Here is a 142,950-nt window from a genome sequence, read left to right on the forward strand (position 1 = left end):
TATTTCTGCTATGGAGGAGGATTGAAACAATTTGACATAGGCTCAGAAGTAATTGCCAAAGTAGGACTTTAAGAGTATTTTGAGCACCAACAGCACTGTTGGAATATTTAGGTACCCTCCCAAGGTGATTACTTTGAAGGGGACAACACTCATTTGGAAAACACATTTCAGTTCTAACATCATGTCCTTGAATACATGTGCCCTGGTGCCTTTCCTAAAATCCCAAGTGCTTGCTCCTCTCTTTCTAAATTTTTTGCCTTGGGTGGTAGGGAAGTCCTGAGGCTAGTCTTCCCAATTTATTAATAGGGCCTCGGGGGTGGGGGGCAGGGGTGTGTGTGTTCCAAAGGACATGCTGTTTGCAGTGAAACAAGAGCCAAGACCTAGAACTCTTGCACTTCAGCTCTTCTGCCAGAGACATATCATTTCTCCCAAACGGGTGGTCATTTCACTTGACTCTTACCACATGCTCAGAGGGAGGGCTGTCAGAATTTCTGGAGAGGAGGCTCTCGGTACTGAAAATACGAATACTTCTTGACGGATGTCTTCCTGAAAGGACAGAGAACAAACCCTGAACATAGTCAGCCAGTCCTCCGAGTGCTTCAGCCTGTACAATTCCTGCATCTTGGGTGAAGTGGGTTTGTGTGATGTCTGAGGTTCGGGGCCTGACGTTCTGTGGGGAGAGGGTCAGAGCTACAGGGATGATGTGCTAAGAGACCCAGAACCCTCCTCAGCTAGCTGAGGACAAAAGGATACTAGCACAGGAATTGAGGAGGCTGGGAAGGAGGCTCCTGGGGCGAACCCTCCCTCCCTTGAGGCTGGAGGCTATTTTCTCCTTCTGTATGTCTTTCCCAATGCTAGACATACCCAGCTGTCGCCTGCTAACTTACGTCAAGAAAAACCAAAGCTGCTGTCTATGTAATCAAACCATCATGCTGTACTCCATAAACTTATACGGTGATGTATGTCAATTTTTTATCAATGAAATTGGAAAAAGAAACAGACAAAACCCCCAACCCAGATGACTTCCCACTCCCTTCTTCGAGCTCTCCAAGCCCCCACTGGAGTCGCATCTTGCAGTCTATCTATCCCATTCTCTCTCATGCTCCCTGAAGGGCAGAAAGGTCTGCAACTTTAGAGAAAGTTGCTTCCAGGTGAGAGGTACATTCCAGGGGTAGAAGTTCTGTAGGTCTGGACTCCATGGATTAGAAAGAAAAACCTACCCAGCTCTTCTTGTCTTCGGGGCAAGAGGTCATAAATATTTTTGGCTCCTTGTCTGGGTCGAGGCAGAGTCAGCAAGGGCATGACGGTAACTTGGAAGTAAGGAACTCGCCCTGCAAGGCAATGAGAGACACGGAGGTCGTGGCTGGGCCCAGCTGCACAGAATGCAGGGCCTCTTGGGGATGAGATGGTCCCAGAAAATATTGCCCACCCTCACCATGTATCATGAAAAATACATTTTCAGACTTGACCAATTCCCTTTGAGCTAGAAGCATAGGGGACTCAGTGGACAGAAGCAGGGCACAGGGATACCAGGGCAATGACTTTCAAAATGGAGCTCCACTCAGCACTGAGCCTTATGGAGCCACAGCTTAGGATCCCAAGGGAGACAATGACCTGTGTGTCAGGTAAGAACAGAGGACTACCCAAGCCAACAGTTTATCTCTGGAGGGTAAACTGGGCTTTAAATACCAGGCTAGTTGATTGATCCTAGTGTGTCTCAACTTGGGACAAACAAGGGACTCACGCTTCTTCCATTTGCTCCAGTTCCACAGGATGCAGAAAACTGTGACAACCAGGAGGATGGCAAGGAGTCCCGCAAACCCAGAAAAGATGCTGCTGCTGTGGTCTTTAGCTCTGCGAGGAAAACCAAATGCCATGACCCAGCCATAGGAGGGTGGGAAGTTGGAGAAGATGCTTCCTTTAGGAGGTAGGGCTCAAGGATTTGGAATGAGAGCCCGGTGAAGGAAAGCTGAGGTGGGGTGGGCTGGGTGGTGGAAGAGAGGGTCACCTTCCCTTGGAGAGAGGGAAATAGGACATGGGAGAAGGGACCTATCCCATTTGAATGCCTACTGGATGCCAGTGTTTTGCATGTGAACCTTATTTAATCTGTACAACAATCCCATTTCTCTTTGTGACCAAGGAATCCAAGAATTAGACTCAGAAAGGTAGAGTAACATGTCAAAGATCACATAGGTAGGAAAGAGCATGATGGAACGTGAGTCTAGGTCTGTTTGGGCCCAAAGATTGTTCTTTCTATGGCTTCACACTGTCTTCCAAACTTGTAATGTCAAGTCCACCTGCTCCCGCTTCCCCCATTCCCTGCTCCTGGGCTTTCTGTTTTGCTCGAAGGAGAAGATTACCCAACTTACAATTAGGGAACAGCTCTGGGACAAGAGTCCAGGTTGCCTGCACTTGAATAACCCCTGTAGCACCAACTTGTGGAGCTGGTCTCCAAGCAACACTCTGTTGTTCTGCAGAATTTAACCAATGCAAATGCACGGAGCAAGTTCTGGGTTACTTGCAGTTCCCAGGCAGGCACGGAGTTACTGCTCTGCTTTGCCTATAAGAAGCAGCCGATTGACGTTACAGAAGGACTCACTAGCAGACCTGCCCCCCCAATTACTAGAAACCAGGTCATCTATCAGGGAAGATTTTTGTCCTCCTGAGTTCTAGGCTTGTTTACCCAACTCTGTATTGGACATTTCCACAAGGTTGCCTAATAGACATTTCAAACCAAAAATGTCTGAAACAGAACTCCCGTTTTCCCCCCACAAACCTGCCCCTCTGGTGTTTCCCATCATCTAATGACTCGGCCAAAAACGTTGGAGCCATCCTTGAATGTTTTCTTTCTTTCACACCCCACTTCTAGTTAACCAGCAGATTCTGTCTGCTCATCCCTGGGCATCTATCCAAACCAGTCACCTCTTGCTCCTCCATTACCACCACCCTGGTCCGAACCACCGTGCATTCCACGTGGACCTTTGCAAGAACCTCTCTAATGGGTCTCCTTGCTTTCACTCTTGGCCCCAACACACTACCTTCACACATGGGCCAGAGTGATCCTCTAAACGGTACATCAGATCACGTCCCTCCTCTGCTTGCAACCCCCCATGACTTCCTATCACACTTGGGATAACATCCATAGTCCCTACCCAGTGAGGACTTCATGGCCTCTTCTGTTCTAGCCTCTGCCTGCCTCTGACCTCCTTTCCTACCACTTTCCCTCTGACCTTGACCGCCAGGACTCCGTGCTGTTCCTGGTAAAGCAGTCTGGTCTCTCAGACCTGCTGCTCCCTCTCCCATAGCTCAGTCCCTCATTTCATTCAGGTCTCTTCTGAAATGTCACCTCCTCAGACAGGTCCTCCCTGGCCACACCCTCCCTCGTACTCTCAATCCCCTTACTCTGTCCTGGTTTTTCCTCAGAGCACTTATGACTGACTGACATTATGTTATCCATGCATTTGTTCATCTGTTTCTATCTGACTCTCCCACTTGACTGTAAGCTCCAGGAGGTCATGAACTTGTCTGTCTGGTTCACCTGGTGCCTGGAACAGTGCCTGGTGTTCAGTAGGGGCCGGATGAATATTTGTTAAATTAATGAATGAGTAAATTATCAAACAAATGAATGAATATAGAAATAGGATATTTTTGCCGGAAGAGTTGCAGGGTTCTGACATTTTACGAATTCATTCCCCATCAATGCCTCTTTCCACCTGCAAATGGCATGTATTTGTTTGTCATGGTAATGATATTTACCTCTCCAAACTACAGTGATTTGAAATTTATTATTTTGAGCTGTGCTGTTATGATAGCACTGAACTTTATACCTCCCACTGTCAAAGTTTCAATGACTGATGGATTTTTTATTTAATATAATATTGAAGCTTTTAGCTGTAAAATTTACATCTATGATTAGTTCTGTGGGGTTTTATGTTCTAAGGATATATCTTTATCATATCTATGATTCCATTTTTATTCATGGCAAGTTTTTAGGGCCCCAAAACACATGAAAAAAGCGGGCTTTCTGTTTCCATCAGAGTGGGAACTAGTTTTTGTTTCTTTGAGGAGTGATTGGTGGGACCTGAGACAGGAATGATTGAGGACAGCAATCAGGGCCTCTGAGCGTGAGAAATCCAACCAGGCCAGGCAGCCAGCTCTAAGGAAATGCTGTGTTATCATATTTCGTCTCCCCCTATCAACTCCTTTTTCTCCTCAATACCCATTTCTTTCCTCCAAGCAGTTCTGAGTAAACTTCTCTGAGCCCGGAGTTTATTGGTCTCAGGGGACCACCCTGGTGAGGGGTGGCAATGCTGCTGGGGTAGAAGCCTCCCAGGGTAGACCAGGGCCCTCTGTCTAAATCAGGGGAGGGGAGAGCTCACCACCCGGGCCACTTACGTGTCTGGGCTGCCGAGGGTTTCCTGCAGAGTGCTGGGCTGTGAGGTCCTCCCTCTGATTTCTGAGCGGGTCGGTATGGTGACGTCCATTATCCCAGGACTGTCTCTGGCTTCAGCTCCTCCTTCTAAGCCTTCTCTTAATCGTCATCTGCTTGCCAGCCTGTCTGCCACTTTCCCTGACTCTTCCTAAATTGCTGACTCCTAGGAGAAAAGGCAGAATTGGTTTGTGTTTTACAGATAATCCTGTGTGGTATAGTCACTTTTTTTTAGTAGATAAAAATGACAGAACTCCTCCTGGTCTCCATGTCTTCCGAACATTCCCTAACATACAACTTTTTACTCTCAAAATTCATCTTCTTAAATCTTTATTTACCAAAGTCCCTCACAAATAAAGTCTATTGGTTTTTATTTATTTCTTTCTAAAGCTTCCCATCTATCTTTCTAGAACTTTCTACCCCCCAATCAACTCTCTACCTTGCCTGTATCCCTTAAATGTCAGGCTGACGACCCAAAATATGAAACAACAAGTTTGGTTCTACCTTGATGTAGCTGCGATGCCGACTGCAGGAGGGGCGAGCTCGTCTGGGTGTGGTGCTCCGCAGCGAGGCTCAGGGGGAAGCCAGCGTCTCTGCCTTGTGGGGGGGATGTGAGGGGCACTGATGGGGAAACTGCCAAGAAGGCAGAGACAGGCTCCGTGAGAAGCTCATCTTCCCCCAACCCCCAAAGCAGAGAGAAGAGAGCAAACACTTTGCCAGAATGGAAACAGAGAGTCAGCGACAGGAAGCAACACCACCAACGTGCTAATGAAGCATGGGGCCCAGGAAAGGCTGCTCAGCTCTTAATAAGGTAGAAGCAATCATGTCTGCACCCTGTTCCCTGGGCTGGCCGGCGCGCTGTGTTCTGGGGGGAGCGTGATTCAAGATGGGGCAAGGTGGTGGGGGATTTGTGATTGTTCGCCCTAGGTTTCTGAGACACTGAGAATTTTATAAGCCTCCAGATTTACAATGTTTGTTTCAGCAGACCTAAAGAGCACTGGGAGGTGCTTTTTAGAAACAAATGCAGATCCCTGGCACCCGCTGCTGATTCGTGGGCGGAGGGTGCAGACGCGGACCGGTGGTTTTCATAAACCATAAACACTTCCCAGGTGATTTTGACAGAACTGGTCTGTGTTTCACATTTCGAGGACCTCTGCTCTGGGTACGAGCCCCAGAATGAAGCTGAAGCAGGATTGACATGGCCCCGGGGGCCTGCCCTCGGGGCCCCCGGCTGCTGGCTGGCTTGCTTACATAGGGCTCTTCAAGAGAAGATCCATCCTAGTCTGGCCTGTTGTGCACCTATCTCAGAAGCTGGAAGATTCACACTCCGTGTCTACCCAAAGTGTCCCAAACGTCAAAGTTTTTTTTTTTTTTTAAATAAATTTATTATTTATTTACTTTTGGCTGCATTGGGTCTTCGTTGCTGCACGCGGGCTTTCTCTAGTTGTGGCGAGAGGGGGCTGCTCTTCGTTGTGGTGCACGGGCTTCTCATTGCGGCGGCTTCTCTTGTTGCTGAGCACGGGCTCTAGGCGCGTGGGCTTCAGTAGTTGTGGCTCACGGGCTTAGTTGCTCCGCGACACGTGGGATCTTCCCCCACCAGGGATCGAACCTGTGTCCCTTGCACTGGCAGGAGGATTCTTTTTTTTAACATCTTTATTGGAGTATAATTGCTTTACAATGGTGTGTTAGTTTCTGCTTTATAACAAAGTGAATCAGCTATACATATACATATAACCACATATCTCCTCCCTCTTGCGTCTCCCTCCCACCCCCCCATCCCACCCCTCTAGGTGGTCACAAAGCACCGAGCTGATCCCCCTGTGCTATGCAGCTGCTTCCCACTAGCTATCTATTTTACATTTGGTAGTGTATATATGTCCATGCTGCTCTCACTTCGTCCCAGCTTACCCTTCCCCCTCCCCATGTCCTCAAGTCCATTCTCTACGTCTGCATCTTTATTCTTATCCTGCCCCTAGGTTCTTCAGAACCATTTCTTTTCTTGTTAAGATTGGCAGGCGGATTCTTAATCACTGTGCCACAAGGGAAGTCCCTTCAAAGATTGTTCGAAGTTTTTTTTCTAGCTTTCTCCCCCTCTTCCTTTTATGCATTTCCTGACACTCTTTCATCTTGGGAGAGTCCAAGGAGAAGGGGCCGCTAAGACTATTAGTGAAGAAGAGCCTCTGATGTCACTTTCCACAAGGAAATGGATTCCCAGCTGGATGGCAGGGAAGCCAGCCAGTGCCTCATCACATGTTTCTCTCTCTCTCTCTTTTTTTTAAAATAAATTTATTTGTTTTATTTATTTATTTTTGGCTGCGTTGGGTCTTCATTGCTGCGCGCAGGCTTTCTCTAGTTGCGGTGAGCGGGGGCTACTCTTCGTTGCAGTGTGCAGGCTTCTCATTGCGGTGGCTTCTCTTGTTGTGGAGCACAGGCTCTAGAGCGCAGACTCAGTAGTTGTGGTGTACGGGCTTAGTTGCTCTGCGGCATGTGGGATCTTCCCGGACCAGGGCTTGAACCCGTGTCCCCTGAATCGGCAGGTGGATTCTTAACCACTGCGCCACCAGGGAAGTCCCACATGCTTCTCTCTTATGTCATCCCAGTGGACACTGAAGCCTCAGCTTCCCTGAGGTGTCGGTGCCTGCCCTGTGTCCAGGCTCCCAGAGGGCCCCCAGGGGAAAGGTCTGCAGGTTGGCCCTGGCCAGCTCTCCCCTGGGCTCTGCCAGTGCAGGTCCTTGCTGTCTTCCCTCCAAGTAACCTTACCTGGGAGGAAGCAGAGATGACTCAGAGGCAGCTGGTTCTAGAGCTGGAAACTGGGTCTCTGTCTGCCTCTCCTTTGGATGGGTCTGAGTAAGAACTAGGACTCCTCACAGGGGAAGAAGATCCATTGCTGCATCACACTTGTGGCTGGGACCGAAGGAAGAGAGAGGGCTCTACAGGCCTGTCTGGAGCCATTGGTGCCAATAGGGGATGGTGTGTGAACTGGGAACTTGGAAGATGGTACATGGGAAGTGCAGATAGAACCAAACCTCAGCACACTGACAGCTACTTAAAAAAAAAATTTTTTTTTCAAGAACTTCCCCTGCCTGTGATCATCTCAAGGTCTTATCATGTTATCTTATCTACCCAGTCTGCTTGAGTCAGACTAATCTCTCCAGTCTTCTGATTTTCTCCTGCCCCCACGCTTGAGTGAAACAGCCTCCTCATAGAAAGTTCCCAGGCTTCAGAGTGAGCTCTGGGTTTCCAGGCCCTGGCTGCATCACTTTCCCCTGCTCTCCTTTCCCTCCCCATGGTGCGTAAACCAATCAAACCCACCACTCGAAACACAAAACAGATACCTGAAGTTATTCATCGTGATAGTGGAAGAAAACTACTCACTCCTGGGTGACAGGGTATGTGTTTTAAACCTGATTGCTCTAGTGTTGGCTTTTAACCACTCTTAATGACTTGAGGGGTTGAATGTGACATATGATTCTAAAGTATTAAGATTGGTTTTAGGGCTTCCCTGGTGGCGCAGTGGTTGAGAGTCCGCCTGCCCATGCAGGGGACACGGGTTTGTGCCCCGGTCCAGGAGGATCCCGCCTGCTGCGGAGCGGCTGGGCCCGTGAGCCGTGGCCGCTGGGCCTGCGCGTCCGGAGCCTGTGCTCCGCAACGGGAGAGGCCACAGTGGTGAGAGGCCCGCGTACCGCAAAAAAACAACAAAAAAACCCAAAATTGGTTTTAAATAGACAACTTAAGCATCCAAGCAAGCAAAGCCCTTTGAGGGGGCGGGGCTACATGCTAAACGTTGTTGCTAATACCAAAAATCTTTCAGAATCCTCTCAGGAAAGAGAGCACTGGGTTAAGAGTATCAGGTCTTAAATTACTACCTGGGTGATGTCGGGCAGGTCCTCTAATCTTTTTGGCTGTTTCCTTGGATGCAAAGTGACGATAATAATAGTGTTTAGGTAATGGTGTTGTGAGAATTAATTGGACGAACAGTGAAAAATGCTTGGCTTAGGACTTGGCTTATGCAACAGCTCATTAAATGGGGCTGCTATTATCATGTCATCTCCTGATGCATGAGACTCATTTCCTTACACTTAATGGACTGCTCTCTCAGGCCTTTCTTCTTTTCTCGATGCTTAATCTGCCTATCTTCTGCGTGGTCGTTTATTCTTTAAGCACATATCTCTGGGACATCTCCCACCGCACAGTACCAGGCACTGGCTTTGCACATAAAACAGAAGCGGTCCCGGCTCTCCTGCCGTGGTCAGTCTCGGATGGCCACCCCCTTGCAGGCACTCTGTACTCCAAGCAGACCCAGCTCATTGTTACTTTCGGACTCTAGGCCTTTGCACTAGTTCCTTCATTTTATCAGCAGATTCTTTTTCTCTTGTAGAATTCCAATAAAATCACATTTTAAGAGTTTATACTGGTTATTTCTGGGTTGTGGGGCTTGAGGTATTTTGTTATTTTCTTTTTTGGACCCATTGTTTGAATTTTTGCAAAGATCAAGTGTCATTTTTATAAAAAATAAAATTGTAATTTAAAAAAATGTGCCCTAAGCATCACCACTTCTGTGAAGCCCTTTGCACCTGGAACTGGATTCTTGCACTTCTGTGTCTCCATGGCACCATGTGTAATAGCACCTCTCAATTGTTAGGATTAGTTGTTTAAATGTGTGTCTCCCCAAGTAGATTTTGAACCCTCTCAGGGCAGAGACTGTGTTTTAATTTATTACATCTCTGGCATTTGGCATGGTGCCTGACTGGAGAAGTTCTCTCAGGTGCTTATTGCTGCTGTGAATTTATGGCTTCAGTGTGTAACAGGGTGAGATATTGAGAAAGAAATGAGTGTCCTCGTCTTTTTCCTGCTGTGCACTAATGGGCCAAAGGACAAAGCCATCTCTGTACTGCTCTCCCTACACCTCACAGGAAGGGCAACCTGAGGTCCTGGGTTGGGTCTCCTTTGTCCTAGGAAGGGGTTAACAGTGGCTTTTGTATTTCTGGGCCCCCCAAAATGCCAAAATTGCCCTGTGTGAAAGACAACTGCAGCCAGGCTTTGTTTTTGAAGGTCTGGGGGCTGGGACAGTGGAGCAGGATGACAGCTGGAGCCTTAATGGCAGCAATCCCACCCCTCTGCGTTCATTTGCTCGTGTCCTGGAGGCCTTCTCCAGTCCAGGCATGTCTGAAACAGAACAAAGGCAGCAAATACCTTCCTTTTAAGTTAACGTTGTGAGAAAGCAGGATTAGGACAAAACGATTTAGAAAGTACAGAAATATTTCTTCCACCTCTCTCTCTCTGCTCCCTGCCCCACTCAACCAAAGGTCCTCGGGAAGAGCGAGGAGAATTTGGAAGCAAGGAGTGTGACCAGACTAGGGGATAGCTTCTGTCCCCTCCGCTAAGCTCCAGTGGAGGAGGCGGGTTGGCGCTGCCGACAGGAAAGCGAACCCTTTCCTTAAGCTGGGTGTCCTGAGAGAAGGCCAACCTCAGCCAGCTTGGTCCTTCTGGAGTTCTTCGTTTGGCAGCCTCCCCCTGAGTCCTGGCAGCTGGAGAGCCACGGGGCATAGATAGCTGTGAGGCTGACAGCCCGGTCTTCCCTCAGCCCCAGAGCTGTGAGAGACCTGGCTTCCATCCCCTGAGCCCATACAGGCAGAGAGGCTCTGGCAGGAGGGTGATGACTCCTTAGCAGAGGGAGCAGGGTGGGTAGTCACATCAAGAATCAGATTAGAGCACAGCGCAGGTCAGAGGAGGTGCTGAGAGCAGAGGGCCTGCCTGGGGACCAGGCAGCAGCATGACAACAGGATTGGGAAGCTGGAATGGGGAAGGCACAGGTCAAGATGGTCTTCTTTGTTTCCTTCTTGTGTGAGTGAATAAAATATTTCAATCATTTCATTAACTAGGGCATCCTGAACAAGCTGGGGTGGCAAGCAATATATCTTAATTTTTCTGAACAAGCATTTTCTTTTCACTATTTTGTGTGTCATAGGACAACAGCATGGCAGTGAGGCTTGAATTTACCTGTATCCCTTAGTATTAGCCTAGGCCCATGTGTGGCATGTGTGCTAGCTAAAGCTGCATTACTGTCCTTCCATTTTCCCTTGATTGCAGCCACACAATAGCCAAAGTGATCCCCTTAAACTGTAAGATAGATCATTGGAATCCTCAGTTAAAACCCTCCAATGAATTCCTGTTTCATGAAAGCCAACCTTATACTGGCTTATAGGTTCTTGCGTCCACTTCCAGCCCTCCATCTCCGAACTTATCTCTTCACTTTCCCACTTGGTCACTCAGTGCCAATCCTGGCTTCCCTGCATGTCTTCAAACAAAGCAAGAGCACCTGCCTCAGGGCCTTTGCACTTGCTATGCCCTTTGTTTTGAATCTCTTTCCTCTCCATATTTACCTAGCTCACCCTTTTACTTCCTTCACTTCTCTTCACAGTCTTCTTTGTCAGAGAGGGCTTCCCTGACCACTCTACAAAAGAGCAACCCTCGGGCTTCCCTGGTGGCGCAGTGGTTGAGAGTCCGCCTGCCGATGCAGGGGACACGGGTTCGTGCCCCGATCCCGGAAGATGCCACATGCCGCGGAGCGGCTGGGCCCGCGAGCCATGGCCGTGGAGCCTGTGTGTCCGGAGCCTGTGCTCCGCAACGGGAGAGGCCACAGCAGTGAGAGGCCCGCGTACAGCGAAAAAAAAAAAAGAGCAACCCTCATGCCCTGTGCTCCCTATTTTCCTTACACCACTTTACTTTTCTCCTTGGTCCTTGTTACCATTCCATATGCTCTGTATTTACTTGTTTGTTTTGTCTCTCTCCACAAGACTAAATTCAAAAAGGTCAGGGTCTTTGTTTTGTTCCCTGTTGTATCCCCAGTGCATACATTGGTGCCTGGCATAATAAATACTTGATGAATGAATGAGTGGACCGATATTCAAGTGGAGGAGATGAGACCATAAAAAATGACTAGCAGAGGCCTCTCACAGATCTTGGCCAGTGCTAGCTAGTTTGGTGCTAGATTTGACTTGATTTAGAAAAGAAGAGAAACAGATTTCTTGTACTTTAAGGGCTATGGAACAATTTGTCTTTGTTGAAGGTGTGAATGGCTGAGTCCCAAGTGAAGCCTGCAGGTACTGTCCCAGTATGCAGTAGTGCTCAATGCACACACAATGCCACATTTCAGGGAAGATAAAGCAATGGAGAAACACCATCTAGACATTCTCTTATGGTTATTAATAGCAATTTTAGACACCAGAGCGAGAAAGAGTGTCAGAGTTGGAGAGACCCTTAGGTCACACAGCCAATTAGCAGCAGGGTTGGGACTATAACACAGGCCTTCTAATTCCCAGGCCAGCTCTTTCCACCAAAGCTCAAATGAGCCACTTTGCTCCTCTAATTTTATGACATTCCATTGGGTTAGATCTCTGGATTTCCGAACTACTGTTCTTCTTCACAGCAAATTCCAAAGCAGAACAGCCAGATAACAATCTCAGCAGAATGGACTATAATCACTAAGTTTTACTCTATATTATTTATGCTTACGTTGATAATTATAATGGGAGACAATGAAGACAAGAACCCAATTACGTTTGCTTGTGTGTTTAATCACACAACTTGTGACACTGTCACCTAAGTTTGGATCATTTCAGCACTGATTATTTGATTTGTTAATTAGAACCTTAGCATTCCAGAGCCGGGGGACCTTAGAGATGGCTAGTTCATAGTGCTTTTAAGTCATTTTTTAAAGCTACAGCTGACCTGGAAGCCAAACACTTAAAAAAAAGAAAAAACGAACATTGTGGGCTCTGAATCATCGCTGAGGAATCCCTTTCAGGTCTTCAAAGTGTAACTGGAAAATGACTGATGTAGTTCCACTTTCTCATCGTAGAGATGGAAAATCAAGCCAGTCAAGAAGCAGGCTTCACATCAGGATTTTACTCTATCTAATTTTTCTGTTTAAGCTCCTCCACCAAAGGGTGAGCAGAAAAACATTCAAACCCCTTTTCTCTCCTACCTGATTAGCAGAGTTTCAATTCAAAGGTTTAATGCAAAAGGTGCAGGAATGCTTGACTCAAATGAAGGGTTTGGATAATCATGGCTGAAGGCCATCACTAGTTTCCAGACCTTCCCTCCTCACCTTCACGTTCTCTTTCAAAAGTTTTCATATATATTTACTTTATTTTTTAAATTTAATTGTTTTGACCACACCAAGCGGCTTGTGAGATCTTAGTTCCCCGACCAGGGACTGAACCCACGCCATCGGCAGTGAAAGCATGGAGTCCTAACCACTGGACTGCCAGGGAATTCCCTATATTTGCTTTAAATAAGGCCAGGATGTGAAGATCTGGAATTAAAACAAGAAACCTAACCTAATCAACTGTGCTGTTTGGAGGATGGTCTGCATGGCCATTAGTACAGGGGACATCAGAGAAACCAAGTGGGGCCTGAGCCTGAACTCAGGGGCCAGGTCTGTCCGACTAGGGAACGATGCAACTGGCTCTGAGTGTGATGGCGCCAGCCACTCAGACAGCTCAAGTACTTCATGAGCATCAGTTAAACTTCTGATTATAATTTGGGTTTCCAAATACGTGGGTCATTTAAATTCTCGTTGTAAGTAAGTGTGAAGTGGCATTTTGGTTTTGACACCAGCATCCCAGGAGGTGACACTGGGAGGACATTCCAAAGAGACCGCTCCCTTCTATGTGTGTATTTTCTGAGGATTGGGAGGTGTTCTTTGAAATAAATTTCAGAGAAGATTAGTTCCAACAAGATATGGGCAAGCCCAGAACCCAGAAGTCACTGCCTAAAAGGCTAAGAGTCAAGGCTAAAAGTATTCTGGTGTATGAATCTAGCTAGTTATTACTTCTCGGGGCTTAGGTTCATGGTGGGGACAACTGGATGTTAACAACATAACACAGAGATAGTAATAGGTGTGTTTTATGTACAACAGGGTTTCAAAGTTTGCTGGTAAAGGACATAGCATTTTTATCCTGCTTGCAGTGACATGGAGGCCATGCCCTAAGAGACCCAGGTCAGGGGTTGGTAACCAGCAAACTGGTTGGTAACCAGCTTACTCACTCAAATCCAGTGAGTAATCCTTGGATTTGCCCAGAGTTTAAGCCAGGGAGTTCCTAGTTGTGTGTATATACTTGGGGGTGGGGGAATCAGTCAGTCTTGATGGAGAGTTTCAAACAAACCCGATGACCACAGGGAGAGGATATGGTAGCTAAGAAAGAGGAGATTCACAAGCCATTATTAAAGACGGAGGGCAAAGAAACTACTTTTTTTAGAAGCGGGGGTAGGGAAAAGATGGAAGGAAAGAGCATGCTTTTTTTCCATATGGTAATTTAGGCCTAAGGAGCTGAGCTGGCTTTACACCCCATGAGACCAATGTCTTAGGAAACTCTGGTCTCTGCCAGAAAGCTACTTTGTAGCTCTTCTTCATGCCTCACCACACACTGGGGTTAGGAGGTATGGATCCTTAAGATCCTGTTTGGTGGACTTCTCTGGTGGTGCAGTGGTTAAGAATCCGCCTGCCAATGCAGGGGACATGGGTTCGATCCCTGGTTCGGGAAGATCCCACATGCCGTGGAGCAACTAAGCCCATGAGCCACAACTACTGAGCCTGTGCTCTAGAGCCTGTGAGCCACAACTACTGAGCCTGCGTGCCACAACTACTGAAGCCCACGTGCCTAGAGCCCGTACTACACAAGAGAAGCCACCGCAATGAGAAGCCCATGCGCCGCAATGAAGAGTAGCCTTCGCTCGCCACAACTAGAGAAAGCCCGCGTGCAGCAATGAAGACCCAATGCAGCCAAAAAATAAATGAAAAAAAAAAAAAAAAAAGATCCTGTTTGGCGTAGCAGAGAGGCACAGTTCTAGGGCCCAACGAAGACAAGGTGAGAGTAAGAGGGGAAATATAGGGCCAAGCTTTAGAAAGAACTCTAGTAGTATGTGTGTGTGTGCGGGTGTGTGTATTTTGTGTATTTTGCACCCCTTTTAAGCAAGGGTATTTGGGATGGAAGCTACAGTGGAAAGATTTGTGAAAGATTTGTTATCAAATAAGTCCCAGCCCGTTTGGTTGGTTGGTTATTAATTATTTTCTCCCCAGCATGTTTCAAAGAAACTAGGGCAGTGTGGCTGTGCCTGTGGAGAACAACCTGGGACAGGCAGGAAAAGTGGGGATAAGACTTCTCACTACAGAAGGCTCTTTCAAGGGCTCGTTCCTCCTTTGGAACCAGGCTGTTCAAACAGCCAGGAGAGTTGGGCTATTCTTCAACATCATACTTTTCCTAAAATACCTTGGGGAGCTGACAAAGTCCTTTCCTTCCTTGCTGTTCTATTTATTTATTTTATTTTTAAAAAAAGTTATTTATTTTTAAATTTATTTTCGGCTGTGTTGGGTCTTCGTTGTGGCGTGTGGGCTTATTGTGGTAGCTTCTCTTTGTTGCGGAGCACGGGCTCTAGAGTACAGGCTCAGTAGTTGTGGCGCATGGGCTTAGTTGCTCTGCGGCATGTGGGATCTTCCCGGACCAGGGATTGAACCCGTGTCCCCTGCACTGGCAGGTGGATTCTTAACCACTGCACCACCAGGGAAATCCTCCTTGCTGTCTTAAAAGAGAGAAGGGAACTTGACTGTGTGCCTGGATGAGAGTTGCTGGAAGGAGTTCTGTGTTCTCAGATATGAGAGCTCAGAACTTAAAGGACCTGCCAGGAAGCTGTTTTGACCTGAAACTAAGGCCTACTATTAGGCATGCTAGAGACCCAGTGAATGGAGCAGCTAAAACAAACAACAAACAAACTCCCAACCTCCCCAAAAACCTTTGGGAAGGTGGGAACTGGAGAAGCCCAGAAGAAAGATAGGGAATAGCTGCTATACAGGAAACTAATTTTCCCGATAGGCGTTTTGTTAAAAACAAAAAAATAAAACAAAGAAAAGAAAGAAAGGACTGCCAAGCCTGACTCTTTTTCATCCTTCCAAACTCATCCTTTCTTAAAAAGCTTCAGCTTCACAGTTCTCTGACTGCAGATTCTAACCAAGGTGGGCAGAGCAAAGCTCGTACTCCAAGGGAATGAAACTGGCAACCAGGGCTGCGAGTCACCAGAGGCAAGCATTGGCAGAGAAGCATGTCAGGGTCCAGTGACAGGCTAAGTTCTGGGCTTGCACAGGTAAGCTCTCCATGTAGCCGTGGCAGACCCCTTCTCAACTCTGACAACCATTGACATTACCCAAAAGTGGATACACATTGAGCACAGCACAGTCTCAAGTGGGCATGGGTTTTTATTCTCAGTGTGCAACAGTTTGGTTTCTGCTCATCAGCAACAGCTTTATTGGTTCCAAAAAAATTATCCTTTTTTTTCCTTCTTTTAAAACTCCCCTTCTATTCTTCCTTTCTCAATGGAACAACATATTTGAATTTCAGATTTGCCAGTTTATAGCTTTTTTTTCTAAGAACCCTATAAATACATGCAAAATATTGTACAGAGAGCTTAAATAATATCAAAATGCAAATACAGATTGGGTGCATGGTTTAGCTGAACTGCAGATTACGGCAACACACACTGGGGTACACATTGCTTTGATATCACCATTTGTTTGTTTATGTCATGCAGATCACAATAGTCAATCTTTTGTTTTGTTTTTTTTCCTTTTATACAAAAATACTAGTGCCTGTTATACTAGTTACTGAAAAAAAAAAAGAAGAAACTCAAAATTCCTATCTGCTGATTTGAAAAGAACAACACAGATAGATTTGTTGGCACATATATATGGCATATTCACATACGGCATATATACATATGGGGAGAAACATGATCGAAAGGCCAATTCAGTCATGGGGAGCTCACTTCCCTCCATCTCTCCTAATCAGGAGGAAAGGGGAAAGCAGGCCCAACAGCAGGGCTGGGAAGGTAAAGGACAGCACTGAGCTAAATGGAAGGGTGTCTGGTCTTTTCTGAGGAAGAGCCTGGAATGGCTTAAGAAGAGCAGACAATTATAAGTGCCCCACCCCCACCACAGTAGTGGGGTGGTCCTCAGATACGGAGAGTGAGGAAGAGTGAGGAAGTACACACTTCGTGATGGCATCATGGGCTGCTTCAATCACTAGGCAGTGAAAGGAGGAAAGAAAGGAAGTGACGTGTTCAGAGGTTTCAGGGCACATGTGAGCTTGCCACACCCCTCTGGTTTTGGGCAGTAAGGTCATCACTCAGATTTAAGTGTGCAGACTCCCCCCTCTGGAGCTCAACGGGAAGAAGGAACACAAACTCTAAAGAACTCACAAGTGCTGGCGGGATTTCTCGGTGGTCTCTCTACAACCTTTAGAGATGGAGAGTCATTTCAGAGGGCAGAGGGCACCTGTGGGAAGGATCTAGTCAAGACTGTCACCCAGGCTAGAACCAGCCTTTATTTTTCCACTTAGAGCTCTACCTCCCAACTAATGTATTACGTGAAACTTTTCTAGGGGAGGGAAGGAAGCCTCAGATCAAATTCTTGCACAAAAAGTCGCTAATGGAAAACTCCAGGGGAAACAGGAGGTGAAAAGAACCATAAACAATGCAAACCCCAAATCAGAGAGAGTATCCTTGCAGCCCAGTGTCTTGGGTACCACTCTGCCAGCTGTTCTTCAAGAAATATAAAACTATCTGAGGTCCCTGATCCTGATCACTAGCTCCTGGTACCCATTTCCATGGGGGTGCACACTCATTTCCTGCTGGCTGCCCCTTCTTCCTGGATGCCTTCCTTCCCATCCGTAATCCACTGCCCACTCTTCTAGGTTTATCAAGAGAGGAATCTAGGATAATATTTCCCCTTTTTCCCCATCAGACCCTTTTCAAATCCAAAGCACCATTTTTGGGGAAAGCTTTATTAACTTACGCCATATTTATTCACTGTCAGTTGGATCACTGAAACCGAACAGGAAAAAAAATTATATAAAAAATATATGCACATAAACACTTAAACTTAATTCCATATCAACAAATTTATATTAAAAACATTCTAGAACCCAACAAATTTTTTTCCCCTAAGTATAAAGATGGCTGTTTGGAGAAAGGAAGTTTGGTGCATTGGTTTCAAAACCGATTGCAAATATACTATAAGTCACCTGCCATGTCTAACAGCTGGTTATGTGCTCCCTTCCACAGGGTTACATGACAGCACTTTATTTTAAATCCTTTAAACAAAATACATATGGCTGACTCAAAAAATAACAGTTTCTCATCTAAAGAAAACTATATTTTTTTGCATAATATTTCTATATTTTCTCTCCTACTATGGAAACTAGAATACACACAAAATCCCCATTGACTTTAAACAAGTAGACACCAGCCCTCATGAGTAACCTGTCAGGCACCATGAGAGTCTTTTGGGAGCAGGAATGATAAAATAGCCTCCAAAGTTTGTTTTAAAAACTGATCTGAGGTAATAAAAAGACTCGACAGAACTAAATCTTCCACTGTACTTAATAAATATATATGTGAACACCCAACGCCTTGGGTGAGCTATTTTTTCCCCCACTAGTATTGAAGACAGAGAAAAGATCACTGAAACATGTAACCTTTACAAAACCAAAATCAGATCTGGTAGCTGATGTAGTAATAGGGATGTGCAGGGGATACTGTTTCTTTATTCTTCCTTCCTAGGGCAGCTCAGGTGAAAGGGTGAGGGAGGAGGGATCCAGAAGAAAAGGCCAGAGAGGATAGGTTCGGGTCACCTGACTCCCAAATGGAAATTTGGCAGTTCCTAACAGCCTCAAGCCCCTTCTCCCTACTCCCGTCACTCTAGAAAGAGGGGGTAGGCTTCATTTACCCAGTGGGAGATGGGAATTGGCAGACAGGAGTGGACCCCTACACGGAAGAGCTTACAGCAGCTTGGTAGGGATAGACATGGAGATCCTGCAAGCGCGGCTCCACCCTGTTGCATTAAGGAACACTTAACAAATCTCCTAGCCAAGTCCCTGGCTCCTGAGAGACAGGTGGGAAGGGGACGCTTTGGGCAGTGTTCAGGGAGAGAAGGCACAGGGCTTAACTGTGCAGCACTGAGCACATTCTGGAGGGGGCTTGAGTGGGGTGTGCAAGAGGGAGGGTGGAAGGAGGGGAGCTTTTCAGGGTGGGTCTTTTGCTCCTTTAAGTCGGCAAAGCGTCAATGAAGCCTCCCACTTTGGATACATGTTTTCAAAATCAGAATATTTGAGGGGGCTTCCCTGGTGGCGCAGTGGTTGGGAGTCCGCCTGCTGATGCAGGGGACACGGGTTCGTGCCCCGGTCCGGGAGGATCCCACATGCCGCGGAGCGGCTGGGCCCGTGAGCCATGGCCGCTGGGCCTGCGCGTCCGGAGCCTGTGCTCTGCAGCGGGAGAGGCCACAGCAGTGAGAGGCCCGCGTACAGCAAAAAAAAAAAAAAAAAAAAAAATCAGAATATTTGAGAAAGGCTGGGGCCTTATCAGAGACTGATGTTGGCGGACATGGCAAAGAGTAGAATTAGAAAACTAAAGGGCATGTCAAAGCTGGTCCCCAGCCACCTAAGCTCAAGGTTTCTGGTTTCTGAGAGGAAGGTTTGCTCAGATGCTGCTGGAATGGCACTTTGGCCTCTCCCAAGGCTGCTCAATACTCACTCTCCCAACAATCAGGTCCTGCCCTGGAAGAGCCTTGGTGGATGGCTTTGAAAGCAGTAGTGGTCACCCCGAGGAGGACTCCACAGAGTTGACTTTGATGGTCTGTTTTCCAAGTCCAGTTAGGAGGCAAGGTCATTCTTAATTCATTCCTTTGCCACCACTTTAGGAACAGGAGAAAGCTCAGGCTTCAGGTAAAAACTACAAACCGCATATATGCAAGCTTCACGTCAATGCTGATCTCCCTGGCACTTAGGAACCACACACACCTGACAAGATGGCAGTTTAGAAGTAGATAACCTGGCAACAACAGGAATATATTCTTACCAGCTCTCAATTGCTTACAAAGGACGCGGTTAACAAAGAAACCTATCTGCCTCTAGAACTAAATCAAGGGCTCCACTGGGGCCAGAAAGGAGAATGGTCAAAGTCGACTTAACTCATCCATGTCCTTTTCTATTTTCTAATCATCACAACTTAAAAAAAAAAAAAAAATCAGTGAAGCTAAGGAAGACAATGGTCACAAAAGACCAAGAGACCATGGGGAGGCTTGACTGGAAGGGCAGAAAGAGGTAAAGGGCTTTAAGGTATAAGTTTTCAAAATGGAAAAATTGTTTGAAAACAATCACTCTATAGGCTGATTCTGTACCTTCCATTCTTACCTCCACACATTTCATTTGAGGATATTTGTCACTCTGAACTTTTAACTGAGCTGGTAAACAGCACAGACTCATAGGGTAAAAATCTAGAAGTGAGGAGATGGATGACACAGGTATGAATACTGGTAAGAATCTGGGTTGGAGTAAATGCCAAAAGGATTCTTGTCATTTCTTTAAAAATGACAACTGATACAGGCAAGGAGTAGATCTACCATTCATTACTTGCCTGGGGTCTAACTGGGTCCTGCTACAAACCCCAACTCAGGTTTCAGCTGAAGTCCTCGTAGGTCTGTGCTCTTGCCTCTTCACGGCCAGGTGGGGGTTCACACATACTTGGGAGCAGCTGACATGACAGTGGAAAGTCCCATCATCCCCTTAGTGACGGGGTAGATGAAAAGGGAAATAGGGAAAGCAGGAATGGGAGTCAGAGAATGAAGTTCAAACTGATGTCTCCAGGCTGTGTAGAGGGCTGTCTGAGTGGCAGGCAACAATTTGCACTTGGCAGCAGTCCACTGCATTGTTGTTTTTGTTGGCTTGTGGAGTGACCTCACCATCCGACGGGAGCATCCTAGTCCCAGGCTTAGAGACCTTTTCAAAATTTTCCTCTTCTTGCTCATCCAGGAGTGGTGTTCGTGGCCCCTCCTCATCTATGGCGAATTCAGGGTGGGTCATGAAGTTGTGGATGGAGTTTTGGTTCTTGGGTTTCTGAATGCTTTCATGGAGGGAACTATGGAATGCTTTGACCACTTTGATCTACACCAGGGGAAGGAAAAGGAGGATGAGAAAATACGGAGGCGAGAATTGGTTAGTAGAACAAGGAACTGGGGGGTTTGAGGACAGAAACAAAACTCAAACTACAAAACACTACTGCTCAACAACCAAAACCAAACGTATGAGAGGAGATCATGAAACACTAGAAACATCACGTGGCTCAAATTTCAAGCACTGAGGTGGGGTGGGGAGAGTGAGTAATGGCAAACAACTGGAATATTTCAAAAGCTGCATAAAAAAAAGCAGAAAACCCAAAGCAAAGTTAGCATTCCCAAACAATCCACTCTTAAAATGAAACAGGAAACAAAAAGATTCATTAGTTCTTTTGGATGGAGGGCAAGGACGTTGGAACTAGGTGCAAATTAATAGCCGAACTTAAAAGATAATTCAGACATGTGGATTTTTGTGTTGAAGCCAAACATTTTGTGAATGTGGAATGGAAAATTACACACTGAAGTTTAGTTATCTGTTTAACACCCTCAAAGAGCCAAACACATATCAATTCACACGCAATACACTTTGGGTGATAAGTGACCATGAATACCATTCAGCAAGGCAGACAAACCAATCTTCATTTGTGTCAGCAGCATGCAAGAAATGAAAACTCTTATACTCTCCAATTTAATAATTGCTCTTTCCGTCAGGAAACATGCATATATTTATATTCCACAGCCTCCACCATGTCCTCTTCCCCCAAAGAAAGTAGAACTCCATTCCTTCAGTCCCTCCCCTGGAAGAGGTGAATGAATACAGGCATCAAAAGATGCCTCCCCCTGACGCTGACAGAAGGCCCGCTCTCTCAGCTCAGATGAGGCCAGACACGCATGGCCATGTCTCTGACACACAGCAGCTGTGCCCAGTCGTGCAGCTTTCTCCAGCTGTTTGTAAATTATGAAGAGGAATGTGATCTTATGTGGAGAAGGGAAAGGATGGGACCAGGACAGAAAACACCCCATCCAGGAGGCAGTGCTACAAACAAGAGGCTTTTCTGATGGGGTGGACCAAGAGGATGGGGGAAAGGAAATGATTTGCGGTTTGACTGGGCAAGGGAAATGCACTGCCCTATAAGTGTCAAAGTCTTCGTTCCACTGCACAACAAAGGAAGTGATTCAGTTTAGAGAAGAGGAAAAATCGACAATAATTGATCCCTGGGCCCAGCCTTCACCTTATCCACAGGGAGCAGCTCCTTTGGCAGCAGCTTTTCTGAACTGGGGGCCTCGCTGAGGTATGCTTTGCAACTTGGGTTGGTAGAATTGGAGGAGGGGAGAAGGTTGGATCCTAAGAATTTGGAGAGAGAGGCCAGGGGAAAAGAAAGTGGTCCTAGGACATTTTTAGCTGTTGGGAGGTGGCTGATCCTAGTCTTGTCCCAAAGTTCTTTCCTCAGAAAAGAAATGAAAGTAATGCAGGAGAAACTGTTGAGGTGGGGAGGGGGATAAGGAGAAATGATGAGGGTTGGGATAGGGCACATCTTTCGTTACTCTGCTCTTTAAGCAAAGAATATGTTCCTGGAAAAGAGGCAAGAATGTGGAGACATCAGAGCACCCAAAGAGGCAGGCAAATAAACTGGCTGGATTGCTTGTCTCAGTGTTTCCTATCACTGTACAGAACCTACAAAAGTAATGCACAAAGAAGGTTCATTAAAGTTGTGCCTCCACCGGCTAAGGCTTTCCTTACCTTGCCTCACTCCGCAACAGACTGGCAGACTCACCCAGGATGGAGGGTGCTCAGAGCTCAGAAGGCAAAGGACTCTGTCACTCAATGGAATCCGCTCAACGCTTCAGCCAAGAAGAATCAAGGAACCTGGGCACACATTCACCATGCTGCACAGAAAGTTAGGACCTACTTTTCTATCTTTAGGTGAGATCAGATGGAATATAGGTTCCATCTGGCTTGCAGGAAATCCCAAGTTTTAATGGATCTATGTCAAACATCTTAGAGCAAGGCAACTTGGATTAAGTGAGCCCAAACCCAATGCCTTCTCCCCTGGCCCTAGTCAAGAAATGGACTCAAAGACACACCACCCCCTGTAGGAGTGATAATATAGCCCATACTTTTCACTCTCTCTTCAGATCTCAACATTTCTAACAAGTGCTACAGGAGAACAGGTACCTTTATACCATGAGTTGATCATCTTCAACATCAGTGATTTTCAAACTTCCTGCTTCTATTTTTTTTGAAGCAATTGAGTACTTTGTTAAAATAATTATATGTGAAGTCCTATCTAGAAAACAGATTTTTAAAAATAGGAGTTGGAATGGGGGTCTGGATCCCTGTTTGCTGGCTTTTCCTCTCACCTGTTGGGGTGATCAATCACTGTTACAGGTAAACAGAGTGAATTGGGGATGGGTAGATGGAAAAGATAGGGACAATTTCTTTTTTGGGGGAGCAAGGAACAGTCATCCAGCTAGATAACAGGACTTCTGGAATCTAAAGGGAAAGCAGCCACCTGTAAGGGAAGCTCAAGACAAGAGGAGTCAGAGAGCTAGGGAGCACCATCTTGTGGCCTGGCAGGTGGAGAGAAGGGTGGGGCTGTGCCAGAATGCTCCTCAACTCCAACACTGGCCTCAGAGACGATATAGTATGTGCCGATGAACAATCACACAGCGACATCATCACCAATCCACCCCAAGTGGTGGCATCTTCCTTTCTTGACGCATAGTGCCTGGTGCATGAGCAGTGTATGGGGAATAAGACACAGATAGTGAGGTGGGTGCTGTGAAAGCTTCAGGTCCTCTCCACTCAGTCAATCGACCCTTCCTTCCCCAGTCATCATCTCTCAAGGTCTCTGGGAAATGTCTCTTCTGTGGCCCCTATCCTACAGGTGAAAGTGGATGACTGAAGGACAACCCTTTCTCATGGCTCAGAAGCCCAAACCAGGCTGGACCTTAGGTTAGGTATGAGGACTAAGGGCCACTCTCTGGAGCTCAATGAATGCACAGATGAAGACTCCATTTCCTCAGCTGGTATTCTGTAGGTTTCTGCTCCTTTGTCAGAAACCAGGGGAAGAGAAGGGATTAGGACCTTCTTACAGAGAGAAATCTTAGAGATTTATCTACTTGAAGGTTAGATAAATAAATGAATTCATTTGGAACTCTGGAATGGGAAATAGGTTTTAAAATGCATGACTATAACTTCTAGGCCCTCCAATAGGAAGGCACAGCTGGAGAAAGAGCAGGTGCGGCCTGACTCTCCTGAGTTTCTAGTCTTTGAGGGTTTGCACCATATCCTCCACCAGCAACTCTACTACATGAGCCCAGTGGGCTCTGTCTTTTCCTTAGTCTCCTTCTACCTTCAAATTACCAGGGCAGCTGACACTACCCCTCCTAACAGAGAGGCATGATTTAAGAAAGAACAGTAACTAGTTAGAAGGACATGACAAAACTAGAAGAAAAAAGGAAATGAGAGGAATATGGAAGGACTAGAATGAGAGACTCTTGCATATTTGTAGGGTAAGACTTACTTAGTTCTTTGACTGCCTTTGAGCCTAAAGAATATGCATCTACATAAACCTCCTCTCCCCCTGCCCCTCATATCTCACATGAGAACACTTAGAGTTGGCTAGAAAGACAACAGATAAGCGAAGTCTGATCAACCTACACACTCACAGTCAAGTGAACCACAGATAGTGCAATTGTTCTTTCTTTATCCCCCATCCCAGGGTTACGGTGGTGGTGACTGGGAGTGGGGGAGGAAGAAACAGACTAAACACTCAGATATTGGAAGCCCACAGTATACTTAACACAGAGAGACTCCTTCCCCACCAAATACCTTAATAGCATTATCAGAAAAGAGCCTTCCATTTCCTCTCTGTGTCCCACTTGGGGAAGGTGAAAAGATCAGGACTAGGAAGGCATAAGCATTAGCCAGAATCCAATAATCTACCAATAATCCACCAGATCTTAGGTTGAGCCTTCACAGGTTTCCGGTTGATAGGCTAGCTGAGAAAGGGGTTTCTAAAACTTTACATGCAAAATAAGATATGAAGTGCTGGCTATAAGTAAAACAAACTAGAGGAAAGGAGAAGGGGAAAAAAAAAAGTTTGCTCTTCAGAAATTCCTAAAAGAAAACAAAAGACTTCCTGAGTCTTCATTCAGCTTAACCTTACACCTAACCTTAGGAGACAGAGTTGAGACTCAAAGGAGCAGAAGGAGAGAAGAGGAACAACAACATATTCAAACAGAGCAACATACAAACAAAGTAAAGTAAAACAAACAAACAAAACTCAAGGAAGGACCAGGCAATGCAGAGGAACAATCAGAAAACAGGATTACTGTCTTTAAAATGGTTACGGTTTAAGAGCTTTTCAACATAAAAAAAATAATAATAAAATTAAATAAAATGGCACACAGCCCGGTTTTGGAGTGGAATTTTTGCCCCGCTTTTCTTCCCTTAAGTCAAAGATCAAAGGGAAAAACCAAAAGGAAAAGATAACCACAGCTGGTTAAAGTGAATGCCACGTGCTCTCTTGTGGTCATTTTAGCAAATCATGCATCATAATAGACTATCACTCACTGCCCAGAGTAGGAGATGAAACAGCAGCAGCAACAGAAGTGGTGGGGGGAGATTTGACTGGTGCAACTGTTACATAGGATGAGCTAGGAACATGTTTTACATCAAGGTGTTGACCCATGGTCTGGCGCTTTAGGACTCCCTTAAAAGAGGCTCCCGTCTGGAATGTGTTAATTACGTCGATCTGCAAAGAATCAGAAAGTGAGACAGCTTTGCTCCACAGTCAGAAAGAAGTGAAGAAGGAGGAAGGGAGGGTCCAAGAGGGTTAGGGAGGGGGATGGAAAGAGCTGGGAAAAGGGGACAGCAAGAGAGAGAGTCCCTTACACACAAAACAATGGTGAAGAGAAGGGGGAAAAACATTAATTGCACATCACACTTCATTTAAGGAACAATTTGCCATGGAGTCTAAATACCCAGCCAGAATCCAGTCTTCTCTTCCCTTTTAGCCTATGATGGACATTTTAGGTGTGCTGGTATCCAAAAGTATCTAAAAATTTAAATGGACTTTCCCACTCATGATTCCTGACAGAGAGTGACAGCTGTCTTATGCTCTGACCTGTATTTTCTTTTCTTTTTTTGACCTGTACTCTTAAAAAAATAAGGCATGCAATTTAAGATAGTAGGTAAAGCGTATATATTACTGAATTTTGAGGCTCAGGAACCTCTAAACCAATTAAATTGACTACCTATTTTTGCAGATTTTCCAGGAAAACAACTCATGTGTTTAAACAGAGGCATGTAGTAATCCATACACAGGTGCCATGGTGGAAAGGCTCCTGGACCATGAGTTGCTGGGCTCACCCTCTTCTGGGTTCTTCTCTAAGACTCTCTGTCCTTGGGCAGAAGTGGACAAGGTCCCTGAAAGTGGAGCTCAGGAACCCGGTGGCCAGGCTCTGTGGAGAGAATGCCACTAGTAGCATTTGCGCGCTGGAGATCCTGAGAGGCTGACAAGTGCAGACGAGAACTCGGCAGTTAGACGGGGTTGGGGGAGGAAGAGTTGGCTGGCGGTGGTGGCAGCGGTCAGCAGCTGCTAGTCTAGCCCCGTACAAGTTGTCTCTGGTTTTCAGTGTCCTACGCCTCAGAGACAGAGGCAATGAATGCCATTTGTTTCCCGACAGCGGTCTTGATCTAGGGCCTCAGTCAAACCTACCATCCTCATCCCTGACCTCTGCCTGACCAAGGGCCAGTTGACCAGGGATGTAGGAAAGGTGCTGATTTCACTCATCTAACTTTACTTCCCCAGGTGAGAAGGTGGGAAAGCAGGTACCGTGTGAGTCAGACAGTTGTTCTTACTTATAAAGCTTCCTGAGAAGCCATGAAATGTTTAGGGCTAGTTTCTGGACTCAGACCAAGTCTGAGCTAAAATACCACTCTTCATCACATGATACGATTTTCAGTTCTAGGGGACCGAGGAGCCTGATGCTGTAAGAGGAAAAGGTCTGCATGTGGGGAGGGTTCAGCCACACGGAAGAAGGGGCTGGAGAGTCACCTTCCTCAGGGCTTATTAGAGTCACAAGGTCCCAACCTCCACAATGAAACTGGGCCCCAGATTTACCTTCCCAAGATTCTAGACCTCAAGTTTCCCAGCCTTCCGCTTTCTAGTGCTTTTAGCTCTCCCAAAGCTAAAGGGACCAGGATGGGACAATAGCCTGGCAACACTTCCCACCCATAAGTGTTGCAAGAATGACAACAAGGAACAACAATCGGATGGCAGGGAATTTCGTTAGAACCCTGCTGAGGTGAAGAGTTGATGCCAGGAGAGAGCTTTAGGATCCAGGATGCAGGTTAGCACAGTCATCTGCTTAAGGAGTCTGGTGGGATGGCATAGATATGCTCATCATGGCATCTTTAACAGGTTGCCTTTGCTGCCTAAGTTTAGACTTTAATGTCATTCTGGTCCAACCGCCTTTTGCTCCAACAGAAAGGTAGTATACCTAAAGCTATGTAGACAGCGAAACCAGAGAGGTATATAGTCGAGGGAATGGAAATTGGTAGTGGAGGGGAAGGAAGATCCATGAATCTCAGCCCCAGGAGAGAAGACTGGGAAGGAGCCAGGAGACACCGGAACGAGGGCATTCTGGCTAGGAAAAAAATTACATAGTAGAAGAGGAGGCAGAAGATCCTGAAGGGAAGAAAAGCAGACAGGTTATTCTGAAAAGAGCAGACCTACAGGGAAGCACTGAGGCCTTAGAGACATGAGCCAAAGATGCCAAGTTCTCTGGGCACATGAGGCCCTTGCTCGTGATGGACTTGGCAGCCTGGAGGGAGGGGTGCGTGTGGAAACTCTGGACATGCTGAGGTAGTGTTTGCAGGTCCCATGTGGATTTCCCTCTCTGGGAGGGGGAACTCAAGAGAGGGGAAAGGAGCCCCAGTGCTCCCCTCCCTAGCCCTGCTTTCCCATTTCCATCTGTTGTCTTGTCTGTAGGAGACAAATTCCCAGCTGCTACAGTAGTCCTCCCTTATCCGTGGGGGATATGTTCCAAGACCCTCAGTGGATGCTTGAAACTGCAGATGGTGATGAACACTGTATATACTATGTTTTTTCCTAGAGTAATGGGTAGGTAGCTTATATAGCGAGGATGTGATAGGCAATGGGATGACTTATGTCCAGCGCAGGACAGAGTGGGGGGGTGGTGAGATTTCATCAGCTACTCAGAATGGCATGCAATTTAGAACTTATGAGTTATTTATTTCTGGAATTTTTCATTTAATATTTTCAGACTGTGGTTGACCACGGGTAACTAAAACCAAGGAAAGTAAAGCCACGGATAAGCGGGGGACTACTGTATTTAGCTTAGACTATTCATTTCACCTTTTCCCTAGGAAGTGGTGGGCTCCACTAGGGAACTTTTGAAACCATCTGCAAGGTTAATTTCAGAGAGTGAAATTTACTGCTGGGATCTCTAGCCAATCAGCAAAGAGGGATGGGCCTGTTCTCTGGTGAACACCTTTGAGAACTTGGGGATTTCAATTCCTTGAGATGGGAAATCTCAGGGCTAACACAATAGAGGTATGTGGGGTAAGAACAGGGAAAGTGATAGGACTATCAATGTCTAGATCAGCGCATTTACCCAGGAGAAGGTAGTTACAGTTGCTGCACAGGAAGTGGGGGAAAAAAGTTACTGTAGGGCTATAGGAGGGGACTTAATAGCAGCAGGAGCAGCTTCTATCCCATTTTAGAAATTGCAGGAAGGGAAAAGGTTTGAAGAAATTATAGCTTCTTCCTTTCTGGGAAGCAAGTCTGAATCCTGTAAAAGATACTTGGGCACTGAGAGACTATTGTCGTTTAAATACACTTAGCCATCAGATTCCCCACCATGGCCTTAAATTTTGAGTGGGGAAGACATAAGAGAGTGAGTTTCTTTTACAAAGATCAATCCAGATAACATCTACATTCCCCTAGTAGCAGCTTGAGGATATACAGTAAATGTCTGCTGGGGATGCTGGCATAGATACTGTCTAAATCCTTCCCTCTGCAGGGTCAGGAAAGACTCTGAACATTTCCCACCCTGAGGTTAGGCCTAGTGCTTACAAGAGACCTTATGCAGGAAGATGGCCCACCCGACAGAGGGAAGTGGGCTTCAGACGAACCCAAAGCTAGAGGATGATGCTAGCAGTTAGTGTCCCGTGTTCTCGGCCCCCCATGATCACTCTCCTCTCAGAGGAGCCCATACCACCGCCTCTGCCTGTCTGTCCTGAAGCAAGGGAGCTCGGGCTGCCCACCAGTGAGAGGGCCTTAGGAAGAGGAGAGACGTTGGCCAGCAAGAACTGCTGCCCTCCCAACACCTCCCAAGAAAGATGGGGGAGATTCCTTCTCCCAGGGCGAGGATAGGCCACTATCACAGTACCTGAGTCTGGATACGGTTCAGGCCCCGGAACCAGAGGATCTGGCCTCGGCGCAGCTCCATCTCTGCATGGTCAATCTCGTCCAGCCCCTCAGCATCCTTGGTGATCTCCTCTTTGGTGGTGCCATGCCCAGCCTCCTTTAGGAACTTCAGGGATTGGGTAGGTATTGTGGAGATGACCTGAGGACAGGTGCAGCAAAAGGGTAGACACTAGAATCAGGGCAAGAAGAGCTGTCACTCAACTTTATGGGTCAGGCCCTTGGGTAGGTCACTCTTTGCCCTATCAACCTTCCCACTGGGAAAGCAGTGGGAAAAGTGCCAACCCATTCAGGCAAGCATTTGCCAAGTGCCTACCAGCTGTCAGGCCCTCAGGAAGATTTTCTGTATTTGTGGACGTACAAAGGAGAACATATATTCTAGTATTTGACCAGCCATCTGCCTTGTTATATACTTCATTCTCTTCCTCCTGTCTCAGTTCTTTCTTTGCATTTTGCCATCTGTCTGTTAAAGGAAGTAGAACCATAATGCGTGATACACAGTAGGAAGAGACAGAGACAAGGACCTGGGAGAAAAAAAGTCTGGAGACAGGATGGTCAAAATGTATGTGTATGGGCAAGGGGAAAAGAAGGGTGTTGGAGGGGAATGACCCTCTTCTTAGTTACCATATGCTAAGTAATTCCTCTTTTATAAAACTATAGTGAGAGGATACTAAAAATTTTCTTGGGCTTGGGGTGAGGAACTGGGTGGGATAGCCCATAGAAGAAGGGACATATGAGTATTATCAGAAGACATGGAGCAGTAGGTTGGGGCTTGCAATTCAAAATAAATCACTCTACAAGCTGTCAGTCAGTTCTCCTTTACAAATAAGACAAGGGCTTAGCTGGGAAAGGGGGGCTGTGTGAGCAGTCCAACATGGAGTCAAGTGTTTGAAATAGAAAGAATGTCCACGTTCTGCTTTTAGATGTTAGGAGCTGTTGTGATACAGAAGGAAGGCTGTTGTTACCTGGCATCAAGGCCACATGGCCACATGTGAGACTAGACCCAGGTGAGAGTTTCAAACAGTACGTGAAATAATCAAGCTCCACCCAAGTGTAGAAGTGCTTTAGGGACCCACTGGTAAATAAACTTCAGCAAACAGAGCATGGTGGAAGGACTTGTGTTAGGAACGGGGATAGGGATTAATCAGGGAGGCATCTAGGAGCTCTGAAAGAAACAACTAGCAGGTCTATGGGGGAAAGCCTGCAGCCCTAGGGAGGGATCTTTGGGGCCAGTTAGAGCAAAGCCTCCATTACCCAGGTGGCTGGGCACCAATCAGTAGAGACCTGGGGTCTGCAAGCAGAGGTAAAGGCCAGGCCAGAGCTGAGGGTGAGAGGGACTCGCAAAGTGGTATTAGGGAGGGAATGAAACTCTTATCAAACCTGATTATATTATTAGAATATTAATAGCTAACATTTATTGAGTGCTTACAGGGTACTAGACATCGTTCTAAGTCATTTCTGTATTGAAACTGATACGCTGGTTAACAATGATTCACAATGATCCTGTTATCCGGAGTTGAGGAAACCGAGGCAGAGTTGCTAATAAACTCGCTCACTATGATGCAGCTCGTAAAAAGAAGAACCGGGATTCAAACCTAGAGAGTTGGTTCCAAAGTCTGTGCTTTGACCCATATGCTATACTGTTTCTCTAGAGACCTTGTGAGTCTGGATTTATCTTAGATGACAGTCAGGCACCCATCCTGGTTAAGGCGATGGTGAGAAACAGAAGAGGCAAGGGAGCCCTACATTATGGCAGCACAGCAGAAGCTCACGGCCAGACTGCGGCTTCACTGAAGACATATGCTTTGCAAACTCTTCTACTTCCAAGACACTTAATTTTTTTTTTAGCAAAATTCCATTGAAAATGTCCACTTCCATCTCAGAGAAGCTAAGGGATTTGTCTGTCTCCAGGCATGATTAGAGAAGAGATCAGAAGCCTCTGAAGGGATGGGCACTGATCATTCTTTGGGATCCTACAAGATGGAAAGAACTTGAAAACCTGGTGGTAGAGAGAAGAGGGAAGAAGAATATGAAGGCGAGGAGCTGGGTGTCTCCACAGTTGCTCGTTCCATCTCGTCTAGGGAAGGGGGCGTCTGCCGGCCATGTGACTGCACGGGGAGGGTGTGCCCGTACTCACCTGGCCCCACAGCAATTCTCCAAAACCGATGAAGAGACACCAGAACCACTGGGACAGGGTGAGGTTCGTACAGCTGAAGGGTTTCCCCCCAAATTCCACAATGATAATCTAGAACAGAGAAAGAGGCAGCCCATCATTGGGAGGTAACAGGTAGCCAGCCCTCCAGTCAAGGCCATCAAAAGCCACGTCAGCCACCCTACTCCAGGATCCCTGTGGTGTAAACCCTGATCTGCTTGTTGGGGAAGGAGAAAGGAGAGATCCAGGTGGGGAGAAGGGAAGACAGACACAGTCTTTATAGAGCGCTCTGATGGGGAGACAGATACAGCTACTATGAACATTATTAATGCAAAGGCTGGGGGATCAAGGGGAGCTGGAGGCTTCTTGTGACTAAAGCCAGTAGGTGACAAAGAGAAGGCACAGTGATGGAGAAGAGGAATTTAGGAGTGGGGCAAATAAGAGTGAGGCAGGAGCTCTTTTGTTACAGGGCAGGCTCATAACCTCTTGTATTGGCAGGTGTCTTAGTGTACCTCTGACTGGGGCAAGAAGGAAGGGGCTCAATCCTTTCACCACCAGGGCAGCCATGCCCTTGACCCCACTTCCCACAGAAGGAGCCCACATCAGGCTTATCTGTCAACTACATATGGCAACATTCCACATCTTCTACTTTTCCCTGAATTGCGTACCATTTTCTACCATGAGCCCTTTCAGAACAAAGGGGCAAGGAGGGACAGGGAGAGATCCCATATAGCACTTGCATGCACGTTTCAAGTATGCTGGCAGGAGGCATGGAAAGGGGTTAGAAGACAGTGATCTTCCTCCTGGTCGCTATGTGAAATTGCTGTGTTTTAGAAAGATAAGGAAAGGATTCCACAAATTTTATTTTATTCACTACCAACATGCTGCCTTGCACTGGAGCACTTGACACAGCAGGATCCAATTCGAGAGCAATGAGCAAACGAAAGCATTTGGGAACCCCAAAGTGTTCAACCCACAGCCTGAGTCCCCATCACTCCCTCACTCCTTTCCCCGGGCGCTCAGGGAATCCTGGCCCCCAGCTTCGGGCCTTTATCCTCCCAGACCTCCTATCTCAACTCCAGCTAGAATCCCACCTGGCTGACGAATGTGCCCAAGACCACAGAGCAGAAGATGAGGTTGCGGAAGATGCCCGAAAAGACATTCCTCTCTCCATGGATCTTGCGGGAGTTGATTTCATTGAAGAGCTGCATCAGCACGAACGTGTTGAAAATAATGGTGTAGTGCTGGCTGGGTGGTGAATGCAGAGGTGCTCTCCTCCCACTATCAATGTCAAAGAATTTCTCACCTAGTTGAGAGAAGGGATGCATTGGAGGATAAGTATGCTCTCAGGGAGGGTTCAGGTTGAGTCAGAACACTTGAGTATGGCCTCACTGGTTGCTTATGACTGGTGTCCATTCTAACTGGTCAGTATCCGAACCACAACAGTCATCAAATATTTTCTGTGTTAGCCCTGGTCTCAACATTTCTTTTTTTTTTTTTTTAATAAATCTTATTTATTTATTTACTTATTTTTGGCTGTGTTGGGTCTTTGTTGTTGTGCCTGCGCCTTCTCTAGTTGCGTTGAGCGGGGGCTATGCTTCATTGTGGTCCGTGGGCTTCTCATTGTGGTGGCTTCTCTTGTTGCAGAGCACAGGCTCTAGGCACGCGGGCTTCAGTAGTTGTGGCTCACGGGCTCAGTAGTTGTGGCTCGTGGGCTAAGAGCACAGGCTCAGTAGTTGTGGCACATGGGCTTAGTTGCTCTGCGGCATATGGGATCTTCCCGGATCAGGGCTCAAACCTGTGTCCCCTGCTTTGGCAGGAGGATTCTTAACCACTGTGCTGCCAGGGAAGCTCCCCCCGTTTTTTAAAAATTTTTTTGGCTGTGCCATGTATCATGTGGGATCCTAGTTCCCCGACCAGGGATCGAACCCGTGTCCCCTGTATTAGAAGGCGGATTCTTACCCACTGGACCACCAGGGAAGTCCCTCAACATTTCTGACCTTCTCCCTCAGTTTGCTCCATCACTATTTGCCTTTTCGTAGTGCTGCATTGTGGTAGAACTATGTGCACGAGTCTGGCAGACATAGGTCTGAATCTTCGTGCCACTATTTACTCAATATGTGACTTAAGCTTCAGTTTTATGATCTAAAAAAAAGGTAACATAAAGCCACCCTTTGGAGATTCTTTTTCTTTTTTTATCATCTTTATTGGAGTATAATTGCTTTACAATGGTGTGTTAGTTTCTGCTTTATAACAAAGTGAATCAGTTATACATATACATATGTTCCCATATCTCTTCCCTCTTGTGTCTCCCTCCCTATCCCACCCCTCTAGGTGGTCACAAACCACCTAGCTGATCTCCCTGTGTTATGCGGCTGCTTCCCACTAGCTATCTGTTTTACATTTGGTAGTGTATGTATGTCCATGCCACTCTCTCAGTTTGTCACAGCTTCCCCTTCCCCTTCCCCATATCCTCAAGTCCATTCTCTAGTAAGTCTGTGTCTTTATTCCTGTCTTACCCCTAGGTACTTCATGACCTTTTTTTTTTTTTTCCTCTTAGATTCCATATATATGTGTTAGCATATGGCATTTGTCTTTCTCTTTCTGACTTACTTCACTCTGTATGACAGACTCTAGGTCCATCCACCTCACTACAAATAACTCAATTTCATTTCTTTTTACGGAGATTCTTAAAAGGAGTAATAAAGTGGCACAATGCACCACGTAGCAGGAACAGAGGACGCACTCAGTAAGTGAAGCTGCTATCATTCCCATCTTGTGCTCAGCTTGCTCCCTGCTACTTTCTTTCCTTGGGCTCCTCTCTGCCCCCATCTCCCTCTAGCACTCCAAACGCCGCCGCCCACCCCCGCCTCGGCTCACCGGCAAAGACAAGGAAAAAGATGACAGTGAGCTGATAGACGGCGTGACCCAAGATGTTCTTCATCATAGTGCGTGAGATCAGAGGCTTATTTCGGCCATAGGGGCGACGCTTCAACAGAGAGTCTGTAGGAGGCTCTGTGGCCAGGGCCAATGAGGCAAAAGTGTCCATGATGAGATTAACCCACAACATCTGCACGGCTTTCAGTGGGGAATCCTGGTGGGAAGAAGAACCACTCCTTTTAGCTCTCCTTGGAGATCACCCCCCACCTCATTCATCAGCCTCATCTTTGCCCTTGAAATGGCCTACCTCCTGCTATCCACCATTTATTAGCTGAGTGACATTGAGAAACTTATTTAACCTCTTTGAGCCTTGGGTTCTTCACCTGTAAAATGGGGATAATACCTACTTTGCAAGGTTGTTTTTGAAGAACAGAGAAACTACATATAAGTGCTCATCACACTGGCTAACATGTGAGTACTACATTAATGGTAGATAAATTATCATCATCCCACATGAGCAGATGGAGACCTAGTAGAGCTATTCCTGCCCCAACACCCCTTCGGAAACTCTGTTCCTTACTCCTCAGTCGACATACTGTACCCCACACCCCTTGTTCCTTAGCCCCAGCCTCATCCCTCCCATCTCAGCTCACCCCACATTCCCTTCACCTGGGTGATACAGGCTCCAGTGAAGGCCACAATCACAGCCACCACGTTGACAGTGAGCTGGAACTGTAGGAACTTGGAGATGCTATCGTAGACGTTTCGTCCCCACATCACTGCCTTCACGATGCTGGTGAAGTTGTCATCTGTTAGGATGATGTCAGAGGCCTCCTTTGCCACATCCGTGCCTGCAATACCCTGAGGTAAGAAGGGGAAGGAAAACAGTGAGGAACTGGACAAAATTCATGTACATTCTGAACTCGTATCTTGACCTCCAAGAAGCTTCAGAACTCAGCATAAACACTAGAGGGCACACTAGCCACACAAATCCTACAGACTAAACCACCATATTTTGAGCCGTCTTCTCTCCCAAAGAAAATGAAGGGAAAATGTGTCACTGTCACTCTGTGCGAAAGGGGACTGGGCCATGATGCCACCACCTTACTCCTGAACTCAGACTGGAAATTACAGTTATCTCTGATATTCCTTTCTCCCGTCCCTCCTACTTCCCCATCTTAGAAAATAATTAGAAGATAGGGAAAAAGTCCTATCTGTTTTACCTCTAAATTTTAAAATTTCTTTTGCCACTGCCAATATCTCATTTAAATCCTTATCTCCCCCGCACCTTGAAGTTACTCTACATTTTTTCCCAGGAGGAGTAGTCTGGCAGTACAGTTCAGATGTCCTGTCCTTATTCAAAATCCTGTCACTGGGGAACCACTAAAGGTTTCTAAATAGACAGATCAGTGGTTGAAAGCAGTGTTTTAGGAACAGTAAACTTTCTAGTCTGGTAGTCAAAGCCCTCAACAAGTGAACTCTGGTTCATTTTCCAACCTGCTATATCTTTCTGCTCAAAACCTACTGCTTTATTCACAATTCCCTGAATCTCTCATTCACTTCTAGAGTCCAGTCTTCTACTTACACCCTTTTCTCCAAGCCTGGAACATCCTCTTTCCCCATCTATTTAAATCCTATCTGTCCTTAAGGTTCCATTCAATTAATTAAGCCCCGCTTGCTTGGCAAAGCTGTCCCTAATATCCCCAGCCTATTCTTCTATTCCATGTCTTACAATCCCTATAACCTACAGAGGGGCTTGTTTGTGAATCTGACCTGCACTAGTAGATTATTTGTACCATTTACCTGGTAGTATTATTTTCCTATCCAGATTGCAACAAATGAATATCTGTTAGATAGACTATACAATTCAATTTCCCCATCAAAAAGTTCTGTAACACATCCACACAATGCTGTACCATGCACTGTAAAGAGAAAGGATGGAAAGAAAGAAAAAAAGAAAGAAAGAAAGAGTATCTTTATATATGTACTACTGCAGAATAATCTCTAAGTTAGGTTGTTAAATGAAAAGAAGCAAAGTGGAAAAAAGAGTATATAGTGTGTATATAGATAAATATAGATAATTATCACTTATCTAAGAGAGTGGGATATAAATATACTACGCATTTGACTGTATTTTAAAGGAGCAAACAGAAAGATAAACCAAAAATCAAAGAAGTAAGTTATCTGTGGGATTAAAAAGGAGGCAACAGGGTGGAGGTGTTAGGGATAGAAGCTAGACTTCTATGAATAGACCTTGTTGGTATATTTTACTTTAGAATTATGTAACTACTTTATACAAGTATAAAACAAAATTAAGCTTAAAATAAGCAATCTCAAAAATGGAAGAAAAAAAAACCCCATGATATAAATGAACTGGTATAACCAGTTGGTAGCACAACCATACCAAGGGAAAAGTTCCAAATGACTTTTTGAAAAACACAGTAACTTGATGTTAGGATATAGTAGGATATACCTACAGGATTAAAAGAACCACAAGAAAAATCTTTAACTGTTTTTAGTAGAGTAATTGTATTATTATTGCTATTTTGAGACTATTACATATATTTTAGGATAAAGCAAATAATAATTATGTTAATGCCATTAGGAATCAAACTTTTCAGCTTAAGTGATAAATATAAAATCAGGGAAGTAAAATAGGAAGTTAGAGTTCTAGAATTCTAAATTTGAATTGGAAGTGCCAATATGAATTCATGAAGTATTTATCTTTAAAACAAAGAAACACAAAAACAAAAAGAGACATAAAAGACATATTTCCTAGCTTTGTCCACTGAAAAGTTCTAGAAACAATAATTGACTCAGAAGTAAGGAACATCCTGACATTCAGATTGTGTTCTCTGAATATCATTTCTCACTGAAATGAAGCAGAACTCCTTTGAGAAGTGGATGATTCTAGATCTAGGACAAGAAATATGCATGATGAATCTGGAACATCTTATCATGCAAGTGACCAAGAAAGCTATTAAAGACAACTGAGGTTGTACCCAAAGGACTTAGCAGTGTTGAAGAGGCTAATGATGGGTCAGTATAAACATCATAATAATAATAAGGGCAATGGATCAAAACATGTCACATATACTTAAAACCATGAGCTCATAATGATATTTTTAAAAAACAGACAATTAACTTTTAGTAGAGTAGTTTAGTGAATTTTTAAAAGTGAACAATTCATTGGTCACCTTTGGAGGATCCTAAAAAGTCAACGCATTATTTTGAAAACTGGTAAATAAAGGGAAAAAAAATCAAGCATTTAACCTGTCTTTCATGTAGGAAGTGAACCTCACAGTAACCAAATAGTCGACGAGGGCAAATTTCTTTTTACAGAAGTATTCAAGTTAATAAATAAAGAAAATCAGAACATTGTCATTTTGCAACCCCTAATGAAAGATGGGATGTAGAGTCTGATTGCTCATAGAACTAAGTACTACTTTATAGGAAATACAAGGGCTAAAAGAACAGGTTAAAGGACACTATAGGGATACAATCAACAAAATCCCTGCCATGGGATATTCTATGTAGAAAAACAACCTTATTCCTTCAAAACTAAGTAGCTAGAAAAAAAGAAGGAAAGGGATTGTGCAGAAAAGAGTTAACATAGCAGTCCTGAGACTGCTTTCTTGAGAAAGTCCTGTTTGCAAGGTTGGCCCTCGACTAGCACCTGAACACTTGGCTCTCAGTCAACAATTAACTGAAAATTAATTAGTGACTCACTGTGCCTAGACTGTGCCCAAACATATGGTTTCCACTGAAAACCTGCTTCCTTCTGGAAGTCTGGAATCTTAGCACGTGCTAGGCAGAAGGTGCCTATACGACCAACCCCAATAAAAACCTAGGACACCAAGTCTCTGGTGGGTTTCTCTGGGCAGAAACATCACATGTACTGCTGCATTTTCATTGCTGGGGGAAGAAGGTGCTCTTTGTGACCCCTCATGGGAGGAAGAGATCATAAGGGACCCTGCGTGTGGATTCCAGACTCTACCTGTGACTTTCTGCCTTACTAGATTCTTACTGTACCAATGGACTGAATCTTAACCATAAGTACAACTGTATGCTGAGTCCCCCTGACACATAGATCCTATAGGGTCAGTGGTTGCCAAACTTTAGGATGTGTCAGAATCACCCAGAGGGACTGTTAAAACATGGACTGCTGGGCCCCAACTCCAAGCTTTCTGATTCAGTAGATCCGGGGTGAGGCCTGAGAATCTGCATTTCTATAGGTTTCCAGGTAGAGTTGGAAGAGCACACTTCAGGAAATACTGTTATAGATTAATAGATTCAAGAGATACATCAACCAACTGCAATGTATGGATCTTGTCTGCATTCTGATTTAGACAATCTACAAAAACAACATTTATGAAGCATTTGGGGAAATGTGAACACTGACTAGATATCTGATGACAGTAAGGAATCAATTTTGTTGTGAGACCATGGTACTATGATTCTTTTAGATATTTTATTGCTACATATATATTTTCCAGAGACATATACTGGATGAAATGATATAATATCTTGGATATGCTTCAGAGTAATTCAGGTGGAGATGGGGAAATGTGTATGTGTGGGCCAAGATTGGCCAAGTGTTGATATTTGATGCTGGGTGACAGATACATGAGGATTCAATAAACTATTCTATTTTTGTATATTCTTGAAATTTCCTAGAGTAAAAACTTTTAAAATTTATCTTTTGGTTAAAGAGAGCACCCTAAAGACAGATTTCTTCTTGAATCTTCTTCCACTGCTTAAAACTCACCAACAGTTCAATGTGTATGGGAAGCTTACAATCATAAGTTACTTGAGTGTGAGAATGTACTTTGCAATCTGGGGACTTCTAAATGTCCCTGAGCATTAGAATCAATAAGTGTACCTGTTCAGAAAATCCAAACACTTCTGGGACCCAGCTCAGATGCTACTGAATCAAGACAGCCGACTGTGGAACCTTGGAATATATGATTTTAAATGAACTTTCCAAGTGACTCTGATGCTCCGGGCCTCACAGGTGAAAAGCAGAGTGACGAACAGTGCTAACTATAGAGTGCACATTTTCCATATAGAATGTGAATTTTCTTTTTTTTTTTTTTTTTTTTTTTGCGGTATGCGGGCCTCTCACTGTTGTGGCCTCCCCCGTTGCGGAGCACAGGCTCCGGACGCGCAGGCTCCGGACGCGCAGGCTCAGCGGCCATGGCTCACGGGCCCAGCCGCTCCGCGGCATATGGGATCCTCCCAGACCGGGGCACGAACCCGTATCCCCTGCATCGGCAGGCGGACTCTCAACCACTTGCGCCACCAGGGAGGCCCTAGAATGTGAATTTTCTATAGTGTGCCTAGGCAGACAATATCATCATGTTTATGAGCAAGTTTCAGTTGGTCTTGCTTTGCTGGGTAATGATACCTCATGATTTCCCTGCCTTCATACTTGATGGGTCCCTCATTATACATATTATTATTGGCCAGGTACGTAGGAGAGATGGAGTCAGAGAAAGAGCACAAAGGGGGATGTGAAGGTACAGGAAGCAGCAGGTTACCAGAAGCCTGTCCTGGCTGCCCACTGGAGGAGGCAGCTTGCAGCAGAGAGAGACACTACGCTGAGCTGCTTACCATGGCAAAACCAACATCTGCTTTCTTCAGAGCCGGCCCATCATTTGTGCCATCCCCAGTGACGGCCACCACCTGCCGCTGTTCCCCAACGGTGCTGTCGATGATGCCTAGGAAAAACAGACACACTACAGTGAGCTCCACATGTGCCATCTGAGGCCAATTCCCCATGAAAGGCAGTTTTTTGGTCTTCCTCTCCTGTCCCTACCGCCACCTCCCTTTCTACACTCTTTCCTCCTTTTTTTCCCTATGCTAGAGGTTCTATAGTGTCACCCGATGGCAGTAAATTGTTTCACGGGTAGCACTCTAAGCTAAGAAAGTCTGACCTTGTCGAATATCCTGTCCGGTGCCCCAAGGCAGCTATTATGTGGTGGAAAAAGCACTGGATGATTTGAAGGCAGAGACCCAGGGATTGAATGGTAACACTTCCACTTACCAGTTGGGCAGTTTGGATAGGTCACTTGTTGTCTCAGTCTCAAACTTCCTTATTTGCAAAATGGGACTAGCTTAACTTGTACTGTCTAATTCACAGTACTATCAACAAACAAGATAGGATAATGTTTAAAAACAACTTTATTATATTATGTATCTTATACTCACCAGGGCCTCAGATGTTTGCTAAACTGTATGTTCTTCCCATGAGCGGGGAAGCTCTCCTAGGACCCCCCTACTCAGGACAGGAGAGTTGCTTTGGTTGATGACTCTTACCTGTGCTCATCCCCACCTGCCTTCCTCTATCCTAGGCACCTACTCAGGAACCAACCTCACCTTTCACCAGTGTGTGCTTGTCAGTGGGGGAGGATCGCGCCAGCACCCGGAGCTTAGGCCAGATCTTGTCCAGCTTTTCTTGCTCTACCTGCCAACACCAGACCACACCTGGGTCAGTCAAGCTCAGAACAGCCATCCGGGAAAATCTTACTTCCTTACCCACGCTGAGCTTCTGGGAGAGCTGGTATTCCATGGCCCCCAGGGCAGTGTTATCCTGGCCTCCAGTGGAGGTGAAGCAGCCAACTCAGGCTCCAGGGCAGATTCATGGATGGTGACCATTCAGGCCCTGCTTGTCTTCTTTTCCCTGCCAATTCCCTACCTGGGAGCCAATTCCGTGTTTCTTAGACCCTTGACAGAGGTGGGCCAGGGTTAGCTGTTGGCTCAGGTGGCTAAAGTAGTGCTTCTGAGGTCTTAGGCTCAACTTCTACATTGACCAGGAAGCTCTGGCCTGCTCCACACCCAGACCATGTCCTCTTACCAACCTGTGCCACTCTGAGTCACAAGGCAGTGACATAGGAGGGGTGAGGTAGAAGGAAATCAGTACAAAATCATCCCACAGTTGAAAAAAATGGAAAGACATGAAAGATTAGTGACACTGTCTCAAAAGATGGCTTGTGAATGAAGATAGCGAGAAGAAAAAAAATCCGATTTTACTGTCTGAACAGTAAAAGGGACATCTCACTCTGAACAGATCTTAGTTTAAAAACCACCCACTTCCTCCCACCTGTCCCAGACGTCTTACACGTGAACCAGCCCTCGCCTAATAAAGGAGGCCCTGATTCCTCCCACCCAAGACTCACCTCGCCCTTCTCGTTTCGGATGAGTCGATTGAATTCTTTGCCCTCCAAGCACAGAAAGTCATCCCCAGGTGTCATAATGCCACATTTGGTGGCGATGGCCCGGGCTGTGTTGATGTTGTCACCTGTCACCATTCTGACAGTAATGCCAGCTCGTTTGCATTTGGCAATAGCTTCCGGTACCTGTGGAGAGTGAGGCAAGAGGAATGGAGGAGGTGGGGGTGGTGAGGCCTGGTAAGCTGCTCCTGTTCAGTTGTCCCTTCATTGTGGACAGCGGAGAGGCACCCTGGAAGCAGAACCATGGGGCATGGGCTAAGTCTGGTCATTTTTATATTGCTTGGCGCCACCTCGCTTCTGTCCTATCCATGATACTCACATTTGAATTTGCCTTATTGTACCATGAGTTGAAGGGGAAATTTGCTTCAGGAGCCAGGTGTAAAAGCTTACTCTCCCACTTACAATCTAGATTTCTTAGCGGGGCACGCCTGGCCTTTTGAGATTTTGCCACTGCCTTCCTTTCTAGCAGAAGTTTTAACCACCTTCCACCCCCCTGGCACATACTCCAACAATATCAATTCTTTTAAGTTTCCCAAATGCATGACACACTGGGTCTTGATGGTTGATAGTCAGTCCATTGGTCTGAACTTCTTAGAAGCAGAGACTTTTTCAATGCCCTAGAATTGAGAGTAGTGCTCAGCTCTTCTAGGGGTGCTCGACAAGAATGTGTTGCTTGAAAGAAGGTGGCTAGAGACAAAGTTGGTGTTCCAGTTAATTCCATCTCCTGACAATTCTTGAGTACCAAACAATAAGCCCAGTAAAACCTATGTTTCTTACCCCTCAGACAGCATGAACTGTAGGAATGCCACTTTCTATTAGTTCAGTACTCTACAGCAGTTCTGTGAAGCAGGAAGCACAGAAACATCTATCCCAGCAAATGAGAAACAGTTAGGTAACTTGCCTAAGTTTCCTAAGTTACAACTAGAAATGGAGCTAGTACCCCAGTTCCTGCGACTCCTGGGTGGCCTCGCATTAGGTCACACTGGGCCGGCGCATGGGCCGGGGCCACTGGAAGACTTCCATTCATGTTTCCTAGCCCTTTTTTCAAGTCAAAGCCTCACCTCTGGGCGCACAGGGTCCTCAATGCCCACCACTGCAATACAGGTCAGTTCAGTGAGGATTTCACTCTCATTGTCCCATGGGGGCTCTCCGTCATTGAAATCCCGGTAAGCTATGCAGATAGTCCGGAGTCCCTCACTGGCCATGGGCTCGATGACGGTGCGGACCATCTCATCTCGGTCCTTATTCTTGAATGGCACTGCTTCCCCTTTCTTGTCCAGGATTCGATTACACCTGGTGGGGCACACAGTCAGAAAGCAGCATCCCCCGCTATGTGCTTGCACAGTCATTTACAGACATTCTGGCCACTCTGCATTACTCCTAAAGATACTGTTCTGCCGCCATAAATCTCCACTCATAACCCAAAGCTGAGCCCCTTTTTCCAAGGTGGGGTGGCCAGTAGGTGGGTAACGTCTAGGTGGGCAGAGCATTTGATTCTCCCATGTTGTCTGCTCCTACTCATATGTGAATACAACATCAAGGGTCATTTGTGGATCGCCTGCTCTTTTGAGCTTCACAAAGGTAGAGACACTTTCTCAATCCTCAGTATCTAGAGTGCTCAGTGCAGAGGGTGTGCTCAACAAGAACGTGTCACTCAAAAGGGGGTGGCTAAAGCCAAGCTGGGGCACTGGTTTTTAGCTACTGGCCCTATATCCACATAGGTGATCCACGTAGGTCACCTTTTAATGACCTATGGATCATCTAGCCACTTTGATTATGCAACCTCCTGTGATCAGAATTGAGAATAAAAAGGAAAAGGGAACGCAGAACTAACATTTCTAGTATCAATACTTGCTATGTGCAAGGCATTTTACATACATTGAATCACTTAATCAGAGTAACCCTGTGAGATGGGTGGGTATTATCATCTCTTTTCAGAATAGGAAATGGAAGTTTGGATTGCCTAGGTCTGAACCGTGGCTGTGCCACTAAGAGTTGTATCACTTCCAGCAAGTTACTGAACTTCCCAGCACCTCTGAATTCTCATCCGTAAAACAGGGATAATGACAGCATCTACCTCGCTGAGCTGTGAAGAGTAAGTACAGTATCCAAAGTACTTAACAGCAAGGCTTGGCCTGAACCAAGCTCAGATGTTAGTCATGATGTCACCGCCTGGAAGGAGGGTTCGCTCATCATCCAGGTGGATTCAGCGTGAGGCCTGGCACCCTGACCTCCCTGAGGGGAGGATCCTGAAGGGAGGAAGAAGCGGGGGAGGGGCGCTCACTTGCGCAAGATGATCTCAGAAGCACCCTTGCTGTACATGCGGTAGCCACCGCGGGGCTTCTCGATGACGGTGCTCATGGACTTGCGCACCGAGTTGAAGGTGTACACCTTGTAGAGCTTCTCCTCGGGCACCTCACTGCGCACGGCGTGGTAATCCTGCTTCAGGTCCGTGACGAAGCCCAGCAGGGCGCACTCAGTCTTGTTGCCCACCTGCCGCGGCAGGCCGCCCTCCTTCTCCGGAGGCTGAGAGGAAAAAAACACGTGGGAGTGTTGGATGAGGTGCCGAAGCTGGGGAGAGAACCTAGGAAGGGAAGGACTCCGCTCGAGGCTTTCACACATGTACCCAGGGCCCGTGGGGGTGCTGACTGTGGTCCCTGAGCCACCTAGGGCTTGGGGATGTTTTAGTTGCCCTGGGGGTGGTACTGGCGTCTCACCCTGTGTGGGTCTTATTCTAACAGTCTCTCTTAGTTTCTAGAAACTGAGTAATTTACTCCTGACCAGCATGAAGTCTCTCTCTTTTTTTTTTTTTTTTGCGGTACTCGAGCCTCTCACTACCGTGGCCTCTCCGTCGCGGAGCACAGGCTCCGGACGCGCAGGCTCAGCGGCCATGGCTCACGGGCCCAGCCGCTCCACGGCACGCGGGATCCTCCCGGACCGGGGCACGAACCCGTATCCCCTGCATCGGCAGGCGGACTCTCAACCACTGCGCCACCAGGAAAGCCTGAGGTCTCTTTTTATTTATTTATTTTTATTGTGTTTATGTTTTAAAGATTTTTTGATGTGGACCATTTTTAAAGTCTTTATTGAATTTGTTACAATATTGCTTCTGTTTTTGGTTTTGGTTTTTGGGCCCCGAGGCATGTGGGAGGGATCTTAGCTCCCTGACCAGGGATCGAACACACACCCCCTTCATTGGAAGGCAAAGTCTTGACCAGTGGACTGCCAGAGAAGTCCCAAGATCTTTTTAGAGATACTGCCTTTACCTGGTGATTGGAGGTCATTTCATAGCCATAGATTCCTACCTGCCTCCCCCTTTCCCTCCCATCTCCCAATCTACTCCCATGGATTATTTCCTAGTTTCACCCCAAACATGTTCACTGGGGAGTGGGAAATGGGATGTGGGATGGCAATTCAGGCAGAATAAATAAGAGAAAATTAATGGTTCCCTCCACCTACCCATTTTAAGTGTCCTGGCAAAGGAAACGCTTACCAGAACCTTGGAGGTGTAGGCACTGTTGATAGAAATACCATTGACAATAAGGTCCAGGACCTTGGGCACGAGGACATCAGGGCTTGGGATTTGATGGTAATGGGTTTCTCCGATATGAGCCTGCACCACAGTCATGCGGTTCATGGTCAATGTGCCTGTCTTATCAGAGCAGATGGCTGTGGCATTGCCCATTGTTTCACAGGCATCCAAGTGCCGTACCAGGTTATTGTCTTTCATCATTTTCTACAAAGGAGAAGAGAAAAGACTTCCCAAATACAGGTCAAAGGCCATTTCCTAGCCAGCATCTCTCCACATTTCATTCTCTGGTCCCACACAAAAATGCAGGATACCATTTTTGTAAATACTCTTAAGATTCTACTGGGTTACTTAAATGTTGATGCAACTGATCCAGATGGTCCTTCCAAAGTGCCAGCGGCTTCTGCTCCTGAAGGCATCACCCAGAGTTTATGAAGACAGAGTGGCCCATCCTTTCACCAGAGGCTACACGGTACCCTCCCCTCCGGTCTCTGTTCTGAAAGAGGACACAGTTTCATTCCAGTCTCACCTTCACAGAGTAAGCCAGTGAAATGGTGACTGCCAGTGGCAGCCCCTCTGGCACAGCCACCACCAGCACAGTGATGCCAATGATGAAGAACTTGACAAAGTACTGGACGTAGATGGGAGTACACTCAGCCAGCCATGGTCTGCGCTGTATCACAAAGTTGTCGATCACAAAGTACAGAATCAGGATGAGAACTGTGATTGCAGACATGATCAGACCTGTCCAGGAAACAAGTCAAATGAACCCAGGCTTCAGGGTATTCCTAGGGCCCTAGCCAGAGATGGATTGGCATAAATTGTAGCCTTTGCTATCCATTTTAAAAATGACTATCTAAGTCATACCCAAAGCCCCTATCCATTCTCTGGTGCTTGTACATTACAGTGTAGGGGACAGAGGTGGCTTTGCATTCTAAAGACATGGGTGCTATTCTCAGCACTGCACCAACTTGACTCGTGGCTTCGGACTGGTCTTGACCCCCTCTGGGCCTATTTCCTCATTCATAAATAAGAGGATTGGTTTAGTTTTCTAAAATAGCATTCTATGATTCTATCTCAGACCTACTCTCTTCCTACAAATCATAATGTAGTGACTATAGGTGCCTATTTCCTAGTGGTTTATCAATTTTAACTTCTTCCCTAGTAGCCTGAGAATGTCAGGCAATTCACAACTTGTTCACAGTGTTGCCCTATGGTATTAGCACATCACCTACATAACTAACCCTTAGAGCGGTGCTTCCCAACCTTTCTCCTGACGTGGCATAGACAGAAGATGACAATAATAACAACTATTAATATAGTGCTTACTAGGAGTCAGGCAAGCACTTCACGGGTATTAACTCATTTAATCCTCACAACAATCCTGTGAGATGTTACTATTATCATCCCCTTTTATGTGTCTCTCTAAGGCACAGAGAGGTTTTGGTATGGTGCACTGGAGGGGGACCAACCATCCTGGTTTGCCTGAGACTGAGCAGTTTCCTGGGCTGTGGGACTTTCAGTGCTAAAACTGAGAAAGTCTCAAGCAAACTGGGATAGTTGGTCATCCTACATATCCTACAATGGAGAATCTGCTCAAGAGCAGAAAACAACTGGTCTAAGGGTTCCAACTGCTTTGGGTGCTGCCTGGCTACTCTGAGGGCTGAGGGGATCAGTATTTGGGCATCTGTATCTACCTGTGGTACAATATCTGGGAAAAGTTCCACTTCAAATCATAGTTTGATTTGTGTCTTTGCTTTTCCTGAGGGCGCAGTGATTCAGAGGAATCAGAACAAGGCTAGAGGTGATTGTATCATTGAAAGCATATTCTTTTGTACTTTGCTTCATCAGGGCCAGGCCTAAGAGGTGAGGCAAGCAAGGCACCTAGGCTGCAAAAGTGAAGGAGGCACATTCACTCTCAGGGTGGTGCGAGGCACCGCACTCGCTTCCCCCGGTCCTTGGTCTAGATGATATGTGAAATGAATAAACAGAGGAGGCCAGTGGGTAGCCCTCAGGTAGCTTGTACTCCCTAAAGAATAACGTAGGGATTAGGAGCACAACAGGAGGATCTGTTTAATGTTTCAAACCCGTGTGCCAGGCTCAGCAATTTGATTCCACACTTGCAATTTATCTCATCTGTGTATTGTTTTGTTTTGTTTTTAAAATCAATTAATTAATTAATTTTTGGCTGCGTTGGGTCTTCGTTGCTGCGCGCAGGCTTTCTCTAGTTGTGGCGAGTGGGGGCTACTCTTCGTGGCGGTGCGCGGGCTTCTCATTGCGGTGGCTTCTCTTGTTGCGGAGCACGGGCTCTAGGCGTGCGGGCTTCAGTAGTTGCGGCACAAGGGCTCTAGAGCACAGGCTCAGTAGTTGTGGCGCACGGGCTTAGTTGCTCCGCGGCATGTGGGATCTTCCCGGACCAGGGCTTGAACCCATTTCCCCTGCATTTGCAGGCGGATTCTTAACCACTGTGCCACCAGGGAAGTCCCTCATCTGTGTATTGTTTATATGCAAGAGACTTCATGGTGGTCAAAATTAGCTAGGTACTAGAACTGGATGAATAGGCCAGACTGACACTCTATAAAACTCTCTGTGGTGCTTAAAATGTTCTCTATTTGCACTGCCCAATATGGCAGCCACTAGCCACATGTGGTTATTGACCAACTGAAATAGGTTAATGTGACTGAGGAGATGAATATTTAACTATATCTAATTCTCTTCATTAATTTTCATTAATTTAAATGGAAACAGCCACACATGGTTAGTGGCTGCAGTAGTGGACAGCATAGATTCTTGTTATTCAATGTGTGCTTAGCAGAGCAGCAGTACTGGCATCACCCGGGGGATGGTTAGAAACGCAGAATCTCAGGCCGCACACAGAAATAGACTCTGGACTAGACTCTGACTGTAGTAAACAGAGAGGTGAGGTCAGCAAATAAACAGTGGAAAAAGACTGTAGTTTAAGGGATATGTGCGCTGAAGGAGCAATCTTCCTTCTTTGTTCCCTCCTCTAAATCTCCCGCCCCACCCCACCACTGAAAGAAGACAGGAGAGAGGAGAGTGAAGAGGCAAGCGATGGAGAAGCTGCTTCCTCTCACGATGCACAGGAGTGCCTTTACTGACCTCTGCTCTGCAAAGCGCCTCTTTAATCACTGTCTTCCTTTACCCTCCAGTCCTTATTCTGAACTGATTGCTCTATGCCTGGCCATTGCTATGCTAGGGAATTACCCTCAGCAAACAACAGCCTTCTCTACCGTTAAGGAACTTACAAGCCAATACACAAGCAGGTGAGTAGCTATTAAAGTCTTCCTTCTTGCTAATGTAAATCTCCCATTTGTTTGCACCTTTAACCCTAACACACAGGAAAACATCTCTCTCTGCAAAAGCTAAACAGTCGCAGAGAGAGACACAGCTACCTGGACTGCATTAGCCACTTGGAATTTTCAGCTTCTTTCTGCCAGACCTGGTTGGTGTAGAAAGAAGGCAATCAAAGTAGCGAGGATCCAGAATAGCACTGATAAACAAACCAAGAAGGCTCCACCCTACTCACCAGCTTTCCCAATCTGTACAGCCAAGCGCGTCAGCTTGCCTTGCAGCACCGACTTCTCCTTTTTGGGCAGCTTGGCTGCCTTTTTCTCCTTTTCCTCATTGTCGATCCCCTCCTGGCTGTTGAGTGGCTGGATTTCCAAGGCCACTCCATCCTGAGTCTTTGCTAGGGTGTACACACAAATAGGACAGGTAAGCAGGCAAGGTAGTAGCACTGAGTAGCAGGCAAGTGGAAACGGACAAATCCTTCTGTCTTATTCCTGGAATATACCTTGGACCCCTGACATCAGATCTGACCACCCTCACCCCATGCCAGACAGGGAACTTGACTTTGAGCCTCTATGAGGGCTTTTGGAATGATATCTTAACAACTGGCGCTGAAATCTGGTGCTTTTACGGTGTGGATTTCCACTTCAGTGGCAGCTTCCTGGCATTACCTCAGAGCCCCAAGCCAGGTTTATTCCAGCAAGAGGATTAGTCATGCCATAAGTGCTGTTACCAACAACCATCTTTCCCGGAATTCAGTGCTTAATATAGTGAATCTTTACTGCAGAAAGGGGCTGAAGGGGAAGGCTGGTAGATATTCCTAGAGCATAAGGGTCCTAGTCAGCTCTTTGAAAGGTTCATCTCTCTCTCACTATATCTATCTATATCTATATCTATATCTATATCTATATCTATATCTATATCTATATCTATATCGACTGTCGAGGAAGAAACACAGACCCCAGACACAGGGTACTTTCCAGTTCCCTCTCGTATTAGTTGAACGATAGGGGAAGGAAATCTCTTTTCTCCCCTGTCTGATGAAGGTAGGGAGGTACAGAGTGGGACCTAGGGGAAAAGGGAAGAAGCTGGTGTGAGGGACTCCCTGGAATAAGAGAAAGCCAGGATAAAGACAGACATATAAATCCACTTTGCTTTAAAAAGAAGAGTTAAAGAAATCTAAAATTAAAGAATTATTTTTGTGGAGCCCTGGCTCTCCGACATGATGCCTTTATTTCTAAAAACTACTATGATGTGGGTTACAAAAGGAAAAAATCCCTAGGAGCTGTCTCAAGAGAGCAGTTCTTGCTGGTTCCTGGCACCCCTCCAATTTCACCCCTGCAGAGCTCAACCCCTTTGGTTAGATGCCCTTCCTGAGATACTGTCTCTGCTGTCAGACTCACAAACAAGACAGAGACAGGATGGAAACACAGCCACCAAAAAAGCAACACACATCAGATTAGGAGGAAGAAAACAGACTGTGGAGAGAACAAAGAAAGAGGTGGGGAACGAGGTTACGGAGAAAGGGCTCTCTCCACCCCCGAGAAGACTAGCTGAGAAGGAATCCAGATCAGAAGAGGACACCGATGAGGAAGCCAACGAGAGGAGGGTGCAGGGACTGCCCATCCCAACTCCTTCCACCATAAGGACCCTGAAGCCTTCCAACCCAGAAACTGATGACCGTTGTCGTTTAAATCTGGCCTAGGGCCGTGAAGCAAAGAGTTCAGCACCCTGGGAAGAGCAGGTCAATCTCACAGGCTCTCCAAGACTGACATGAGGTTCCTTGAGTCAACAGCAGAGGGTGCTGTTGTCCCATCTTAGATTGGGTTTGAGAGCTTGAGACCACCCCCAAATCTCTGCACCTTCCTCAGGATAAGGCATCTGGGCCACAGCAGCAGATAACAAATTTATGGAGAGGAAAAGGGAGGAGGCAGATGGCCTGGGAAGGCCTGGTTTGAGTGTGGGCAGGTAGAGATGGTAAATGAGTGGGTGGAAAGGTTACCTTTGTTGCGATTTTCAGGGACTCCTTGTTTTTTACCTGTTTGAACAAGAAAGAAAAAAATGGGGTGGAGACCCAAAGTGACTATTAAGAGATCAGATATCCAATGTTTCGGGTCCTGCTCAGAGCCCAAAAGGGCAACAGCAAAGGGGCTGAGTTACAGGAAAGGGCATGTAAAGGAAGCTCACACCTGTTTACCTCCATTTTCATTAGGGGCTCTCATGAATCCTTGGGCTATGGACCAGGCCACTCATGCAGGTGAGTGCACACCCACTTCTGAGCTGCTTTCTCCTGGAGCACAGTTGCTGTTGGGAGGGTGCTCCCGGCCTGAGTCACACCACTTGGAGAAATGGGGTGGGGGTTAGGAAGCGAGAGGTTTGAACTGTTTCTGCCTGGTGGCAAAGGCCCTGCAAGGTGCCTCCATGTCAGTTTACCAGCGCCAAGCAAGCGTCCTCCTTATTCACTTGCAGGCAGCTGCAGAAACGGATAGTCTCGTTCCTGAGTGAATGTGTTTTGTCTCCTTCTCATTAACTCTCCTTCCCTAAACAGCCCAAGATGGTCCTCCAGCCAACTGGTAGAAATCCTTCTCTCCTCCAAGGGAAGAAGGAATTCTTAAGGGAAAGGTGTAGATATGGTTTGGTATCTTTTTTTTGCCTTCTGTTTTTCCTTCTTTCAGAAACAAGTGAATGGCAAAGACAGGGCTAACTTCGGGGTAGACATTCCCTCTCTGTTCCTACTCTCCTGGCCGTGTCTCTCTTCCACTGACAGCCCATAGTTTCAGCAGGAATCCAGTTTCTTCTCCTGGACAGTTTGCCCTTAGCCTTGATGATTCATATAATCCCCCATGTCTGAGGGAAAAAGGGGCAAGGGTCGGAGGGCTACACAGAGGGGAGTTGCGCACCTTGCCAGCTCATTTGGGGCAGGCTTTCTACCTCATCCCTTTACAATCCACCAGCAGACACAGGAATCGATGCAACCTGACCGGGCCAGGATCTGGTTTCCATGAGAGCACTGTGGGGAGCCGGGGATGATACCCTTCGCTCAACAAGGGGTTTGGATATCTGCACTCATCATCCTGCTGATTCTTCCAACCAGGTACTGCATCCAGATCTGCTCCCTTTCCTAGTTTGTCCATGGGGGTGGGAGGGAAAAGACTCTCATCCCGAAAGCCCTTTACCTTTCTTCTTCTTCTCTTCCTCTTCCCCCTCACTGGCCCCCAAGAGGGTAAAGATGATTCCAGTCTGAGAGTTGATACCCACAGCAGTCACTACCATTCGGCCAGAACCTTCCATGACATGGGTCCCTAAATGAGAAAGAAGACGAGAGAAGTGTTGTTTTTTTATACGTGGCCATTCTTTGGTGTGAAACATAAACCTGGAAAAAAGCAATCCCTCTTTCTCCCTCTCCCGTGGATAGTGATATACTCAGCAGATAGTAGGAAAAGATCAAGAGCAAGCAAACTGAGGGGTAAGGGAAACAATGTGTCTAACTGCTTTAGGGTAAGGCTCCTTTCCCACCACCCATCCCCAGCCAGCGGAGCCCTTATAGCACCTGCTTCATAGGCAATCTCTTATAGGTTGCTTGATATCCTTGTATTCAACCCACTAATATGCTATTTCCTCTGCTGAACCTTGGGGCAGGGCCAGAAGGGAGAGCAAGGTCTGGATATGGTCTCTGGGGCTGACTGTCTGGGGGGAGGCAGCATGGGAACTGGTGTAGCCAGAGGCCATACCTGAGAGCAGCATGGGGTCTCTTTCCAGGGACTTTTTGACATGGTCCGACTCCCCAGTCAGAGAGCTCTCGTCAATCTTGAGATCATTGCCCTGGATCAGGATTCCATCTGCAGGCAGCAGGTCACCTAGTACACAGAAGTGAAGGGGCAACAGGGAAAGAGGGTAGGTAAGGACCATCCAACCCCATCTCAGGGCTGCTCCCATGGGCCCCGCCTATAGGGCAAAGGCCCAGGGAGAATCTGGAGAGCATTTGAAAGACAACTTCAGCTCTGACAACCTGAGATAAGACTCCATTCCGGGTATTATAAATTCAAACAGTTACTGATCCCCAAACACATTCCCATGGCCTGAATATTATATACTTTTCATCTAAGACACACAGCGTACAGTCTAACAGTCTTTGGGAGTTTCAGTTACTGCTTTCTGTGAATTTCTCTTCCATAACCTCCTTAAACTCTAACCTAGAAGCTAACACAATTTGGGGTCTTATCTTTTTGGGTCCTCAGCAATTCCAAGCAGCCCCCTTATGCCAAAGGACCTAGCCTTCAAATAGGGAGGGTGGCACAGGTACAAGAAACACAGGGCTCTCACCGTATTTGATCTGGGCAATGTCCCCCACCACGATCTCAGCCACAGGGAGCTGAATGATGTGACCATTTCGGATAACGGAGAATTTCTGTTCCTTTTCAATGCGGTTCTGCAGCCCCCGGAATTGCTTCTCTTTGCTCCAATCATTGAAGGCGGTCACTAGCACCACGATGATCACTGAGAATAAGATGGCTGCCCCCTCAATCCAGCCGGCTTCTGCCTCCCCTTCATCTTCTGGGCTAGTTACGGCTAGACCACACTCTAGCCCAGGGAAAGCAGAGAAAAGAAGGGTCACCTAGGGGCTTTTGTTGACATTAAAAATGGGGGTTGTGGGGCTTCCCTGGTGGCGCAGTGGTTGAGAGTCCGCCTGCCGATGCTGGGGACACGGGTTCGTGCCCCGGTCCGGGAGGATCCCACATGCCGCGGAGCGGCTGGGCCCGTGAGCCATGGCCACTGGGCCTGCGCGTCCGGAGCCTGTGCTCCGCAATGGGAGAGGCCACAGCAGTGAGAGGCCCGCGTACCGCAAAAAAAAAAAAAAAAAAAAAGGGGGGGGTTGTGCTTCTGCAACCCCCCAGAATAGAAAGTCAGGGAAAGAGAATAACAGCTATTCTCTTGGGTAGAATAGCTCTCCTCTGAGGATCCTGGAGGACAGCAGGATTGGGCGTCATCTCACCACCAATATAACTATTTATGTTTACCCCAAAGAAGCAAATGACTAAATAGCATGAAACATGTCAATACAAATTACAGGCTAGTCACATATAAAGAACGTATGACCACCAACATGGTAGCTCCCACTACTACTTCCTATGATGCTCACACAACTGGGGGAACTCTGAGATGCAGGGCTTTGTTGGTTGAGTGAGCACAGAGGATTTAAGACATTCTGAATAAGGATTTGATGGGAAAAGGGGGAAAAGACCCTGGAATCAGGATAGGTTGGAAGAATAGCTTACTAGCTACTTGTTAGTTTCCTTTGGAGAACCCACTCTGGATAATGGGGGGGCATTTTTAAGCTATAATCTGTCAACGTGAATACTAAGTGTTTTTCGGTGGTGCTGGAAAGAACCCAGATCAGAGTCACGCTGGTCTGTTCAAGATACTCACGTTCATTTTCTTCCCCAGGGGGGCGATAGAAGGACAGGACCAGGGAGATGATGGCTGCGATCTCCAGGATGATGAGTGTGACATCTTGAAGGGCTTCCCACACTAATTCTAAAAAGGTCTTGGGCTTTTTGGGGGGAATCAAGTTTTGTCCAAATACTTGTTTACGTTTCTCCAGATCTGCAGGGTTTCCAGATAGGCCTGAAAAAGACACAAGAGTGGAGCAAATGAGCGAGAAAAAAGGGGTAGAGATGAATGACAGAAGAAGGCAGTTAAAAGATCCCTTTAAAAAAGATACCTTGCTTCCCGATCTGCCCACATATAAGATCCAGTTAGGGTGACTGGTCTCTGTGGCTGACAGACTTTTTGCTCAGACTCAGGGGATGTGAAATTTTCAGTCTAAAAATGGGGGCAAACCCAGACAAGTTGGTCACAGGGGCCACTCACTCCTCTTGGTCTCCAGGGTAAGCTAACCTAGACCTAAAACTTCATCCCTTCCTCACGGAGTTTGTTCCAGGCTCCAGCTCTAAGAGCACAAACATTAAAATGTTTCCTGAGACTCACACAGAACTTTCCTCTCACATTAACATGTAAATGCTGGTCATGATTTAAAAATAGAGCTGGGACTTCCCTGGTGGCACAGTGGTTAAGAATCCGCCTGCCAATGCAGGGGACATGCATTCGATCCCCGGTCCGGGAAGATCCCACATGTCGTGGAGCAATTAAGCCTGTGCGCCACAACTACTGAGCCTGTGCTCTAGAGCCCATGAGCCACAAATACTGAGCCCACGTGCCACAACTACAGAAGCTCGCGCACCCTACAGCCTGCACACTGCAACTACTGCGCCCACGCACCACAACTACTGAAGCCCGCGTGCCTAGAGCCCATGCTCTGCAACAAGAGAAGCCACCACAATGAGAAGCCCATGCACTACAATGAAGAGTAGCCCCTGCTTGTCGCAACTAGAGAAAGCCCATGTGCAGCAATGAAGACCCAACACAGTCAAAAATTAAAAAATAAAATAAAATGTTAAAAAAAAAAATAAGGGCTTCCCTGGTGGCACAGTGGTTGAGAGTCCGCCTGCCGATGCAGGGGACACGGGTTCATGCCCCCGTCCGGGAAGATCCCACATGCCACGGAGCGGCTGGGCCCGTGAGCCATGGCCGCTGAGCCTCGCGTCTGGAGCCTGTGCTCCGCAACAGGAGAGGCCACAACAGTGAGAGGCCCGCGTACCGCAAAAAATAAAAATAAAATAAAAATAAAATAAAAGTAAAAACAGAGCTGGCTTCCACCCACTGGCTCATACACAAAAGCCAGAAAGAATAAGCTATCTGCCCAAGGTCATGCTAGGAGGCTAGGAGACAGGGCCTAAGCAGTTGTCCTGTCCAAGTTTCAGTGGTTTCAGGAGATCAACAGAGTAGAGGCTTCGAGGCTCCAACTTTGGGCATCCCCTTTTTGCACATAGCCATCCTTTTCTGTCACACACAGAGGCATACATGCATAGGCACACACACATCACTAAGAGGTACTACTGTTCCGCTAAGTACTATGTACTTAGAGATGTACTAGGTGCTAAGAGAAGTACTACTTAGACAAAGTACTAGGAGAAGCACTATTATTCAGGTTGAATAAAAAGAGAACAATGACGGTGAAGCCACTGAGTTAGTACTCAGTCCTTCATCAGCATGTTCCCCACTAACACACGTGTGCTTACATACCTGTGTGAGTGCACACACATAGTCCAGGCATGTTGCCAGAGAGAAGAAGAGTGAGGCAGAACTATTCCCAGTGTCTTCCTTATATTTAGGTCCTTCTCCTGGGCCCCAGGGGTGTTATACTTCAAGGGAAGAGGAGACAGCTTCTAACTTTAATTAATGCCGGGTGACATTTATCAAATTGTTTACACAAATTGATTAGCAAATTAGCCCTGGTTTTGGCACTGGACATTGTTGGCTATACTGTGGGTTCCTCATAGGCAGGGTGAGGCAACCTTTGTCTTGAAAAAAGATCAGCAGCTGAGGAGGGTTAGAATCAAAGGATGGGGACACTTAACACAGCTTCACACAGAGGTGCAAGCAAAGCAGATGACCGGAAGCTGCAAGGAGAAAACGGGGATACTGATGCCAGAGGACTTCTCCACACTTTAGTCAACGTGAAGGGCTACTCCACGGGTGGGGAATGGGGGCTTAGCAGGAGGGCAGACATCTATTCTCCATCTCCACTGAATAGGATGCAAGAGTGTTACTTTAAATGGCAAGGAGAGAGATTTGGGTTAGAACTAAGGAAGACAGAGCAAGATTTTGAAAATGGGAAAATAGGTGCTCAGGGAGTATTGTTTGCAGGGTCCATTTCTCCACCCTAAAAACAAAAACCATCAGGAGAGGTACTTGAAATCTACCTGGGGACCCTGCCTGGAGGTAAAGTGGGGGTGTGAACTGGCACCCACGATTGTGAAGTGGGGACTGCAGACCACTTCCTCTTGTCAGTGCTCAGGAGAGGGAAACAGGGGGACTGGCGCCTGATGCTCTTATCCAGGGCCTCCTGCCTCCTTGGGCCCAAAAGCGCCACCCTGGCTGGAAAGCTGAGAGGCACAGCAGAGCTCTGCAGGGGAGCGGGTTTGACCAAAGCACTAGAAGCAAGCTGGGCTGCTTGCCAGAGAATCCCTGCCTCCACCACTCTGAGAAGTCAGTTCTCAGCAGGAAAGAAAATCCAGGGCCTGGGAAAGGAGTGTTTCTGGGCAGGGCATCTTGATCCCCAGGCAGGCAGAGGCAGAGATGCCAGGGGACAGGGCCTTGCTGGTTCTTTCTCTCAGGGACCTGAGATAGCAAGTCTGTGCCAACTTGGAACTGCTGTGCTGGATGGCCAGGCTTGCTGGAGGGAAATAGGAGTTCTGCTAATTTGTTAATCTACCTAGGATGTTTCTCAAGAAAGCAGGATTCACAATGTAAAGGGAGGAGATGTTATTCGCTCCTTAACAAGGGTGAGTAGATGACTATGAGGGCAAATCAAGACGTCAGATATTAGAGGTTATCATCAAGGGACATCCCAATAAGTCTAATGAAGGCCAAAATAGCATCAACACAACAAGAACAGTCTAGCTAAAAGCACCCCATCTGAGGTAGCCCTGCCTCTCCCTGCTCTCATATTAATGCCCCATAATCACCCTTGACTCCTCTCTCTCTCTCTCATCCACTATATCCGTTTAGTCAGGGAATCTGTCAGCTCTATCTTCAAAATATATCCAAGGTCCCCTCACTTCTCATTTTCCACAGCTCCCATCCTGGTCTAAGCCACGGTCATCTCTCGCCTGGACCACTGCGACTGTCTAACTGGCCTGCTGCTTCCACCCTTGCCTTTCTGTTCTCAGTCTCTTCTCTTTCCAGAATGATCTCTTACAGCCCAACCCATGACACTCATCTACCCAGAATCCTCTGGTGCCTTTTACTTGGAATGAAACTGGGTACAGAAGACCTTACGATGGCCTATAAGCCCCCTTTATGAGCCCCCAGCCCCCCACCCCTTAACTCCTACCATTTTCCCCTTGTTCATTGAGATGCCATCAAGCTAGCCTTCCTGCCATTCTCTGCATGCACTAGACACGTTTCTATTTCAGGGCCCCTGCACACGTTTCCTTTCTCAGATTCCTCTTCACTAGGTAGGGCTCATCCTTTCACCTCCTTCAGGTCTTTGCACAAATGCCACCTTCCTCGCGGGGCTCACCCTGACCACCGTATTTAACACAGACTTTTCTGCCCCTAGCACGTTTGATCCCCTTGTCCTGCTTAACTGTTTCCCTCTACAGGTCTTCTCTCAGAACAGATTATATATTTATCCTATGTTTGTCTATCCCCCTCCACAAGGGCAGGATTTTTGTCTTTGGTCCTTAGGTCTAGAACAGTGCTTGACACATAGTATGCACACGAATTTATTGAATGAACTGCATGAATGAGTAATAAATAAGATCGTGAACATTTAAACGATTACAATTGTGCCAGATGCTTCACCAGGAACATTTGTGTCTTCTCACTGAAACACTGCAAAGCCCTGTGTAGTAGCTGCTATTAACCCCACCTCACATATAAGCAAACTATGGCCTGGAGAGGTTTTGTAACTACTCAAGTAAGTACGCGGCAGTCTATACGGCTCTACAGGAAGCAGCTGGATGCCAACCTACACACAGTGGGGCTGGGGTGTGGAGGCAGCTGCACTCAGCTGAGGCTTCATTCTGGTGTGACTAACTTGTCCTGGTTTGTCCAGGGCTTTCCAGGTTTTAGCACTGGAGCTCCTGCCTCCTGGGCCGGCCCCTCAGCCCCAGGCAAACAGGGATGGTTGGTCACCCACCGTCCTTTATTTACCTCAGGGCAGGCCCACATGCTGCTTTTCTCTACACCTCTAGGCAAATCAGTCCTGTTCCCACTCTTTATTTACAACCGGGGTGAATTAGTCCCATCTTTTCCCGTCCTCAGGGATGGTGACACCAGGTCTGTCAGAGTCTAACCTATGAATTTTGTATTCAATAAAAGGTCCATTATTGGCCTCTTTTGGACCCAAGCAAATGAAACAAGACAGGTTATGGAAAACAAAAAAGGTCAGGCCTTGCTCTTACTTAGATGCCCTCAAAGTCACACATTTACTTCCCTTTTGCCATTTTCTCTCATCTCTCTGCTCCACCTTAAGTCACCCTACGCTCTTAAAATAGCTACCTTAAGAAGTCAAGTGGCTGCCCAAGTTCCCAGCATGCCCTGTGGCAGGGAGGGGCAGTTTGGGGCTGTCAGCATAGTAGCCTTGGGAATCCTCTCTGACATGTGGCATGGCCCAGGAAAGCCATGTGGGACTGGGATCTCGGCCAATCCCCAATTTGGGGCTTTCCATTCGCATTCTTCCTGCCCCCAAGAGGCTCTCAGGCCTTGATCTCAGCAGCTGTGATTTCACATAAATACTCTCCAGCCCAGGAGGGGGTTTTAGTCCCTTGTCTCCACAGTTGTTTCTAAAATATACTGCTTCCTGAAGAGGGGAAGGAAGACTTGGCAGGGAGAAAATGCTGGAAACACTGGAAAAGGGTTTCCCCTAAAAATACATCAAGAAAATGAGAAGAAATCTTGTCCCCAAGAACATAAGAGAGAAAATCCTACCCAAATCGGGAATACATCTGGCCCGAAGAACCAGACTTAACACGTGAGCTAGGAGAGTTGACAAGAATGTCAGTCTGTGAAGTCATTGCCCCCACCCCACGCTGGGGAATTACGCAGCCCTGCCCAGGCCGGCGGGAGACGGAATAAGCAGCAGTGGAAAATCTGTGTCTGCTATGAGCCTGTGCGGGGACCCAGGGCTTGGGAGGAGAAGCAGCAGCCCAGCCCTCAGTGGCCCGGCTCCAGCAGGGAAGGACCAGGGCCAGATTCCCTAGGAGGCCGAGGACTGTCGGCAGAGGCACGCCTTATCAGAGCCAGCTCAGGCCCAGAAAGGGTGGGGCTAGGTTAGACATCATGAGGGACTTCCCAGCTGTCTGAGTCATGATACCTTGCCAATGGGACAGCAGAACCTTCTCCTACAAAAATAGTATAAGGGAGAGGCTTCTCTGGGTTGATCTGAAGGCAATCTATTTGGTATATAAGAACAGACATCAGAATACCTTTCAAGTCCTACCTTAAAAACCCTGGATTAGGGGGCAAGAGGGAAGAGTAGCCTAAAGTCAACATAAGGACGGACAGGCTTCAGCCAGCTGCTACTGCTAACCCACGGCCACTCCTCCGAGGATTCAGAGCACTTTCCCTGCTTCTGCATCTCTAGCTTAACACACCCACAGCTTGGAGATGTGCTCTGTACCTGCTGGCCTTCCAGCCCCCAGAGAGAAGGCAGTCTCCCTAAGGTCACCACAAGAGGATGATGGACTTAGAGAAGAATGCCCCTTTCTCACTCGCAATCCTAAAGCCCTGCCCTAGGTGGACAGCTTCCTCAGGGAATGTCTCCCCGTATCTGGCCCTCTGCTGTATGGCTTTTGTGAACACTCCAACTCTGGCACAGAGGAGAGACAGCTCCCCAGAGCACCCTCCTCACCCTCTGCTCGGCCGCCCTCTCCCACGCTGCATGCACACACTCCCCTCCGGTGTCACACCCCCCAGTACTCACACCTCAGAGCTAGATACAAAGAGCGAAAGCTCCACTTCCAAGGGCGGATGCAACATCTGCCTCAGCCAAGGAGGGAATGCTATCTTTCTTCCTTCCCCTAGCTGACGGTTCAGTGCAAGGCAATGACAAGAAGGTTTAAAGCAAAACAAAGCTCGCAAGAGTTTCTGCTGAGCTGCCAAAGGAATGTGGCACAAAAGGTTCTAGGCCTGGTGGAAGGGGAGAAAGCAGGGAGGGCTCTCAGGTTGAGGAGATGTAACTATTCTCCCTGCCTCCAGACTTCTCTACCCCCTGCTTGGTAGCATTATGCCAGCTAAGCCAGAAGACCAACTCTGGGCAAGGAGGAGCTGGATAGAAAAGAATTCACAGAGCCTGGGGTTGGCCTGGGAAAGAGCAGGCCCATAGCTGTCACGCACGGTTGACCTAATTCAGCCTATAACTCAAACCAGACAGGGAACTCCCAGGATGCAACGTGGAATTCCCTGCAGGGGGAGGAGGGACTAAGGGAGGGCACTTTTTCTCTCCTGTCTGTCCCAATCATCTACCATCCCACTGTTGATGCTGCTTCCCCCAGGTTTTGTGAAAACCTTTCCCACCCCTCTGCTAGGTACTAAATATTTCACAGCTACTCACAGCACAGTGTAGCTGCTCTCTGGCTGTTTGAGCTGGTCTGCCCATCTCTACCCCTTCTCCTCCCTCTAAGATATTCTTTTGGCCTCAGTCTCTGTCATACCTTAAACTTAATATGTCTGCCCAAAGTGTGATGGGCAGAGAGGACCACAGATTGTTATTCTCAGCAGTCATGCCCACATGAATTGTTTTTAGAATAATTTATTTGGCATCTTCCAGGTGATGGCTATGGGGCAGAGGGCATGAGGAAAGAGAGGTAGCTTGGCTATGCTTCTAAGTTGAAATTGATGGACTCCTAAAAGTGGATTTTCTAAAACAGACTATAAGCCCTACAGATAGGGAAGAAAGTCTCAGAGAAGCCAGTTGCCCATCTTCTTCTCATATCCGTTCCATCCCATATCCACTTGCCCATTTCTTTACATCCCCTGCCACATCAACATTCTCTAAAGCAGTGGTCTCTAAATCGGGGGCATGCATTCATCTGTTAGAGCGTGGGAAAGGTACTGGAACTTTTTGTATTACTTCATCCATTTCTATTTCTTGTAGATCCTACTCTGTAAATAATATTAGTGTTAGAAGTACTGTAGGTGAACATTTATGGGGCTACGTGTGCAATTTTCTTTCAGATTGACAATGCTACTAGAAATTTCAATCTCCTACACTGAGGAAGAGCCCAATCCCAGTATGTCCCAGCTTATGGGAAAATGGATACTTCTTGGTAGAACATGCCACTGACCTCGAAAGGCATGGCAACAGGAACACAGCTAAACCTCAGAGACCTTAAGGTGCAGAAGAGATAAACCTAAATCCTGCAGTTAATGAACCAAAATCAAAGTCTGCGCTGTCTTAAAACAGATTCTTTCCCCCTCCTGCTGTTTAATCCCCAAAGAATCTCAGCTCCCAAAACCTAGTAGGTGCTCAGTTATTAGGCAAGGCAAAGATGCTTGCATCTTATGCCAGGAAGATTTAGTAAGTGGTAGCAATTACCACAGAGCATGGCCAGGCCAGAGCTTCCCTAGGCAATCACATGATGGAGGAGTCCTATCTCTGACTCCTAGGCCCCCTTTTCCTTCCCTACAATCCCCTCAGCTTTGGTCCCTGTACTGTGTGCCCCCATAATACCATCATAGCACTAGGACAATATTTCTGAAATTGCCTTAAGTTTTGTGTATCCTGTTATTGCCTGTAAGCTTTATGGAAGGAAGAACTGTCCCTGTCGTGTTCACCATTGTGTCCCCAGCACCTGCTGGACGTTAAATATTTGTTTAATGTGGTTGAAAAGAAATTAGAAACCCTCTGTATCCCCCTGTCACACCCTCAACTCTGCAGAGGAGAAAAGGAATAGCAGGGTACAGAGGGAACATGAAACAGAAATTCCCACCAACATTCTTCTAGATCCAACTTCAACATAAATAGTCTTTAGCTTTCTGAAAGAAGCCCACAGGTAATGATTCATTGTTTAGTCAAGGCTCCCCTTCTCTGCCCTTTCTCATCTGGGCCCAGACCTCCCCACTAACTGTTGGCCTAGCTCCTCCTCAGAAAACATCATCCTTCCTCCTAAAAAGGGTCACACAGCTGAGGACCAATGTGGAAAAGTTCTACGGGGAAGAAGAATTCATACAATCTCTCAACTAGGATCCTCTCTGCTTCCTGCACACAAAGGGAGACTGAGACTAAGGAAAAATACCTCTTCTTTCTTCCCCTTAAGCCACGGGTAATTCTCATTCCAGATTCACAAAGGTTCTCTTGCTCTTGGAAGCCAGGAGATAGCATGGAAAACTGATCAGAAGATAAAAGGCTATCTTCTAGGGGGTATCATCCAAAATGCGCAGCTCTTTGGAGATTGGAGAGATTGGTTGGGGTTGGGATGTAATGGGGAAAGAAGAGGCAATAGAAAGAGGGGGGATAAAGAAATTGGAATGAGGAAAGAAGCAAGCAAACTAAAAAGATTCCATTGGGCTTCCCTGGTGGCGCAGTGGTTGGGAGTCCACCTGCCGATGCAGGGGACACGGGTTCGTGCCCCAGTCCGGGAAGATCCCACATGCCACGGAGCGGCTGGCCCCATAAGCCATGGCCACTGAGCCTGTGCGTCCGGAGCCTGTGCTCCGCTGCGGGAGAGGCCACAACAGTGAGAGGCCCGCGTACCGCAAAAAAAGAAAAAAGATTCCATTGGCGCAAAATGCTCAGGTTTTCCCTACTGATAAACCTCAGGTAACACAACAACCACTTATCCAGGAACTAGAGCCTCACCTCTGCCTCTTTGCTCTTCTTTAACATGGCCATGAAGGCTGAACTCTTTAGTGGCTTAGATGAAAGCATGTGTCATCTTTCACGTCTCCCCCACCCCTTTTTGTTTCCCCAACTCTCCTTCCCTTTTTTGCTCACACTCAGCCTTGTGTCTGGTCGTTGCTGAATGCCATGGAGGCTGAGCACCTCCATGTCATCTCGAACGTAACCAACTCTTGGCCACTGGGGCATCTCCTCTTGTTCCAACTAGCCATTGTACTCAAGGAACACAAGCCAACATTAAATTCACATTAGCATTGGGTCACGGTTAGACATTTTATCAGGCGTTGGAATACAAAACAAATTGTAAAATTATCTGTGATTCTGAGACTCTCCGTGTTGCTGCTCTAGCCAAAGGGGCAGCAGAACATGAATGGACTGTGAATCAGAAAACATGAATTATTCCATCGAATTCTACCCTGTGGTAAGACTTTAGGCAAGTCATTTAAACCTTTTGGTCTGTTATGAGCAAGAGAGAGAGAGAGAGACAGAATAAAAGAAACATGTTAGTGTTTGAAATGTTATAAACTCCAAGTTCCATAAGGCCCCTTAGTAGCTATGGTTTAAAACAATCTACCAATCTATACTAAAGATACTATCAATCCAACAGAAAATAAAGGGGAAGAGTCATATTCTAGGAACCAATCTCCCCTATCTTACTTCACCTTGGTTTCCAATCAGCAGAATTCTAACACAGGGAAAATTTCTTTATTATTCTTATTATTAGCCTGCAGGGGCCCCCCACAGCTATGCTAGGCTGTCAGGCAACTCAGTGCAGTCTTCTGTGAACAGGCTGCTTTTTTATGGCACCTGGATATTGATGCTCTTTTCTTAGCCTGTCCAACCAAACCGCTCAGCACCATCCCTGTCTGGGGAGAGACTCCTGTGTCATAGCTCTTCTGTGTCTCCTTTTCCTATCCCTTTACTCTTCTCACATATGAGGGGGTCATTGTTGGCACTGGGGGCTAAAAATTACTCACGGAAAAGTTATTTTCTGACACCCTGCCTCCCCAGCTCCAGGACCAGCCCTATGGGTAAGTCGTAATATTGAAATAAATCAGGATACATATTTGTGATCTAAGGAAGCAGGAGAATGGCAGTGGACAACTGTGACAATGGTAGGGGCACTGGGATATAGGCATGGCCAGGGTCTGTAGCAACAGAGGCACCTGACATCAGAAGGGTGACTTTCAACTACAGGTCTGAAACCAGGACTGGGAAAGAATCTAAGCATTTGATATCTGATGTTGAGATTAAAGTACAAGATGTATGCTGGCCTTTGGGAATGGAAGCTCTCTGGGGATCAGGAAGTTAACAATAACAGCTATGAGAAAGGGTTTGGAAAATCGGGAGGAAAGTCTGGACCCTGCTCTTAGGCGTTTCTTAGGTTCCAGCTTATTTGGACTTCTGAGTTTCACTTTGTGAGAGAAACAACTGACCCAAGGGATAAGAACAGAAGAGGAAGGGGGAAAGAAAGATCCTGCTTAAATTCTGATGGATGTTTCGAAAGTATTGCAGTATCTCAGTTAAACCTAACAGGAATACCCTCTCTTTAAGGTCAACGCTACTGTGAAAGTGGCAGAATAAAGAAATCTAGCTGACAAGAAGTAGGCATTATCCAAAGGGCAGTCATTAGATACTAAACAGAAGGCCTTTGCTAAGCCACATGAAAGCAACTAAGCACTGCCATCTTAACCAGGCTTTTTGACATCAACAGGTGAATGGAGAAAATGGACAGTGGCTGCGTAGACTGCAGCAGCCTCTCCAGATGTAAAAACACATTGCACTCCATAGGCACTCATATTCTGGCAAATATCTTCAGACACATGGACTCCATTTTAATGTGAGACCACTAATTTATTGAACACCCCTTATAAGTGTAAGCACTGTACATAACATTACATTATTTAATTCCAATAACTCTACAGGCTAGGTACTAACATCATTTTCAAAGAAGAAAATGATGTTTACTTAGGGAGGCTGAGCAAACTGTTCAATGTTATTCGGCTAGTAAATGGTAGAGCTAATGTGTGAACTTAGAGCCTATGAGATAAGAAACTGAATTCTAGAAGTATAGAGAACGTGTAGGTCAGCTCTCTGTGATTGCAAAAAATAAAATAAAATAAAATAAAATAAGACATGGGCAATGTACAGATATCTAGATAAAAATCTCTTCCTCTTTTTAATCCTAGAGAGTCTGGACTCCAAGTCACTAACTCATAACATTGGCTAGGGGTCAAAACTTCTTAGAATTGGCAAGAAGTATGATGTGGCCTCCAAGGAGGGGTCAGAAATGGTATACCTCAAGAGGCTGAAGGCATCTAAAGGACAAGATCTTTGCTCTATCTCAAGCTACTCAATCATGGCCTGCCTGACTGATAGGACCAAGCAAGGACCTGTAACAGATGCTGAAACCAGGCAAAGGAGAAAATAAGATTCCTCTGGTACTCTCTCCATTTCAATGAGGCAAAATTACCATGGCTCACTGGGCAACTGGGCTGAGCCAGGTAAGCATGAAGCTGGATTTTTCATTTTCTTTTTTTTTTCTTTTTTTTTTTTTGCGGTACACGGGCCTCTCACTGCTGTGGCCTCTCCCGTTGTGGAGCACAGTCTCCGGAGGCGCAGGCTCAGCGGCCATGGCTCACGGGCCCAGCCGCTCCGCGGTATGTGGGATCCTCCCAGACCAGGGCACAAACCCGTGTCCCCTGCATCGGCAGGTGGACTCTCAACCCCTGCGCCACCAGGGAAGCCCTCCTTTTCTTTTAAGAATAGATTAAGAACAACTATACTAAAAGTGTATAGGACAGGGTTGAAAAGTCATCAATAATTCTCTGAAAGAAAACAGAGTGAGTAATCCAAAGATCTGGTGGGTACAACTCTCTACGTTATGACTTACCGTCCTGTTTTAAACTGTGTACCATAGAGAAGTGCTACATTAGGTAGGTGGACTCACCCACTTTTCTTCATGTTACACTGTAAGATCAGTGTGGGAAAGAATTATATCTTCAACCCTTTGCAATCAAAGACTGATACAGAATGAGGGACTTGATTACTGATAAAAGCATCTCTAACATAAACATTTACAAAATAGAGATCTTCTGCCTTCTGTACATTGATACAGAAAAAGGAGGAAAGAATGATCTTCAGAGAATACCACAGTCACTCAACATCATCTCTGGGAAAGAAATGACATTTCTCTTCATAGCCGCACCTCCTTTCAGCGCTTCAGATACTATACTTTACCCACCAGACACAGATATACCAGCAAGGTCTCCAGAAATGTTCCTTCTCTAGAAGTTGGGAAAATAATATATTTTAACACTAGCCACCTTCCTCCAATTCCCCACCCCTGGTATGGCCTTTACCTTCCACAGGGTTGGTTTTCAGTCTACTGCAGAGATTCCTTACTCCTCCATAGTGGACATTGATCTGGTTTATTGCATCAGCTGAACGCAGCTCCATGAGCTTCCTCAGGTCCATTACTGTGCAGCCAAATTCCCCTTCATGGCTCTCAATTATCGAGTTGGCTGGCAAGGCGTGTTCTGTTGGGTTCGTCATTTTGCCTGCTGTTACCAAGCCCCTCAACCAGAGAAAATGTGAAATTTCCCTTCCACTGATCAGGGTCTCTTGCCTCTCTGCCTCACTTCTTCTTACTTTTTGCTTCACTGGGAGCCCAGATGGGAAATAGATCGACTATATCTTGTGCAATAAGCTTCAGAGTGGCAACCTGTAGCCCAGACCCTTTTCTGAGTATGAAGCTTGGCAGTGGGAGGAGGAAGAGGATGGAGGAACTGAGTGGAACCGGACCACGTGTCACGATGATTGGTGTCCCCAGGTGGTGATGGAAGTGGTTGTCCAGGGTAGGTAGGTTCCTAGCTTAGACCAACTTGCACAGATGGAGGTGTAAACAGGATGTGCATGTTACCACGGAGGCAACCTTAGCAACAACCAGCGACTGCAGTGGTAGAGAGGCGGCAGGAGGAGGAGGAAGAGGAGGGTTCCCTGGATACCGATGACAACGGGATCTCTGGAATAAAGATTCAAAGATAGACAAAAAGAAACAATTAGAGCAGCATGGAGATCCAGCATCTGCAAGGGCAAGAGGTACTCATTCTAGCACAGGGTTTAGGTGACAGTTGATGTCTGAGCTGAACTGATAGCTGAGGCCTGAGCTGAGGCCCCTTCCTCCCTGGGAGGCCCCAGCAGCCTGTAGACTCCAATAATTTCAGATACACCCCAGTCTTCATACCTCACCTCTTCCAAACCAAGCAACACAAATCCTACAACTTCAGAAACTTGGAAATAAAAGGTTATGACCTCTGATTGTTCCAATGCACTCCCTGTCTATTTGAGGGACCTGCTATAGAATCTTTTAGTCTGACCTTACTTCTAAGAGGTGAGAAGAGGTCAGAAAAGGAGTCCAGACCAGAGTGATCTGGAGGGTGGCCTGCCAGTCTGCCACCCTCCCCCATACCCTGCACCCTCCCTTATACCTAATACACACATTTACAAACCAGGAGGACAACCTGGTAGAAGATGCCCAATCCTCTGCAGCCCCTCAGAATACTCAGCCTGATGCTGTATAGAAATTCTTCAGGATGCCCCAGTTGTCAATAGATCAGGAGCTAAGCCCCCCCACTGCTCCAAAAAGCTTCTGGGGGGAAAGGATGAGTAAAATGCTCTGTGAGTAGGCGATACAGGGTGGAACCTTTTTACATAAAGGGGACAGAAGGACCTCTGAGGAGGAAGGACAGTGAGTTTGAAGCCTATGAGTGTTCAAGTTCCTCTTGGGGTGGCAGGAATACGACAGCTACCGATTCAGATAGAGCCCAGGGCCACAACAAGGTGAGTAGGGGAGCAAAGTTAGTCTGCGTGTGAGTGACACTGGAGGGTCTCAAACCAGCATTTCTCCCCTCAGGAAGGCATGTGTTACCTCTTACATGTGCTCACTAGGGAGAGAGGGTCAGGAGTATGTACAGGTGAGAACAGGGAGGATGAACGTGAACAGGCTTATCCTGAGCCCCGTTCTCAGCGTCAGAAAGGGTCTGCTGTGTGGCACGCAGGAGAACTGCTACACATCGGCTCTTTAAATGTGAAGGGGCTCTTCCTGAACACAGCACCCAAACACTGGGGGCCCAGCCCCTCTCTAATACATGGATGACATCCTTGCTTCTAGAAGGTGAACAAAGGAGCACAAGGACCATCAGATAAGGACTTGACTCTTTTATCAATTAATTTCCCAAAAATCACATGTGGCCAAAGTTCCTGCTAATTGTAATCAATCCTGTTCTTGGCAGGTTCCACTGGGATGGAGGTGGCTAAACCCCTCCCTCTCCCAGTCTGCCCTCCGCCTCCTCCTTCTACTATAAATTTTTAGAGCTACTCTGACTTACAAAGGGTTACGCAAGCAGGGTTTTGTTTTGTTGTTGTTGCTATTGTTTTTTAAACATCATATTCCCTTTCTTTTTAGATGTCATCAGAGAATCCTGGGGAACAAGGAGGTCTGGGGAGAACCTGAGGCAGAGTGTCAAACTCTCTTCAATCATACTGGCATAGGGATAGGCAGTACCACAGACTTTTCTCTCCAGTTCACCTTCTTCTCCAAGTCTGGAAGCAGTGGGAAGGGCTATAGCAGCAAGAAGCCCAGCTGACCCTTAAGTTGAACTCCTTAAACTTTCAAGAGGATGTTGAGGACAGTGCTGATTGAGAGCTTAACTGGAAATCAGAAGATTTTACTTTTTTTTTACTCTCTACCCACTGCCATGTTTGTTCTATGAAGGCAGAGATTTTTCATGTGTCTTGTTCACTGCTTTCTCCCCAGTGCCTAGATGAGCACCTGCACAGAGCGGGCATTCAGTTGATTCTTTTGGTGGAATAACCAGTAGTAGATTCAGAACCAGATTCACCATCTTCCCAGGTACCCCTCGGGCAAGTCACCTGGCCTTCTTAGTGCTCAGTTTTCTTAGGGCTCAGCTCCTCCCATCTTTATCTGGGGGAAGAATCAGCCCTACCTTTTCACACCATCCTAAGAAAGTGATAAAGGAAAGGGATTATAAACAGAAATAGTGCTTTGAAATCTTAGATGAAAGATGACCAGTGTCCAGTATAGGACACTCAAGTGATGAGAAAAAGCTTAATTTGAGCTTAATGAACTTTTTTTGTGTGTGTGTGGTACGTGGGCCTCTCACTGTTGTGGCCTCTCCCGTTGTGGAGCGCAGGCTCCAGACGCACAGGCCCAGCGGACATGGCTCACGGGCCTAGCCGCTCCGCGGCATGTGGGATCTTCCCAGACCGGGGCACGAACCCGTGTCTCCTGCATTGGCAGGTGGACTCTCAACCACTGTGCCACCAGGGAAGCCCCTTAATGAACTTTTTAAATCTAGCCCTTTAAGCAGAAGAGCAATAATTTCCATATGCCCCTCCATCTTTCCTTGCCAGGGGGAACTCCCACACCCCCCAAAGAATGGAAAATTCCAAGGCAGCTTCATTAGCAGTAACCATTAGCTAGGTTATAACCATTAGCTATAACCACTAGGCAATGCGGCCTTGGATCTCTAGAGAAGTAGGGGCAGTCTGAAGAGATCAAAGAGGAGAGATTCTTCCACTCACACAGACAACCAATGAGAAAAGGTCACTTAAGATTAGAACACATTGGACAAGTAGAAAAGAATGAGGTTTGTCTGCTTCAGGTTGCTCTAGAGACACATATGTAGGTCAAGCACTAAGCTGCTGGCGCAAAGTCACAGGGACAGTGCCCATTTGGGACCCTTTCTTAAGTTGGGCTCTCCGTGAAAGTTCTTCCGGAATTCAGAGGCATAGCTGGTGCCAATACTTCTCTCTGAGCTCTTAGAATAAGAGCTCTCTGCACTGCTGAGCTTGCCTAGCCCCTAACCTTATTAGGCAACTGGCAAAGAAGAGTATGTAAATGCTCACACAGGCTCAGCCTCAGATGCAATGCTCAGATGCCAAGGAGGTACCACCTCTTGTCAGGTCAACATTAGTCATTCGGCTCAGGGCCTCCTGGGTTAGGTATGTTCTCCCTCCCCGTTTCTAGTATTTTGCCAGCTTAATGATGATGGGATGGAAGAGCAAACTCTCATCCCTTCCTGCGGGGGCAAGAAAGCATACTATTTATATGATCATTAAATCATGTTAATTTTTTTCCTCTTAAAGTTCTGTAACATCTGTTCTACAACTTGCAGTGACATGTAAAAGGATTGTCGTATCAATTTTAGGTAGGACAGCTGTGACTCCCACCTTACAGATGAAGACACTGAGGTCCAAAGACATAAAAAGTGATTTGTTCTTTGGCAAGTCAGTGGCCTTGACCGGCTGGTCCTCTTTTTGTTATACCTTACTCCTTCCCTCAAGTCTGGACCTCCCCATTTTCTGACAAATATAAGTCCTTTAAAAAGTAGGCAGCTTGGGCCTCCCTGGTGACGCAAGTGGTTAAGAGTCCGCCTGCCGATGCAGGGGATACGGGTTCGTGCCCCGGTCTGGGAGGATCCCATATGCCGCGGAGCGGCTGGGCCCGTGAGCCATGGCCGCTGGGCCTGCGCATCCGGAGCCTGTGCTCCGCAACGGGAGAGGCCACAACAGTGAGAGGCCCACATACCGCAAAAAGGAAAAAAAATAAAATTAAAAAAAAAAAAAAAAAAAAAAGTAGGCAGCTTTGGGATACAGAGAACACACATAACCACTTAGAGGAAATGCTGACTCTTACACTTGCTCTTTCTCTTTCAGAATCGACTACATCACGTCACAGGCAATGAGGGTGAAAGAGACCCCCTCCTGTTCCTACACATACCTGAGAAGCAGACCGCCCTATATTTCCTGATGACTCAATATGCAGCTAAGCTCCCTAGCAAGTTCTAAACTGAGGAGCTGCCAGAGACAAAAACCTCATGCCTTAAGTCACCAAACCACAAACAATAGTCAGACACTGTTTCCTCCAATTTTGTCAAGAAATCCCTTACTCTTAACTTTCCTGGGGTACGTCCCCAGGCTACGAGGAAAAACGGTAACTCCCTATGTAGGGAGTAGGGTATTCTGAGAATCTGAAAGGAACCCACTCCCTGAATCTCCCCTGCCAAAGGCTCCTATTGAATCTGGCGTGATGCATGGGAAATGAAGTATGAATGGAAAGAGGAGAAAGGAAACAGGAGGGGCCAGGGGCCTAGGGCTTCAGGCTGGTGCAGCACTGCAGCCAGACCTGCCTGGAATAATAAGTAGCTATGCTCAACTCTGGCTTCCGGGCTGCAGGCAGGGGCTGTTCAGTGGAGCGGCCTCTCATGCCCTGCCCTCTTCGCTGGGCTGGGAGCCTCTGCTCAGAAGAGAGTTGGTATCACTTGGAGATGCTGTGTTTGGAGCGTCAGTGCCAAGAAGGGAAGACCTTGTGCGGGTGGGGAGGGGGGTGGCACAGGAGTAGGCTGGGCCCCCCTTAGAATGCACCAAACTGAAATATGAAGCCTGCTTCAAGCCCACACTTCCCCGAGAGAAATCATATACGTAGACGCGCACACATGCGCACACACGTGTGTACTGTATAGGCAGCAGCCTAGCATAGCAGCTGATATGTAGTGGTTGGTCCATACATAGTAGTTATTTATCATTATTCCACATATTGTTTCACTGAATCTTCACTAACAGCCCTATAAGGAGAGCACCCCATTTTATAGCAGGGAAATAGAGATTCAGAGAACCAGGATTTGTGTCCTAGTCTGAATCCAAAGCCACCCTGCCTCAAGTACAAGGACAATCCTGTAAGAAAAATGGAAAAAAAGCTACAGATTTACTTCTTACAGCTTGATCAGAAGGCCCATATAAACCTATCTATCTGTCCCTGACCCACAACCCCTGAAGCCTCTACAACACATCAGGGCAGGCATAGGGGTAAAGCTACAGCTTGTGAGGGGCAGACACTCCCCACTCCATCCCCACCCCCACACATACATATCCCCCCCAGCCAGAATGCCCTTAGCTCTGGATTGGCATGATTCCAAGTATATCCAGTTCCCACCCAGAGACTGAAGGAGTGGGGCTGAGGGCTCCCTCCCCTCCTCATCTCACACCCAGGGCCTTGCAGCCGGTAGGGACTGGGGAGAGGCACAGAGAGCCCCGGCTCTAGATTCTCTCCCTCCCTTCTCCAGCGGGGGCAGTTCCTCGGCCATTACCCACAGTGTCTTAAGCTTCACTCCTTTTCTCACCACTGTCATACCTCTTAGAGGGGCTTTCAAGAAAGCTGGCAAGCACCTGAACATGGCAGGCTGCCCAGCACGAAACACCCCTGGTTGGCCCTTCTCTCTGAAAGTCTAAATTCTACACGAAGGCTACTCTGCTTCCTTCTCATTACAGACCCCTTATTCCCATAACCCAGAGTGTAGCCCACCCACGCTGGTTCCCACCACTTGGGTGTAGCAGCCATCCTCATCGTGGTTCCAGGTTCTCTTTCCCTCCCCATGCCCGCCCTGCCCTACTTGCTCCCCTAATGCCTGCTGACTTGCAGAGCAGACCTGTGCACATACCCTCCTTCAGTCTACTGAGGCCCTTTGGAGGCATATGGGAAGAAGGTCAGAGGCAGAGGATGTTGGCTAAAGTTCAGGTAGTGGGCGGCACCACCTGTCATCATCAGCAATAGCCATGCTGGTGCCAGGAAGCCAAGTGAGGGCTGAGGCACCAAAACCATGCGTCTGTACTGACTACAGCATGGCACACGGTAGCCTGTGGTTCTGGTCCTGGTCTTGGAACTCGATGCTAATTCTCAGCCAGCCCCTAGGATTTGGGTTCTGGTGGGTACTCCCTTCCTAAAGAGAAAACATCACTTGCTGGTTAGGAGGTGGTATACATGAGGCTCCCTCCCTTACCCTCCCCCTCCCCAAGTCTGCTACCCTGAGAGTGTCTTCTTCAATTCAGCAGCAGAAATGCAGTGCTAGAATCAAAGCATCTATCCGGAGAAAATGTCTTGCCCTCAACCCCTGGGTCTCAGGGATCCAGAACTTCCCCTCCTCCTTGGAGCCACCTCGTACTTGACGGAACTAAGTCTATGCATACCCTGGATCCAGTCATCAAGTGGGTACATCTCCCAAAGAAATTCTCACACAGGTTCAGAAAGGGGCATGTGTAAGGATATTCACTGGGGCATTATTTGTGGAGACAGAGAGTTGAAGGCGACCTGGGATCCCCTCTCCCAGTGATGGACAGGTGAAATATGAGCTCGATAAGAGGGGATATTATGCAACAGTTAGAAAGACAGATCAGATATACACACAACAATATTGCTATCTTAAAAATAGTGCTTAGTGGGGGTAAAAAAGGTGCTTTAACAAAAGTTAAAAACACATGCATCTAAAGCAAAACTATACATTTTAAGGGATGTATTTAAACAAAAAGATACATATTAACACATGAGAATGCTGCTCCTAGGCAAGGAAGGGAAAAGACATGGGATATGGGGAAACAGTGAGCACAGGAAGGGCCTTGCATGGACCAACGATAATACTGGGCCATGAATCCATAGTATGATTGACTCAATAGTTTGTTCCTGAGGTCCAAAAAAAATAAAACATACTACGATGCTGAAGCCTGGAGGGGCTGTACTGTCTAAGATATGCTATGACAATGAGGATAACACTTATCAGTTCTGGCCAGATGCCTTCAGAGGGCAGGGAGAAGGTCAGGCCCAGAGATAGCACAGTCTTCTCTCAACAGTGATACCAAGAATTGACCCAAGGCTGATGACAGTCTCTTCCTGATCATCTCGCCTGTTGATCCGGCCCCTCTCAGAGACCCCAGGAACCATCAAGATGAAGACAGGAAGCTTCACAGTATGGGTTGGGAAACTGAAGCTGGCATGTGCCTAGTGGGGCACTGTCACCCCCCTGCATTCATCCTAATAATAGCATCAATGGATCAAGATGAAAACGGGCAGTCCCTTGAGCCTAGAGCCATAGGGAATATACCCTTTTTTTCCAAATATTATGAGTCATACTGGCCCGGGTCACCTCCGTGGCCTCCTGTGACTCAAGGGGTGTTGACGGAATGTTCACAGCAAGCTAGAGCTAAAAAAAAGGTAGAGGATGGAACAGCAACCTCCCCCGCCTTCAGCTGGTTAAGGAGGACAAGAGGTGACTTCAGGTGGTAGCAACAGTGCCATCCAGAAGGTCTGCTGTCTAATGAAAGGAGTGCTGGCCAGATTGTGGGAAATGCTCAGGATATGGGTTAGAAGGGTACCTGCCTCTAACACTAAGGTGCAGCTGCTCGAAACTGGGACGGTTAGAGGCAGACCCTTGGGCAGCAGCATTCAAATATCCAGTACACACACTCTCCTGGGCAACACAGATTGCCTTTCTTGAGGCTACGGCGGGTTTTCCACATTTTGGTCCCAAGGGAATCAAGGGGCTTTTTAGCAGCTGGATTGGATCCTGTGTTATTTTTAGAAACAAATTTCAGCAGAATCATGCCATGCTCATGGAGGAGGGCCAATCTCCCTTGACTACTGGAGTCAGTCAGGATCTCGCTGCTCCCGGGCCTCAGGCTCTGGGGAGGCCTCGGGGTGAGAGGGAAGTTGCCTGGCCTCAGACTGAGGAGGCCACATGGCATCTACCAAAAGAGACCGCCGGGGCAGCTGTCCCAGGGGCTCGGCAGGAGAGGAAGCAAAATAACATTCCTGTGGGACCCAGACACTAGCCAGAGTACCACACCCTGGACACTGTGCCTGCCGGCGTCCCATCGCCTCCCTCACTCCACGGCAGTCTTGCCGGTACAGCCTACACAGAGAGCCAGCCCCCACCCCCCACCCCCCGCTGCCTCTTCCAGGCTCTCCCAGCCCAGCTACTTCCCGGAATTCCCAGGCGAATGGACAACGGCTGCATGCTGAGAAGATGGAGTTCACCAGGAAAGAGAGCCGGGAGCATTCCTGAATAGCTGTCGCCTCACCCCCCAGTTTCACGCTTCCCTCTTTACACAGGAGGCGCTAAGTCAGTTCTGGTCTTTAGAAAGTGGGCAGACCATACTCTCTGGCACTTCTGTTGTGCCTTGGAGCAGTGATCCTGAAACTTGAGTGAGCATCAGGACTCCCAGGAGGGCTCCCAGAGTTGCTGGTTCAGGAAGTCTGGGGTGGGGCCTGGGGATGTGCATTTGTAACAAACTCCCTAACAAGAGGATGCTGATGCTGGTCTGGGTACCACACTGGAGAACGACGCAGTTTACAACGTCGTGAGAACCTCCAGCAACACCAGGCTAAAGCACTTTGAGAGCCTCGATTGGGGGCCCAGTCCCGACACTGTCCTCAGATCCAGCCTGACAGGGGAGGCACAGGAGGCTCTTGTCACATCTCGCCCTCCTTTAGTCCTTCCAGAATGTTGATCTCTGCTTCCATTCATCTTGGGGCAGCGCCCTTTCCCAGAGAGACCCATGATCCTCCCAAGGAAAGCTCCTCTCCTGTGAGTCCTTGAGAAAATAGACTTGAGAGGACCTCCCTGAACAGGCTGCAACTGAAGCCAAGATTTATTCAGAAAGTTAAAACAAGATACCTGGTGAGGTTCAGAGGAAAACCCAGACCCCTTTCCGGTTCTGGTGCAGCTAAGCACCCTCTGCACTCCTGTTTCCTACTCGGCAGGAGATGAGAGATGGTGTGGTACCCAGGGGCGGGGGAAAACGGACACAAAAGACACCCACCACTCACTTCAGGCTCCCCAAATATTACTGCCCCCCCAGCACATCTGAACCCCATGCTGCTTTTGCTCTGTCTTTTCCCACAGCCCCCACAGAAGGGCTGGTCTGTGGCCCCTGCAACACCTCTCGGGGGGTGCCTGCCTGCTGTGCTGAGACCAAGGCAGCGGCACGGGTGCAGCTGATGAGCAACAGCAGCTGCTGTTTTCCAGTTGGGGCGACAGGCTGCTATAAACACTCGACAAGGTTGCTATGGCAAAGTGAGTCTGCAGCCTGGCTATGGTGTAGCTATTTATGTGCCTGTAATGGCAGAGTGGTCTGTTTTTTATTATTTTACTTTTAAAGTTTTCCTTTCCCAACCCCCTAAAACAGCTTAAAAAAAAATGTCAGCACAACTTTCTTAGGAACAAAAAGAGTATGGCCAGACTATAGAGCATGCGGTTTGAGCCAGCAAGGGGAACACTGAAGTGAGGTGTTCGAGCTGAGGTGTCCTCAGCTCATCAAGGAGAAAGGCCCAAACTCAGGGTTTTCTCACCTCTGCACCACTCACACTGAGAAGAGACAAAAGCGCTTTGTCCTCTTCCTTCCTGTCAAAGGCTGGCTCCAGCCAGCAGCATTCCTCGCATCCCTTTACTCCCCACCAGGCCCCACTGGCTGCCTGTATCATCAGGATGAAGATAGGGAGACTTCCACCAGGGGTCGTGGGCAAAGAGCCTCAAAGCAAGCCCCACCCCCTACAACCTGGGTACAGTGCCACCCAGCATGGAGCCTGGTCACTCCTGGCTGGAGGGCTGCAGGAAATGACCTCTGAGGTACCTCTGAAGAGACACATGTTTCCGCCACTTGTACAGAGAACTTTCATCCAATTCTTACTCCTCAGGGAGCTCTGGGGTGAAGGGATACTCCTGCACAACAAGATTCAAGGTTCTAGTCAGGGTGGTGAGGACCTCTCACCAGCACCAAGGAGTCAGATGCTGAAGGATGACCGAAAGTGAGGTTGATTTATCCTTGAACACATATGTCTCCAGGGCACTAGGCACTTGGGAAAAGATTTTGGTAGAAATAGCGAGTACCTCCTACCTCTGGCTACTGGATGGGGCACTATAGCCTCCTACCTTCTCCACTCGCCCAGTCAAACTCAGAGTAACAAATGAGAACAAAGAAATGGGCCATCAGGCATAGGCAGCTCAAGAGGGGCAAGAGCGTGGAAGATTACCATGTGGTAATCTCACACACACACATATACACACCCACACACATACACAACTGAGCTGAAAGTGTGTGCTGACTGATAAATATGCCAGTCACTAAATGGTATCTAAGGAAGAGAGAGACACCTTCCAGAAACAGCTGCTTGGAATACAAAAGATGCTGCAGGATTTTTACCATTCTTCTTTCTCCACATTATTCCAGTTCCTTCTGGATTGTTATACACTTAGTAGGAGAAAAAACCCCACTGCCGATGGGCATATTAATCAGATTAAAAAATAAAGTTAGGGCAGTGTTAAGAAGAGCAAATCTCACAGACTGTTTAATTCTGTCCATCTCAGATTGTAACTGAATGTCTTGCAGATACCACTATGGCTCAGAAAGGCTATCGATGAGAACAGCCCCCAAAGGGAAGAGAGAGGAAGAAGGGGGAAGCTGCTGCTGATTCCACAAGGGAAGCACCCTCTGCTGCCCCAGGAGAGGTCAAAGTCCTAACTGACAGCCGGGTGAGCTGATAAAATCTTGCTGGGAAAATCAGAACTTGGGACACAAATCAGTCTTGGCAGCACCTTGAGGTCAAAAGAGCAGAGAACGCATGGTTTCTAGGCTTGTCAAACCAACTGTCATCAGCATCCCGTTGTTCCTGTAGGGTAGGAAGGGAGAAGGGAGGAGGTGAGGAAAGGGCCCAATATGGGGCACCGTCCTGGATTGTCGGGAGTAGGCTGATAGCATCATAGACACCAGTGTTTCTGTTCCTAAGTCTCAGAGTATTTACTCAGGCTGAGTGGCCGTTACGTGGGAATACATAAAAGACAAAGAAACAGACATGTCTCAGAACCCCCAAGGTAGAGCAAGCTTCCAAAAATCATGGTTAGAAAGAGCATCTATTCAAAAGGGCTCAGATCCACAGTGATGGACACAGGGCCCATTGTTGAAAGAAACAACGAGCAGGCAGAGAGGTGACTCAGACCCAGCTGGTGGCTGTTTATGGAAATCTCACGGGAGAGAAAGAGGAAGGTACTGTTTATTCTCCTGAGTGAGCAGAAAGGTTGTATCACCACTCTCTCCCAGTGTCTGTCCCAGTGCCCACCCTAACATGTGGAGTTCATGAATGAACCACCCTTCTCTGCTCCAGTATGCTTTTGTTTCTAAGGGAAGGAGAAAGATGGAAGGCCCAGAAGGGGACCCAATCTGCACAGAGAATCAGTTGTCTGTAAGTCCCAAGAACAGGTCCCATCAGCACAGGTCCCATCTCCCCCTCTTCCCTCTGGGGCTATATAGTGTTGGTGTATTGGAGGCACATCACCCTTGTTCTCCAAGACACAGTCACAGGGCTTTTCTGGTGTAGACAGAAGGGAAACAGCCATCACTGTAGGAATCATCCGCTCTCTAGGCAGAAGCAAAGGTAAACTATAAAGAATTCAAGTTCTCCTAACACCCATTTGATTCTAAACTCCCACACACAGCATTGTGAACATCACTGCCATACCTCCAAGGAAAAACCTGGGAGAACTATGATGATGGTGCTTGGGGGGAGGTCTGTAGGAAGTGGCAAAAAAGGATGTTTTCTGGATTATTTTTGAAGCACTGAGCTACCAAAAATCATGGGAAAAATACTCAGTACCAATCTCTTTCCACCTCCTCATTTTTCTCTCTATACCTCATTTCCAAGCCTCTCACTTTGTTTTTTCACATCTCTGTATATCCCTTTCCCCATCTCTCCCTCTCTTCTTGCCTCCTTCCTTCTCTCTCTCTCTTCCTCTCACCTCCTCTATCTATCTTATCTATCTATCTATCTATCTATCTCAATCTCAAAATCTCTGTCATTCTCTCTTTTCCACATCTCCAAGGACAGCCTAAATGGACAGAATTCCATTCTCCTTACCTGGGTAATTTCTGAAACCAATCAGCCCTGTCAAGTCCACATTGGCTCAGATAGCGAAAGAGTATGGAAGTGCTGAGAGGCAAGCCGGGAACTCATGGGGCTGCCACAGCTAGAGCCAACACAGGGCTGATCCGTGTCATGGGTCATGGATGATGGGCCCAAAGGCACACGGGATGAACTCTATGAACCAATCTGCATTCTCCCAAATCTACCTGGAGCTTGCCTGGATAAGTCGAATATGTAGTATCTAACTATGCTTGAAGCAGAGGCAACCACTGAGGACTCAGAAGTGAGAAGCCCTAACAGAGATGGGGGGAGAGGAAGGATATGAGACTACTCCTATGGATTAAAAAGTAAAGTCAGGATTTAGTATGCTCAGCCATTCCCAATCCAGTGTAAATAGGAAGTGGCCTGATGGAGGAAGAGGCTGGCAGATCAGACAGATGTAAAATATACCTTGTGCTACAACTGGACTCTGGCTCCTTTCACTACTCCCACAGAAGGTGAAAATTCAGAACTGAACATGATAAACTAGTCCTAGCCAACCACAAGCTGCAAGGTGGCTCCACTATTCCACCTGAATTCCACTCTGAGCCTATAAAACTGGGGCTGGGAATAGACAGATGGAGGCAAACGTTCAGCTCCCTGGTGACACGGCCACCTTCTCCTAGCTCTCCCCAGCACCGTGCAAGGATTCAAGGATTTGCAGAGGGGACCAGAGGAGGAGCAGCAGAAGGCATCCTAATCCAGCAGAGCCAGAACTCTGTAGGCATCTCACACTATTTACCTAACATTTGCTTCTGCAAAGGTTTGTGGGAGCTCCAGTCTCACATGCCCTGGCCAGCTGTTCCAAATCAGTTAAGACCTCTATCTCCAGAGAAAATCCTTTTCAGTGTGGGGGGAGGGGTCAGTGCCCTCCCTTCAAGGCTTCAGCCGCTAAACCCTCCCATTGCAAGCCTCCAAGTCCAAAGAGAAGCCAAGGACAGGCCAGCCCACTCTCTCCCCTCCCACCTCCAGCAGCCAATTCAAGAAAGAGGACTCCGTGGGGGAAGTCCCTCGGCAGTGAGGCTATGGAAACTTTGCCGTCTAAGGCTGTGGAATTCTTCTACCGGGCTCCTGCATTTAATCATCACAGCTCCCTGGATTCCCTACTTGGGGCTTTAAAAGGTAGCACCAGAACAAGAAGTACAAACATGTCAAGAAGAAAAAGAAAAAAAAGTTGGTGTAAGCTAAAAGATAAGCACCTCCAACAGAATTTTCTAAGCAACCGAGTAATTGTGAGAAGGGAAAGGAGAAAAGAGCATAAGAAAAATAAGTGTGGACCAGACACTCCAGAATACGCTTCAGGATTCCTAGCTAATGCTGCTTATATTCATACTCTGGATCTTACAGGGAATGTTGCTCCCATTCCTAACCAACTTGTAAAAGGATTATATTGGGGTTGGTTTGTTTGAAACTTTCTTCTTTTAGCAGAACTGAAAATTCAGAGGCTCCTGTCCCACTTTGGAAAAACGTGTTAGAGACCTCGCAGCTGTGAGTACAAGGCTTTGGAGCATTAACTTCCAAGGTGGTAGAAGTGGCCTCTTAGGCCAAGTTGCCATGGTTTCCAAGAGAACAAACAGAATATGGCCCTAAAGAGGGGTAGGAGGGAGAACTGCCTTTTTTTTCCAACGGGAGTAGTTTCAAGAGCCAAGACAGGAGGGGGATATCGTAAAATGAAGAGAAGTTTACAGAAGGTTACAGGGGACAGAAAATGGACTTGATAGTCCCCATTCTTCCTGGGGAGGCTAGGGTGAAGGCCCCATTTTTAGGATGATAAGGCACTATGTAGGGGGTGAAATAAACCTAGGAATTACATAGGAAGATGAGCAACTTCTCTTCAAATGCCCAGCCAACCTAACCTAGGAGGCAAGGGGAACAGAGGCTGAAACTGAGTTGCTTCGGGAAAGGCAAGGACCTCCAAAGCCTCTGAGTTTTGCCTGCAAGAGACAGGTGAGACAACTATCCCCAAAAGTGATGCGTAGAGGTGCTGTTCCCCAGAACTGAGGCCCACCCCACTGGCTGCTCCCTACACCAGCATCAGCGTACAGCCTCCCAGGCCCCCTGGTCAGGACTCTTCACTCTTGTTCCAAAAGGAGCCAGATGGGGCAAAAGTGTCAAGTGCCAAAATGCTACCATGTCTTTCCAGCAGGAGCTGGCAGGTGAATGGGGCCACCTGGCCTAGGAATTCCCTTTCATGCTCGTGGGCAGCTCTCTGCATTGTACAAGAACCCCCTGGATGCCTCCTCTAGAGCTGCTGCCAGCTTGACTCATACTGGAGAGATGGAAAGGAGACAGAACTGCTCAGGACTCCACTACACCCAGAAGCAGTGATTGCAGCACCTTTGTAGGTTAAGTACCATGTATGCCCCGCTACCTTCTCAAAGCAGAGTGGGGCCAGGGGTTGACTGGCCACAAGCTAGGAGGCAGGCCAGACCTATTCACAATTTCATTACTAGTAACTGCGCTCAAGAGTAAGTTCCTCGGCTTTGCAGGGAGCAGATCCTCCGCTCTTCCTACCAGCTACAGCGAACACCTCACAGAGTCCCAGAATCACAGGCTGGTAGGGAACTTTGGGGAAAGCCTAATACAAACCCCCTCATCTTACACTGAAGCCTCTATGAGTCAAACACTGTGCTGGGCACTAGGACAAAAAGACTATACAATCTAGATGGGGGACTTCCCTAGTGGTCCAGTGGTTAAGACTCTGTGCTCCCAATGCAGGGGGCCTGGGTTCAGGGAACTAGATCCTGCATGCTGCAACTAAGAGCCCACATGCCACAACTAAAAGATCCCGCATGCTGCAACGAAGATCCCACGTGCCGCAACTAAGACCCTGCCACAGTCAAATAAATAAATATTAAACAACAAAAAAATCTAGGGGCTTCCCTGGTGGCGCAGTAGTTAAGAATCCGCCTGCTAATGCCGGGGACACACGTTTGAGCCCTGGTCAAGGAAGATCCCACATGCCTCGGAGCAACAAAGCCCGTGCGCAACAACTACTGAGCCTGTGCTCTAGAGCCCACAAACCACAACTACTGAGCCCACGCTCCTAGAGCCTGTGTTCCACAACAAGAGAAGCCACTGCAATGAGAAGCCCGTTCACTGCAACGAAGAGTGGCCCCCGCTCGCTGCAACTAGAGAAAGCCTGCGCGCAGCAACAAAGACCCAAGGCAGCCAAAAATAAAATAAAAATTTAAATTAATTAATTAATTAATTTAAAAAATCTAGATGGGAAAGCAGGGGGCAGATGATGCAAAGAAATCTGTCTTAGGTGTCAAATGAAGGGCGGAAATACCTCACTTACCCATTCACCTGTGTGTATCCAACACCTCCAGGGTCTGCTCTGCAGGCCAGCTTGCAGCCATCACGTGACTGCCAGGGAGCGCTCACTCACAGCACCCCCACCCCCCAACTCTGGGCTCAGCCCACACCCTGAGCAAAGCAGAGGTTTCTTACAGCTTTCCAGAGCTGCTACATACAGGTGTGCAGAGTGTGCCCTGAATATGATGAGCCATGGTAAGGAGGGGGTTGGGAGATGAGACATGCTAAGTTTTGCCAGGTAGGCTATGCACCCATGCGCTGCGTTCATCTGAAGGGAACATCTTGCTAACATCTTTATAAAGGTGTCTTACGGGCTGGCAGTTGCACTTAACCATCAACCTGGCACACTGCCTTGGGTCAGTAGACCCTAAGAAATATCTAAGGAAGAAAACCAGAAGGGAATCCAGTGTGACCAGAGGATACACCAGAAGCAGCCAGCCCCATGGGCCCAGGCCCTGATGGAGCTCTGGGGGCCAGATCTGCCCACTGTTGGCCAGGCTCCTGCCCCTCACAGCTCACAGGCTTTCCCTTAACAGTTCTTCCCAAGTAGCACTAGGCTTGCCTTCCCCTCAGCACATTTTCCTCCAAATCCATTCTGCCTAGGTCTTAATTTCCTCATCTGAAAAAAGGAGATAATGAGAGTAACTGGCTTCATATGAAGTTGAGAGGGTTATTACTTCTTTTTGTGTGTGTGCGGTATGCGGGCCTCTCACTGTCGTGGCCTCTCTTGTTGCGGAGCACAGGCTCCGGATGCGCAGGCTCAGCGGCCACGGCTCACGGGCCCAGCCGCTCCGCGGCATGTGGGATCCTCCCGGACCGGGGCACGAACCTGTGTCCCCTGCATCGGCAGGCGGACTCTCAACCACTTGCGCCACCAGGGCAGCCCTATTACTTCTTTTGTATCCAAAGCTCCATTGCCTTGAAGAGGCAATGATGAAGAATGAGGAAGATCATTTGCATTAAGAAGCTTGTGCAGAACGGAGGCAACCAAGGCTGCCCCTTTGTCAGAGGCTCACAGTGCCTCTGGCCACCTTGTTCCTATACCTCCCAGTACTGGTCTGGATCCTGGCTCTACGTGCCAGGAAGACACTGATACTCCCCATTCACGGATCTCTCCATAATCTCCAACTTTTGCAGCTTTATCTTGGGAACCTGCCTGCCTGAGGTTTTCTGTTAAGTGGTGTCAGGAAAACTGAGGAGAAAGGCAGAAAAGTTCATGAGAGTCAAAGAAGATTGAGGTAAGAACTCACATCCGGGTACTGCCTCGTAGTTTCAAAGCACTTTGATGTGTGATCTGAAAGCAGCCTTTTAAGATAAACAGGACTGGTGATATTATTCCTTCTACAGATTTTATAACACATGGTCTTAAAGGTGACATGACTCAGTTAAGGGCACGCAACCACAGGAAGAGCCTGGAAGCTAAGACATACCACATGATACAAGTTCCTATAAAGAAAGTGGAGAGAAACAGGAATAAGAGAGAAGTCAGCAGCCTATATAAAACAGTCAGATGATTTTAGGCCCAACCCAGGATGTTGAAGCTGGGAGATTCCTGTCCTGATGAGCTCAGAGGATTAGTATAGGTTCTCCCACTTCCCCTGAGAAGTAACTGTGAGACACGCTGAGGGTATGTGTGATGACGGTGTGTGTCATCATCTTAGCCATGGACACCTTGAGGGTACAGATTGTGGTCGACATAAAGGCTATGCAGTTCTGGTGCATTGATGGGGTGTGAAAGGGAGAGAAGCAGAGAAGGGAGAACAAAAAAGGGTGGAGGAAGATTCAGAGAAAGGAAGAGAGCCCTTCCCTTCAGGGAACTCCCAGATACAGAAGTCTAAATAAAGAAGACAGGACACGTCTCTATTAATAAACCCTACAATTATAGTATAGTACACACAGAAATACTGACGTGCCAAGCAGGAGACCAGAAATGACAGAGATTGATGAGAAGAAATATACAAAACAAAAACATACAAACAAAAACTTAAAAATATACACAGGAAAACCAAAGTTGCTCTAGAGTCTCTAGGCCCTTTGCCTACAGCACTGAAAGCAGAGCATCCCTGGGGCAGCAGTAGGCTCTGTCCCCAGGAAGGCAGGCAAAGGCAAGCTTGTAGCCCCAGATAATCCCTTCTCTCCTTTGCCACTAGCACTTCTGGGTTCAGGTGACGTCAGCACATCATGTACCTGTTGGGAAGAGACCTCTGGAAGGGTGAAACCCCAGAAGAGGCTTCAGAGCAGACTTTACAGACAGCACACTTGGCTGCACCCTCTCCCACCATCTGGGACAGTGACACCCCTCCGTGTTCTGCTGCAAGAGGCTGTTCTCTCCATATTATTGCAAATTATGATATGCCCAAAGAAGTTCGATGAAAGAAAAGAGAGCAGGGACTTCCCTGGTGGCGCAGTGCCAGGCCTGCCAATTCAATCCGCCTGGGACACGGGTTCGAGCCCTGCTCTGGGAAGATCCCACATGGCGCGGAGCAACTAAGTCCGCGTGCCACAACTACTGAAGCCCGCGTACCTAGAGCCAGTGCTCCTCAACAAGAGAAGTCACTGCAATGAGAAGCCTGCGCACTGAAACGAAGAGTAGCCCGCACACTGAAACGAAGAGTAGCCCCTGCTCACCACAACTAGAGAAAGCCCCCGTGCAGCAACGAAGACCCAACGCAGCCAAAAAGAAATAAGTTAATTAATTAATTTTTTAAAAAAAGAGAGCATTCATCAACAGATGAATGGATTAAAAAACTGTTGTATATCCATACAATGAAATATTATTCAGCCTTTAAAAGGAATGAAATTCTGATACATACTACAACATGGATGAAGCTTGAAAAAAATTATGCTAAGTAAAAGAAGCCAGAAACAAAAGGACAAGTATTGTACAGTTCCACTTATGTGAAGTGCCTACTCTGGACACATAGAGACAGGAAGTAGCACAGAGGTTGCCAGGCTTGAGGGGAAACCTGTACGGGGGTTACTGTTTAATGGGTACAGTTTTTATTTGGGGTGATGAACAAGTTCTTGAAATGGATAGCAGGGATGGTAGCACAACAATGTGAATGTAATTAATGCCACTGAATTGTATACTTAAAAATGGTTTAAAAGGATACATTTTATGTTCTGTGTATTTTACCACAATAAAAAAAAAAAAAAAAAAAAAGAAGACAGGAAAGCGAGTGAAACAGTGCTGGTACAAACAGGTGAGAAGGGAAGAACAGAGTCTAGTCCAGGACTGTGGAATCCAGCTGCTGCTGTCACCAGGAGCTCAGCCCCGTCTTGGTAGTGGAGGTGGAGGCCTAGTGGCGCAGAGGTCAGTTATCGCAGACTTGCCCAGAGCTGAGAGCCCATGGAGGGCCTAGCACAACATCAAACAACTCAACAGGGGACCTGGCAAGGCTGAGTGGCAAGGCCAGGGGGAGGGGAAGCAGACTGGGGCTTTCTTTCTTTCTTTTTTTTTTTTTTTGGCGGTACGCGGGCCTCTCACTGTTGTGGCCTCTCCCGTTGTGGAGCACAGGCTCCAGACGCGCAGGCTCAGCGGCCATGGCTCACAGGCCCAACCACTCCGCGGCATGTGGGATTTTCCCGGACCGGGGCACGAACCCGTGTCCCCTGCATCGGCAGGCGGACTCTCAACCACTGCGCCACCAAGGAAGCCCACAACCACCTTGTTTAATAGCTTTTGTAAAAATCCCCTTTCAACAGTTGAAGAAGTTGAGGCCCAAAGTCCTATAGTTAACTAAAGTCCTATAGTGGTCAAGCCCGGCCATGAACCCAGGTCTGCCTGAATCCAAAGCTCCTGCTCTCAGCTATTATATGGATACTTCTGCATCAGAGAAGAGAAGGAAAGTCTACTACATGGTAGAGCGGAAAGTAGGTGTGGTTGAATTCCAAATACCTGGATTGGAATCCAAGCTCTGTGACTCTGCACAAGTTCCCTACCGATAGCATCTATCATTTAGTGAGCACTAAGCATTTAATGAGCATTGTCATGTGTCAATCACTGACTTATTTTCACAGATAAGAAAATTGAGGGGCATTTATGCTCAAAACCACAAAGCTCCTAAGTAGAAGAGCCGCTGAGTTTCATTCTCATGCTGCCTGATGCTTTTCTTTTTATCGTGTTTCTCAGAGCCTCAGTTTGTTCATCTTTAGATAGGAATCAATATTCACTCCCATTTAATTCATTTGTCAATAAATGAGTGCTTACTAAGCTCCAGATCTTGTTTTAAGCACAGACATATAGTAATAATAGAAACTGTACATTTTAATGCCTACTTTGTGCCTGGTACTCTTTTGTGTATTACATGAAATTATGAAGATAAATGATGCAAAATGACTAACATGACATCTACTCAATAAATGGTAAGTTATTATTTTCTTCTATATCATAGCCTTAACCTTTTTAAACTGTCACATTTCCTATTGTCTTCATTCTTTTCTTTCTTTCCATTTTCTTCCCCTCCACTAGTTTGGAAGTTATATTATTCCTAGTTTTTTAGTGTTAGCCTAGAAATCTTAAGAATCCTAGAATGTATATTTAACTTAAAAACTTCTGATAATCAATATTTTTAACCTCTTCCCAAACAATACTCGGACCTTAGAACACTTAAACTCTACTTATTTTCCAATTTATAAGCTATTGTTACTGGCAATTTTAATTACAGCTTCACTTTATTGCTATAAATTAGACATTGTTATCTTTATTTTCTTTGTGAGTAATATTTAGATTTAGCACCATGTTTACAATTTTCTTTGCTTATCATTCTTCCTTGTACCTTCCTTGTGGGTAATTTTTCTTCTTCTTGAACTATTTCCCTTAGAAGTTGCTTTTGTGGAAGGCCTATTGGTAGAAACCTGGTTTTGTTTGTCTACAAAGGGCCTTATTTTGCCCTCATTCTTGGAAGATTTTCACTGATGACAGAATATTGTGTTAGCAGTTTTTTGCTTCAGAACTTTGAAGATATTATTCCACGATCTTCTCGCTTTTACTGTTGAGGTTGAAAAATCTGTTGTCAGTCTGACTGTCATTCCCTTGAAGATAATTTATCTTTTGGGTTACTTTAAAATTATCTCTGGTGTTTTGTAGTTTCATTATTGTGTGTCTAATGGTGAATTTTATTTATCCCTCTTGGGATTCATTAGGCCTCACAAATATAATGATTATACTTCATCAATTCTTTTTTTTTTTTTTTACTTCATCAATTCTTGACCACTGCTGCTTTAAACATTGTCATACTCCTATTTTCTCTATTATCTCAGTATGGAGCATTAATTAAGTGTATATTGGGATCTTTTTACTCTATTCCTGGGGTGGGGAAACTATACAACCTGGGCCAAATCTGGCTTGCTGCCTGTTTTTGTAAATAAAGCTTTATTGGCACACAGCCACATTCATTCATTTATATATTGTCTGTGACTGATTTCATGTTACATCAGCAGAGTTGAGTAGTTATGACAGAGACCATATGGGCCACAAAGCCTAAAATATTTACTATGTGGCCAATCTCTGATCTATTTTCTATGCCTCTATACCTCTTCCACATTTTCCATTTTCATCTCTCCCATCTTCCATTGCCTATAATTACTCAGAAATATCTTATAACTCGTTAATTTTATCTTTAGCTGCAAAATACTACTTTAAGCTATTCATTGAAATTTTAATTTCTTTTATTGTATTTTTTTCATTTTTAGAAGTTCTCTCTGGATATCTGCCTGGTCAATTGAGTTTCCTGTCCCTGCGTCATTCTTTCAATACCCTCCTATTTCTTTTAACATATTAAATATATTTAATTTTTTTCTATATCCAATAACTCCAATGTCTGCAATTTTTGTGGGTCTGACTTGTGAAGTGTTATTTCTGCTGTTCAACTTCATTGGTAATCAGAGAAATGCCAATCAAGACCACTAAGAGACACTATTTACAACATTCAGTTGGCAAAAATTTGAAAGTCTAATGATACCAGGCACTTGAGAGGACATGGACCAACAGCATCTCTTACACTTTACTGATAGAGGCAGAAGCACTACAAACATATTGGGAACAATCTGTCATTATCTTATAAAGCTGAATCTTCACATACTAAGACCTAGCAATTCCCTTCTGAGACTAATACCTAGGAGTGACTTGCAGAGAAAAACATGAACAGGAAAGTTTGTGGTAGTACTGTTCATTATGGTGAAAAAGGTGATAGCTTCGCTAATGGAATATTACATAACAGTGAAAATGAATGAACTGCAGCTACACTCAACAGGGACGAATCTTAGTATTATAATATTGAATGAAAATAAGAAAGCCCCAGAAGACCATACACAGTATATATTTTTAATAAAGAATATGAAGATTAAATAATATATTTGTTTAGGCATACATATGTTTATCCAAAGAATGGTAAACACAAAATTCTGGATAGTGGTTGGGATGGGTGATGAGGTAGGGGGATAGCATAGAAAGGGCTTACAGGTGGATGCAAAATATGGGAGTGATCTAATTTTTGGATTGGGTGGTGAGTTTAGGTGTCTTTAACAGGTTATTAAAATACATTAATAACCTATATAAATAAGTAGCAAAAGAGAGACATGCATAAACCAGTGAAGAATATGTATCATGAACCATCCATTTTTGTGCACCAGAGAAATAAAAGAAAAAGATAGAGCTAGAGATCAGAGAGAGAAGAAAGAAAAATATATTTCCAGTATTTCCGCCAGCAACATTTTTTAATCTGCATGATCAAAGTCATGGATCTACCAAAAGTTAAGTTAGCAAGACTCTCTTTTTTTTGCGGTACGCGAGCCTCTCACTGTTCTGGCCTCTCCCGTTGCGGAGCACAGGCTCCTGACGCGCAGACTCAGCGGCCATGGCTCACGGGCCCAGCCGCTCCACGGCATGTGGGATCTTCCAGGACCGGGGCACGAACCCCTGCATTGGCAAGCGGACTCCCAACCACTGCGCCACCAGGGAAGCCCAGCAAGACTCTTTTAGATAAGACTTTCTGTTGTCGATTTCACGGTCTAAAGTTGCCATTTAACAACATAGTCAATATACTGCATTTGACCATGTTAGTAACATATCAACCAATTTAGAAATTCTGATTTTGGGCGTGGGGTGGGGGGCCAGACGTGGTGTCGAGTAGAGGTGGGAGTAAAGGGAAGCAGGGCAGAGGGCTGATTTGCATTATTCCTCTAGAGACCAGAGAGCCAGAAGGCGGGAAGGGCACAGAAGGAAGGTGGGAGGGAGAAGTCCGCAGTGACCTGGTCCCCCACTTTGGGTGGGGAGAGGTGGAAGAGAGGCATTTCATTTCACAATGGAGGGAGACAGCAACTGGGGGCAGAGGCCTAAGCGCCAGTCTCCTCTTGGATCCAGAGTAAAATAGCTCGGGGAGAACCCCCACCCCTTCCCGCCGAGACTTCCTGGGTCCTCTTGCTGCCACCAACCCCACCCAGACAGGGAGCTCCATGCAGTCTCTGGGCGCGGGAGGCCAGCGATGAGCTCCCGAGCCTCCCGCCAGCACGAAATCCCCGACCCAGCCTCCACACGCTGCCGCGCCGCCTCTGTACGGTAGGCGGGCGGAGTCCCAGGGTAGCAGCTGGGCCGCCGTAGCTCCCCGGGCCTCCCCTTCCGTTCGCTGAGCCGGTCTAGCCCTTGCCCTCGCCCTCGCCCTCGCCCTCGCCCTGGCCCGGGGCGGCCGGGTTCCAACGTGTCGCAGCTCGGCTCCCAACGCGCCCGGGCCGGGTCACAGCAGCAGCTGGGGCAGCAAATGCCTCGGCCCTTTCCAAGTCTGGCTCTAAACCAAAGCCCGGGAGAAGGCGAGCGCCTCCACCCCTCCGCCCGCGGATTGCTCAGAGGAGGCAGTGACTCACCGCGCCGTCAGGCCGGGCAGACCCCGGTCCTCCCCCAGGACTCTTGTCCTCCCCGTGCCACACCCCGGGGAGGAATCTCCACTTTTCAGCCTCGGGAACCCTTCCAGGTCTCACCCCGCCCTTCACCTAGCCTCCCTAAACACTCGAGAGCTCAACCCCGCGGTTTCAATGGCTCAGCCGGCTGCTCAGCACAGTTTCCTCCAGAGAGCCCTGTCCCGGCGCTGCTGTGACCCCTGGGCGCAGGGCCAAGCTCCCCACTCTGCCCAGCACGCCCGCTTCACGAATGTTGATTATCAGCGGCTGCATGATGTCAGAGCACAGGGACAAATACTGGGGTGCTTCTAGATGTTAGCATCCCAGTGGAAGGGAAGGCTGTGGCAAATCTGAGAGCCTTTGACACAGGACACTATGGTGTGTATGCAGAGTGCATGATCTCTTCAGTCCTGACTCCTCCGCGCTGGGATGAGGGAGAGGTGAAACTGGAGGGCACCCCACACATGTGGGGAACCCGAGCCCTAGAGTAGAGTGTGACCTGGTCAGGGTACAAGTGGGGACTGTGTGGATTCCCTGCACTCAATTTTTCTCATCTGTAAAATTGAGGGAGGTGAGCGATAGCCCCTTCCCATTCTGATCTAATAGGATTCTAGGATTTGTAGTCTTAAACGCTGGTTCATCTTGACATCCTCAGGGAACACCTCTGAGCTCTAACAGCATACTTTCACACATGTATAGTGCTTTTAACTTCTCAGAACACTTCTATTTAGATTCTACACTCTCCCCCTAGATTATCTATTAACAATTCTCATGGTTAGAAACAAATGACAGTTCAGAGGTTAAGGGGTTTGCTCAAGGTCGCGCTGTTAGCTAGTGGCATGGTCAAGAGTGGAATTCCATTAAGGGGCTCTTTTTAGTGCCTCTAGAGTTCCAGCTTTTTTACCTACTTTGAGCAAAACATGCACACTTGCTGGGTCTCACCCTCCATCTACAGCATGGAGAGAACCCAGCCTACCTAAGAAAGAGGGCTCAAATTTTAGATGAGCTGGAGAAAAGGCCTTCCAAACTTCAGAGGAGTCACATGAGTGAGGAGATGCTTCCCCACTCAAGAATCTTTGTTGTACAAAGTACTTTTACATCCATTGTCTCATATGATTCTTGTAATGATCCTGTAAGGTATTCAGAATTATATTATCTGATATTTTAAGGAGAATGAAAAGGCTGAAGTTTAGCAGTTGGGTGACACCTGCAATGATAACACCTAGTCTGTTATCTTCCTGTGTTATGGCAGGAGGTTCTGCAGTAACTAGTATAATAACAAAGATTCCTCTATTTCATAATGGAAACCAAAGCATCTCCCTCCATCTTCCTCATCTATGTCCCTAAGATGGCCTAGGAAGGAGGAAGGTACAGGGATGAAACCTCCCTAGGAAGGAGGAAAGTGCAAAGGTGAAACCTCCCTGTGGGCCAGGGGACAAAGTGGTGGAAGGCTTCCCCAGAGTCACATAGGGAGGTGGCACCAGCTCGTGGATGAACCCAAGACTTCATGTCCCAGCCCTTGAGCCTGCACTGAACAAGTGCCAACATTCTTCGGATAAGCCTATATCCCTCATGGTGGTCACCAAGACTATTTGTCACTCTCAGATGTATAATTGCTGGTTCGTGCAACCTCTAAGAGGCTGACATCTTAGGCTTTCATTCCAAAGCATCCTAACTGTTGAGGGGTGTTGAGCTGCCTACCAAAAGCACAGGGACTTTCTGTCTCCATCATATGCACTTGACCTTGTCTTTGTCCCCAGCCCTACGTTTGCTAATTTTGGTGGTGGTGGCAGCCTCTTGTTCTTCCTAACTCCTTTCTCTCTGCCCCTCCTTGATCTAGTCCTCGATGATTATTTAAAAGACAAAAACAAAAACAAAAAAACCCATTTCTTTTCTTTAAAAATATAGCCCAAGATGGGACCTCCCCGGTGGTACAGTGGTTAAGAATCTGCCTGCCAATGCAGGGGACACAGGTTGGATCCCTGGTCCAGGAAGCTCCCACATGCCGTGGAGCAACTAAGCCCTTGCGCCACAACTACTGGTTCTGTGCTCTAGAGCCCGTGAGCCACAACCACTGAGCCCTTGTGCCACAACTACTGAAGCCTGCACACCCTGGAGCCCACGTGCCACAACTACTAAGCCCGCGTGCCTAGAGCCCATGCTCTGCAACAAGAGAAGCTACCACAATGAGAAGCCCACGCACCGCAACTAGAGAAAGCCCATGCACAGCAATGAAGACCCAACACAGCCAAAAATAAATAAAAATTTAAAAAATAAATGGAAAAATAATTAAAAAAATATACAGCCCAAGATAAAATATACTCAGCCTCTTTCACACATACCCATTTAAGAGAAAGAAGGCAGGAAAACCATGTGGTTCTTTCCAACCAGGGGCTAGTGTGAGAGCAGGAGGAGCCAGCCTCTCTGCCATTAATGAGTAATTCCACTCACAGGTGTATACGGGGCTTGATTTAGGGTGTTCCACATCTTCTTCCAGAGAGCCCAGCCCCTAACGGAGCCTGTGTAAAAGCCACTTTACATTTTTAACTCTCACTTCAAACACAAGTTGGCCTGGACCCTCATGTGGGATCCAGACACACAAAGGAAAATAATTTTCAAAGGCACTTCAAGAATTCCAAGCTTTCTCCCCTCTCTGATCTCTTCATCCCAGGTTCAGACCCCTGTGCCCCACCCAGGTTGGCTCCAGACTGTCAACTTTCAAGGCAAAGGGTGCAGGTAACAGTATCTTTATTTTCCTTCCAAAATCACATCAACCTTTCGCCTCAGGTTGCCTGCTATTATTTGATTCCATGGACCATATTTTTAACTGACTTGTGGCCAGTTTCTTAGGATGTAGGAAAATGCTCATGCCTTAGTACTGGGTAAGAAAAAATTTGAATCAGAAACTTGATATTCAATGTAGTCCCAATTTTGTTTTAAAAATGTTTAGCGTCACCTCACCTACATATATAAAAGGATAAAAGAGAATACACTAAAATGTTAACAATTATCTCTGGACTTATGGAAGTCTTACTTATCCCTTAAGAAAAGCATGCAAACCAGAAAGTACAAAAAACAGATTCTGTGAGTGGGTGTGCAGGGGATGTTCTGCCTGTTAGGGTAAGAGAGAGGCAGAGTTGCCTAGGGCTTAGACAGGATAACGAAGGGACTGAGTAAGAAAGAGCCCTGACTTACACTGGGGCACAAGTTAGCTTCCAGTTAGACAAGGGACTTTGGGATTGGCCAGCCTTGAGGTGCTCTGAAGTACAGCTGTTTACAGCAACAGGTGCATGAGATTAGCTGAGTAAGTTAACAGGAGAACGTGCACTTCACCTATCTGAATACAGCTGGGATCCTGGGTCGCCTCATGTTGTATTTATTCCAACGGTCTGACCTGTTGGTGCCCAAAACACTAGTGGAGGTTGGACAACAGAAAGAAATGAAAAGGGAATTACCACCATTGCCAGAGTTCTAAGATGGAGCCCCAGCCCTCCTCCCCACCTTGTAGTGGCCATGTAAAGTTATACAGGGGCAGCCCCAGGGAGCCTCACAATCTCCCAGCAGGGGTCCGAGGAAAAGGAAACAGGTGAAGTGGGGACAGCTTCCTCAGACAGGCTTAACAATTCCTGGAGGCCAAGTCCCTAAGCAAAGTCTCCTGGGGCACTGGCTACTGTTTCTTTTCACAACCCAGTCACCAACTTCCCAGGAAGATCCCCCAGTCTCTGCCACCAAGCCCAGCTGAGCTGTTACCCCCTCCTAGGTGCCCTTGCCTCCACCCTTAGAAGTTTTGCTTTCCCCATTCTAGGTTTGCAAATTCAAATGCCTACACAGACCAGGCAGGCACAGAAATGAGTGAAGCAGGCTGAGCATTAGGCAGTAGGCAGCAGGGAGAGGAGTCTGTGGCAAACTAGAAAGCACACGCGTGTGTGAATGGGGCGGCAGTTACTTAGTTCCTGCTAACTGTTGCCATGGAAAAAAGGCAGGATTTTTGTCAGACTTCCACTTTTGGAGAAGAGGCAAGAAATTTGGATTTCTATGGAAAATCTTATTTTTAAAATTTGCTAACCAACTGTAAGTAATCTGCAGGGTTGTTTGGGTATGAGGAGAATTGGGAGTTAAAACATCCCTGCAGTATACTTAGGCCAGACTATTCATTTTGCACCTGAACAAACAGCAGCCCCGATCTATCCCCAAAGTGACAGAGCAACTTAAAGGGTTCAAATTCCACATCTCGCAACTTCTAATCTAGAACTCGTTCCTCTAGACCACCCTGCTCGTCATTAGGAGTCCTTCACAATTATTCAGCCTGAGATGATGAAGTGTTGAACAGGGATGGTGACCCTGGGAAGAAAAAAGGTAAACTCTGCTGGGATCTTGACTCCAGTTTACAGAAAAATTTCTATTTGTTTATTCAGTCATTCATCCATCCAATGTTTACGGATGATCATTCCTTGGACCAAGAGCTGTGCTAAACATTGGCTAAACAGAGCTAACGAAGGCACCACTCCTCCCTTCAAGCAGCTCATAGGCTGTGTGTGGGCTAGGCTGATGCTGTAGCCAGAGCCAAAAAAGGTGACGCGTCCCGGCAACCACACTGCCATAGGCCTCCTCACACGAACTGGGTTAACACTCACATGCTCACTTCTTCTGAAAGCATCTCCTGTCTCTGGATGCCATCCCTGAGAGACTGGGAGGGGGCTGGAGAATCTCCTCCACTCCAAGAGAGCCTGGAGCACTTAAGTAATCCATAGGAAGCAGGAGCAAGAACCCAGCCTCTCACTGCCAAGCCCCTTCCAGCTCAGGGAGGGCAAGTTCTGGTTCATGCATTACCTTGGCCAAGCTGCCACTTCATACCAGCTAAAGTTTGTGTGGGTGCATAGTGGGCAGAGAGGAGGAGATCCCAGACTGGGACTCTCCGGCCTGTTTATTTTTTAATATTTATTTATTTATTCATTTATTTTTTGCTGCGTTGGGTCTTTGTTGCTGTGTGCGGGCTTTCTCTAGTTGCAGTGAGTGGGGGCTACTCTTTGTTGCGGTGCGTGGGCTTCTCATGGCGGTGGCTTCTCTTGTTGTAGAGCACGGGATGTAGGCTCACGGGCTTCAGTAGTTGTGGCTCACGGGCTTTAAAGCACAGGCTCAGTAGCTGTGGCACACGGGCTTAGTTGCTCTGTGGCGTGTGGGATCTTCCCGGACCAGGGCTCGAACCCATGTCCCCTGCCTTGGCTGGTGGATTCTTAACCACTGCGCCACCAGGGAAGTCCCCCGGCCTGTTTATTAAGTAGCCTGCTTGATTCCAGTGGCAGATATCTGCGTGATAGCAATGGCATCTTTGGGCCACAGCTTCTACAACCAAGTAGAGCGCTGTCACCCAGTCTGGCTCCCTGCATCAACAAGAGATTTCCCGGCATGGCTCTTACAGTATACCTCCCAGGGGAGGAATGCAAGGCAGGAACAAATAAGGTGAGGTGACTGTAGCTCTCCACCTGCCACTCTGCCTTATTTTGCCAGGACTCTTGCTGTGCAAGGATGAAGCACAATCTTGGAACTGGCACTGAGAGGGTAACCTGCCACGTGGAAACGATGGAGTCCCCAGTCAGCCCCTAAAGCCCTTTGGTGGAGAGTTGCAGGAAGCTGGGGCCTTCTGGGCCTTTCAGTTACCTGGAGACAATGGGCTATGACCCTTTTATAAAGGTACTCAGCCCAAAAGTTAGCAGGGAGCAGGTGGGCAGGCTTGTGGGATCCATGGAGAAGGAAGGGAGAACTGGAGGGATGGAAGAGGAAAAACTGAAAGTCAACGAGGACCTACTATGGGCCAGGCCCTCAGAACATGTAGCACTCTTTATTAATATGTTATCCTCTTTTTTCAGAGAAAGTTGAGTCCAGTCCCATGGAAAAATTTGTCCATGGTCACAAGGATGGCAAGGCAGACTTGAACACAGTTCCGTTTGACTCTCTCAAATCTGGGATTGGGAAGGTTGTCTGGGTGATTGAAGACAGAGGGCATTGCTGTAGAGAAGGGCATGGGAAGAGATTCAGGATTTGGTAAACTCTGGATCCTGGGGCTGAAAACCCAATGGAAATTAGCATTATTTTCTCTAGGGATAGAGGAGCTTGGCATCCTATTTCCTGTTCCACTAAGTGAATTTTCCAGTGTTTGGGAAATCTCCTTTCACCTGCTCCCTTCACAGGGCTAAGTGTCTTAGGTCAGATGTACAGGACAGGAGACACAGATGGATATAGGGCCATACTTTCCTTTAGACTCCTCCATGTTGAGGGACGGTTGCTAATGTCTCCCATCAAAGTAGAGTTGAGTAGGGATCAGAGGCACACCCAGAGGGTTACCCCAGTTATTTCAGTGGCCCATCCTCCAACAGTTAGAATAGTACCCTTTTCCCTCTGACCATGGGAAGCCCAGGAGTGCAGAAGATACTAAAACAAAATCCACTCAACGATTTTTTAAATTGCGCACTTACTATATGCCACATACTATTTTAGGTGGGATACATAAGTGAACAAAGAGACTAAGATCTTTGCCCTCATGGAGCATACATTACAGCAGGATCAACGTAAAATGTCTTTTTTTTTGGTGAGTCTTGGTTAATAGAAAGGGTCTTAGTGTCAGACAGGCCTGGGTCAAATATCAGCCTAGCCCTAACTTAGCTTGCTGAGTGTTAGCTTTCTTATCTATAAAATCAAACAATGACACATCATAGGGATGTTCTAAGGATAAAAGATAACGTACATAAAATGCCTGGCACATAGCAGAGTTCAAAAATGGTATTCTTATTTCTCCAGGCTCACCTGAACATGCAGATTCTGGGACAACTCACAGGCTGTCTTCTTTAGGGGCTGCATGCAGGGCATCATCTCCATGATGTCCTTAGTGACAGTCCGGTGTGGCAAAGAGTATACTTGGGTTTGCATCTACCTAAGGTCAAGGATTTCCCCTCTAGAAACATCTGCTCCCACCCATAGCCCCTGTTGAAGGGATAGACCTGGGTGGACATGATTTGATTAGTCCACACTCTCCTCAAGTAGGCCACGGATAATTAGCAGGGGTGGACATTGGACCTGAGCTGGAAATCAGCATCTCTTGACATTTGGATGGAGAAACTGAGTTAATTTACTTTGGAGAGTTAGGCAGGAAGGTCATATTGGAGAAACGGAGTTAATTTACTTTGGAGAGCTAAGCAGGAAGGTCATATCAATTTGGAGATCGAACCTGTTGCTTGGTGAACCACAATGGGTGCTGCGCATGTGGACCAGGAGGCAGAGAAGAGAATGCTAGCAGCTCCAGAGAAAAGACGCGGCCCACCGGGTACTGCACTGCCTGCCGCCAATCCTGTGATATTTCTCTGTAATCTCCTAAAGCCCCCTTTTACTTGTGCTTCTTTGGGTTGGTTCTGTTCTGCAACCAGATGATGTCTAAGACAAATCCAGTACCTGTCTCAGAAGGTGGTTATTGTGACATAATTTGAAATCAGCGTATTTAGTCGACATTCAATAAATGCTGTCGAATCTCTCCCTGTTCTTGTCAACCACTCAGTCATTCAGCAATGGAAAGAGGAAATTCAGAAATGGCCTACACTTGGGTTGCACCTCAGCCTGTGTTTTATGAACATATTTACTAATCTGTAAAATGAAGATAATACTAGTATTACTTTATTGTCTGCTAAGAATATTAAATGATGGGACTTCCCTGGTGGCACAGTGGTTAAGAATCCGCCTGCTAATGCAGGGGACACGGGTTCGAGCCCTGGTTCAGGAAGCTCCCACATGCCGCGGAGCAACTAAGCGCCTGGGCCACAACTACAGAGCCTGTACTCTAGAGCCCGTGAGCCACAACTACTGAGCCCGCGTGCCACAACTACTGAAGCCCACGTGCTTAGAGCCCGTGCTCTGCAACAAAGAGTAGCCACCACAATGAGAAGCCTGCGTGTCACAACTAGAGAAAGCCCGTGCACAGCAACGAAGACCCAATGCAGCCAAAATAAATAAATAAATTAATTAATTTTAAAAAAGAATATTAAATGAGATAACCCAAATTTAATATCTAGCACATAATTAATGGATGTTAGCTCAGACTATTACTTCTACTGTTGTTATTATTTAAGATGCAACAAGTGTTGTTTTAGATCTTGATCTAGGCAAGGAGAGAAGACATGGTAAGAGCAGAATCCAGAGTGGACAGTGAGAGATCACAGAAGGATGTGCTGGCAAGTGGCGTCAAACGACTGGGCAGTAGAGGGGACCGAAATGCGAACTGGAAAATGAGAAGGGGGCCACTGGAATAGTAAGCCTTACATACATCCGGCACTTCAGCGTTTACCCAATGCTGTCATCTACCATATCTCACTTGTCCATCACAACACTCTAAAGGGTAGATAAGGAAAGGTGATATTATATACACGTTATAGATGGGAAAACTGAGGTTCAATAAAGATGCGTATAACATGTATCAACTGAATCTAAATCCACTCTTTTATCCTTCAATATCACAAGTAGGGTGGAAGGGCTGAAATGAGAAGTAAGGATTGGAGGAGAAACTGGAGGGTTTCTCTTGAAGTTTATTTTTTCATTCCGAGGTTCCATTCAGATGGAACTCTGCACATCCCGGCAACAGAATGTCTCTGCCCCATCAGATTCTGAGAACATAAGCCGGGGGTTACAAAGTCAGATGACACTGGGATGCCAGCCCAAGGACTGGGTATACCAGGCTGGACAAACACCCAGCTCCAGCACCAGGCCCTGGTCCAGAAGGCAAAGGACAAGGGCAAGTCCTTCATCATCAGGCCACAGTCTTATTGGTAACACAGAGGTGCCTCTCCCAGCTCAATCCTTCACGGAATCTAGGCCTTATCTTCCTGAGTTCGGGGGTTGAAGGTATTCTCCAAAAACACAAATGCAAGTTCTCTGGAACACTGCTACAATCAGAGTTTGCTGTGGGCGCCCAGGCTCAGGATGCTTGTCCTTGAGCTGAAAGTAGGTGATTTTTACTCCTTCCCTGCCTTCTGGACGCCACTTCTCTCCAAATACTAACACAGCGCCTGGCACACAGTTCGTGCTTACTTTGTGTTTGTTGAATGAACAAATAAATACATAAACAAGCAAATGAATGACAGATTGGCCCTGGCAGTAAAATCGATCTGTGCTGTCCCATTACAGTGGCTCAACCCTGCTGATTCTTAGCCCCCAAATCAGAGCTCCCAGCCAACCTGGGTTAGTCAGCTGCCAAGGAAGAAGTGAAGGTCAAAGTACTTCCCCTCCACACTCCTTCCGAGAGGCCACATCCTGAGCAAAGGGCTGGGCTGGGGACACCCAGGCAGAAGGAGGTCCTTTTCCAGGACTTCTGCTTCCCCTCTCCGTTATCCTGCCTCTCCCAGCTCAAGGCCCAGCTGCCTGGGAGGGGCTGTGGAAGAAAACCAGGTCCCTCAGGAGCTACACAGTGATAAGGGTGGTGCCAAAAGTGCTTCTCCTTTGCATATTCTCTAGTCCTAATGACCTTAATTGTTAATAATAGCAGCAACAATAGCAATCACAGCACAGCACTTTTATGGTTTCTAGCATCTTTCTTCCAAAAAGCTTCTAGCACATGACCTCATCGTGTCACACATCGTCCTAAGAGGGGCTGGAATAATTCTCCCAGTTACATGGGTAGAGAAATCGGGTACCAACATGGTTTGGTATTGATCTGGCTCACGCAGTGATGCACTGAGGGGCTCAGGGGCCCAGTCACCGACTTGGAGTGGGGAGAACTGGGCTTGGCCTCCAACTAGTCTGGTGTCCTTGGGCAAGTCTCTAGTTTTCAGTTTTCTCACTTGGGATAAAGGGAAATTGGACCATTTCTCCAACTCTATCCATCTCAAATGCCTGGCTCAATAAAATGAGCTACCCCCCAGCCCAAAGCCTGGTGACTGACTTCCCCTGTACCAAGGTCAGAAAGCCCCTGGAAGTTTGGATGCCGGCTCTGCCTATCCTAGCATCCTAATAGATGTCCTATGAGTGCTTCCCACAAAGAAGGTTGTAGTACAGACAGTGGGGAGAAAACATCAAAAAATCATCCTAATGGTCCATGAGCACCAGGAGAGCAGGCAGGCAGCAGGCTGCTGCTGAGGCCAGATGCCATCCTGCTTGAGACCCAGGTGCTGGCTCAGACAGAGGGCCGGAGGCATTTCAGCAGGAGGCAGCAGACAGCCTCCCTCACCTGCCAGAGCATCTGACTCTCCACGATGCTGAGTGTCCTCAGCCAGATGCAGCAGCACAATCCTTCCTCCCAATCTACCCCCACCCCCATCGTCTCCTTCATCAAAGCTATCTTCTCTCCTCATTCAAATCCTGTTTGGCAATCACCTCCCCCAAGAATAATTTTCAGGTGAGCCCTGCCAAATTCTGGTCCCCACATTCCCTCTAATACCCCTTCAGCTCCCGTATCACTGTGCCAGATGAGGCTTCAAGTGTGTGTCCCCGCTGTTGTCTGCCACTAGAGGGGGGAAAAATTAGATGGATATTTCCTATTTCTTCCCTTCTTAGTTTCCTCCATTCTCAGCTCCCAAGATATGAAGCAGGGCATTCAGGGCACAGGAATAGTGGACTATAGATGGACAGCACTCTCCTCTCTACCCATGGGCAGCTGCCCTGGCCAGTTACCAGAAATGCGAATGCTGAAATCTCAACCAGAGTCTGGACAAGGGCTCGGCCAATGTGTCTACCTTCAGGGCCAAAAGTCTGGATTGAGAGGTAGGACAGGCTGGCCTAGCAACTGGTGGCTTTACCCAAATTTCTCCAAACCCAATCCATTGTTCAGATGAAAATCTCATCTCTCCATCCCACGGTACTGACTGTAGTTCCTGATTTCCAATATCTAATAATATTAATATTATGTTGAATCATATTAAATTGCCTTTTATAGGTTAAAAGCAGTTGCAAACTGGCAATTTCATATGGTTGGGCCTAATAACTCTTTGGGGGGACCATGTTCCTTAGGAGATAGTAAACTACCTGAAGGCTTGGATTTCTGTATCTCTAGCTAATCCTTCTTTCTCTAGCTTAGGACATAGCAGAATGGTGGCCTTAGAAGGTGTTGAGTAGGTACTCAATTGAACTTACAGACAGGTGGAGATGGGGACTCTAAGAACCTGTTCTAGTCCCAAAACGTGAGGGTGTGGCTGTCCACAAGGCAGATCTTTTTAGGTCTCCTTATGTCTGGTCATCCTGGGAAGAAGGATGGAACTTAGCTACAGGCTGTTACATTGTGCTAGACTACCATAAAGAGCTTGGTTTGGGTGTTGAGAGTTTTGCCTCTTTGTAGAAAAAGAATCTTGAATCAGAAATGTTTGTTTGGGACTTCCCTGGTGGTGCGGTGGTTAAGAATCCGTCTGCCAATGCAGGAGACACGGGTTTGAGCCCTGGTCCGGGAAGATCCCACATGCCTCGGAGCAACTAAACCTGTGTGCCACAACTACTGAGCCTGCGCTCTAGAGCCCTCGAGCCACAACTACTGAAGCCCACGTGCCTAGAGCCCGTGCTTCGCAACAAGAGAAGCCACGGTGATGAGAAGCCCGCACACCACAACGAAGAGTAGCCCCCGCTCACCACAACGAGAGAAAGCATGCATGCAGCAACAAAGACTTAACGCAGCCAAAAACATAAAAAATAAGAAATAAATAAATTAAAAAAAAAAAAGAAAGAAATGCCTATTTGTCCAAGCTTGGTTTCAATTTATAGTCGGGGAGACGAAGGCCCAGAGACATCACCTGCCTCTGTCAAGGTCACACAGTAGTCAAAAGCCCAGATCACCAGTTTTCTTTTTTTTTTTTTTAAACAAATTTATTTATTTATTTATTTATTTATTTTATTTTATTTATTTATTGGCTGCATTGGGTCTTCATTGCTGCGCGCGGGCTTTCTCTAGTAGTGGGGGCTACACTTCGTTGTGGCACGCAGGCTTCTCATCGCAGTGGCTTCTCTTATTGTGGAGTACAGGCTCTAGGCGCGTGGGCTTCAGTAGTTATTGCACGTGAGCTCAGTAGTTGTAGCTCGCAGGCTCTAGAGCGCAGGCTCAGTAGTTGTGGCTCAAGGGCTTAGTTGCTCCATGGCATGTGGGATCTTCCTGGACCAGGGCTCGAACCTGTGTTCCCTGCATTGGCAGGCAGATTCTTAACCACTGAGCCACCAGGGAAGTCCCATGATCACTAGTTTTCTGACTCCCAGTCCCATGTTCTTCTGGCAGGCCTGGCAGCGCATGAGAACAAACTCCTCCCTGTCTGCCCCCTTTCAACTTCCTGGCTTCTGCTCTTTCAGCCTCCCTAAGCAAGACAGAAGGTGAATTGACTAAAGGATCAAGAGCCCTCTCCTACATGAAAAAAACCCTGAGTCACACAGAGCCTTAGTCCCACGGTTTTCAGGGAGAAAAGAGACGGGGAGAGAGAGATACGCCTCCTGGAAACCTGATATCTCTCCAGAGCTAGGACCAGGCTGAAAAGGCAGTGGTGGACAGCACAGTAATTTGGGTCAGTGACAGTGCAGCCGCTATGCAGGCTCCAGCAAGGGAGGATCTAGGAGCCCTTGCTTAGCCCACACATGAAGGCTCAGGGCAGGCACAGCTGGCTTCTCTCAGAAGCACCTCATTATAGAATTCAGAAGGGATGTGAAAGGTTGGTCAGAAACCACTTCTGGACTGTTGGTGGATTCCTCCTCTTACAATTGGGGACCCTCCTCAAAAGGCAGGTGGGTGATTCTGGAAGCCCTCAGTCCACAGGTTTCCTCAGCTGGCCCATGGCACTGTGGGGAAGTGCCTGCTTCCACCCGTTGCTCCTGGTCCGCCCAACTGCCCAGCCCATTGTGCCCCAGCTGCTCCCACCCAGAAAGAAAAGCCTGATGTTGACAGAAGTGAGAGTGAAAACAAAGACTCCCCGGGGAGGGTGGCGAGTGGGGGCTAGAGAGCTGAGAAAAGATGTCCCATTTGGTTGGTTGGTCTGGAGTCAGGGCGATGAGTGAGGGCGGTCTAGGAATCTGGGGTCCTTCCTAGCATGTACTTCTCTCCACACCTTGGTACTAGGAAACATTTCAGATTTGAAACATTGAAAAAACTAGTACAATAAACAACTCCAGACCCTTCACTTAGATTCACCAATTGTTAGCATCTTGTATGCCCTCTCTTGAGGTATATATACACATTTTTTGCTGAACCATTTGAAAACCACTTGCAGACATTGTGCCCTTGAATACTTTTTCATAAAGATATTCTCCTATAAAACCATTGTCATGACCACTAGCACACCTTTAAAGATTAACAAAAATTACATGTCATCTAATATCTATATTAAAAATTCCCCAATTGCCCCAGAATGTCTTTTATGGTCTTTTTTTTTTTTTTTTTTTTGACCCAAGATCCAATTAAGGTTTCTGCATTGCATTTGGCTATAATATCTCTTTAGTTTCTTTAAATCTAGACTGGTTTCCGCCTCCCCACCCTTTTCCCCAAACACATAATTTTAATGTGTTTTTTTTAATCAATTCACTTTTTTGAAGTCTCAGTTGTCATGTAGGATGGCTCTCATTCTACCCCAGCAGATGCTTTTTTTGCTTTTTTTTTCTTTTTGGTTGATAACATCCAGAGATGCCTGCTTTATTTCTTACTAGGTGATTGCGTTTCAGGCTGATGACATCAAATAAGTCTAATTACCAACTCATTTTATACCTCTGAACACCTATGAGATTAGCTAAAACACTACCCAAAAAAAGAAAAAAAAAAGTGACCATACTAAGTGCTTTTAAGGATGTAGAGCAAATGGAATTCTCATACAGTGCTGGTTCAAAATGGTACAGCCACTTTGGAAAACAGTTTGGCAGTTTCTTATAAATTATAACCCTAAAGAAGTGAACGATGCTCCCACAAAAACCTGAATCCAATGTTTATAGCGAATTTATTCACTATCTCCAAAAATTTGGACACAACCCAAATGTCCTTCAACTAGTGAATGGATAAACAAACTGAAACAATGGACCACTACTCAGTAATAAAAAGGAACACACTCCTGAGACACACAAGAACGTGGGAGGATCTGAACTGTGTCATGCTGAGTGCAAGTCAGACACAAAAGACCACATCCTGTGCAATTCCATCGATGGGACGTTCGGGAAAGGCAAACACCGTGGTTCAGTATCTCATGGCGGTGGTGATTATATGATGACCACTTTTGTCCAAACTCACAGAACTGGACACCAAAAAGTGTGACTTTTACCACACAGGAATGGTTAAAAAGTGAATAAATTTGTTAGAAGGTTATTTAAAGAAAAATATTGTAAGGCTCTTACAAATATGTCTTAAAGAATCACCTCGTGCACACATCTTTTTGTATTTGTGAACGTGCATTTTCTGGATAAATTTCTAGAAATAGGATTGCTGGGTAAATGCATATGTTGTTTTGTTAGGTGTTGCTAACTTGCTCTCCATAGGGGCTGTACTAATTTGTACCCCTGACATTGATTTTGCAACCTAGGTGGAAGATCATAGCAAGATGCTAGGAAGTGTTCTGAGCTGAGAGTTACCCTGAGCTTACCTGAGAGTCCTTAACCTCGCCACCAATAAACACACTACCCCCAGCTCCCTCTGCCCTAGCGATTCGGCAAGAAGGCAAAAGCAAAGGAATCTCACTGATTTCATTGCAGTCCATCTCCCTGAGTTATCCCAAAGATGTCTCTACTTAACTTGGGAAAACAGAGCAGAGAGAAATGATGAGGCAGAAGCCTGTAGCCAGAGAAGAACTAGAGTGAGGAGAGTCCGAATAGAGGGAGGGACCCTCGCCCCTTGACACTTATGTTCTCACCTCCCTCTTCTCTTCTTTGGCCTCTCTGCTACCCCCTCTCCCAGTACAAATTGCCTCCAAAAGCTCCTCCCCTGACTGGGAGTCCTTGGCTCTGGTTCTAACTAGGTCCTGCCTGGTTTCCCTCCTCAGCCCGCATTTATGTGGGCTGAACACAGAGGACTGGCTTAAGGTGGAGGCAGAAGTCCCTGTCATTTCTGTTTTAACACGTGCAGAGGAAATAAGTCAGTGGAACAAGAATGGCTCATACAAGGGAAAGAGGAAAGAGGAGACAAAGAGAGATGCTGGGAGAGGAAGCAGAGTACAAAACATTCCACACAAGCCTTTTGGACTCCAGCCAGCTTTATTCCTCTGACCCATTTTACAGAAGGGGGAAATGAGTGGGGAAAGGATGTCATCCCAGTTGACTCTGCCCAGATGTTCTCCTTCCTTGTGACCCAGAGACCTTGCCTTTCTCATCCCTCCCTCCTTCTCACCTCTACCCACCAAATACCAATCAGAGATGACAGAAGTCAATGCATACATGTCTGAGGAGCAAGGAACTGGCTGGGAAGAGAGCCCTGTCTCAGGGTAGGCTGGGGGGAAGAGGTCAGAGGGCAGGAAGAATTACTCTGGGAAGGCAGCGAGGCCTAGGGTAGGGCATTCCTCTTCAAAGTCAAACCAGATACCTGTGTCAACCTAAGCCAAACATGATTCTTAAGGTCCTGGGACCAAGAATGAACAACCTCCTTTCCTCCCTCCAAGGCTTTGGTGGATCTGGAATGCCCTAGATGGGCAGGCCTTATCCCTCTCTCTGGGTGCTGGGTCCAAGGCCAGGAGAATAGAAAAAAAGAGAAAAGGGCTCATGGGGGTTGCTGAGAGAAGCTAAATTCTTGAATAAGAGGCAGTTTGCTGTGTAATATTTGAATTGCTGGGTCAGTGCTGGGCTGAGTGGCCCAGGACCCCTCTTCTTTTCAAGAGGCTGCGGTCAGAGTGGGAAAGAGTAAGCCTCCCCCTTACCCTTGCTCAGGGACCTCCGCCCCTCCCCCACACCACCTGGCGCTCACACCTCAGGCAAACTGCGCCAGTTCTGCCCCTAACTGCGCCCTCCCATTTTGACTTTCTTCTGACACCAAAAGCCGTAGAAATCCCACAAATCTGACTCAGCACCCCCTCCCACCATTACTGCGGGAGCAGGCTTTCCACCTTGCAGGGGGGAAACCGAAGACCACAGGGCAAGCTAGGAGTCAGCCCGGATGAGGTTGATCCCCAGATCTGCTGATCCCCAGACTCCCCCAAAATGCCACCTCCTTCTTCCAACATTGACCAAGCGCCTAGGTGCTAGGAATCCCAGAGGTAAAAACGAGCTGTGTTCCTTCGAGTTGACCTTGAATCCAGCCAGGGACACGGAGATGGTAACTGGGAGTGGAAGGAACCGAGGCTCAGCACGGCCCCAGAGGCAGGAAACCTCCGCTCCAGCTCCGAGCGCCCGGTGCAAGGAGTACTCAGATTCCTGCAGAGCCCGAGGGTGGAGCGGCGCTGCAGGAGTGGCTGCGACCGGGCGTGGCCGCAGAGGCGCCGACGGGAGGGGGCCGAGGGTGTGAGGTAGCACCGACCCCGCCCCGCGGCCCCGGCGGGAAGGGAAGGGGCTGCGGGGAGTTCCCCCCCGCCGCCCCACCCACCCACGACTCAAGGCCACGGGACAGGCGCCTCGGTGCGCGCCCTGCTTCTCGAGAAGTCCTCCCGAGCCCACCAGAATCTACCCCTAGTCAGAGCACTGAAAACGGGAAGGTCGGCTGCAGGAACGGTGGGATTATGGGCTCCCAGAATGGGAGGGCGCAGGCAGGGGGGAGGCGGGCGCTGTGATTTCGGGGTTTGTACCTCTGCAAGATGGTGGCAGGGAGGATGGGGCTCCTGGGCAGAAGCAAAGAAATGGGTTCTCCTCCCTGACTTTCTACAGAACCAAGGCATGGATCCTGTCATGGGTCCCCTGCCCACTGGGTAAGGCCTCATTCCCATCTCCAGCAGAATCTAGGGAGAGAGGAGCTGTCTGTCCTTGGGTGGAGGCGGATCGGTCATCCAAAACCTCAGGATGAAAACTGGTTCCTGTTGCTTCCCGGCCCCCATTTCTGCTATCCTCCAATTCTTTTGCTTCCTTCTTTCCAGTTTCTAACCTCTTGCTTTTACCACTCTTCCAGCCAAACTAGCTGGGACAGGGGGCAGGTGCTTCTTTTCCACGCACACACCCCCCTCCCCAGCTTCGGTACAGGACCCACCTCATAGAGCACCCTTTACCCTCTCCCAGAGTCAGCTTCCCAGGCCACCACCCCTAGCCAACCAGCGAGGAAACCCAGCTCTACAACTCTTCCTGGCCTCCTCCTTCTCTTAAACCTTCCCCCACCCAGCTCCTCCTAACCCCTTAGGTCCCTCTCCGTGGCCTGTCACAGCCTAGGGTGACCCAGGTCTCTTCCCTTCCCTTCCTTCCTCGTAAAGAGGGCCTAGAGCTGAGGGAGCAGAAAGGGGAGGGGCTCCAAATAGGAAGGACCAGAGGGGCAGCTCTGGGGGGAGTCTCAAGGAGGGAGAAGGGGATCTTAAGACTGCCTGCCAGACACCCCACCCAGAGGAGGAGGTAGCCTGGGAGAGTGGGATTTTACTTCCCCTCCCCAGTGGTGCCAGTTGAGTGCCCGCCTATTTCTTCAGCTGAGATTCCCCCCTACCAGGCTGGCTGGCACCGACTGCAAGTTATTGTAAGTAAGGCAGGAATGCCCATGAGGGTACTGTCTCTGGCCAGCAGAGTGCCCACTCTCTCCCAGGATGTGGTTAGCCACTCTCGCATCCCCCACACCCAGCAAGAGAAGAGTGGTGGATCCTTCAGTGAGATGGAAGAGTGTGTGAGGCTGGACTCGTCTGGAAAGGATGCCAGCCTGCCTCTGCCACACCAAGAGCAAGCCAAGTGTTAGAGTGAGTATGTTTGTGGATGAAAGCAGGAGGGACAATCCCAGCCTTAATTTATAGCTCTTCAGCAAGACAGCGCAGTGGCCCAGGATGCTCAGGGACCCTCCCAAGGATGCCTGTGGCCAACCCCCAACCACCAAACACTCACCAGCCCCACAGTCACCAGCCTTGAAATTGCAAACTTTCCAACTTCACCTCTTCTCCCCTTTGGGAACAGCTATATATGGGGCAGTGCCCTCAGAGACACTCATACAGTTGGTTCTTGACTCTCCGCACACACTCAAACAACAACCAAACAACAACAGTACGAGGGAACTCCCAGCTTTTTCCACGACTAATTATAGACGTGAAAGTCTGAGGATGTTTTGCAAGCGGTAGAGAGAAATTGTTGAGGTTTCTCTACAAAGCCAAGGAAATTTAACTTGTACATTCCCCTTCCCTACCCCCAGCTTCTCCTAGCTCCTACAGCCATCCCCCCAGTGAGCCCCTCCCTCAGTCCCCACTGGTGTCCCTCCTTCCTGTTGAAGATTTCATACTCATTTTTTTTTCCGTTTTTCTTTGGTGCTTTCAAGAAAGGGAACAGACCCGGAAAATATTTTTGCAACAGTTTTCCATTCTGCGTCTCATTCCCAAGCCAAGGGGGAGGGGGAGGGCAGGAACGAATGGGGGAAAACAAATGCTTTTTCCAAAAGCTCAATTTGGGTATGAAGAATACAGGCCCTCCACTTCCCTACACCCACAGGCCAGGAATGACAAAAACTAGGGGGGAATGAAGGAGAAATCACTTGTTTGATTATATGGTTTCTAAGAGCTGAATCTAGGAAGGAAATACAGTATTTGACAAATCTGTGCACACACACACACGTACACACACCCTAAACCCAGTCGCAAGAAATATGCTAGTCAGAGGAAATTCAGGGAGTTTTAGAAGCCATTGAGAGGAAAGAAAGAAACTAAGTTTACAAATCAAGATTCAATTCATTTTCTGCAAGCCTACCTCTCTTTCTAGCAAAGATCCAGGCTTCTCCACGCGGGAATCTCCCTCTGGCTGTCCATGCACAGGGGTAGGGTGGGGGTGACCACCCACCGGTCCAATGTGGCAACCACGCCGGAGATGCTGGCTGGTCTCTTCTGCCTTTCCAGCCACGACCAGGGAGTGGGCTGGGTCTCCTCCCCCGGCCCTCCCAAAGGGAAGGACCTCTCAGGTTTCTGGAAGGAAGGGGTGCAGGGGAGCTGGGCGGGTGTCTCCGGTCTTACTCTCCTCGGAGGGATGGTTCCCCAGGAAGTTCGTGCCCCCGTTCAACCCCCAGCGTTAGACGGTTTCAACGGCAGAGCTTTCTTGAGAAAATGCTTGTCATGGCAACAGCTCCAGCCAACTCCGGCAGACTCTGGCTCACCAGCCCGGCCGGAGCGGGAGGAGAAAGGGGAGGAGCGAGAAACGGAACGGGGGTGGGACTTGGCGAGAAGCCAGACCATTACTCCGCTGTTAAGGTGGCTCGATTGCGAGCTGCGGCTGCTTCCTGGTTTGTTTTAAGGCGGAATGGGGAAAGAAGGGGAGGAATCCTCTTTCCTGTGGGGTTTCCTCCCCGCCCTTTCTCACCCTTGTTGAAAGCAAAGTAGGGTGTGGGTGGAGCGGGAGTGGATGTGGGTGGCGGTATTCAACTGTTGCTGGGTGGAGGGAAAAAAGGAAGCTTCTGCAGGCGGTTGGCTTCCTGCAGCTCCTCTCAACCTCTTACTCACTTAGACCCAGGACCCAGAAACCCAAGGTGTCTGCGAAAACTTGGACCTCCCCCTGCCACCCTCCTGCCCCTGTCTGAGTAGGGGGCCCACTGGAGAAGGCGAAGGCATTGCTTTGGATGCACACACCCGTACACCGCTTTGCTTATACACACACATTAGTACACATTCCTCACCCAGATTTCATACACACACTCCCAGGTCACATTTTGCTCCCTCTTGCCTCTGCACCCACATCCACAGTGCATGAAAATAGCTGCCTACTTTTATTTTTTTATTTAATATTTATTTATTTGGCTGCTTCAGGTCTTAGTTGCGGCACGTGGGATCTTCGTTGGGGCAGATGGGCCTCTCTAGTTGCCGCGCGCAGGCCCCAGAGCGCGTGGGCTCAGGAGTTGTGGTGCATGGGCTTAGTTGCTCTGCGGCATGTGGAATCTTAGTTCCCCACAGTTCCCCCACCAGGGATCAAACCCGCATACCCTGCATTGGAAGGCGGATTCTTAACCACTGGACCGCCAGGGAAGTCCCAATAGCTGCCTACTTTTGAGTTCAACTATGTGTGGGCTATGGCACCAAAAGCTTTGTATATATGGTTTCTAATGCTCATGGCAATCTTGAAGGGTCTTATTATCTTCATTTCAGAGTTGAGATTGAGGATCAGTGACTCGCCCAAGATTACACACCTGGTAAATAACAGAGCAAGGATGCAAGGCCAAGTCAGACTGACTCCAAAGCCTGTGTACTCTCCTGCACTTGTATCATGTTCCCGCACACATTTCCATTTTAGTTTGCACACACTCAGACATCCATGCACACTTATACATAACTATAAACTGTTAATCACACCCAGCAGCCACACACCCACCAGCATTGTGCAACAGTGCCACTCCTAGATTTGGCCTGAAAAATTCCGGCTTTCAGGTGCAAACATGCACCATCAACTGGTTCTTGATGCATATCTTCATTGACTGGTATATTCCCACACCTACCTCAGCAGGCGCATACACACACACACACACACACACATTCATATGCTAATGAAGGCAGGTTAACACACACCTCAGAGGTTAGAGTTGTAAACTATGCTGAGAGAAGGTGACTGGCCACAACTTCAGGGTTTGGGAAGAGACCTCTTTGATCCTCCCATCCTAACTCAATACCTCACACCACACCTGTCCTCCTTTGCCATCCGACCTCCCTATCCTGGGATGAAGAACCATGTGTACATGGAGAAACAGAGTTGTGGATTAGACACAACTGGTTTCCCTCTGCCTATTAACACCCTTCCCAGTGTCCTAACATTGGGGTCCTTTCTTTCCTCTCTTTATTTTTCTATCCTAATATTTCTCAATAACTCGTCTATGTCCTATTTCTGAGCCAGGGAAAGTTAAAGAGACAAAAGTAAAGAAACTTTTTAGAGTGGTTGGGCTGGGCTCGGAACTCAGAGTTTCCTAATGTGGTGCTAGAGATTGCCTACTGCCATCTATTTTGGGAGCTGAATCCAAAATAAGCCCCTGCCTATCCTTGTACTTCTCCTTTCCAGCCCAGCCCAGCAGGTGGAAGGTTCCAGGGGTGTGGAGGGGAGTTTAGGGTCACCCTCTTCGGAAGTCATCATGGATTGTTTTCCAAGCAGTCCTTTTTTCCTAGGGATTGAAAGTCTCCTCCTCTTTGGCATTTAGAGGACACCAAAGGTGAGGTGTGCTCTCATTCACTCCCCGCCTCTCTCCCAACTCCTCTGGTCCATCCCACTCCACTCCCCAGGGCATTTCAGTGGAAGAACTGATGGCAGGGATAGAGATGGTACCTTGTTAGAGTTTGGAAGGTCCTACCAAAATGTCAGTTTCAGGAGCCCAGATCAATTGTTGGGGAAGACAGGAGAATGAAAGGAAAAGAATCAGCAGAACAGAGCTTCAGATTTAATGGCTTGTCAGGCTTCCTGCCGGATTGCAACAACTTGACATTTTAGTCCCCAGTGAGTGTCAGTTGCATCTTTATCATGAGAAAGACAGTCTCTGAAATGGTGCTTTAAATGTATTAAAGTGTATTTTAAGCTTGTCTGCAGTGGCTGTGCGGGGAGGCCTTGCCTAACTGCTTGGTAAACTTGTCTTGGGGGAGTAACAATTTAGGCCAGATGTGTGGGCCCATTAAAGGAAGAGTCTGCTTTGGCTGCCTGGCATGTGGGGCCCGGGAAATGATGCCTGGTTAGTATTTGAAAGGCTAGATCCTCTCCTCAAACTCCTTGGGTTCCAGGGAGGCAGGCTGTGCAGGGCAGGTGCTGCCAAAAGGGGCTCTGAAGTCTGTCCTACCTCTGGCTGGCTGGGGTCCCTGGGCCAGTGTCAGGTAGATCTGCCCAGTGTCCCCTTCACCGGTGGGGGCTTGTGGGATGAGGGAAGAACCCCGCCATCCCATCCCAACTCCAGCCCCCTTGTAGACAGGAGGGAGAATGTGGGAGTGGGGTGGCTGCCACCTACCTGATCTCTACAGCAGAGCTAGCCCCTGAAGCCTGTGTTTTCTGGAAACCCAGAAGCCTTGGTGCCTTGTTTCTTTTAGCAGCGGGCTTGAAATCTAGAATGGATAAAGATAAATAAAGATAAATCTACACATAAAAGTAACCGCCAAGTGTGGGGGAGTAGAGTTGTGCCCCTTCTCCCACCATGGCAAGAGGGGGGTTACTGTCTCTAGTATCGAAAGTTCCTAGTTGGGCTGTTGTGTATGGCTGGCTGACTAGGCTCTGACTAGACCCTTTTCCTTCTTATCCCTGCCATGCCCTTGACTTTGCTTGTTCTCTACTTCCTGAGCTCTAGCCCCGCTCTCCTCATCCAGGTGTCATGGCCTCCCCAGAGCAGGTCAGTCTAGTGGGCTTCCATCACTGTGGACCCTGTCCTCAAGCTGACTCTTACTTGAAGAAAATGCAGTCAGCCTTGTCTCTCCCTTAGCTGTTTAACAGAGGATGTTCCTCTGGCCTCTGGAGAGCCCCACTTTGAGTTCCTCAAACTACCTGTGTCATTTCTCCCCAGCTTTCTTGAATGCAGACTATACCTCTCCTTATTGTGAATATCTACTGTTTTATCTGTCTAGAACAGCAATATCCTCCCCACGCCCAGACCCAGGTCTTCTTTAAGGTGGTCTTTCTCTTCATTGTTAATATGGGAACTGTCATTTTATTAGAGGCCCCATCTCTACCTGACCCAAACTGAGCCAATTATATTCTTTCCTGAGAGTTTTGAGTTTAAGGCCACAAAGAAAATGAGGCTTGATTCTCTCCAGCAGTGGACACTCTGAGGAGTGAAGCTCTGGAAGTATGAGGGACTATATTCCCTGCCACATGAAAGAAGCCTGCCATAGGAAAGAATAAAGCTTACCTGCAGAGAGAGACAGAGAAGAAAGCTAAAGAGCAAGTTCTGGAAGCATTTGAATCAACTCTACCTCATATCCTACTGTACCCTTGCTGTTCCTACAAATGAGTTAGTTACATGACTCATTATGAATGTATAATCTAGACTAAACTGGGTTTTTTAGTCAGTTGTACTAAGTAATATAGAAATATAACATAGAAACGTTTTATGCTGGTACCTACTACTTAGATACACTCATTTCAGTGAATTTTATTCATTCATTTTATTCATTACTGAATATCTACTATTCAATTCAGTACACATATATTGAATGTCTACTGTTTCAACATCTATTGGACCCAGATGAGGCATACAGAGATAATAAAGCTTATAGTTTAGTGGAGGAAAAAGAGGTATTCATAGCATAAATAACCACAATAGGTGTTTAGTTAGTCTTTTAAACATAGTTATTGAGTGCTTACTATGTGCTAGACAGTATATGTTGAAATATGGAGTACGAAAATACTTCTCTGGAAATTCCAGGGAGTGATTACTTCTGACAAAAACATTAGAAGGCTCTAGAAAAGAGATGGTATTTGGAGGTACCTGGAAAATCTTGAAGGGTAAGCTTTAGCCTGTTTTTGGCGTGGTGGTTGGGGGGTGGGGTGGGCGGGTTGGGGTGGAGCTGTGAACAAAGGTCCAGAGGCAGAAAGTGTAGAGAGTGGAGGCTGGGAGATGGGCTGGGAATGGACTGTCCAGAGCCCTGAGTGGCCACTTCAGGTCTATGTTTAGCAAGCTGGCTGTGGCAGCAGTGTGTCTGGTAGCTTGGAAACCTAGGTGGCAGGCAGGGATAATCCCCGCCCAGTGCAATGCTGGGCAATTTTATATAATGTAGTTATATTTAACATAGTCCATATTTTCTAGAAGTTTCTGATCAGTTGTGGAGACATAAAACAGATCACAAAACAAAGTGTGTGATTAAGTGTAAAACTTGGCTCCAGGTGAAAAATCCAGTGAAGGTCTAGTGAAGGGAAAGCTAAAGATGGGCTGGAGCCTTTGGGGAAGGCTTTTTAGACTTGGTGGGACACCAGCTGGACTTTGAAATTCTTCCCAGTGTCTCTCCTCCCACTACCCTGCAGAACAATTCTGGTGATGGCTGAAGGCAGGATAGACAGAGGCATTTATCCAAGCAACATCTGCCTCCATGCCCTTTGTTTGTCCTTATACATAACCCAGGACGAGGCTACTGATGGGGAGGAAACTGGAAGACAGAACTTAGGAAACTAATTTGGCCGCAGGCTGGTCTCAACGGTTGGGGGACAAGAGTACCTGCTAGCACCTGGGGGTCAGAGTGCTAAGCAGAGATATCAAGACAGAAGTCCACAGAATTAGCCTGGGCCAAGATGACAGGAGATAAAAGAAGGCTGCAACTAGATAAGAACACAGATAGCCAAGACTCATCTGCACTCAGACAGCTAACTCTCAAGTCTGTCGTGAGGATTGTTCCAGGAACCAGACAGGGAGGACTCTATCCTGGAAGGCAATAGTGATTTCAGCTGGGAGGGTCCAAGGACGATAAAAGGATGGATAGCTCTGGCTGTTAGTATGAGAGAGAAGCAAAGCACAGCAGCTGTCTCAGCAGCAGTAGCAGCAGCAAGCCAGAGCTATTTTTCCACCACAGAAACCTTGCTGGGCCCTCCACAGGAGGCCTGGCTTCCAGCTCACCCCCTTGCTGAGTGTGGGTGGTCGTCTACCCTAGACAAGCAACAATTTCATTTTTTTCCACTTTCTGGGATTCCTGTGGAGAGGACTGGATGGGACAATCTTTACTGAGATCATTCGAAAGCATGTCTGAGCTGCAAGGGTACGATGCAGAATTAAATCAAAGGATGCTTTCTCTGCTGGCTGGGAAGGGCTGGTCTCAGGATCACCTCACCACAGAGGCCTTTGGGGCTCAACTTTTATTTGCTGGGGTTTTGGTGTTTTGTTTTATGGCTGGTTTCGTGCTCTGATTCTGGCAATAATGAGGCTTTGTGGAGGTGCCAAGAGTTCCATCTTGCTCTGTGATCTCAGGCAGAAGAGGGTTTAGAGTGGGGAGGCAGTTGAGATGGGCAGTGGGAGCATGTTTGAATAGGAAAAACCTGTGTGTTGGGCCATAGGCTCCTGGAGGGAAGGGATTGTCTCTTCCTTATCTTTGCATCCCTGGTGACTTAGCACATCTGGGACGTCTGGGGCATCCCCTTAAATGAAGGAGTGCAGGATCTGACGTGGGAAAGCGTGGACCAGCAGAGGTGAGGGCCAGAAGCGCTTTTTGGATCCAGGGCCTTTGATGATATGTAGAATCGGTTTGATTTACTTGGGAGCATAATTTGCTGTTCCAATTTCATTCTGGTTCAGTTGTTTTGGAAGCTGCAGTGGCTTGGTTTTAATTTCATTTTGAACTCATTAGCTAGGTTGTTTTGTTTTTTTTAAGCTCAAGTTTGGTTCATAATCTGTTTTTCTAACAAAATATTTGTCTTTCATTTGTTTCAGTCTACATCAAATTAGTGACAGTTAAAAATAGTTTTGGGTTAATGGTTGTGCTCAGTAAAGCTGAGGAAGTGAGCGTGGAAAGAAGGGAACAAGTGATGACTTTTAAATTTAATTTTTTTAAAAATAAATTTGTTTATTTATTTATGGCTGCGTTGGGTCTTTGTTGCTGCGCGCGGGCTTTCTCTAGTTGCAGTGAGTGGGGGCTACTCTTCGTTGCGGTGCGTGAGCTTCTCATTGCGGTGGCTTCTCTTGTTGTGGAGCACAGGCTCTAGGCGTGCGGGCTTCAGTAGTTGTGACACGCGGGCTCAGTAATTGTGACGCATGGGCTTAGTTGCTCCGCGGCATGTGGGATCTTCCCCGACCAGGGCTCGAACCCGTGTCCCCTTCATTGGCAGGTGGATTCTTAACCACTGCGCCACCAGGGAAGTCCCTAATTTTTAAACTTAGAGTGTCAGCAATGCCTTAAGTGCTCATTAAATTTCAAATGAAGATCAAAGAAAAACCAATTGGAAGGATTCTTTCTGGCCCCCCTGCCAGACAGGAAGAATTTACAATCTGTCCCATCTCACATGTCCTCTGTTCCAGAGCCTTTAATAGCTCTTCCGTGTCTGCACAGTACTTGCAGTTTACAAAGTGCTTTTTCTGCATAGAATAATTGGATCTTTGCAGTAGTCCTATATGGTAGGGAGGATAGGGTGTGAGCTATTATTCCCATTTTCCAGTTGGGGAACCGAGGCTCAGACAGGATTGCATGAGATCACACAATTCATGTGGCAGGACTGTAACGAGGTCCTCTGCCTGCTGACCTAGGCTCTTGTCCCCTACCTTGAGTTGACAGGCTTTCTCACCCTGCACACCTCGGGCCAGTTCTTCAGGCTTCAGGCTTTCTAGGCTTGGGTGGTACCAGGGAGACCTGGGGAGAGCAGCCCTGGCTGGGAAGGGCTGCAGCAAAGTGGGGGGAGCAGTAGTTCTGCCTCCATCCCAGGAAATGAATTCTAGCCCCTCTGGTTTGTTCTCAAGCTGACACTGGATCCTGGATTCCAGAAATCCTCCTTCCTTCATGTTTTCACCTGGGAAAGACCACAGGAGATGGACCCTCACAGAAACCCAGGGTGGAATTTGCTCTGCAGGGGAGGCTCAGGTTTTTTACTCCAGGATCTAGAGCCCTTCAGTCTCTCCCCTTATTTAGGCAGCTCCTTAGGCCCCATCTTCATGGCCCCTTCCAAACACAGAGTGAACTGAAGTGTTCCCACTGGGGCCTGGGCAAATGCTTAGGTTGGACACTTGCCTTTCAGTCATTCATCCAACTAATATTTATGTGCCAGACAATGGACAGGCCACCTCACCTGCCTTATCTCCTTTCACCCTGGTGGTCCTAAGAAGTAGGTGGCGTTACGCTCATTTCATGGGAAATGAAGCTCAGAGAGGGCTGCTAACCAGTAAGTCACAGAGGTGGGGCCAGCTCTAGACATTCTGACCAAGCCTGCTGTGCCCTCACCCTTCTGTGCTACTTAAAAGAAACAATGGACATATGGGTACAGTGTCCAGACCAACCCAGAGTGGCCAGGGCAGGGAGGAAAGAGAGGTTTTAAATGTCTGGCTAGTCTGCTTGTCCATCTCAGTTTTTGTTTTTTTTAAAAAAAATATTTATTTATTTATTTTCTTTATTTTTTTGGGCTGCATCAGGTCTTCGTTGCGGTGCGCGGGCTTCTCTCTAGTTGTGGCGTGAGGGTTTTCTCTCTCGTTGGGGTGCGCGAGCTCAGTAGCTGTGGCTCGCAGGCTCAGTTGCCCAGCGGCATGTGGGATCTTAGTTCCCCGACCAGGGATCCAACCCACGTCTCCTGCATTGGAAGGCGGACTCTTAACCACTGGACCCCCAGGGAAGTGCCTCCATCTCAGTTTAACAGCCTCCAGAAAGCAGGGACTGAGGGTGGAAAACATTTCTGTGAAAAGGACACCTACTCCCTGTATTTAACCTGGGCGTGGGGAGGGTTGGGGAGAGGGAGAGTAGGCGGATGGAGTGCAGACCCCAGGTGAAGGGAGGGTCCTGAGGGCTGGGGTGGTGTCCTCCCCAACGACTGTCTGCCCCACTCTGCCCCGGAGCCCTTGGGGTCTCAGCCTGACCTCTGGAGGAGCCACGCCCTGTGCTCCCGGGAAGTCGCTTAGTCCACACCCCTGCCTCCGAACAGATCCTTGTAAGGCTCACCAGGTAGGGCGCCCTGTTCCTCAAAATCCCCCTGAGAAGGAAACTCTGCAGCCTCCTTGGGTTATTACACATTCCTCTTTTATCTATTAGAAATAAGTAAATTCTTCGGAAGGTCTAAGCTGAATCCTTCTTATTCAGATTCTGACAGGCACACACCAGAAACAGGAAGAGGACGATAACTGAGATAGGGGGCATTTTAAGACTTGCTGAGTCTCCCCAGCACCCCGTGCCACACTGACATTTGGGGTCTGCAGTTCTGCCTTAGAGGCACCCTCGTCTCCTGGAGCTGAAAGTGAGGGTGCCGGAGGGAGTGCGTCCACCAGAGCCGAGAACAGGCGCATAGGGGCTGCTTCAGCCGCTGGCTCTAGGCTGGCTTCATTTATCTGCTTGGTTTCTTCTGGGATTTGGTGGTTGGGGGTGGAGAGAAAGTGTGTAGTCAGGAAAAGCTGTTTTTCTTTGCATTGTTTGGAGGGGTGTGGCTTACCTGACCCATTGGAGTGGCCACAGACAGTGTTCTATTTTTGGTTCCCTGAGTGGCCTTTTGCAAAGTGCTCAACTTCCGTAGGCCTCTGTGGGCTCCCCACACCTGTGGCATAGAAGCATGGGAGTGGGATACACGGATGCCTTTCCTATGGTGGTGTGAAACCTGGCTAATTAGTTTGAGGGAAAGACCGATGACAGCACTTTGAGGCAAGATCCTTGGGATAAGTTAGAAATAAAGTGCCCAATTCTGAAACTTCAGATCAGAGGAGCCTCCCGAGGTCATCTGGTTCTTCCCTTCCACATTCCAGGCCGGATGGATGGTCCTTGTCACCATTCCATCTAGCTGATTCTTCATGAAGAGAAAGTGATTCCACACCCTTCCCCAGCGGGCCACCACGCCCAGTCTCTGTGAGGACCGGGCCTCCATTCCTGCATCTTCCATTGAACATGGAGGATGCAGCAACCCCTGTGGTGCATTCCAACGGGACCACCTGCTTCTAGGACCTTAGGGCATCATTCGCCATAAGAGTCCATGGTGCCCAAGTTGTCATTACCCTGGAATCACAGGCATTGGGCTGTGACTTCTGCTTGGTAATTACCCCAGCGCCTTCAGCGTGATATCATCTCCATGAGATAATCAGCCTGACAGTAACCAATCGTTAGGCTTCTTGTGTGATAAAGGCTGAGAAATAGTTCTCAAAGTAACTGTTGCTCAGATCTGCTTGCTCAGCAGTCCCTTAAGACTCAGCTCAAGTGTCACCTCCTCTGAGATGCCTTCCCTGAGTTCTCTCTCCCAAACCCAGGTTAGGTGCCCCTCGGGGCTTCCAAAGTGTTCAGAGGTGACCTCTGGTGAGGCACTTACTGTGTACTATGATGATGGTCTATTGCTGTGTCTCCTTCCCACTAGACTCCAGGCTCCTTGAAGGCAAAGCATCTTACTCATTTTGTATTTCCAGCAGGTGGCATGGTGCCTGGCACAACAGGTGCCCAGTAGTTTATTATAGCAAAAATGAATCAACAGCTGAATGAATACTTGAATGAATATAAACTTTGGTTGGTGCTGGAGGGCTTGGAGTTAGTCACAAGAGCATCCTAACTAACAGATTCCAGAGGCAGGCAGGCCGAGAAGTCTGCCACCTGGAGGTCTTTAAGAAGGAACAACATGCCATCTGCCTGGTCTGGGCTAATTCTGGTTTTGCCAGGCCTAGGAACAGGGATATAGGTCTCTGACCTCCTTGCAAGCCACAGATATTAAGTGAGGAGGTGAGGAATAGGGTCAATGGTTCTCCCTTTGGGAACTCACCCTCTTCTCCCTCATCTGTTTCTGAGGCTGCCTGTGGCAGAACAATGTTGAAATGCTCAAAAACCTTTGAAATGGGAAGTCTTGGGTGGGGTCTATACACACCATTGATCAGACACGTCTGAATTTCCCAGGTGATAAAGGTTTTAGTTAGGCTACTGTATTTTAGTTTATAAAAACTTATTATCCTCATTGAATCATTATCCTCATTTTATTGAAGAGGAAAGTGAAGGTCAGAGAGGTTCAGTAACTTATCCAAGGTCACACAGTTGGTATGTAGCAGTACTAGTTTTCAAACCTAGTTTCCTTACTCTAAAGCCCATATTTTCTCTTCCAAAGCCTGGGGCCCATGGCTCCTGGACTTCTGACTTTCCTCCATCCCTATCCCTCTGCTTTACTTGCCCTCTCTTAACATTTAGTCAGAAGTTTAGAGTTCACAAAATAGTTAATTACTGGGTCTGGCATCTTGGTGTATAAACTCAACCCCAATGAGGTAACTGATGCCGTCTCTGCCCTCTAGGACGGGTTGGCAGGGGCTCCCTTACACACCAGCTATCACAGCCACATTTCTAGTTCCCTTTCCTGGATTCCCATTCCTTCCATCCCAGTTCATAGCCAGGGATATTTCTCTTACCTTCTCCTGTCACACAGGAAGCAACACCTCCTCTGTCTGGGCTCTGAATTATCTCGGCTTTCATCACAGCTCTGTCAATCTGAAGTCATTGCATCCCCTGAATTACGAAAACCAGAATTTTACAAGTGGTTTCTGCCTCTACTGGACACCCAGGAGAGATGAAATTTTTGCTAAACATTCTTCATTTTTCTTGAACTCACAGTTTTTAAAAAATACCTTGGAGGTATTTAAGTCAAATGCACTGACCGCTGTTTTAAGACCAAAGGAACAAAGGTGGTTAAGACTGACTCTGGCTCTTGAGGGGCCAGGAGTTTGTCAGAAGATCCTCATGGCATCCGTTTGTTTAAATGCTTTGCCTAACCCTGAAACTTTTTTTTTTTTTTTTTTTTTTTTTTGTGGTACGCGGGCCTCTCACTGTTGTGGCCTCTCCCGTTGCGGAGCACAGGCTCCGGACGCGCAGGCTTAGAGGCCATGGCTCACGGACCCAGCCGCTCCACGGCATGTGGGATCTTCCTGGACCGGGGCACGAACCCGTGTCCCCTGCATCGGCAGGTGGACTCTCAACCACTGCGCCACCAGGGACGCCCCCTGAAATATACTTTAGTAGTTAAATTGGATGTCTTCATATTAAGGAAACTTGACCCACTGATTAAAGATAGGGTCAGTAGTGGTCATATGTATGTTTGTCTGCTTCTGGTAACAGCACTTTGATTTTTCTTTGAAAAATTACTGCTTCCTCGTGCTAAAATCCTGCAGTTTGGGAACAGTTGACCCCACTCCTGACTCCAAACCTGGCAATGAGACCCAATTCTGGGACTTCCGGTAGAATCGAAGCTAGTAGGATTAACACTTGGAGTTGTGGGGCATCTTGTCAATGCTTCCAGGAGAGTGGAGCCAATGTAGAAAGTCCAGCTGCAAGTGGGAAAGAAACCAGTCCTGACCATGTCATGAGATTTCTGTATGCAGCCAGGCCTGATATACTCATGGATTTTGCTCAGGCCAGGTATAGTTGGGTTCTTTTCATTGCAATAGAAAAAATCCTGACTAATATTGGACCTGAGGCCCATATTCATTAAAAAAAAAAAAAAAAAAAGTTGCCTTTTCCCACTAGCCTCAGGGAACAGGAGTGAATTCTTCTTCCTCCTACATCTCCTGCTATACACTGACCTTTTCTTACTTCCTTTCCCCTTCCAGGCTGTCCCTGGAGTTTGGTTTAACCTGACTTCATCAGGATAAGCATGTTAGAGTGTGTAGATGATGGAGAAAGGGGCAAGCCTCCAGACACTACTGTCCTGATGGGGCAGATGAGGCCATGGAGGGATTCAGAAGCAAAGTCCTCAGTTTGGGGTGGCCCCAGCTGCACTGACTCCCAGGAACAGCCCTAAGGATGGTAGGTTACTAAGACTGGGTGAGGGAGTAGCAGTCTGTCAATGGGCAATTGTACAGCCTCTTGAGATGTTGTCCACCCTCCACCTTCTGACTCCTGATACTGAAATAGCTGGACTCTTTGCCTCCAAACTCTACAATACCTGGAGGTCTTGCTTCTATCCTTTTCTATCCAAGACCCCACCATTTAGGGAATCAGCTGGGTGTGGTTTTACCCACAAGAGCAAAGGGACCTGAAATTTTGCAGGTATGCATTATCACATCTAAAGGTCACATTTTGGACAGGTCACCCTATGAGGGGATTTCTCTACATACAAGGTATTGTTTTAATGCATTAGACTAACAGAACTCTTTGGTGTATTGCAGACAGATTTGTCAGTCACTCCTTTTGTTTGTTCCTTCCCTCTGTCTTCCCTGGTTCCTGTACCTATCTTGGCTTCTGGCCATATCCAGTTTTTGAATTACCGTTGAGAGAAGCAGGACTTGTATTAATTATCTCCATAATATTCTTCCCCTCTGGCCTGTGCTGAGATGAAAGAAAGAATATCCTAGCTAGAAATGCATGAGGGAGGGAAGCTGAAGAATGTTCCAGCCTAGGACTAATGAGTCAGCCGCACCGACCAGGCTCCTGTGTCCCCGCTGGGAGCCCTTTCCAATCAGACAAGGAACCAGTGCCTTTCTGTCTTCAGCTTGATTGTGGCCCAGTCCACAGGTGCCTCCCCAAGCCTGGATGCTACCTTGGCTGGGGTCCTTCTGTATTTCAACTGCTCTCCCAATGGCCACCACTCTCGTGGACTCCAAATAATTGGCCGCCCCCTGCATTACCCGCTGCTGTGCCCTATCAGGCTGATTAGATACCCAGCACCATCTACTTTCACATTAGCACAGAGACACTTGTTCTTTTGGACTCTAGTCCTAGCCTGCCTGAGGTTTTCTCCAGCCCTAGTCTGTGCAGCAGCATCTGCATTGCTGTCTCAGTCCGATTCCATCTGGTCGTTTCCTCTCCTACAAGGTCCCAGTCACTTTGAACTAGATCAGTATCACAGAAAGCAGTAAGGTGAAGGAGGAAAAGGCTCTGCGCCCCCTCTGCAGGGCAGGTGCCTTTGTTCTGGCTGTGGTGGTGGGAAGTGGTGGAAGGTTCATTCATGCTCACTTGTCCCATCCTTGACTGACCAGCAGCACAGAACAGCCTGGGTGGCCTGGACTCTGAGAACCACCTATAGCCTGGACCCTAAGCCCCGATCTCATTAGCCTAATGCTCTAGCTAAGCTCAGCTCCTTCACTCATTCAAAATAGCTTTAGCATCAAGTATGTGACTAGTTTTGTTGTAGCTGCAGGAAGAGTTATGAAAAGGCTATGGTGTAGCTGGCTGTAAAAACTTACACCCATGAAAATTACCCAACGGCATAATAAAATGAGATGTGAATGACACAAGAATGTCCCAGAATGGTCTGTGATTTGTTGTTGCTTGAATCAGAAGGGAAGTGCTGTGGGTGTTCTGAGGATGGCAAGATGCCTGGCACTGGGATTGTCAGGGAAAGTCTGTCTGGGTTGATGCAGGTCTTGAAGTTTTGAAGGATCTGGACCAAGTGGGTCTGGCCTTCCAGGGAGTGGCTGGAACTCAGGGAGGCCCAAACTTTGGGGAGGCACCCATCTGAAGAATATCAGAGTTGAGGTCTGTCTAATTGAAGCCAAGGATTCTTGTCAGGGGCAGTGGAAGATGAGGGGAGAATGTGACCCCTCTTTCTCTAACTTTGGGGAAAATTAAGAACTCAGCTGTCAAAATAAGTAACATTTATTGCTAAAGTCTTTTGCACAGATTAATTCATTTAATCCCTAAAACAATACTATGCAATCGGCATTTAGGTTATCCCGGGTTTTTAAAGATGAGGAAGCTGAGGTGCAGAGAGTTTATGGCCCCAAAGCTCTGTCAGTATTTGAACCTGTGTGTCCTCAAAATACTTGCTTTTCTTACCGTGTCATGCTGCCTACCCCACCCCACCCCTGGCCCTCCTTCCTGTGGGTCCTGGTGACTCATACTCCTTCTTGGCAGACATTGTGGTTTTTGATAACTCAGTAAATGAAGTCATCTTGATGTTGCTGCACCCACTGGCCCCATGTCCGCGGGCTCCTCAGGGCTCTTGGCTGCTGGAGCAGGAACTCTGTAGCTAATATTGCCTGTTTTTTTTTGTTTGTTTGTTTGTTCATTTGTTTTGGTTTTTGGTTTTAGTTTCTTCTTTGAAAGAACATGGACCAGGTTCTCCAAGGGCTGAGCCAAGGCCATTTAAGTGATGTGCTCAGTTACCTAAAAAAGCCTTTCTTCTACATCAAGAACAGGAGTTCTCATCTCAGGTGAGTTTCTTGCCTTTCCGGAGCTCCCCATATGCTCACAGTACTTGGAACAGACTTTATCTTCCCTTTTCGTTTGAAGCCTTAAGCCTGATGTGCCAGAAGCCTGCTCATTATCCCAAAGCCCTTTACCTTCTTCTCAGTGCCCCTCTCCTGGCCCTTGTAAACATGGTGTATTGGTTGTCTCCCAGAATTCCCAGGGTGCAGTTGCAGTTAGGTGCACTCTTTGCATCTTGTGGAGGGATGTGGAGGGAAGTAATAGCGAGGAAAGCAGAAGGGGGCTAATGCATACTGAGTGACTTCCATGGGCTAGGCACAGTACCTTCTATATATTTTAAAGTTGAATCACAGTAGTAGAATATCAGTACTATTGGCCTCATTTGGCAGTTGAGGAGACTGACACTCAGAGAGGTTACGGTAACCTTCCCGTCAAGGGCAGAGCCAGGATTCTCTTGGTTCTGAAGTTGTTCTTCCCTCTATGTCACACCTCATCCAGCTTGAACTTTATCCTTTAGGCAATGGGGAATCATGGTGCCAAGCAGGAAACCAAGAGGCTACAGGAGTATTTTAGGAAGATTAATTCGACAGCAGTGAGTGGGATGGATGGGAGAAAAGCGAGGCCAAAGCTGTGAGGACCAGTTAGGAGGTTACTGCCACAATGTCACCTTGAGACACCTCCAGGAGGACAGCAGAAGTGGAAAGGACATTGAGAAGGAGAGGTCAGTAGATCTCCACAGAAGAGAGGACCCAGATACGATAAGGAAACGCTTCCTTCTTTCTGATCATTTAGGGTCTCACTGGCTTTGGTGGCCTGTGCCAGGAGAGAGACCCAGTTGTCATTTCTGCTCAGGTCAGTTCATCCAGGAGCAGAGGCACATGTGTGGTGAGAAGGTACCTTGCTGTGCTCCTTGGCAGGGCTGCGCCAGTTTGGCTGCTGTTCCTGGGCCAGGCCTAGACCTTTGAAAGATCTGTTTATCCAGCCCAGGAGACTGCATCTGTGTGCTCAATAAACTATAATGGACAGTGGTGAGCTCAGAAGTGTCTCTGAAATAGACTGAGCAACACTGTTTATGAGCAACTCACCTCCTCAGCAGGGGACGCAAATGGGTCTAATGACTCCTCCTTTACGGATGGGGAAACCGAGGCTCAGAGGTTATGCCACTTTCCCAGGGTCGCCAGGAGAGCCAGAGGGCAGAGTTTCCAATTCAGATGCATTGACCTGGAGTTCTGCTGCTTTCCCAGCTCCTCTCTCTGTGGTGTCCGACAGACAGGGGAAATTAATGATAAACTTTCACACGAGTATGGCAGTTTACAGTTTACAAACCTGCTTCCCATTCATTATCTCATTTGATCCTCACAGCAACTGGGTATTATTATTATACTCATTTTTACAGAGGAAGAAACTGAGGCTCAAAGAATTGAAGGCTATGGTCATTCCACTGTGAGTGACAGAGCTGGAATTCAAAATGAGGTTTTCTGACTTGAAGTCCACAGCTGTGTCCTGGAGCCATGAGAATGAGGAAACAAATGAAAACCAGGGCAGCCAAGAGGAGAAATGGAAGAGTCAGGGAGGCAGTGAACACAGCTTAGATGGTGCTGGAGGCCTTCAGGTTCAACATAATAAAAGCTTCTGGGCAGCAACGATTATTCACGGTAAGTGTGAGCTACCTGGGGAAATCAGTCTATCTCCTGCAGAAATGACCTCTAAAAAGTCTCCCCTTTGCTACCCGCAGATCTCGTGAAGAGAAAGAAGCCAGAGAAAGAGGGAAAATGCACGTCAGCTTTTGTCTGTTAGGTGTGCAGTAAATTAGGTTGAGTAGATGGATGGATGGATGAGACTTAGGGAAACTGCACATCCACTCAGGCAACGCACCGCAGGGTCCTTCTTTTTTTTTTTTTTTTCTTGTGGTACGCAGGCCTCTCACTGTTGTGGCCTCTCCCGTTGCGAAGCACAGGCTCCGGACGCGCAGGCTCAGCGGCCATGGCTCACGGGCCCAGCCGCTCCGCGGCATGTGGGATCTTCCCGGACCGGGGCACGAACCCGTGTCCCCTGCATCGGCAGGCGGACTCTCAACCACTGCGCCACCAGGGAAGCCCCTCATGGTCCTTTTTACAAGTCCTGAACAACTCTCCCGGCTCCCTGGTCCTTTAACCCATCCACAAGATCTCACGTTATAAACGACAACGACGTTCCCAGCCAAGGAGGAAGAAATAGGTGCGGCACTGAGAGAGAAGCTGGGAAGTAACTTGCTCTGTTGCAGAAAGGTGGAGGAATGGATGGAATGGAATCCGCCCCCCACCCCGCCTCGCCCCATACCTCTTCTCATTTGCTGAAGCCCTGCTCTGAACTGAGTCAGGATTTCTTCCCACCCGGCCTCCCGTGGGGTGGTCAATATGGCATTTGTGGTTGGGCTTAGAAAGGTAAAGTACCTACAAAGGCCCCAGGAGCCAAGAATTCTGCTGGCTCAGGCTCTCTTTCCTCTTGATTTTTGCCCACCTGTCAGAGAAACTCTGCTGTGGGGCCCCTCTCAAGCCAGGGAGGGGAAAGTCCAAAGAAGGTGTTGGAGATGGTCCATATAGGGCCGTGCCTTTGCTTACTGCTCAGGCTCAACCACCACTTACTAGTTGAACCAATAACTCTGGCCTGAAGGCTGTATTGTGGTTTCATTAGAGAGAACTCATGGGCCTGTGTATCCCGACCCTGGGTTCCGGTTCTAGCTGTCACTGAGTATGCCCAGTATATAACACTACATCTGTAGGTAGTAGGTGCTCACTAAATATCTGATGGAGTGAGTGAATGAATGAAATAATTAGCTGTGACCTTGGGCAGATTACTTCTCCCTCTGGATCTTGATTTCCACATCTGTAAAAGGGGCATTATAATGCTGGCCCTACCTCTCACTCCAAGCCATCCCCTAAACCTCAGGAGGAAATGAATGGATGGATGTTTATGCACAGTAAGGTCTGGGCACACACCAGTAGTTGACATTTGAGCCACTTCCCCTAAGGTCACATCACTGCTTGCTCTGTGGTTAGGATGGGCCCTATCCTTAGGCTCCTGAAAGTCCTAACCCATGGCAGAGTCCTAATTTTTTTTAATTACTTTATTTTTTTATTTTTGGCTGCACTGGGTCTTCGTTGCTGCACACGGGCTTTCTCTAGTTGCGGAGGGCGGGGGCTACTCTTCGTTGCAGTGCACGGGCTTCTCATTGCGGTGGCTTCTCTTGTTGCGGAGCACGGGCTCTAGGCGTGAGTGCTTAGTAGTTGTGGCTCGTGGGCTCTAGAGCGCAGGCTCAGTAGTTGTGGCGCATGGGCTTAGTTGCTCTGGGGCATGTGGGATCTTCTCAGACCAGGGCTCGAACCTGTGTCTCCTGCATTAGCAGGTGGACTGGCAGAGTCCTAATTTGCCTGGTCACCTGGGCACCTGGTCACTGCCCTCCAAATTAACCTGCAGTTTCTTTCTCTCCTGAAGAGCTTACCCATCTCTGGGGAGAACGCTTCAATGTACTTGGAGGCCTCCTCCCCGCCCTCAGTCAGCCCAGGACTTGGTGCTGGTAAGGAAAGGAAACAGCTCACTTATAAACTCATTCCAGCTGAGCCTCTGATGGAAACAGTGACAGACCCTTCAAGCCTAGACGCCAGCTCCTGAGGCGCCTTTGTAAAACCCCGCCTCTGAGCTAAATATAGTCACGGGAGGCAAGGTGGTGCTGGTTTGGGAGGTGGGGAGGGACTAAGGAGAGGGGGCAATGAAGCCTGGAGGAGAGTGGGAGGAGGGAAGAAAGGAGGGAGAAAGAAGAGGCAGCAGGGGTCTGAGGGAGAGAGAGAGAAGGGGAGAGGCAGAAAAGAAATGGGGAGAAAATACGAAGAGATGCAGAAAAGAGTTGCAGGGAAAGAGATGAGAAAGAGAGCTGGAGAGATAGAGATCAATCAGTCCGCGGGAACGACAGTAAATCTCAGCAGTCCTGACTGGTGAAACGTGCTAGCTTGGTGGAGGGAGCACAGGGGGAACAACAGAGGTCGCCTGGGATAGGGATAGGTTGGGATGGCCCAGGTCTGGGGTCTGGCCACCTGCTGAAAGCCCTTGCTAATTGATTGTCTGCTGCGGTGATGACTAGCACAGAGACAGTGTGCTTCTCCAGACCCCTGCCTGCCTCCCCACATCTTCATTAGGAGCCAGACCTGACATTACCTTAACCCCAAGGCAGTAGTTAAGGGGCCTAGGGTCCCAGCCAGCCTGCCTTTGGCCTTGGGTGGAGGTAGGGTGGTAATGATGGTGGTGGTGTGCCCTTCTGGATGGCCTGTCCCGAGTGAGAGTAGGATTCAGACATAGTATAGTGAAAGAGTGCAACCTCAGAAATCTTCCTTAGCTTCAAACCCCTCGCTGTGGAGGCCGTGGACGTAACAGGCAGGTGGAAGCAATGACCTGGCAGCATTGATGTGGAACTGAGTCGGGGCAGAGCAGTTGGGCTGAAGCCAACTGTGAGCTGGCTGAACGGGTGGGTTGTGGAGAGCCCAACGTGGGGGGGTTCTGTGGGGAGAGAAGGGGGTGCCGAGGCACATGGGAGGAGAAGAAGGAACTGGAAGGCTGTCAGACGGGTTGGGAGAGTCCACTGCAGTTTGGTCTAAAACCTAAAACTGCGTGAACATCATATGCAACTAGGTTTGCTTTCACAGCAAGTGCTCTGGCCGCTTGGGGTGTGGGGTAGGCTCTGACCATGGCCACTGGCTCTGTGGGGTGAAAGGTGAGTGGGGATCTGGAGGGAGGGTGGGTGTGTCTGCTGCTCTGAGGCTGCTCTGTAATCAGTTTGGGGCGGTGGTGAAGGGTGGGCATATCCAAAGCCTCAGGGAAGCAGGAGACTGGCACTTTTCTCTTCCTCATCTCATTCCCTTTTTCTCACAGATTCTGGGAGGGAGAACCCGGCAAGGAAAGAGGGGAAAGTGGCTTGTTCTCTCACTGGTGTGTGAGCACAGGAGGAGATAGATAAATTAGCCTTATCACCTTTTTCCCAAGCTCCACAGAGCAGAACGTTCCTGTCCCCCGAGGGAAGATCAGCCATTATTTATGAGCTCCTCTGAAGGGGGCACTGCGGGAATATCCATCTTTGCTCCCCTCCCCCTAGCCGGGGAAGGGGAAGGGGAGGAGCTGGTGGTGCCTGCAGGCTCCTGCTTTCTTTTCCTTTCCTTTTTTAACATTAATTAATTTATTTTTGGCTGCATTGGGTCTTCGTTTCTGTGCGTGGGCTTTCTCTAGTTGCGGAGAGCTTCGTTGCGGTGCGCAGGCTTCTCATTGCGGTGGCTTCTCGTTGAGGAGCACGGACTCTAGAGCACAGGCTCAGTAGTTGTGGCTCATGGGCTCAGTAGTTGTGGCACATGGGCTTAGTTGCTCCGTGGCGTGTAGGTAGGATCTTCTGGGAGCAGGGCTCGAACACGTGTCCCCTCCATTGGCAGGCGGATTCTTAACCACTGCGCCACCAGGGGAGCCCCAGGGTCCTGCTTTCTTAAAGGCACAGGAGACCCTTGCTGGAGAGACTGGGTCCGGCCCACACTGGAACCCGAGACATCTTCCAGTTAAAACAGAGAGGTGCAACTGAGACCTACTGCAGGAGAAGCCGCTGATGTCACAGGATAAGAGACACCCGTGTGAGTGATGTAGGGAGTGTGGGGGTTTTCTACACCTGGCATCCTCAGGAGCAGCTTCCCTGGATACTGCTAGCTTTGGCCCCAAACACAGCCAGCAGGATAGACAGAAGTTCAGTGGACCAACTGGCACGAACCAAAGATTAAAGGCTGGGAATCTGGGGAACGGGTAAAGGCCTAGGTACGATCGGAGGATGGAAATAAAATTGTTCAAATCCTAAGTTTGGGGGTCAGGAAACACCTCAAACCACATGATAGCCTGGCCTTTCTCCTTGTTGGTGAGGGTCCAAGACCCCCCAAAAAAGGAGCCCAGGCAGAAAAGGGAGAGAATGAGGGGCTAAGGGAAAGTAAGAACGCAGTGGTTAGAGGAGCTGGAATGGGAAAGGAAGGGAGGAGAGAGAATAAAGCAATGGCTGAATGGCAGGAACTTAGGTGGGCCAGGGATCTACAGCAGGGTGAGGAGAAGCAAGACGTGAGGTTGGAGAACCTGGAGACAGGCTAAGGGAAGAGGCAGAGGGTGAGAGCGACAGAGCTACTGCAAGGCAGGCAGAGGGACAGACAGCACGTCAGGAACGCTGGGGAAGAGGAAAGGAGGAGGCAGGTGCGGGGGAGAGAGATGGGGGTTGTGGAGGAAGAGGCCTGTGAGCTCTGAGGAGTGGGCCGTCTCAGGCCCCAGGGAAGAAAGTAGGTGGGAGGGCGGGGGGGGAGGGCAGGGGGGAGGGCAGTGAGCCAGCAAAGGAGAAATTGCTGCTTTTTTCCGTCTCTTTCATTTCAATCGCTATCAATAATACATTCCCAAGGAGCCGCCTTTGACAGCAATTAAAAAAGCATTTATGCTTCCAGAGGGAAATCGAAATGATTTCCTCCCACCTCCCTACGCTCTCTGGGCAACGGTCCCTAGCGATGATCTTCCTGGTGGTGTGCTGTCCAAACCTGGGACTCACTAGGGAAGGGATGGACAGGGGCCAGGGAGGATCCTCCACCCCCTTCCCAGGGGTGGAATATCTGAATGCTTTACACCGGGCTCTGGGTGTGGGGGTTGCGTGGGAGATGGGGTGGGGTGCAGAAGCGGAGATTTTAAATATGGCACCTTTGGAAAACCTTTCCTGATTACCAAACCTCAGAGAGCGGCACAGGGAGGCTGGCTGCCTCTTCAGCCTGTTGGCTGGAGGTGACACCTGTCTTTGCTAAAGTACCAAGAATCTGGGAGGCTGCACCGTGAGGAGTAATTTCCAGAGCTGATTTCAGTTCAGTAGACTTTTACCAAGCTTCTACTGTGTGCCAGGACCTCTGACAGGTGGTGAGGTGTTTCAGAAAGAGTAAGAGGGTCTTGGTCCTCTAGGAACTTGTTGTCTGATGGGCAAGAGACATATTGAACTACACAAAGAACTGTGGTACCAGGCAGATGGTGCAGGAGGCACTGGGAGCATGACAAATTGATACAGGAGGGGGATAGAGAAGGCGAGAAGGACAAGTCGATGGGAGAAGCTCTTTCCCAGGATGGGGAATGGGGCGGGAGGGGGGCAAGGATGATCATTGCTCCATCGCCTCCTTATCCCCGTGAGCCAGGCTTTGTGCCTGGCACTTTGTACACATTACCTTTTACTTGACCCCTCATAGCTACCCTACAAGGAAGCAAATATTTTAACAGACTAGGGAACCACAGATTAGTGAAGTCATATAGCTTGCTGGAGGTCACCCAGCTGGTTAGTGACAGAGCCAGGATGAAAGATAGCAGTCTATTCCTCACCATTCTGTTCTGCTTCCCATTGGGAATGTTTAATTCCAGAGCCTGCCACTCAGCAGTTTCATGTCTAGGAATTTATCCTACAGATGTCCTTGCACATGAGCACAATGACCTTGTATACAGAGTTGCTCACCGTAACATCCTTTTTCATAGCAAAGGGTTGGAAACGACCTAGTGTCCGTCATAGGGGACTGGTTAAATGGATTTGTAGACAATGGAATACCCTGCAATCATCAAGAGAAGTGGAGAGGTACTTCCCTGGTGGTGCAGTGGTTAAGAATCCACCTGCCAATGTAGGGAACACGGGTTCAATCCCTGTTCTAGGAAGATCCCACGTGCCACAGAGCAACTAAGCCCGTGTGCCACTACTGAAGCCTGCGTGCCTAGAGCCCGTGCTCCGCAACAAGAGAAGCCACTGCAATGAGAAGCCCGCACACTGCAGTGAAGACCCAATGCAACCAAAAATAAATAAATAAAATTGATTCTTAAAAAAATAATAATAAAAAAAGAAGTGGAGGACACTTTATGTATGGATATGGAATAATTACAGGAACACATTGTTTAGTAAAAAAAATATAGAAGCACAGAGCAATGTGTTTAATATATGATCATTTCTTTTTCTTTTTTCTTTTTTTTGCAGTACGCTGGCTTCTCACTGCTGTGGCCTCTCCCGTTGCGGAGCACAGGCTCCAGATGCACAGGCTCAGTGGCCATGGCTCATGGGCCCAGCCGCTCCGCGGCATGTGAGATCTTCCCGGACCGGGGCACAATCCCATGTCCCCTGTATCTGCAGGTGGACTCTCAACCACTGCGCCACCAGGGAAGCCCACGATCATTTCTCTTAAAAGGGTGGGGGAAAGGATATTTATACATAATTACTTCTTTGCACAGTGTATCCATGGAAGGAGATATAGAAAACGGGTAACAGTAGTTGCTTCTGGGAAGAGTAGCTACATGTTTGGGGGTCAAGAGTGGAGGAAGACTTTTCATGGTACGTTCTTTTGTAACATATGAGTTTTGGGCTTTTTGAATATATGACCTATTACACATAAAGAAATAGAGTTAAAAACAAATGTCCTGGCCTAGGCGAGGTGCAGTCTTAATGAGCAGGGAAGTGGAGATGACAGTTCATGGAGGCAGTGGAGAGGTGGTTGATATTGGCTTTAGAAAAACCTGGATTTGGATCTGCACACTGACACAGCTCCAGGTCTTCAGACAAGTTACTTCACCTCATTGAATCCCAGTTGACACATGTAACTAGGGACTCTCCCTCCTCGTGGGGAAGACGGGTGGCGGTGCAGGCAGGCACTTAGCGTGCCTCTCTGTGCTGAATGCTCAGAAAGTGGCAGCTGTACCACCATGGGCCCTGGAAAAAGAGAGGAGGAGAGCCTGGGTGCTGCTCATGTCTGGTCGAGAGTAAGAAAGCCTCGCTGCTTCTTGATGCCCCACTGCTTCAGAGCATCCCCGAGCATCCCTGTGCTGCTTGAAAACCTGGCGTCCTCTGGGTTGCCGGGGCAGGAGGAAGTATGGAGTTCATCAGTAGCAGCGCCCTCTTGCCTGGGCAGAGCTGGCCTCCACCGGGAACTGCTGGGCCCCACCCAGCAGTTCCATCTGGCCAGAAACCCTGAGGGCAACCCCAGCCTTGCTCCAACTTGAAGGCTATGTCTATCTTCTTTTTTGCAAGGAGCTTTCAGTTGTCTTCAAAGACTTTCTCTTCAGCCCAAAGGCGATGCCTTTCTGGAGGTTGCACTTTGTGTGACCCCACATCAGGTGGGGAGAGAGGCAGAGGGTTGTCAGGTGACCTGGCAGACTGGAGTCAGAAGGTCTCTGTCCAAACTGTGAGCTCCAGGTCCTTCACTCCATCTCCCTAAGCCTCAGTTTCCTCATCTGTAGAATGGAGATGCATCTGTGATGATCAAATATACAGTAAAAGCACTGTGTTAGCAGGAAATCTGCCTGAAGCACACTTTCTTTTTCTTAGGATGGTTGTGTTACAGACAGTTGTGGAGACTGAAAGGGGCCTCAAGTCAAGTCAAACCAAAACAGGATCAGCCAGGGGTTTCACAGGAACATGATGAGGCTGTGCTAGTTCTGCTCCTGCTGCTTGGGAGGGACCCATGGGTGGGCAGGTGAGCACTGGGTAGGGAAGAGAGGCCGAGTGGGCTAGCTGCAGAGACTCTTCTGGGGTTTTCCTCCGCTCACCCAACAATCAGGAGTGGGTATCCCTTTATTGGTTCTATTGGGAGATTCTAAGAAAAGATAAGACATGGGTGGCCCCATCCTTGAGAAACCCTCAGGCAAATGTGGGGGCAGAGATCATTCAGTCATTCAACAAACACGTATGGAGCCACTTTTGAAAATGGTTGTGAAAGATGCACAGGATGGATCAGCCATGGTCCCTGCTTTCTAGAAGCTTATAGTGTGGCAGGGAAGATCATTCATGGCACATAAGGCTGTATTTTCATAAGAGAAATTACCACTGTGCCAACTAATTTTGTGAGAACTGAACGAACATGGGGCATGAGTGCTCAAGGCCAGGGAGGCTCAACTAAGAAAGGCTTCCTGAGGAGGCTGGAGCTAGGCTAGTGGGACTAGAACCAAGAGACCACACTGAGGGGAGGTGGGGTGTCCCTTCAGGAGGGTGATGTGTGACGAGCTAAGAGGGCTGCTGGTAGGTGGACTAGGGCCCTGGGGCAGTATGGGCCCCTCTCCAAAACTCCCATCAGTCATGCAGCTGTATTGCTGCCTTGCTCTGTAGGGGGAAATAAACTGCTTATTATTTTCCCCTCAGCCTCACCCAGGCATCTCACCCTGCTAAACACCAGAGTGAAAAGGAGCTGTAAACGTCTGGCAGGGGCACACATCAGATCTGGCCACTGGAGTGGCAGGGCCTGGTTGGCTCCTGGCTCATGCTGACCTCAGTCTAGCTAGAGGCACCAGGCACCTGGGTCACCTGCTTTGTGTCTGAGTTGAAACCCGCCCATGTTGGGGAATGGCGACTCTGCCTCTGTCTTCTGGGTCTCTCTGTCCAGCTGGCCTGGTGGATTCACATAAATATTGATTGTCTGCTCAGCCATCTGGGAAGGGCGAGAGAGAGAGAGAGAGAGAGAGAGAGGAGAGAGAGAGAGAGAGAGAGAGAAAGATAAAGAGAAAGAGAGAGAAAGAGAGAAAGAGAGAGGAGAGAGAGAAAGAGAAAGAGAGCGAGAGCAAGAGAGAGAGAAAGAGAAAAAGAGAGAGAAAGAGAGAAAAAGAGGGAGAGGAGAGAGAGAGAGAAAGATAAAGAGAAAAAGAGAGAGAGAAAGAAAGAAAAAGAGAAAGAGAGAGAGAGAGAGAGAGAGAGAGAGAGAGAGAGAGAGAGAGAGAGAGAGAGAGAAAGAAAAGCCGGGCAGTGGGGAGAGCCCTATCAGGCAGCCCTGGATGGATAGAGTGCTCATGCTGAAGGCTGACCAAGGCCCTCTTTGGCCTTCTCCCTGTAGGAGAGGCAGGAATCCTAGGGTGGAGAACACCCTGGAGGTTGGTACACACCAAATTCAGAAGAGTGCTAACCTCGGAGCACTCATGATGAGAAGCATGCCAGCAGAGAGAACAAGGGGGTCTACTGGGGTATTCGTGGTGGTTTATTTATTAAGTGAAGAAGGGCTACACAGGTGTTCCTGATCTTGTTCTTTGTATCTTTCTCTATGTCTGAATAGTTCATAATACATTTTGTTTAGTGACCTTGAGAGTTCACTGACTCCTTCCTCAAGCCTCTAGGCAAGACTTCAGCAATCTACTGGAAATTGGTGATGTTCTAGCCTAAGTTTAAAGCTTTGAAGAAGGAATTCCCAAGACCCCAACACAGCCCAGGCCACGTCCCGCTCCCTGCTCTTCCTCCAGCTTGGTCAGGGCCATTGTTCCTTCTCTGGGCTCTGGGCAGTAGCCCTATAGCATTCCTTAAGTCCCCCAGTCAGACTGTAAATGCTGTGGGGGCAGAGACCCCTGCTGTGATGGTGCTGGGCACACAGCAGGCACTTAATTAGTGCTTGTTGAAACGCTGGGGAAAAATCAGCCCAGGTGAGAGTGCTTTCATAGCTGGGGAAGCGTGACACAAAGATCACAAGCTTTGGAGTCAGACCTGGATTTGAACCTGAGCCCTGACACATATCAGCTGTGTGACAGGGGGTGTCACTTCACCTCTCTACTCTGGGGTTCCCTGATCTGTAAAAAGGCAATAATGATAATGCCTACCTCATGGGGCATTACACGGTTAAACGATCTAACGTACAGAATGCAGCTGGTCCATAATAGGTGCTAAAATCCTAAAGTCCCCAGCCCCCATCTTGAGCAGTTGAATTCCCGAGAAGCTTCTTTTTTTTTTTTCTGTACGCGGGCCTCTCACTGTTGTGGCCTCTCCTGTTGCGGAGCACAGGCTCCGGACGTGCAGGTTCAGTGGCCTTGGCTCACGAGCCCAGCCACGCCACGGCATGTGGGATCTTCCCGGACTGGGGCATGAACCCATGTCCCCTGCATCAGCAGGCGGACTCTCAACCACTGTGCCACCAGGGAAGCCCCCGAGAAGCTTCTTGAAGCTCCTGATGGAGATGTTCTTACAGCTTTGTCCTTGTCTTAGTCTGTTTCTGTGTCGTCTCGTTTCTGATTCTGTCATAGCTCTTTTTTTTTTTTTTTTTTTTTTTGGTCAGTTTTTCTTTCTCCCCTTTCTGTTTCTCTCATTACCTTTCCCACAACCCACTTTCTTAATTATCTTCCTTTCCACCCCCTCCCTTCCTCCTTCTTTCCCTCCTCCTTTCCCCTGATTCCTACCCTCCAGGGCCTCTGTGTGACTGTACTTCTCACCTTGCTGGCTCTGTTTCACATTCCTCTATTCAAGGCATAGATGACTCTCCTTAGAGCATTCAAGGAAATGAGCGAAAAGAAACCGGACACGGAGCTGCTGTCCACGGAGGCCATGTTTGATAATCAGTCATTTCTGGGAAAAGCTCTTAACGCTTGGAACCCAAATGGCTCCTATCCCATGGTTATTGCTCCTACTTCCCAAGGGCCCCAGTCTCCATCAGGGTCCTCTGCAAACCAACAGCAAGGCCTTGAAAATCGTGTCGTCCAGCAATGGACTCCTTCTCTGAGTCCACTCCCAGGATTCTGCAGGACCCTGGAGGGAGGGGACATTGTTTGGAGGATCAGGAAGCTCTCATCTAATGGGAGAGTCAGCACTCTCATGAGTCAGACCTGACACAAGCTCAGAAAACAAGCAATAAATAGAAAGCAATTTTCTTCCTGAGCGCTGAAGAGCCGTGCCTTTTAGAACAAAACAGATTTAATCAGAGAAGACTTCTTGGAGGAGGTGAGTATGGAGCAGGGACTGAAAAGAGGTACTTGGGGGGTGGACACCAAGATAGAGAATAATGGCCCAGGTCCTCTCAGAGGGCAGGTGAGGGTACACAGGTTGTGTTGCGTTCAGGAACTGTGCATTTAGTTTCACAGGTTGGAGCCAAGAACCATCATAATGCAATTAGATTGGTAGGGAAGGGACAGCAGGAAGACAGGTCTCCCCAGAGCAACTGGGTCAAATCCAAGGATGTCAGGCTGTCAGTCTCTGGGACATGCAGATGCTTGGGCTGCTGGTGCCACTCCCCTCCTGGAAAAAATGCAAATGGTGCAGTTACTCCCCTAGCCCTGAGCCCCCTAGACTGCTTTTTGGGAGAAGCCCACCCTGCAGGAGGGAGGGGCAAGGTGAGGCGGGGTAGAAGGTGAGTGATTTCATTTGACTTTCTCGTATGTGGGGGTGGGGGGAAGGGTACATCAGGATCTTAAAGTATGCATCTCTGCTTTTATGAGTCTATGTGTGAACTAAGATCCCACATGCCACACGGCGTGGCCAAAAAGAAAAAAAAAGTTAAAAATTAAATCGTACCTGAAAAAGACATGTTTTTGTAAATCTGTGTAAATGGGAGCGTATGTGTATGTATATACATGAGACCCAGGGCCATACCCCGACTGTTTCTTTTTTAATTAAATAATTTATTTTTTATTTATTTTTGGCTGCATTGGGTCTTCGTTGCTGCGCGTGGGCTTTTCTCTAGTTGCCGTGAGCTGGGTCTTCTCTTTGTTGTGGTGCACAGGCTTCTCACTGCAGTGGCTTCTCTTGCTACGGAGCATGGGCTCTAGGCGTGCGGGCTTCAGTAGTTGTGGCTCGTGGGCTCTCGAGCACAGCCTCAGTAGTTGTGGTGCACGGGTTTAGTTGCTCCGTGGCATGTGGGAACTTCACGGAACAGGGCTCGAACCCATGCCCCCTGCATTGGCAGGCGGATTCTTAACCACTGTGCCACCAGGGAAGTCCCACCCCGACTGTTTTTATTAACAAACCCTTTTGGTCCTACTGAGGTGTTTCTCTTTTGTGGCCTGAGGGCCCATCTAGCTCTCCTGCTGATCAGGGGATGGGATCTGGGACCTTGGATTTGGCTGAGCCCAATCCAATTGCATCGTTTTGCACTGTGATGCTGCAAATTGACTGCCGAGAGGCCCAGGCCCAGATGGAATCAAACGGGGAGAAACTCTGCTTTCCTCTCTGATGAGGCTGGTAAGAGCCCAGCCGGCAGGGAGGAGGGGCAGAAGGCTGGGTCGTTGTTTAGGAACTGATTCACCAAAGCTCACCCGACATGTGTTTTTTTTTTTTTTTTTTTCTTTTTTGCGGTATGTGGGCCTCTCACTGTTGTGGCCTCTCCCGCTGCGGAGCACAGGCTCCAGACGCGCAGGCCCAGCGGCCATGGCTCACGGGCCCAGCCGCTCCGCGGCATATGGGATCCTCCCAGACCGGGGCACGAACCCGTATCCCCCTGCATCGGCAGGCGGACTCTTAACCACTGCGCCACCAGGGAGGCCCCCGACATGTGTTTTAATGAGGTTCTTTTTTGCTGGGTTCGGTGGGGAGAGTTGTGACAGAGCAGGGGATTCCTTACATCCAAACGTTCCTGGCTTTCTCCTGAATTTCTCCTTTTCCAGGGAAGCTCAGCAGCTAGAACTGGAATCAGCAGGTTGGCACCTTCCCACCTTCTTGCCATTCTTCTCTCCCTGTCCCTCCTCCCTCCTGCTGCAGCAGCCCAGGCTGGGCCGGGCAGAGCAGAGTGGGCCCTCAGCCCCTTGAAGCACTTTGGAATGGGAGCGGATGGGCCAGCCTGCAGCAAGCTGGGCCAGCACACACCAGCATCCAGGTCTTCCCCTCTGACTGTCAGAGAAGCCTTGGTTGCCTCGGATGAGAATAATCTGGGCAAGCTTCTGGCCCTTTGCCCTCAGGTAGCCCTTGGTTCTCTGCAGGTAGCCATCTCAGAAAGCAGGGATCAGAGATCTGAGGCTGCTGTCATGAATTTTTCATCTGTTCCCTTGGGAGAGGGGGACTGTGGCCCAAGGGAATGCTATTTGTGGGCTCTTATCAGTAAAACCAGACAGGGCTGGTGGCTGGTGCCCAGGAGCCGTGCGGGCCAGGTGAACGGGGCTGTGTACTCACATCTACCCCCATCCTCTGCATTTGTCTCTATCACTGTCCTATACATTCTCCCTGGAAGAAGAAGACGTGTTACCACCTTTTACTTGCTGTTTCTGGGTCTTTGTGTTGTTATTGTTTTGAGAATGTGCCCTTCTCTGTACTTGTCCACCCACTCAGACTGGAAATTTCCAGGGCAGAGGCCATATGTCCCCAGCATGGAGCCCCTTAAGGGCTTCTTACCTTTTCCCTATATCCTGCCTTCTGGGCATGTAGGGTGCCCGGTGGGGTGGGGGTGGGGACGGGGGTTGAGCATGGTTTTGACTGATTGGGAAACTTGCCTCCTGCTGGGAGTCCTGGGCAGGCAGGAAGGTGGTGAGAGCCTGGAGCAAATTCATCAGCTTCTTCTTCCAAAAACCTCCAAAGAAACCTCCAAAGCACTTTATGAAGATCTATATGTCCTCCTACGACGTCTGGGAAACCAGAGGACAAAGTCACTACTTTTCTCTATCAGAGTGGGGAACCCCTGAGAAACCTAGCATTTTAGCCAGACAAACACATCTGGGAGTAACAAAGTCAGAGTTCAAATGCAGAGCCCTTCTGTCTCCAATCCTGCTTCCCCAAACAAACATTGGCTTCGCTTTGTCTTACTTTCCTGGGACTGGGGGCAACAGTTGCGTGCACAGAGAAGAACTTGGTAAGTGCTCAGAATTCCTTTGGGAGGTTGGTGTGTTTTGTGATCTGGAGCTATTGTTATATCACATTAGAGTTTAAGCTTGCTCCTGTTGGTATCTTTAAAATCAATGGCAATACATAAAGGTTTTATCCAAATCAAGGCATATACCTGCAGGTGCTAAGAATTCATGCAGGAGAGATCCATTAGCAGTGCATGAACAGCAGAAAAGGGGCAGAGAGGAGGCCAGGGCCTGAGATCAGATGCTAGGACCCAGCATGGACACAGAGGTCCTTGACATTTTGTCTGACACCTGCCAAGTGGGGGCCTTGGAACTGCAGCCAGAGGAAAGCAAGCATTAGAGAGGCTGGGCATGGTCGCCTGTTCATCCATATCTCAGCCACATTCTGGGACTTGTGTTTCTTGAGGACATCCGAAGGAGTGAGATAATCTGAATGGAAAGCCTAAATGGGGGTGAGAGAATTCCAAGGGATAGTGCTCCCTCTTTCCCAACAGAAGGTGGAATGTGTAGCTCTCTGATCTGAAGCCGGAAGGGTGGGGTAAAGCTCCTACAATTTGAGTTTTTATGAATCTTATTACTATCAGTGATGTTGTAAATGATTAATAAGGCATTTGAAATGGAGGCTTGTCCAGTGGAGATGAGGAAGGAAGGAAGGAAGAAAGGGAGGGAGGGAGGGAAGGAGGAAGATTAGTATTTATTGAGCGCTGACGTATCAGGCGCTCTGCTTGGAGCTTTCACACACCTTATCTCTGTAGTTTAACCTAGGCAGCTGCAGTCTAAGGGTAACTCCTTGCCTCCCACAGCTTCTCCCTGTTTACCTTTCCTCCATCTGGGCCTTTGGAACTCAGGTCCACATTCCCTCTGAGTTTCTGTCCCCAGGGGCTGCCTTGGAGTTGTTGCATCAAGGAAACAGTTCACAAGGCTTCCTGGCTGTCACTGACTCAAGACTCCAAGCCAGGAATGGAGCAGACAGTCAGCTGGAGACTTGTGGAACAGGCTTGGAGGGGGAGGAGGGGGAGGAAGAGGGAGGGAGGAGGGGACTCAACACTACTCTTCATCCTCCCCAATCAACACAGTAACCCTTGCCCTTGACAGGCGCTCTGGGAAGGATACTGGACTGGAGTCACAGCCTATGTCCATTCTCTCCTCTCCTACTGCTGATTGGGAGGCTGGGGCTTACTCCTCACTCTCTTTTCCTCTCAAGGCTTCAATTCCTCCTTGGTGGGAGCTCAGGGGCTATTTCTCAAGGCCTGGAACAATTCTGATCTTCCAGAATTGAACTTGAAGTAGAATGTAAGCTCCATGAGGCAGGGACTTTGCCTGTTTTGTGCACAGTTGTGCCGGAACAGTGCCTGGTGCATGGTAGACCCTCGAAAAATATTTGTTGAATGAGTCTCCTATCCTTTCTTCCCTCAGAGAGACATCCTTTCCCAGGAAGCCCACTTCTCTCTGCCCTTGCAGTTGCTCCTGGCAGCAGTGTGGGTAGCACATGGAGAAATGCAGGTTCTGGCTGTTCTCACACAGCTTCCTTGGGGTCCTGGCTTCCCAGCAGGCTCAGTAACCTGCTGTGGAAATACCAGACTGTCCCTTCCTCTGGTGGAGCAAAGCACAGTGGAGGACAGGGTTCTTCTTGGCAAACTCCAAACACGGCCACTCGAGGCTTGCCACTGCACAGTAAATTATTACAAACAGGTGTTTCCTCTCAACCCCACAAACTCTTTAGAGATGGCTGGGCTGGGGTGGAGGGATCCTCTCCCAGAGGCTCGGTTACCAGGTGCGGAGAGAACACTGTTTCCTCACCCTCCCGGCCCAGGTCATGTTTGTGAAGCACCTTGAGCACCTTGGGCAGGAAGAGTCCTCCAGAGGTCATTCCTCTGCCGCAGGCACCCTGGGTGCCTCCTGACTGGCAAACTGGTCAGAAAGGGAGACCAGTGTCCTCTGGGTCATTCAATCTTCCTGCTTCCCTTGCAAAGAATTCCTGTCCCTACATAACTCCTTTCCAGCCAGCTTAGGACCTGAGCAAGGTTACAAGTCCATCCCACTGTGGAGGGGCGAGCACATCCTTGGGCTCCAGGTGGCCACAGGCTCTTCATTCAGTGGGTGTGCCTGCAGTCTGCACCCTAGGCTTCAGTGCCAATAGCCTGTGGGGCCCAGTGCCAGCACCATGGCAGAGGCTGGAACCTGGGCAGTCTCTTGCCGACGGCAGGCTGGACTCTCCCCCACAGATCTAGAATGAGCCCTCCTGTAGGCGGGAAGAAAACATGGCTGCCGTTCTACATGGTCTCCTGGAATCGCTGCCTGAGAAGGAAAATGGGTGTAGATTTGCTTCTCCCTACCTGCTACCCATTTCATACCAGAATTCAGGGAACAAATTCCGGGTCTTGCAATTTCCCTGTTCATTGTTAGCCTCCTCCTCCCATGGTCTCCCGGGTCACCCAGCCCATCCAGCTCAGAGGAACTCCAGGTGGGGAGGCTCTCCTTAGAGGCTGGGAGAGGTGGGGTACTTCCACCACGTTAGCCATCTGGTCTCTGGAGCAGCCCCCCAAGGGCGCCGCAAGTTGGAAGCTGCTCTCTGCCTGTTTGGAATCTTTGCTTGGGTTCCAGCAGGACAATGGTGTCGTTTTCATAAGCTTTGGCTCTTTGCTGCACACTACCTGCTCCTTCTAGGGGGCTCCCTCTCCTTCCTCCTCCTTGTACCTCTCTTCTTGGTTATTAGCAGGGCCTGGGAGGGCATCCTGCCAACAGACGGCCAAAAGGCAGAGCAGGAAGCCGTGGCAGTGGCCGTGCCAGCAAAAGGACGGGTGATTAAAACAAAATGATTCATCTTGGGAATGAGTGCAATTCGCTTTCCGCTTACAGGAACTGCGGCTGGGCTCCAAACAGCCTCTGTGGACTCTGAAGGGAGATGGGAGTCTAGGCCATTGACTGTTAAGTAATGAACTCCACTGAGTGCTCCCTGATGACTCTATGGAGGGGGGATCTGGCTGGGAACGTGGGTGGGTGAGCCAGAGAATGGGCAGGGGAGGCCAGAGGCTGTACAGCTCAGTCAGGACACAGGGGAAAGTGGGGGCAGGGCTTCTGCAGGTGCCCTGGAGGATCCAGAGCAGTCCTGGGCACCATCATTGTTGGAGGCCTCCAAAAACAGTCAGGCTGGGGCCACCTAACCCTTTGCTTTGTCACCAGTGCTTCAGGAATCCACAGGCTATTTAAAGAGCATTTGCTGAGTGTGCCAGGCATTAAAGAGCTGGAGATTAATAAGGCGTGAATCTTGTCCTCAAGGGATTTATAGTCCAGGGGCGGGCAGTCAGCAGGTCAACAGAGGAGTGCAAAGGATAAAAACACAGTGATGGAGACAAATAGAGGACATCATGGGGCCCAAAGTGTGGCGATGCCAATCCTATCTGGTGGGGGTGGGGGAAGTGAGGAAAGGCACCTAGGTGACTGTATCCTGAAGATGACTAAGTGTTTTCCAGGTGGATTGGGGCGGGGGGGTGGGGTGGGGCAGCAGGATGGAGTGAGGAATTAATCTAGCTAGAGAGATGAGCCTGAAGAAAGGACATGTGAAAAAACCTGTTTAAAAAATGCGGACTTCCATGGTGGCGCAGTGGCTAAGAATCTGCCTGCCAATGCAGGGGACACGGGTTCGAGCCCTGGTCCGGGAAGATCCCACATGCCACGGAGCAACTAAGCCCACATGCCACAGCTACTGAAGCCCACATACCTAGAGCCCCCGTTCTGCAACAAGAGAAGCCACCGCAATGAGAAGCCCGCGCGCTGCAACGAAAAGTAGCCCCCGCTTGAGACAACTAGAGAAAGCCTGTGCGCAGCAATAAAAACCCAACACAACCAAAAATAAATTAAAAAAAAAAAGAATAGTTAAAAAAAAATGTTGGAATTTGAACAGCCTGACCTGGCTGCCGTTGGGGAGGGGATGCAAGCAGAAATGGACCTAGGGTTCAAGAGGGCCTAGGAACACCATGCTGTGGAGCCTGCCCTGATCCCAGCCACTGAAAGGGTTAAATCAGGTATGTGATGAGGTCAAGTTTGCATTTTTAGGCAACTTTCAGCCACCTTGGGTTTTTTTAATCATGTCTCATCCAAGCCCACTATATTCTAAAAAAGAATCTGAAACATGTATGTCAAACTGTTAGCATTTATTTAAAAAGGGCAGTGGGTACGTGAGTATATGTTATTTTATTCTCTGTACTTTTCTTTGAGTTTTCAAATTTCAAAATTAATAATGAATTTTTGTTCAGCCAT

The 142,950-nt window shown here is 47.9% G+C and overlaps 2 protein-coding genes across 4 annotated transcripts in view; both read right to left on the minus strand.

The window, feature by feature from the left end:
- The window catches only part of LAX1 (lymphocyte transmembrane adaptor 1), a 7,178-nt gene extending 2,077 nt beyond the window's left edge, over positions 1–5,101 (minus strand). The window contains exons 1-5 of the mRNA XM_060088462.1: positions 4,934–5,101; positions 4,396–4,595; positions 1,745–1,854; positions 1,221–1,331; positions 461–546 (exon numbers count right to left, since the gene is read on the minus strand). Coding sequence (XP_059944445.1) covers positions 461–546; positions 1,221–1,331; positions 1,745–1,854; positions 4,396–4,484 — 396 coding nt within the window. The 5' untranslated portion in view covers positions 4,485–4,595; positions 4,934–5,101. The remainder of the gene's footprint in view (positions 1–460; positions 547–1,220; positions 1,332–1,744; positions 1,855–4,395; positions 4,596–4,933) is intronic.
- A 10,541-nt stretch (positions 5,102–15,642) lies between these two features.
- On the minus strand, positions 15,643–108,568 carry ATP2B4 (ATPase plasma membrane Ca2+ transporting 4). 3 transcript variants are annotated; one of them, XM_060091095.1, is made up of 22 exons: positions 108,173–108,568; positions 65,763–66,424; positions 53,361–53,558; positions 52,257–52,514; positions 51,665–51,790; positions 51,110–51,235; positions 49,936–49,971; positions 48,172–48,333; positions 45,154–45,368; positions 44,589–44,831; positions 43,380–43,621; positions 42,157–42,388; positions 41,042–41,221; positions 40,242–40,329; positions 39,477–39,583; positions 34,533–34,724; positions 33,864–34,077; positions 32,078–32,289; positions 30,969–31,076; positions 28,797–28,973; positions 25,025–25,132; positions 15,643–20,421 (listed from the first exon to the last, which is right to left on the minus strand). In XM_060091095.1, exons 2-22 carry the CDS (start codon positions 65,953–65,955, stop codon positions 20,107–20,109), a joined length of 3,732 nt encoding a protein of 1,243 aa, XP_059947078.1. In that variant the 5' UTR covers positions 65,956–66,424; positions 108,173–108,568; the 3' UTR covers positions 15,643–20,106. The 3 variants fall into 3 exon arrangements, with proteins under 3 accessions (XP_059947078.1, XP_059947076.1, XP_059947077.1); XM_060091094.1 differs by having other exon boundaries at positions 20,312–20,421; positions 24,952–25,132; XM_060091093.1 differs by lacking the exon at positions 25,025–25,132.
- Between the last annotated feature and the right edge of the window lie 34,382 nt (positions 108,569–142,950).

This window comes from Mesoplodon densirostris, chromosome 2 (genome assembly GCF_025265405.1).
Source record: "Mesoplodon densirostris isolate mMesDen1 chromosome 2, mMesDen1 primary haplotype, whole genome shotgun sequence".
In the NCBI taxonomy this organism is placed as follows: domain Eukaryota; kingdom Metazoa; phylum Chordata; class Mammalia; order Artiodactyla; family Ziphiidae; genus Mesoplodon; species Mesoplodon densirostris.

Excerpts from the sequence above, each read along its gene's own strand:
- ATP2B4 (XM_060091095.1), bottom strand. The coding sequence starts at position 65,955 with ATGACGAACCCAACAGAACACGCCTTGCCAGCCAACTCGATAATTGAG. Across the intron at positions 53,559-65,762 it reads GAAAACCAACCCTGTGGAAG|GCCTATCTGGAAACCCTGCA; the intron begins GTAAAGGCCATA and ends TGTCTTTTTCAG. Across the intron at positions 34,725-39,476 it reads CAGATGTTGGTTTTGCCATG|GGTATTGCAGGCACGGATGT; the intron begins GTAAGCAGCTCA and ends TTCTTACCTCAG.